Consider the following 144179-nt stretch of genomic DNA (forward strand, 5'->3'; position numbering starts at 1 on the left):
TATTGGATAAAATCAACTTGTTTTTTCTTCATGTCCTTCACATAAATATGTATATAAAAAATTATAAATGCTCAATTTGTCAGCTTTTTCTTTCAAGTTTAATTAAAGAAAAGTTTGAAGTTATACGGCACCTTTCACAACCTCAGGATACCCTCACCTGCTTTATAGTCAATGCTTTGTCGTTCTTTTGAAGTGTAGTCATTGTTATAATGTAGGAAATGTCACAGTTTTGTGCACAGCAAGTTCCCGTAAACAGCAATGTGATCACTCTGCTCCTTGTTTAAAACACACAGTGCCAGAGCTCTGCATTTCTAGTCCGGACAAGCAGAGCTACTTCAGAAATGTGGAGGGTACCTTTTCTCCGAGTCCTCCCTCATAGAGTAGGATTGTCCGGAGAAGCCAATCCTCACCCCCTTCTTATGTATGGCGCTTGCTGCCATATTTTCCTGAGTCTTCATTCACAACACTGAAACGGTTGTGGACATTTTAAATAGCTTTTCACTGTGTTAGTCAGCGATATGTAAGTGAGGCAAATGGGCAGGGAGGGTGGTGTGCTGGCTGGCAGGGTGGTTAATGTGCTGGGTGATGGTGTTCCAGCTGGGATTCAGAGGGTCCGGGGGCTTGCGAGTCAGAGCCTCTGGAGGAGGGTTGGGAGGGAGGGGGGTATAGTCGGAGGGTCTGGGTGGGGGATGTTGGCGGGTTGGAAGTGCGGGCGGTGATGGGAATTAGGTAACTGTTCTAGAGTGAATCAAAAACTACAGTATCTTCAAATCTAACTTTGAAATGGAGGCTTTTTCGGAGGGTTCCGGCGAAGGGGAATTACCCGTTGTAAATTGAAACTTCCTGGGTAATTCCTGCAGTGTCCCCAGCACAGCATCCAGGGAACGCTTCCGGTCTGACCATCCACCGACTGGAAGATCTGAACCAACCTTAAGTGATATTGATGGAAGACTATTGGCCAGGACATCTCGAGAAATAGTGTCCATCTGAGAGGAAAGAGTTTGGAGGAATTTAAACTTGTTTTGTTTTTGTTTTGTAAATAATTTTTATTGGAATTTTTGAAAAATAAATATCAACAGAACAATAATAACAATAACAATAATGAACACCCCCCGGCACCCGTAACAACGCATATAACAAACCCCCCCCAACCCAATAAACAACAAAATAAATTAACAACAAGCAAATTAACTTATCCCCTTATCCCCCTAACCCCCCCCCCCCCCCCCCCCCCCGGTTGCTGCTGCTGCTGACCTAGTTCCTTATCGTTGAGCCAGAAAGTCGAGGAAAGGCTGCCACCTCCTAAAGAACCCTTGTACCGACCCCCTCAGGGCGAATTTGACCCTCTCCAGCTTAATGAATCCCGCCATGTCATTGATCCAGGTCTCCACGCTCGGAGGTCTCGCATCTTTCCACTGCAGCAAGATCCTCCGCCGGGCTACTAGGGACGCAAAGGCCAAAACATCAGCTTCTTTTGCCTCCTGCACTCCTGGCTCCACCCCAACCCCAAATATCACGAGTCCCCAGCCTGGCTTGACCCTGGATCCTACAACCCTCGACACCGTCCTCGACACCCCCTTCCAGAACTCCTCCAGTGCCGGGCTCTGCTCTGCACAGTGCCAGAACATATGGGCATGGTTCGCTGGACTCCCCGAACACCTGACACACCTGTCTTCGCCCCCAAAGAACCTACTCATCCTAGATCCGGACATGTGGGCCCGGTGCAGCACCTTAAACTGGATGAGGCTGAGCCTCGCACATGAAGAGGAGGAGTTCACCCTCTCCAGGGCGCCCGCCCATGTCCCCTCCTCAATCTGCTCCCCCAGCTCCACCTCCCACTTAGCCTTCAGCTCCTCTACCGACGCCACCTCCACCTCCTGCATCACCTGGTAGATGTCAGACACCCTCCCATCCCCGACCCACACCCCCGAAAGTACCCTATCCTTTACCCCCCGCGGGGGCAGCAAAGCGAACCCCTCCACCTGCCGCCTAGCAAACGCCTTGACCTGAAGGTACCTGAACATATTCCCCGGGGGAGCTCAAACTTCTCCTCCTATTCACCAAGGCTCGCAAACCTCCCGTCAATGAACAGGTCTCCCAACTTCCTAATGCCCGCCCTGTGCCACCCCAGGAACCCGCCATCCATGTTCCCTGGGACAAACCGGTGGTTCCCCTGCAGCGGGGCCTCCACCGAGCCCCCCACTTCCCCCCTGTGTCGCCTCCACTGTCCCCAAATTTTGAGGGTAGCCGTCACCACCGGGCTCGTAGTGTACCTCATTGGAGGGAGCGGCAGCGGCGCCGTTATCAGCCCCTTCAGGCTTGTGCCTCCACAGGACGCAAGCATCTCCATCCGTTTCCATGCTGCCCCCTCCCCATCCATTACCCACTTACGTACCATCGAGACGTTAGCCGCCCAATAGTACCCAGAGAGGTTGGGCAGCGCCAGCCCCCCTCCATCCCTGCCCCGATCCAAAAAGACCCTCCTTACCCTCGGAGTCCCGTGCGCCCAAACAAATCCCAGAATGCTGCTGTTCACCCTCCTAAAAAAGGCCCTCGGAATGAAAATGGGGAGGCACTGAAACAAAAACAAAAACCTCGGGAGCACCGTCATTTTAACGGACTGTACTCTCCCCGCCAACGACAACGGCAGTATGTCCCACCGTTTAAATTCCTCCTCCATCTGCTCCACAAACCTAGTAAAATTGAGCTTGTGCAGAGTCCCCCAGCTCCTAGCCACCTGAACCCCCAGGTACCTAAAACTCCTCACTGCCCTCTTTAGCGGGAGCCTACCAATCCCCTCCTCCTGATCTCCCGGGTGTACGTCAAACAGCTCACTCTTGCCCAGGTTCAATTTATATCCCGAGAAACTCCCGAACTCAGCAAGAATCTCCATCACCTCCGGCATTCCCCCCACTGGGTCTGCTACATACAGCAGCAAGTCATCTGCATACAGCGACACTCGGTGCTCCTCCCCACCCCGCACCAGACCCCTCCACCTCCTCGACTCCCTGAGAGCCATGGCAAGAGGCTCAATTGCCAACGCAAAAAGCAAGGGGGACAGGGGGCACCCCTTCCTCGTCCCACGGTGGAGCCTGAAGTACTCGGACCTCCTCCCATTTGTCGCTAGACTCGCCATCGGGGCCTCGTACAGCAACTTCACCCATTTAATAAACCCCACCCCAAACCCGAACCTCTCCAACACCTCCCACAAGTGCCCCCACTCAACCCTGTCAAAGGCCTTCTCCGCATCCAATGCCACCACAATCTCCGCCTCTCCTGCTGCCGGCATCATTATCACATTTAGCAGCCTTCGCACGTTAGTGTTCAGCTGCCTCTATTCTAGTGGCCAAGATCTTCGCCAGCAACTTGGCGTCCACATTCAGCAGTGAAATTGGCCGGTATGATCCGCACTGCAAGTGGTCCTTATCATGCTTCAGGATCAGGGAAATCAGCGCCCGAGACATCGTCGGGGGCAAAACACCCCCCTCCCATGCCTCGTTGAAGGTCCAAACCAACAGGGGGCCCAGCAGGTCCGCATACTTCTTATAAAATTCAACCCCCCCCCCCCCCCCCCCCCCCCCCCCCCCCCCCCAATGATCAAGCCCCCCACCTCCAGGCCAGGAATGCGGCCCAACATACGCCTCATGAAACCAGCATCATCCCAATTTGGGGCGTACACATTAACCAATACCACCCTCTCCCCCTGCAGCTTACCGCTCACCATCACATATCTGCCGCCACTATCAGCCACCACCTCAGACGCCTCAAACGCCACCCTCTTCCCCACCAGGATCGTCACCCCCGGTTCTTCGAGTCGAGCCGTGAATGGAAAACCTGCCCCACCCACCCCTTCCTCAGACGGACCTGGTCCGCCACCTTCAGGTGGGTCTCCTGGAGCATAGCCACGTCCGACTTCAGCCCCTTCAGATGCAAAAACACCCAGGCCCGCTTAACCGGCCCGTTCAACCCCCTCACGTTCCACGTAATCAGCCGGATCAGGGGGCACCCCGCCTCCCCTCTCCGTCGACTAGCCATAGCCCATCGACTGCTCGTCCCTAGCCAGCACCCATTCGGCCCGTTTCCCACGACGATAGAACCCCACCCCGACCCCCCCCCGACTCGCACCAACCCCTCCCTGGCCAATCCAGCAGCAACCCGGTATCTCTCCCCCCCCCCCCCCCCGCCTCCCCCCAGGCTAGGACCCCTCCTGGCCGCGATGCTCCCTCCACAGTACTCCCGTGAGCGAGCTGACTTCTGCTGACCCCGGCAGCTCCCGCCCTAACTCCGTCCCCTCCCGGTATGAGGTCACCCCTCCTCCCCTGCATCAGCTCCTTGGCACCGCTTCAGCGTGGGAAAACGGATCTGATAACCACGCCCCTCGCCACCAGCTCCACCCCCTCGTCCCGCAGCGCGGGAAACCAGAGAAAAGCCCGCGCTTTCACACTGCCCCACCCCACCAACGCAGCTCCCAAACAGCAGTCCCAACCCAACCACCAACTCCGTACAAACAAAGACACAGATCAACCACAAACCCCAGTACCCCCCTTAAAACACAAAACCATAACCAACATCATCCGAAAGCGAGAGAAAAAACAGAAACAAACAGAATAACCCGCTACAGCATAAACAATGATGCAGAAATAGAAAACTCCCACAGCCCCCAATCTCTAGTTCGAGTCCAATTTATCAGCCTGCACAAAGGCCCACGCCTCCTCCGGGAACTCAAAGTAGTAATGCCGGTCCTTGTAGGTGACGCGCAGGCGGCAGCATGCCGAACTTCACCTGCTTTCTGTGGAGCACCGCCTTCGTCCAGTTAAACCCGGCTCTCCGCTTGGCCACCTCCGCACTCCAGTCCTGGTAGATACGCACTACCGAATTCTCCCACTTGCTACTCCTCACCTTCTTGGCCCATCGCAGAACACACTCCCGGTCACTGAACCGATGGAACCGCACCAGCACCGCCCGCGGGGGTTCATTCGCCTTAGGCCGCCTGGCCAGTACTCTGTGGGTCCCCTCCAGCTCCAGGGGCAGATGGAAGGATCCTGCCCCCACCAGCGAGTTCAGCATCACAGCCACATAAGCCAGCAGGTCCGACCCCTCCAGCCCCTCATCGAGGCCCAGGATCCGCAGGTTCTTCCTCCGTGACCGAAACTCCATCTCCTCGAACCGATCTTGCCACTTTTTATGAAGCGCCTCGTGTATCTCCACCTTCCCCACGAGGGCCGAAACCTCATCCTCGCGCTCAGAGGCCTGCTGCTGCAACTCAAGTATCGCTGCACCCTGAGTTGTCTGGGTCTCCAGCAGCTTACTAGTCGTTACCTTCAGGGATTCCAACAACTCCCCTTTCAGCTCCGTAAAATAGCGCAGAAGGGCCGCCTGCTGATCCTCTGCCCACTGCCTCCAATCCTCAGGGGCTCCACCGGCCGCCATTTTGTCCACCTTCCCCCGCTTTTCCAGGGGAGCTGCTGCCGTTTTTCTCCTCGCCCCACTCCGAGTCCGCACCATAAATCCTGGGGGGTTTTGCTCCAGACCCCTTTATCCACCGGGAATCGTCGAATCAGTGCCGTTTGGGGCCCTTAAAAGAGCCCACAAGTCCTATTAAAGCGGAAGCTGCCGAACGTGCGGCTTAGCTCCGCATAGCTGCAACCGGAAGTTCTAAACTTGTTTTGTTGAGACCAAATAATTTTAGTCACTGCTGATTATGCATTCACAGGAACTCAATCAAATTTAAATGGTGTGTCACATGGATCCTCAAAAGTATTTTTCAAGAACTGTTACTTTAACAACTCTTTTTCAAATTTGGTGTTTTTGCAACGTTACCTGTTTGATTTAGATCATGTTGCCTGAAAGGATGGTGGAAGCAGATTCATTGGTAACCTTTGAAAAGGAATTAGCTAAATGTGAGAGAAGAAACAATGAAATGTTATAAGGAAAGAGCTTGGATAACTCTTTCAAAGAGCTGCCATAAAGGGCTGAATGGCCTCCCTTTGTTGTAAAATTATATCATCGCGGTATAGAATAGAGGACTTGCATTTATATGACATGTTATCACTTCCCAAAACACATCACAACCAATGAATTACTTAATTTTTACTGAACGATAATTACTGTTGCTTTATCAGTGGACATGATAGCTGATTTGTGCTGAACAAGGTTCCATAAAACAGGCACTGTAAAATTGGCAGGTTAACATACTCCTGGTCGGATTGGTCGAGCAAGAAATGATGACCAGGGTGCTGAGCAGAATTACTTTTCCAACAGTGGCTGTGGAATCTTTTACTTCCACCAGAGAGGGCAAGTTGGGTCTCGGTTTTAATGTTTCCTCCAAAAGACTGCACCCCTGGAACTCCCTCAGCACTCCCTCAGCACCTCACTGATCTGTCGGCCTATGTTATACGCTGAAGGGTTGCACTGGAACCCTTGACATTCTGCCTTGGAGGTAAGAGTGTTGTCTCTGGACCACGGTTGGCAGCCAAGGTTTTGTCAAGTTGTTTGATTTTTCCATGTTGCAAATCTATAAAATGCAGTTTTATGCCATGGCCTTTATTTCGGAGATTGAACCAGATATAAATTTGAGCTATGATTTATTATATAATGAAGAATGTGCTTTTGGCAAGCTTGGGCAGTCTGCAAATCTAATACTGCCGAATAATGTGTTCAAAGTACAAGCATTGTAAATTTAATTTGGGCCATATGAATATTAAACAATTAAATATTTGCATTTCTGCTTCACAGAGACACTTAAGCAGAGGGAGTTTTCCCACTGTCGTCCTGAACATGTACCCTTCAACCAACACCACCAAAGCATTTAACTGGTTATTTATCTTGGATGAGAGAAGGAATAGAGATAGAAATCAACCCACCTGAATTCACAGCCCGATAAGAGAATTTTCTTTTTTTTTAAATTTAGAGTACCCAATTCATTTTTTCCAATTAAGGAGCAATTTAATGTGGCCAATCCACTGAACTTGCAAATTTTTGGGTTGTGGGGGCGAAACCCACACAAACACGGGGAAATGTGCAAACTCCACACAGACAGTGACCCAGAGCCGGGATCGAACCTGGGACCTCGGCGCTGTGAGGCCGCAGTGCTAACCCACTGTGCCACCATGCTGCCCTGTCCCCCATCTACTTTTATTGATTCCTTTGCTTCATTTCTTTCTCCTTCCCCAACTCTCGTTTCCTCATCACTTGCCTCAGTTGCCCTCATTTGCAACCCCCTCATGCCCGCCCGCCCCATTACTACACTAAGTGATCCCCCCACTCCCCTGGTAGTTTTTTTCAGGTCTGTGACACTCTGGGATCTTTGTGCTACTCCGATTCTGAACCCTTGCATGTCTTCAAATTTTATTGATTTATGTTAGGCTGGTGCTTGCACTGTCTTGGCCTTCAGCTCTGACATTTCCTCCTCTAATCTCTGTATCTTTCTTCTCCTTTAAGATGTTCCTTAAAAATCTCCCATTTTGGCCAAGCATTTGATCACCTGTCGCTAATATCATCAAATGTGGTTCAGTGTCAAATTCTGTTTGATTATCCCTCCTGTGACATGCTTTGGGATATTTTCTTACATTAAAGGTGCTATATAAATTCAAGCTGTTTGAGTTGTTGATCATAAGGATTCTGAACCTATTGAATGATCATCAGAAGCAACCAACCCATTGAGCCCTGGAATTAGTGCAAGGGATTGTTGTTCGATCAAATGGTTTATCTGATCGGAGATCTTTTCGAGCGTCCAGCGTGATTTCAGAAAATGGTTTTCTGAATTGGAAATTAAGATTTTTTTTTTGAACAAGACACAAAACATTTCTTCCTGCTTTTCAACATTAACATCTTGAGCCTATCAGCCCTGGGTCTGGTAATTAGGTATGTACTGAATGTGCATGTGGGTTTCTGAACTGCAAAAGAACATTCAGTATTAAACCAGTTAAATAGCATAGTCCATGCACTTATTTCCATATTAGGAGTGTTGTGTTTCTTGGCAAGTTCCTATGAGCCGTGCCAAAGCCATTGATGTGAAGTTGGAGTTATTTCACATTATTTAGCTATGTGTAATTTATTTTTTGAGCTCACAATTCTTCCAGAAATTTCAGCTTATGCTGTCGGTGGGGGGAAAACCCCCCAGTCTCTTCCCCCTTTTTACCACGCTAGACTATTTTCTTCCATCAGAAAGTAATGTTGTTCTCAAGTATGAAAATAACAGGAAAAGCAGTCTTTTATCAGAATTCCTGGAACCATCTCTTCCTTCCCCGTGATAAATTATCTTGGCTCAGAAGACCATGATGTTTGGGTGGCGATAAGCAATAGTAAAGGATACAAGTCACTGGTGCTTCTGGGCTATAGCACCCCCCCCCCCCCCCCCCCCCCAACAGCAGCTGTATCATCCCCCTCCCCCCCCCCCCCCCCCGCTATTTGAGATGGTGTTGGCTCTGTTTGCTTGACTCCATTTGATCTTGAGCTCTGCTCCAGGATTTCATCTTGATGCATCTTCCCGCCATTCCATCCTCTTCAACCCCATTCTTCTGTCAATGATAAAGAGAGCCGTATGTTTATATAGCCCCTTTAATGATCTGAGGATGTTCTAAAGTACATCAGAGCCAATTAATGAAGTACTTCTGAAGGACTTTTGTGATGAAAGAATGCAGAAATAGTTTGAGCACAATCAGGTCCCATAGACAGCAGTGTGATAAACAACAATCTGTTTTGTGATGTTGGTTGACAAATATTGACCAGGACAGGACTGATAATTCTGCTACTCTTTGTTAAAGTGCCAGAGGATTTACTTTACATCTGCCTGAGAGGGATCAGTTGGGCTTCAGTTTGACATCTCATCAGAAAGCCAGCACCGCCCGACAGTGCAACACTTCCCCAGTACTAACTAAGATTTCTACCAACGTTTTCTGACGTTCCTTTATGGGCAGCATTATCTCCACTCAATGTCCTACTGGTTTATGAATCTGGTTTCTTTTGAACTTCCCGTACCTGGAGTCTGATATTTAAAGCTGACGGTAATAATTTGAGGCAAGACAACTGGCAGCAACGTGACAACCAAGGTTCAGGGGAAAGGGAGAGTATTATGATCATCTTAAAACATTTTTTTTACAAATATTCCAAAAATATTTTTGTATTCAAATTGACACTTTAATAGAAAACACAAAAAACTTCCTTAGGAATGGTCTCGGATTCAGAGACAGCCAAGCTATTCCTTTCTTACAGCACGGAAGGAAACCATTCAGTCCATCATGCCTCTTTGATAGAGTGCTTACTTACTATTCCTTCCCTGCTCTTTCCCAGAGTCATACAGATGTTTCTTCGGTTCAGTTTTTGAATAAGTATGATTATCTGGTCCACTGCAGTCAGTCAGACAACTGGAATCAGGCCACTGATTGGAAATAGTTGCTTTTCTTAATGGCCCAGCTGGAAGCTTTTTTTTTGTGTACCTGTGACCCAAGTAGTTTAAACCTCACTAATTTCTTATCGTAGAATTTATAGTGCAGAAGGAGGCCATTCGGCCCATCGGGTCTGCACCGGCCCTTGGCAAGAGCACTAGGCCCACACCATGTAACCCAGTAACCCCACCAGAAGCTTCCAAAAGTATATAAAGAGGAAGAGAAGAGCTACGGTAAATGTTGGCCCTTTAGAGGACGATACTTCACATCAAAAATTGATTTGTACATAAATGTCTATCATTTGATGCACACAAATGGATCTTCTCCTTGAATAAATTATATATAGAAGGGTAGATAAATAATTTGCCTCTAATACGTTCTCATATTTCTGTAGCCTCCCCTGACTCTCCAACTCTCTCATCTCTGCACTCCTCCATGTTGACCTCTTTAGTATCCCCAATTTTAATATTGACCATGCAGTTAGCTGTCAAGGCCCGAAAACCTCCTCCCTAAATCTCTCTGTCTCTCTTCTCCTTTAAGAAACTATCACACATACACTCTTATGAATTTGTCACCAATTTCATTTGTCCAGTGTTTATCTAGTTTAAAATTGCTCATTTAAAAATGATACAGCTGCTGTTTGGAGGGAGGAGGGGGGGGGGGGGGGGGCTATAGCCCAGAAGCACCAGTGACTGGTATCCTTTGCTATTGGTTATCTCCACCCAAACATCATGGTCTTCTGTGCCAAGATAATTTATCACGACTGTACTGATCTCATCCTTTATTGGCAGAGCTACCCCACCTATCTTTTCCTATTTTTCTGAAATATCAAATATCATTGAATATTTAGTTTCCAGCCTTGGTCACCTTACAGCCTTGACTTTGCAATGACTGATGAAAGCTTCATGCATTTAGTTGCTGCTGAAATATCTTTGGTGTTATGACTCTAAAAGGGCAAAAACAATGGACAGTATTGATACAAGAACAGAGAGGTTATACTGTATCAGTGATGGGAAATCTAAGTTAGTGAGTGGACTGCATGAGTGACTCTCCCATCATCTCAGTGGGCCACAAGATTGAAGTGCAAACCCATGAAGGTTAGGGTGAATTGGTCATGCTTACTTGCCCCTTTCCGAGTTTCCAAAGATGTGCAGGTTAGGTGGGGTTACGGGTGGGCCTTGCTGTGGTTCTCTTTTGGAGGGTCAGTGCAGACTCGATGGGCCAAATGGCGACCTCCTGTACTGTCGGGTTTATATGAAAGTCGGACATTTTCACTAACCATGACCTCATGAATAAGATTGAATACGTTTCATACAGAGAATCCCTACAATGCAAAAGGAAGCCATTCAGCTCATCGAGTCTGCACAGGCACTCCTAAAGAGCACCATATCTCCATAGCCCCACCTAACCTTTGGACAGTAAATGGCAAGTTAGCACAGCCAAGCCCTAACCTGCACATCTTTGGACAATAGGAGAAAACCGAGCACCTGTAGGAAACCCATGCAGGGAGAACATACACGGTCACCCGAGGTGGAATTGAACCTAGGGCTGAGGTAGCAGTGCAAACCACTGAACCACCGTGCTGCCCTTAACTAGTTGTAGAAAAAGCTGAATCATTTGAACCTTAATTGAACTGTCATCAACTTAAAATGGTAAAAACAAAATAAATAATGGCTTGGTAGCACTGTTGCTCCACAGCGCTAGGGACCCGGGTTTGAATCCTGGCTTGGGTCACGATCTGTGCGGAGTCTGCACGTTCTCACCGTGTCTGCGTGGGTTTCCTCCGGGTGCTCCGGTTTCCTCCACGTTTCCTCCGCAGGTCCCGAAAGACGAGCTGTTAGGCAATTTGGGCATTCGGAATTGTCCGTCAGTGTACCGAACAGGTGCCGGAGTGTAGCGACTCGGGGCTTTTCACAGTTACTTCATTACATGTTAATGTAAGCCTGTTTGTGACACTAATAAAGATTATTTATGCTTTGATTGGACATGAAGGGAGCGGATGGCTCTCACGGTGGTTGTGTACAATCGGCACACACCTCAACTTCATATGTGTTTGCTTCACGTACTTATCACTTCAGTCATACTGGTAGGAAGAAAATCTGCACAGATGGAAATAAGGAGAATCTGGCAGCTCTATCCGTGGACAATGGTCAACAAAATGTCTCTTGGGTCACACTCAGCACCCAGGGTTTTTTGGCGTGCAGGCTCTGGAATCCGTTGAAATGGAATAAAAATGACAAGAATGTAGACCCTTGGTGTCCTGGTAACAGCACTTCTTTCAGCTGAGACATCAAACTGCTGCCCTGTCGCCATTTGGTGGACATAATGATCCTGTGCCACTTTTCTGAAAATGAGTTGGAGGTGAGGGGGTTCTTCCCAGGATCCTGGTCAGCATTATTCTTTCGTCAACATCACTATAAGCAGAATATCTGGTCATTATCATATCGCTGTTTGTGAGCTCTTGCTGTGCCCAGATTGACTGCCATGTTTCCTACATAACTAAACGCCATAGATAATTAATTGGCTGTAAAGTGATTTTGAAAATCCCGAGGTTGTGAAATGAATAGAAATGCTCATTTTTATTTTGTTTCGGTTTTCCAGCTGTGCCTTCAGCCGCCAATGTTCTAAGCTTCAGAATTCCCTCCCAGAATCTCTACTTCTCTCCCCCTTTTAAATCTTTTCTTCAAACAAACTTTTTTTTTGGCTAAACATTTGGTCTCCCATCCTCGTACCTCCCGGGATGGCTCCATGTTAAATTTTTGTTTTGTAACACCTCAGTAAAGCGTCTTCGGGACGTATTACCAGGTGAAGGACGTACATAAATAATGCAATTTGTTGTACACTGTGTCCAACCAATTGTATAATCTGTCAGCTTGCTGGGCAAGATCACAACTCATGATTGGCTGTTTGGGCAAAGTTGTCCGAGCTGCCAATTGTGCCAGTTTGGCAGGGTCATCAGAAGAGATGTAGAGGGCAGGATGTGGGGGGGCTAATTTTTTTCAATGTTTGTTGAAGGATTTTGAACGGACTTTAGAGAGTTTTGCTTGCTGCGCTTGAAAAAATGACAAAATTGTCGTAATTTTCCATATCATGTGGGACACCAGAAATGGGTTTTGTAACTGTTCCAACTGTTTTATAATTAATTTAAAATTATGATGCATATTGTTTCAGGTGTTTTGAAGTATTTATGGAATCAGATGTTATTTAAATCATTGATCTTGTGCTGGATTACATGTGACATCCCCTCCTAATGTCTCTCACCTGGAAAATGTAAAGTGATACAAGGTTTTGAGCTGAATCTGTCCATTGCAGCTGTACATGGTTTAAAGCAATTACTGAGAAATGTTTTTCTTTTAAATCCTGAAGATGTTTTTAGTTCCTGTCCATATTCAGCATTGTTCTTACATAATGTAATTCCAAACATGTCTTGGATTCCTTTGGAATATGCATGTGCCAAATTCTTAATCTTCACCAGAACTGTCTTAACTGGTTAAGAGCTGAGGAGCTTTGATCCATAAACAAGCTTTTTGGGTCCCCTTCCAGAATTGATAAATCTCAAAGAAGTTGCATTTCAATAACATCTTTCCCAACATTGCAAAGCGTGTCCAGCAACGTGCTTTTGGAGGAGTGGTTGCCATTGTAATACAGGAAGTCCATAAGCCAATTTGCACACAGCACGCTCTCAAAAACTGCAGTGTGATGTTAAGCAGATAATATGTTGCTGTGATGTTGATTTGAGGGATAAATATTGGCCCCAGGACACTGGGAGAACCCCCCCCCCCCCCCGGTTCTTCTTTGAAATAGTGCTGTGGGATCTTTTACATCTATTTGTGAGAGCAAGTGGAATCTTGATTTAATGTCCAATCACAATGAGGCCCCTCCGAAGGAGTGCAGCACTGGGAGTGCAATGAACCAGATGGAAGCAAATCATCCTTGCTCCTAATTTCAAGGGACTGCCTAAGAAGAAAGGACAGAGTGTCAGCCAAGATTTTGTGCTCAAGCTTCCGGAGTGGATCTTCACCCATGACCTTCTGACTCAAAGAACAAAGAAAAGTACAGCACAGGAACAGGCCCTTCAGCCCTCCAAGCCTGCTCCGACCATGCTGCCCGTCTAAACTAAAATCTTCTACACTTCCAGGGTCTGTATCCCCCTATTCCCATCCTATTCATGTATTTGTCAAGACACCCCTTAAACGTCACTATTGTCCCTGCTTCCACCACCTCCTCCGGCAGTGAGTTCCAGACACCCACTACCCTTTGTGTAAAACCTTGCCTCGTACACCTCCTCTAAACGGGCAGACAGTGCAGGGATCCATTGTGGCCGTTCCCCTTCAAAACAAGTATACCGTTTTGGATGCTGTTGGGCGGGATGACTAACCGGGGCAAGGGCCTAGCGGCCAGGTCTCTCACACTGAGTCTGGCTCTGGGGTTCAGAAGGGAAGGGTGTAGAATAGAAAAGCAATAGTTATAGGAGACTCAATGGTTAGGGGAACAGATAGGAGATTCTGTGGGTCGCGAGCGAGACTCCCAGAAGTATGTTGCCTCCCGGGTGCCAGGGCCAGAGATGTCGCGGATTGTGTCTTAAGGATCCTTCAGGGGAAGGTTGAGCAGCCAGAAGTCATGGTGTACATTGGTACCAGCGGCGTAGGTAGGAAAAGGGGTGTGGATGTAATAAACAAATTTAGGGAGTTAGGCTGGAATTTAAAAACCAAGCCAGACAGAGTTGTCATCTCTGGATTGTTGCCGGTGCCACATGATAGCGAGGCTAGGAATAGGGAGAGAATGTAGTTGAAGACGTGGCTGCAGGAATGGTGTAGGAGGGAGGGCTTCAGATATTTGGATAATTGGAGCGCATTCTGGGGAAGGTGGGACCTGTACAAGCAGGACGGGTTGCATCCGAACCAGAGGGGCACCAATATCCTGGGAGGGAGGTTTTCTAGTACTCTTCGGGAGGGTTTAAACGAATTTGGCAGGGAAATGGGAACTGGATTTGTAGTCCAGCAACTAAGGTAGCCGATATTCAGGACGTCAAAGCGTGTAGTGAGGCAGTGGGGAAGGTAACACTGACAAAGGAGAGTACTTGCAGGCACAGAGATGGGTTGACGTGTGTATACTTCAAATAAGAAGCATCAGGGATAAGGTGGGTGAACTTAAGGCATGGATCGGTACTTGGGACTAGGATAGGGTGGCCATCACGGAAACTTGGATAGAAGAGGGGCAGAAATGGTTGTTGGTGGTTCCTGGTTATAGATGTTTAAATAGGATTAGGGTGGTAAAAGGGGGGAGGAGGGGGTTGCAGAGTTAATTAGAGATATTATTACAGCTGCAGAAAGGCAGTTCGAGGAGGATCTGCCTACTGAGGTAGTATGGGTTGAAGTCAGAAATAGGAAAGGAGCAGTCACCTTGTTGGGAGTTTTCTATAGCCCCCCCCCCCAATAGCAGCAGAGATGCGGAGGAACAGATTGGGAAACAGATTTTGGAAAGGTGCAGAAGTCACAGGGAAGTCATGGGTGACTTCAACTTCCAAAATATTGAGTGGAAACTCTTTAGATCAAATAATTTGGATGGGGTGGCGTTTGTGCAGTGGATGGGGTGGTGTTTGTGCAGTGTGTCCAGGAAGCTTTTCTAACACTATGTAGATTGTCCGACCAGAGGGGAGGCCATATTGGATTTGGTATTTGGTAATGAACCAGGGCAAGTGATAGATTTGTTAGTGGGGGAGCATTTTGGAGATGGTGACCACAATTCTGTGACTTTCACTTTAGTAATGGAGAGGGATAGATTTTCTAGTACTCTTCGGGAGGGTTTAAACTAATTTGGCAGGGGAATGGGAACCGGATGTACCCGATGCTCAGGACGTCAAAATGTATAGTGAGGCAGTGGGGAAGGCAACACAGACAAAGGAGAGTACTTGCAGGCATGGAGATGGGTTGAAGTGTGTTTACTTCAATGCAAGAAGCATCAGGAATAAGGTGGGCGAACTTAAGGTATGGATTGGTACTTGGGACTACGATGTGGTGGCCATCACGCAACTTTCGATAGAAGAGGGGCAGAAATGATTGTTGGAGGTTCCTGGTTAGAGATGTTTCAATAAGAACAAGAATAAGGACAAGGTTTACAATTGGGGGAAGGGTAAATACGATGCTTTCAGACAAGAACTGAAGTGCATAAGTTGGGAACGTAGGCTGTCGGGGAAGGACACAATTGAAATGTGGAACTTGTTCAAGGAACAGATACTACGTGTCCTTGATATGCATGTCCCTGTCAGGCAAGGAAGAGATGGTCGAGTGAGGGAACCATGGTTGACAAGAGAGGTTGAATGTCTTATTCAGAGGAAGAAGGATACTTATGTAAGGCTGAGGAAACAAGGTTCAGACAGGGCGCTGGAGGGATACAAGATAGCCAGGAGGGAACTGAAGAAAGCGATTAGGAGAGCTAAGAGAGGGCATGAAAAATCTTTGGCTGGTAGAATCAAGGAAAACCCCAAGGCCTTTTAGACATATTTAAGAAATATGAGAATGACTAGAGCGAGCGTAGGTCCGATCAAGGACAGTAGCGGGAGATTGCGTATTGAGTCAGAAGAGATAGGAGAGGTCTTGAACGGGTACTTTTCTTCTGTATTTACGAATGAGAGAGGCCATAGTGTGGGAGAGGACATTGTGAAACAGACTGGTAAGCTCGAGGAGATACTTGTTAGGAAGGAAGATGTGTTGGGCATTTTGAAAAACTTGGGGATAGACAATCCCCCGGGCTTGATGGGATATATCCAAGGATTCTATGGGAAGCAAGAGATGAAATTGCAGAGCCATTGGCAATGATCTTTTCGTCCTCACTGTCAACAGGGGTGGTACCAGGGGATTGCAGAGTGGGAAATGTCGTACCCCTGTTCAAAAAAGGGAATAGGTATAACCCTAGGAATTACAGGCTAGTTAGTCTTACTTCGGTGGTAGGCAAAGTAATGGAAAGGGTACTGAGGGATAGGATTTCTGAGCATCTGGAAAGACACTGCTTGATTTGGGATAGTCAGCAAGGATTTGTGAGGGGTAGGTCTTGCCTCACAAGTCTTATTGAATTCTTTGAGGAGGTAACCAAGCATGTGGATGAAGGTAAAGCAGTGGATGTAGTGTACATGGATTTTAGTAAGGCATTTGATAAGGTTCCCCATGGTAGGCTTATGCAGAAAGTAAGGAGGCATGGGATAGTGGGAAATTTGGCCAGTTGGAAAATGAACTAGCTAACCGATAGAAGTCAGAGAGTGGTGTTGGATGGCAAATATTGAGCCTGGAGTTAAGTTACCAGTGACGTACTGCAGGGATCACTTCTGGGTCCTCTGCTGTTTCTGATTTTCATTAATGACTTAGTGACTTGGATGAGGAGTTGAAGGGTGGGTCAGTAAATTTGCAGACGATACAGGATGATGCAGGAAGATTAGTGGAGTTGTGGATAGTGAAGAGGGCTGTTGTCGGCTGCAGAGAGACATAGATAGTGATGCAGAGTTGGTCTGAGAAGTGGCAGATGGAAAAGTATGCAATTGTCCATTTTGGAAGGACAAATATGAATGTGGAATACAGGGTTAACGGTAGGGTTCTTGGCAATGTGGAGGAGCAGAGAGATCTTGGGGTCTATGTTCCTAGATCTTTGAAAGTTGCCACTCAAGTAGATAGAGCTGTGAAGAAGGCCTATGGTGTGCTAGCGTTCATTAGCAGAGGGATTGAATTTAAGAGCCATGAGGTGATGATGCAGCTTTATAAAACCTTGGTAAGGCCACATTTGGAGTACTGTGTGCAGTTCTGGTCGCCTCAATTTAGAAAGAATGTGGAAGTTTTCGAAAAGGGCAAAGGAGATTTGCAAGGATGTTGCCTGGAATGGCGAGTAGGTCTTACGAGGAAAGTTTGAGGGTGCTAGGCCTTTTCTCATTAGAACGGAGAAGAATGAGGGGTGACTTGATAGAGGTTTATAAGATGATCGGGGAATAGATAGAGTAGACAGTCAGAAACTTTTTCCCCGGGTCGAACAAACCATTACAAGGGGACATAAATTTAAGGTGAATGGTGGAAGATATAGGGGGGAATGTGTAGGTTCTTTACCCAGAGAGTAGTGGGGGCATGGAATGCACTGCCTGTGGAAGTAGTTTAGCCGGAAATATTAGGGACCTTCAAGTGACTATTGGATAGGTATATGGATTAAGGTAAAATGATGGGGTGTAGATTAATTTGTTCTTCAGCTAGGACAAAAGTTCGGCACAACATCGTGGGCCCGTGGACCTGTTCTGTGCTGTATTTTTCTATGATCTATGGTCTAAACCTTGACCCTCGCACCGTAATCCTATGCCCCTAGTAATTGACCCCTCTACTCTAGGAAAAAGTCTCTGACTATCCACTTTGTCTATGCCCATCATAATTTTGTAGACCTCTGTTAGGGCACCCCTCAACCTCTGTCATTCCTTTGAGAACAAACCGAGTTTATTCAACCTCTCCTCATAGTTGATGCCCTCCACACCAGACAACTCAGGCAAGTGCAACCCATTTACACTACAATTAAATGTTGCTCTAGAGCCGCCAGGTATCTTTATGATACCACCACGAGGTATCATATACCACAGTCAATCACTACTCGTGCATAAAACTCTATTTACTAGACTATCTCTGACACTAAAAGGCCTATACTTAGCTTTGGAAATGGTCCACCAGGTCAGGGGAACAATGGCCTTTGTCCGGTTCTGAGTCTGCAGGCTTCAAGCTGGTATGGAATAGTAGCTAGGAGCGCCTATCTCGTAGCGTGCGTTGATTGGAGACTTACTTGGTTGGTGCAGCTGCTAGGCAGGTCTTTCCTTGTTGAGAGTCACGGTCAAGAGTTGTTTCGAGCTGCTGTGGGACCCTGCCAAAAAGGACGAATTGAACTTGGGGGCTCTGTTTTATAACCGCCAGGGGTTTCGTGCCCTTTTGGGCGGACCCCGTACCTGGTTCCAATTGATTGGACTAAGTCCCAATCGTTTTAATCGATTTCTCCAATACTGGAGCTGTTCCCTGATCACTGGGCGGTTCCTATGTGTCCATTGGCCTTCCTTTGTCCTAGCTCCCGCTGGCGCCGGGGAGTCTGGTTTGGTCCCGATTGCTTTAATGTTTCCAATTGTTCCTGGGGATCGCTCATTAATATGCAGATGGTTTGTGGTTTCGGTTCTGTCTGGGTTTTTGCAAGTCTTAATACACAGGAAACCTTGCACCTGCTGGTTTCCCTGTGCCTGACCAGTTTTTCCTGCATTCTTAGCGGGCATCCATTTTGGAATCGGGAAGTGGCCAACCCAGGTGGCTACAGAAGTTACTGTGAAAAACCCCTCGTCACCACATTGCAGCACCTGTTCGGGTACACAGAGGGAGATTTAAGAATGTCCAAATTACCTAACAGCACGTCTTTCAGGACTTGTGGGGGGAAACTGAAGCCCCGGAGGAAACCCACGCGGATCACAGGGAGAATGTGCAGACTCCGCGCAGGCAGTGACCCAAGCCGGGAATCGAACCTGGAACCCTGACGCTGTGAAGGAACAGTGCTAACCACTGCTACAGTGCTGCCCACGACGGTAGACTGACTTATTACTGGATTTATCAGGGACGGCACGGCCCCGAGGATTCGAAGGGGGGGTGCTTCAGAGGGAGAGACGGGTGGGGCCTCGCACTGCCAAATCTGTTATATTGCCATTTGGATGCTAACGCCGAAAACTTGTTGGGATGGTGCCGGTATACGTGGGCTCTCTAGGTAAGGATGAAATCGGCGTCAGTTGGGAAAAGAGCTTGGGGGCGCTGGTAACAGTACCACTGCCAGTCGTGCTGATGAAATATTCAACAATAGGATATTCAACCAATCCTGTGGTGGTGGCCACACTAAACATTTGGAGGCAACCGCAACATTTTGCATTGAGGGCATCGTAGCTGCTTATTGTGTGTGGCACGGTAGCACAGTGGCTAGCACTGTTGTTTCGCAGCGCAAGCCCGGGTTCAATTATCAGCTTGGGTCACTGTCTGTGCGGAGCCTGCATATTCTTCTTGTGTCTGCGTGGATTTACTCCGGCTACTCCGGTTTCCTGCCACAAGTCCATAAAGTCGTGCTGTTAGGTGAATTGTACATTCTGAATTCTCCCTCCGTGTACCCGAACAAGCGCCGGAGTGTGGCGACCACGGGATTTTCACAGCAACTTCATTGCAGTGTTAATGTAAGCCTACTTGTGACACTAATAAAGATTAATAGCCCATCTGTGCCAATCATTTATTATTCGAAGGCTGGATGCCACATTTAGTGCTTGGAAGGAGAGAGGGTTGGAGAAGGTGGGTGATCTACAATTGGAGGGGCAGTTTGCTAGCTTGGAGGAGTTAAAGGAGAAATATGGGCTTTGGGATGCAGACAGATTTAGGTACCCGCAGGTGCGGAGCTGGGTTAAGAAGTTTTTTTCCAGCGTTTCCGGCGGTTCAGCCTGCCACCTGGTTGGAACAGTTTTATCCTGCGCAGGATTGGTGGAGGGCAGTATGTCCGGTGTAGAGCAGGGTAGGAGCTACATTCGGTTGTGGGGACGGTGGCGAAGGTGATGGAGGAGTTGGGGCCGATATTGGAGGAAGGGGGTGTGGTGTGAGGCATTGAGGATGGTGAATGCAACATTATCTTGCGCAAGGCTGAGCTTCATTCAGCTAAAGGTAGATTTCGAGCTCACCTCTCCGTAACCAGTAACCCTACCGAACCTTTTGGACACTAAGGGGCAATTTAGCATGTGTAGTCCACCTAACCTGCCCATGTTTGGACTATGGGAGTGAACCGGAGGAAACCCACACAGACACGGGGAGGCAATGCAAACTCCTCACAGACAGTCACCCGAGACTGGAATCGAACCTGGGTCCCTGGAGCTGTGAAGCAGCACTGCTAACCACTATGCCACCATGCTGCCATGTAGATGAGAGCAATGCATTTGACGCAGTCTATTTGGACTTCAGCAGGACTTTTGATCAGGTCCTACATGGGAGACTGATAGCGAAGGTAGGAACCCATGGGTTCCAAAGAAATTTGACAATTTGGCTGAGTGACAGGAAGCAGAGAGCGATGGTGGAGCTGTGTTTTTCTGACTGGAAGCCTGTGACTGGAAGTGGGGGTCCCGCCAGGATCAGTGTAAGGGCCCTTGCCTTTTGTAGTTTATATTAATTAAATGTTGAAGAATTGATCAGTAAGTTCGCGGATGATACAAAAATTGGTGGGGTGATGCCCATTCTCCCCACTGTTGTTCGAGCTAGCTATAGAGCCATTGGCAATTGCTCTGAGAGCTTCATGAAATGAAATGAAAATCGCTTATTGTCACAAGTAGGCTTCAATGAAGTTACTGTGAAAAGCCCCTAATCGCCACATTCCGGCGCCTGTCCGGGGAGGTTGGTACGGGAATCGGACCGTGCTGCTGGCCTGCTTGGTCTGCTTTCAAAGCCAGCGATTTAGCCTGGTGAGCTAAACCAGCCCCTCGGCATGGAGGTTGGTCTGGGGGGGGGGGGGGGGGGGGGGGGTGTTGTGGAGCGGAGCACAGTCTCGCTCTATGCTTCTGTATGTATCGGACCCAATAGAGGGGATGGAAATCATGAGGATTCCAGGGAAATTTGGCCAGTTTTCAGGGGTATGAGCTAAATATGGGGAAAAGTGAGATGTTTGCGGTCCAGGCGAAGGGACAGGAGAGGTGATTGGGGGAACTGCCGTTTAGATTAGTAGGGGGAAGCTTTAGGTACCTAGGCATTCAAGTGACGTGGGAATGGGACCGGCTGCATAAATTAAATCTGGCCCGGCTAGTAGACCAAATGAAGGATGATTTTCGGAGATGGGACGTGCTCCCGTTGCCATTAGCTGGGAGGGTGCAGACGGTGAAGTCGACGGTCCTCCTGGGATTTCTGTTTGTGTTTCAATGTGTCCCCATCTTTATTCCACGGGTCGACAAAGTGATCATTGGCTTTGTGTGGGTGGGCAAGACCCTGCCAGTAATACTTGAGTGGAGTCGGGAGAGGGTGGGCTGGTGCTGTCAAATTTTAGGAACAATTACTGGGCGGCAAATATAGCCAGGATCAGGAAGTGGGTGGTGGGGTAGGGGTCGCCATTGGAGGATATGGAGGCGGCTTCATGCAAGGGCACCAGTTTGGGAACATTGGTAACTGTGCCTCTGCCGTTCCCGCCGGCATGATACTCCACCAGCCCCGTAGTAGTGGAGGTCCTGAGAGTCTGGGGGCAATGGAGGAGACATGTGGGAGCAGAGGGAGCATCGATCTGGTCCCCAATCTGTAATAATCACCGGTTTGCCCCGAGAAGTATGGATGGGGGGGGGTTCTGGATATGGCGGAGAGCAGGGATTGAGAAGATGGAGATATGTTTATAGAGGGGAGCTTTCAGAGTATGAGGGCGCTGGAGGAGAAGTTTGGGTTGGCGAAGAGAAACACATTCTGGTATCGGCAGGTGCGGGACTTCCTATGTAAACAGGTGTCAACCTTTCCGTTCCTACCGCTAAGGGGGATTCAGGACCGGGTAGTTTCCAGAGGGTGGGTCGGAGAAGGGAGTGTCTCTGATATTTACAAGGAACTTATGGGGTCAGAGGAGATGCAGACGGAGGAGCTGAAGCGCATGTGGGAGGAGGAGCTGCCATGCTCAGCCTGGTACAATTCAAAGTTGTTCACCTGGCTCATTTGACACCCGGATGAGCAGATTCTTTGGGGTGGAAGACTGGTGTGCAAAATGTGCAGGAGAACCAGCGAACCATGTCCACATGTTCTGGCCATGTCTGAAGGGGATTTTGGCAGGGGTTTGCGGATGTCATGTCCACGGTATTAAAAACAAGGGTGGCACTGAGTCCAGAGTTGGCGATTTTCTGGGTGTCGGAAGATCCGGAATCCAGGAGGAGAAAGAGGCAGACGTTCTGGCCTTTGCTTCCTTGGTAGCCCGGAGACTGATATTATTAGCTTGGAGGGACTCAAAGCCCCCGAAGTCGGAGACCTGGCTATTGGACATGGCTAGCTTTCTCGCTTTGGAGAAAATCAAGTTCGTCTTGAGAGGGTCGCTGTTAGGGTTCACCCAGAGGTGGCCGACCTCTATGCGGAAATTAGTCATCAGCAGAATGGGAGGGGGTTGGGGGTTAGTTTACCTTAGACTAGGGGGTTAATAAAGGTGGTACCTGTAAGGGAGGGAGAGGGCTTTTGCATTATGTTTATAGTTTCATGTACAATGTTTGTTTTGTTGTTGTTATAATACCAAAAATACCTCAATAAAATGTTTATTAAAAAAAAATAAAAGTTGGTGGGGTGGTAAAAAGCGAGGAGGATAATCTTCTATTACAGGAGCATATAGACAGGCTGGTATTCAATCTGAATAAATGTGAGATGATGCCCTTTATCAGGACTAACAAGGAAAGGGAATACATAATGAACGCCAGGGAAGCACCGTGGATCAGGGGGTCCTTGGTGTGCACGTACACTGGTTCCTTAAGATAGCAGAGCAGGTGGATAAAGTGGTGAAGAAAGTGTATGCCTTTATCAGCCGAGGCATAGAGTTTAAGAGCCAGGAGGTTATGCTAGAACTGTATAAAACTTTGGTTCGGCCACAGCTATAGTATTATGTGCAGTCTGGAATCCACATTATAGGAGGGATGTAATAGCAGTGGAAAGGGTGCAGAGGAGATTTACCAGGATGTTGCCTGGGCTGAAGAATTCTAGTAAGAAGCCTTACAACACCAGGCTAAAGTCCAACAGGTTTATTTTGAATCACTAGTTTTCGGAGCGCAGCTCCTTCATCAGCTGCGCTCTGATAGCTAGTGATTCAAAATAAACCTGTTGAACTTTAGCCTGGTGTTGTAAGACTTCTTATTGTGCTCACCCCAGTCAAACGCCGGCATCTCCACATCATGGAGAATTTTAGTTAAGAAAAGACATTGGATAGACTGGGGTTGATTTCTTTGGAGCAGAGGAGATTGAGGGGGGACACATTTGAGATGTATAAAATAATGAGGGATATGGATAGACTAGACAGGAAGAAATTTTACTCCTTGGTGAAGGGATCAATGACCAGGAAGCAGATTTAACGTGAGCGACAGGAGGTTTAGGGAGGATGTGAGGAAATACCTTTTCATCCAGAGGATGATGGGAATCTGGAAATCACTGCCTGAAAGGGGTGATGGAGGCAGAGACTCTGACAACATTTAAGAAGTATTGAGATGTGCCCTTATGGTGCCAAGGCATACGATGCTATGGTCAAGTGCTGGAACATTAAACTAGAAAAGTGAGGTGGTTATTTTTGAATGGTGCCTTGCAGATGGTGGATAGGCTTCGGGGAGTCGGGAGGTGAGTTATTCACTGCAGGATTCCTGACCTTTGATCTGCTCTGGTAGCCACAGTATTGTAATGGCTAGTCCAGTTCAGTTTTTGGTCAATGGTACTTCCCCCTTCCAGGATGTTGATAGGGGATTCAGTGATGAAAATGCCAGTGAATGTCAAGGGGTGATGGTTACATTCTCCCTTGTGGGAGATGGTCATTGCCTGGCACTTCTGTGGCGCGATTGTAACTTGCCACTTGTCAGCCCAAGCCTGGATATTGTCCAGGTCTTGCTGCATTTGGACAGGGACTACTTCAGTACCTGAGAAGTCTCAATAGCGCTGAATGAACATTGTGCAACCGTCAGCGAATATCCCCACTTCTGACCGTCTGAGGGAGGGAAGGTCATTGATGATCAGAGTCACTTAATTCCGGATTCAAGTCACATTCCAGGGTTTAAGAATAAAAATCCAAGAGAGTACTGCCCTGTCTGATATGCCATGTTTTGGTTGAGACTCTAAACCGAGACACCATCTGGCTGCTCGGGTGGATGGAAAAGATTCCATGGATTCAAAGAGACGCTGGGGAGTTTTACCCCTGGTGTCCTGGCCAATGTTAATCCCTTAATAAAATGACAAAAACAGATAATTTGATCATTATCACATTGCTGTTTGTGGGAGCTAGCTGTGCACAAATTGGCTGCTGAATATCCTATATTTTAGCAGTGACTGCACATCAAAAGTATTCATTGGTTATAAAGTACTCTGAGGTGGCCAATGTTTTTTGAAAAGTGCCGTGTAAACGCTTTTTAAGTAATCCATTTGAAGTGCCGTGGAATATTTTATTATTTCAAGAGGCTGTTGTACCATTTTAACTTGTTGTTGCAATGTCTTGTTTTCTAATACTCAATACTGGTTACTGGCCTGAATGGATGTCCCATAATTTTTTTGTTGTCCCTTGTTGAAACTCTTGCTTGTTAGATACCAGACAAATCTTTCCCCCTTGTAGAAAGACATCTAACATGGCATTGTTTACAGTTCAGTAGTGGTGTGAGCTCTGCATGTTGAAACAAGGCTACCATATGGGATACACACCTGCCTGCAGCTTGCATTAGGCTGGAGAACAATGGATGTGTTCAAATACAGGGAGTCTGATTGTGACTAATTAACGCAAGCTTCCACTCAAACTATTCCTATCTACTTAAGCGCTTTGTTCTTTAATGGCCTTCCATTACAAGGAACATGTACGTTGCGAAGTGTGTGTAAAATAACAACACATTATGTCCCAATAACTTTGTGCATTATGGAATTTGTAACTTGCAAGAGAAATGCCTGGCCTGCAAGTAAGGTATTCTGATGATGTGGAGAGGATCAGATCCTGATGGGGAGGGGAGGTGTTTCAGTGTCTGAATCACTCTGTAGAGATTTCATTAAGGATTAGAGTCTACCGCAAATTGAAGGATAAAGCTAGTATTCCTGTAAAAGCGATGATCTGAGCCTAACATGGTATTTAACCTTGAGAGTGGACGACTAAATCTGTCCTGATTCAGCAATTACAATTAATGCAAATAGTTCAGTTCTCACAACCGGATCATAAAAAGATTTTCCAGCAATGAAATGTTTCTGATTGTTCCAAAAGCATCGTCTTAAACATATGTATCCAATTTTCTGATTGGTAGTGGTCATTTTCTGACACCTGGTCATTAATCCATGTCAGTAAGATGCTGATAGTATTTCTGTATGCAATCCTTTCCAATGGAAATGGAATGTAAGCAACCACAACTCTCAAGTATGGCATTAAAATGTTTTTGTCCTGAGCAGAAACATATGATTCCAAGCTGGTTTCTGCACATAATGATGCAGAATGGAATCTGGCTATTTGGCCCATCGTGGCTGTGCCAGTTCTTTGAAAGAATTATCCAGTTCATCTCTGCTCTTCCTGTATAGCAGTGCATATTTTTCCTTTTTAAGTATTTATCCAGTTCGCATTTCAAGGCCGCTATTGAATTTGTTTCCAGCACATTTTCAGAGCATTCCAGCTTGGAGCAATTCATTGATTAAATAATTTCTCCTCCTCTCACCTTTTTGCTTCTTTTGCCAAGTCCCTTAAGTCTGTGTCCTCTGATTACCGCATCTTCTGCCAGTGGAAGTGGTCCTTAGTTAATCCTTGATTTAGAACGTGTCTCATTAAACCTCTCTTTCGCCTTCTCTGCTCGAAGGAGAATGATCTGGGTTTGTCCAGTCTCTCTCTCTCTCTCTCTCTCTCTCATAACAGGGATAGAAAGCTCCAGATTTCTTTACACAGAATATTCAGTTTTCTCTACCCCCCCCCCCCCTTCCTCATTTAAGCCAAAATTTCCATAACTGTGAACAAAGCTATTGAAGAGAGCCGCTGCCTAACTCAGTAGTTAATACTCCCAGTGCAGTTACTGAGGGAGCTATCTTCTCCTTAGGCTGTCAGTCCCTCGGGATCGAGGATGACTTCCACAATTTTTAATGGGTTCTGTGATGGCTGCCAAGTACAGTGTGCGATCTGCAGCTTCCGCAACACCCAGGGCAAGGTATTTGGAGGTTTGTAATCTTTCTCTCGGTCTTGCCTTTGAGTGTTCCAGATGAAGCCTTTCCATGTGTTCACTAGCTCCCTGAATGAAGCTTCTCCATTTTGGATGGTCTCAAGCCAATGACTCCCATGAGTCATCATGGATGTTTGACCTCTTCAAGGGTGATTTGAGGGCACCCCTAAAGCTGCCCTCTTAGAAACATCCTGCAATGATAGAGTTCCGAGTAGAGCAATTGCTTCAGGAGTCTGGTGTCAGATATATGAAAAACGGGTCTTGCCCAGCGAAGCCTGTTTTGAGCAATGCACTGTCCGAGGTGCAAAACAGATATTAAACTGTCGCGCTCTGTGTACCCTCTCGGGTGAATGTACAAGATTCCATGGCTACTGTTTTGAAGAAGGACAAGAGAATTTCCCAAGATGTCCTGGCCAATATTTATCCCTCAATCAACAATCAACATCACACTAATAGATTAGATTGTTAGCTGATTGTGCTGTTGAGGGAGCTTGCTGTGCGTGATTTAGGAGTCACGTTTTCTGTATTACAGCAGGGACTACACTTCCAAAGTACTTTATTCGGGTTTTGAGCAAACAAAGAGAAGTTATTTCCACAGGCAGAAGAGTCAGTAACCAGAGAACACAGATTAAATTCCTTACCAAATCGCATGCACCTACACCTAAAGTTAGGATTTTAATAGTGCACCCCTTGAGGTCGGAATATAGAAAGACTTCCTCAACCCCCCTCAATATCTTCCTGTTTATTAAATATTTCCTTGTATTTTCTAGCCTCCCCAAATGCATTACCTCTCACTTTTCTGGATTGAATTCCATTTGCTACTTCTCTGCCCAAGCAATTCGTAGAATTCTGGAGTTGACAGCTATCCTCTTCACTATCAACTACATGGCCATTTTTCATGTCTGCAAGTTTCCAATCATGCCACCCACATTTAAATCTCAGCCTTCACCCGAGGGTGGAATCCACAAGAAAACGGAGACTTGTCAGCCCACTCATTGCCACTCCCCCAGTGATTGTAATTTCAGCAAATTCCTCTCTCTCTCTGTATGGGGCGGCACGATGGCACAGTGGTTAGCACTGCTACCTCTCAGCGGCAGAGACCTTGGTTCAATTCTGGCCTTGGGTGACAGTGTAGACTTTGCACGTTCTCCCCTGTCTGCGTGGGTTTCCTCCGGGTGTTCTGGTTTCTTCCCACAGTCCAAAGGTGTGCAGCTTAGGTTGATTGGCTATGCTAAATTGCCCCTTGGTGTCCAAAAGGTTAGGTTGGGTTACAGGGATACGACGGGGGGGGGGGGGGGGGGGGGGGGTGTGTGTGCGTGCGCCTAGGTAGGGTACTCTTTCAGAGGGTCTGTGCAGAACCTGATGGCCTGAATGGCCTCTTTCTGCTCTGTCGGGATTCTATGGTTCTAGTGGACCAACACTCACTTTACTTTTTCTCTTTTAACTACCTGTAGAAACTGTTGCTATCCGGTTTTACATTTCTAGCTCGTTCTCATACTCTCTTTCTCCTGATTAACCTTTTATTCATTTTCTGCTGTTTTTATATTCTGACCAATCATTTCACCTGCCGCTTATTGCAAAGGTAAAAAGACCCTGATGGGAGTTATGTACTGGCCCCCTAGCAGTAGTCAGGAGGTGGGGCAGAAAGTAAATCAGGAGATAGGAAAGGCATGTAAAAAAGACAATATTACAATAATCATGGGGGACTTCAATATGCAGGTAGACTTGGATCACAAGAAAAGGAATTTGTGGAATGTCAAGGCGATGGTTTTTCGGAGCAGCTTGTGACAGAGCCTACTCGGAAACAAGCAATTCTGGATTTAGTGATGTGTAATGAGGCAGACTTGATTAGGGAACTTAAGGTGAAGGAACCCTTAGGGAGCAGTGACCACAATATGATAGAATTTACCCTGCGGTTTGAGAGGGAAAAGCTGCAATCAGATGTAACGGTATTACAATTAAATAAGGGTAACTACGAAGATATGAGTGAGGAGCTGGCCAGAGTTGATTGGAAAAGAAGCCTAGCAGGGATGACAGTGGAACAGCAATGGCAGGAGTTTTGGGGGTTATTCGGGAGGCACAACATAAATTCATCCCAAGGAGGAGGAAACATGCTAAGGGGAGGACAAGGCATCCATGGCTGACGAGGAAAGTCAAGGACAGCATAAAAGCTAAAGAAAAAGCATACAAAGTGGCGAAGATTAGTGGGAAGCCAGAGGATTGGGAAGCCTTTAAAAGCGAGCAGAGGACAACTAAAAAAACAATAAAAGGGGGGAAGGTGAAGTATGAGTGCAAGCTAGCTAATAATAAAAAGGAAGGTAGGAAGAATTTTTTTCAATCTATGAAAGGTAAGAGAGAGGCAAAAATAGACTTTGGACCACTGGGAAATGTGGCTGGAGAAGTAATAATCGGAAACAAAGAAATGGCAGATGAATTGAATAGTTACTTTGCATCAATCTTCACGGTGAAAGACACCAGTTGGATGCCAGAGCTCCAGGAGAAACGGGGCAGAGGTGAGTGCAGTAACCATTACTCAGGAGAAGGTTCTGGGGAAACTGAAAGGTCTGAAGGTGGATAAATCACCTGGACTGGATGGAGTACACCCCAGGGTTCTAAAAGAGATATGTGAGGAGATTGTGGAGGCATTGGTGATGATCTTTCAGGAATCACTGGAGGCAGGAAGGGTCCCAGAGGACTGGAAAGTGGCTAATGCAACACCACTGTTTAAGAAGGGAGGGAGGCAGAAGATGGGAAATTATAAACTGGTTATGCTGACTTTGGTCATTGGTAAGATTTTAGAGTCCATTACTAAAGATGAGATCGCGGAGTACTTGGAAGTGCATGATAAAATAGAACTTAGTCAGCACGGCTTCGTCGAGGGGAGGTCATGTCTGACAAAGCTGTTAAGAGTTCTTTGAGGAAGTAACAAGGAAGTTAGACAAAGGAGAAGCAGTGGACGTGATTTATTTAAATTTCCAGAAGGCCTTTGACAAGATGCCGCATAGGAGACTGTTAAATAAGTTAGGAGCCCATGGTATCCCGGCATGGATAGAGGATTGGCTGACTGGCAGAAGGCAGAGAGTGGGGATAAAGGGGACTTTTTCAGGATGGCAGCCGGTGACTAGTGGTGTACCTCAGGGGTCGGTGCTGGGAGCACAACGTTTCACAACATACATTAATGATCTGGAGGAAGGAACTGAAGACACGGTTGCTAAGTTTGCAGATGATACAAAGATTTGTAGAGGGGCAGGTAGTATTGAAGAAGCAGGCGGGCTTCAGAAGGACTTGGACAGGCGAGGAGAGTGGGCAAAGAAGTGGCAGATGGAATACAATGTGGAAAAGTGTGAGGTTATGCACTTTGGAAGGAGAAATGGAGGCATAGACTATTTTCTAAATGGGAAGATGCTTAGGAAATCAGAAGCACAAAGGGACTTGGGAGCACCTGTTCACGATTCTCTTAAGGTTAACGTGCAGGTTCAGTCGGCAGTTAGGAAGGCAAATGCAACGTTAGCATTCATGTCGAAAGAGCTAGAACAGTCAAACTTTTTTTCCGGGAACCCATTTTTACCAACCGGCCAACCTTCGGGACCCAACACGGCCGACCTGCGCGACCCACCATTTTCTCTTAACTTGTTTGCTGCTGACAAAAATGGAGGAAATGTTTTTGGGTCCCTTTGGCCCTTGTACACGCTCCTCCAATGGAACCTGTTGGATGAAGGTGAAGCCTTCCGGTGTCGGAAAGTATGGAGTCTCCATCTGTCCAAAGTTCTGAATTGTTTTCCTGTAAGGTTTTATCAAATAAACCCCCCCCGCCCCCCCGAACTTGTAAAAAAAGATAAACTATATAAAATAAATGAGAAAAATGAATAAAACCCCCCTGAACTTGTAAAAAAATGAATAAAATTTTTTTTTTCTTTAATAAATATCCAATTCATTTTTTCCAATTAAGGGGCAATTTAATGTGGCCAATCCACCTAACCTGCACATCTTTGGGTTGTGGGGGTGAAACCCACGCAGACACGGGGAGAATGTGCAAACTCCTCACAGACAGTGACCCAGGGCTGGGATTCGAACCCGGGTCCTCAGTGCTGTCGGCAGCAATGCTAACCACTGTGCCACCGTGCCGCCCCTAAAATGAATAAAATAAATGAAAAAAAAAATTAAATGAATAAAATAAATGAATAAAAACCACTACAGAACTTGTAAAACAAAAAGCTGCAACTGTTTAAAAAAGATAGTGGTCGCACTGCGCATGCGTGCCTAATTTGCGCATGCACGCGATCATCACGCACGCATGCACAATGCGGCCGAATTTTAAAAAAACATGTTCACGGAATGCGCATGCGCCGATCATCGTGCGTGCATGGGCAATGCTGCCGAATTGTTTTTTGACATGTTCCCGGCCACTTGCAGCCAGCATTATGAAAAGCCGGCTGCTGCGTGGGGATATGCGCGATCGGGAGCGCCGCAGACAACGGCTCTGCGACCCTCCCGACACCCGCCTGCGGGTCGTGTCCCCGACATTGAAGAACACTGGGCTAGAATACAAGACCAAAGATGTACTTCTGGTCAGACCCCATTTGGAGTACTGTGAGCAGTTTTAGGCCCTATATGTAAGGAAGGGTCCAGAGGAGGCTCACAAGAATGATCCCTGGAATGAAGAGCTTGTTGTATGAGGAACATTTGAGGACTCTGGGTCTGTACTCGTAGGAGTTTAGAAGGATGAGAGGGGATCTTATTGAAACTTACAGGACACTGCATGGCCTGGATAGAGTGGACGGGGAGAGAATGTTTCCACTTGTAGGAAAAACTAGATGCAGAGGACACAATCTCAGATTAAAGGGACGATCCTTTAAAACAGAGATGAGGAGGAATTTCTTCAATAAGAGGGTGATGAATCTGTGGAACTCTTTGCCGCAGAAGGCTATGGAGACCAAATCACTGAGTTGTCTTTAAAACAGAGATAGCGTTTCGCCCCCACAGCCCAAAGATGTGCAGGCTAGGTGAATTGGCCACGCTAAATTGCCCCTTAATTGGAAAAAATGAATTGGGTATTCTAAATTTATTGGAAAAAAAACAGAGATAGATAGGTATTGAACAATAAGGGGATCAAGGGTTATAGGGAGAAGGCAGGAGAATGGGGATGAGAAAAATATCAGCCATGATTGAATGGCGGAGCATACTCGATAGGCTGTGGCCTAATTCTGCTCCTATGTCTTATGGTCTTATCTAGGGGTTTCAAAGGCTGAATATATCATATATATGAATATATCTTATTATCTTTGCACTGTTATATGTTTTTTCCTCAAGTTTGATGCTTTCCTTAAGTTCTATAGTTAACCATGGCAGATGGAATTTTTCTTGATCGTTAGAATATACTTAAGTATGCTGAAATATCCCCTTAAATATCTGCCACTGCTTCTTTATTGATCTATCCTCTTGCCTGGTATCTCCGTTAACTTCAGCTAGTTCATATTTCTTGCCCACATAGCTGCCCTTATTTAAGTTTAAAATACTAGTCTTAGACTCACTCGTCCCCCTTTCAAACTGGATGCAAAATTCAATCATTTTATGGTTGCTACTACCTCTGGGTGCCTGTACTCTGAGGTAATGAATTAATCCTGTCAACGCTACACAATATCAAGTCTAATATCATCTGCTCTCTGGTTCTAGAATGTGTTGCTGTAAGAAATTATCTGTAAGTATTCTGTTAACCTCTCAACCTGGCTGTCTTTAGTTTTGTCTTTTAATTAGTTACCTTTGTAACATCTAGTTTTGGCTGGTGGTGTACTGTTATGGTTTTCTCTGTCCTTTCCTCTCATTCTCTGACCGTTATTTCCTATATTACTATTTTGCGGGCAGCACGGTGGCCTAGTGGTTAGCGCAACCGCCTCACGGCGCTGAGGTCCCAGGTTCGATCCCGGCTCTGGGTCACTGTCCGTGTGGAGTTTGCACATTCTCCCCGTGTCTGCGTGGGTTTCGCCCCCACAACCCAAAGATGTGCAGAGTAGGTGGATTGGCCACGCTAAATTGCCCCTTAATTGGAAAAAATAATTGGGTAATCTAAATTTATAAAAAAAAAAAAAAAAATATTACTATTTTGCTCTCCTGCCTTGATGAGAAAGTTCCTCAGAAGAATTCTGAGTGACAGAATATATCTGCACTCAGTTAGACACTGAGTAATCCGGGATAGTTAGCATGGATTTGTTAAGGGAGGATTGTTTTTGACAAATGTGTTCAGGTTTTTTGATGAGGCAACCAGGAGTGTTCAGCAGGATAAGGCTTTTGATGTTGTCTGCATGGACTTTAGCAAGGCTTTTGATAAGGTCCCTGATGGCACATTGGTAAAGAAAATAAGGGCCCATGGGATCCAAGACAAAAGTGGCGCATTGGATCCAAAGTTGGCTGAGAAGCAGGAAGCAGAGAACATAGAACATACATATAGCAGAAGGAGACCATTCGGTCTGCACTGACCCACTTAAGCCCTCACTTCCACTCTATCCCCGTAACCTAATAGCCCCATCTAACCTTTTTTGGACACAAGGGACAATTTAGCATGGCCAATCCACCTAACCTGCACATCTTTGGACTGTGGGAGGAAACTGGAGCACCTGTAGGAAACCCACACAGACACGGGGAGAACGTGCAGACTCCACACAGACAGTGACCCAGCGGGGAATTGAACCTGGGACCCTGGCGCTGTGAAGTCCCAGTGCTATCCACTTGTGCTACCATGCTGTCCAGAGGGTGATGTGGAAGTCTGTTTCCAGTGGGGTTCCGCAGGGCTTGGTACTGGGACCGCTGTGGTGTATATTAATGATTTGGACTTAAATTTAGAGGGTGGGTGGCACGTGGCACAGTGTTTATCATTGCTGCCTATGGCGCTGAGGACCCAGGTTCGAATCCTGGCCCTGGCTCACTGTCCGTGTGGAGTTTGCCCATTCTCCCCGTGTTTGGGTGGGTTTCGCCCCCCACAACCCAAAGATGTGCAGGGTAGGTAGATTGGCCACACTAAATTGCCCCTTAATTGGAAAAAAACAAATTGGGCACTCAATTTATTAAAAAAAAGAAAAAAAAAGTTTGCGGATGACATGAAAATTGGTAGGGTGGTAAATCGTGAGGAGGATAGCCATAGACTGCAGGAGGATATCAATGGACTGGTCAGGTGGGCTGAGCATGGCAAATGGAATTCAACCCAGAAAAGCGTGAGGTAATGCATTTGGGGAGGGCGAACATGGCAAAGGACTACATTATGAATGGTAGGACCCTGGAACATACTGAAGATCAGAGAGATCTTGGTGTGCATGTTCACCAAACCCTGAAGGTACCAGGACAGGTAGATAAGGTGGTTAAAAAGGCATATGGGATACTTACCGTTAGTAGCCGAGGCATAGAATCCAAGAGCCGGATGCTCATGTTGGAATTGTATAAAATGCAAGTTATTCACAGCTAGAGTACTGTGTGCAGTACTGGTCATTACATTATAGGCGTTGAGCTCCAATGGTATCTCTGCAATAAGAACCAGAAAGAAAACGTGACCTCTTCAATTTGTGTTCATTTTGTGTTCTACAATCACTTCTCCTCCATCTCCATACATATAGTGCCACCATATAGTCTATTAAATAATTAAAGCTCCAATTCTAACTGCACTGGGAAACATTAATTCTTTCTAAACAATAGGAAGGATGTGATTGCACTGGAAAGGGTGCAGAGGTGATTTTCCAGGATGCTGCCTGGGCCTCCAGGGTCTGAGCAATGACGCAAAATTGGATATGCTGGGGCTGTTGTCCTTGGAGTAGCGAAGGTTGAGAAGGGATTAGATGGAGGTATAAGATTGAGGGGCAAGATAGGGTGGATAGGAAGAAACCTTTTGATTAGTAGAGGGATCAGTAACCAGCGAGTGTGGATTTAAGGTAAAGGGTAAGAGAGGAGTTGAGGACAAACTTTTTCACCCAGAGGGTGATGGGAGTCAGGAACTCACTGCCCGAAAAGCTGGATGAGTTGGAAACTCTCGTAACATGTAAGAAGTATTTTGATAGCCATTTGTGCTGCCGCAACCTCAGGACTAATGGCCAAATGCTGGGAAATGGGAGTAGTGTAGTCAGATCTTTGTTGACCAGTGAATCTGACTATAGCTACTGAAGCTTGACCCTCACCTTCCTTGTTTAGATTAAAGAGCTCTCTGCTTCCCTGCTTATGTGGCTTGCTGGAACACTGGTCCCAGCAGGCATCAGGTGTAGACAGTCCCAGCTGTACAGCCCTCACTTTCCCCACTGCTGATGCTAGTGCCTCACGAACTGGGGCCCACTTCTCCCACACCAGCAGACACGCATTCATTTCTCAAATCTATTTGCACACGGCTCAGGTGATAATCCTTTGAGGTTTTGCTTCTTAATTTGGTGCCTCGCTCTTCATGCTGACCCTGCAGAAACTCTTCCCTTGCCCCGCCTATGTCGTTGATACCTACATAATGGATCACAGCTGGATTTTCCCCCCTACCCCCAACGCAAGTTCCTCTCCAACCCTGGGATGCTCCGAGAGTGTGGAAAGTGTTATTATAAATGCAAATTTGCAGTAATATATTCAAGTTGGATACTTTCCGGCTGGATAAATATTTGGTATGGCATGGAAAGGTAACTAATAAAAAAATAATTGCATTACACAATCTAACATTTATCACACGAGTAAGTGAGTATACTTCAGTGAATACAGTAAGACAGACTGGGACTCAAAAGTGTCTAATTGTGATAGGTGACTGGGCAGGGGGTTTAGTGTTCTGCAAATTAATGGAAATCCTCTCTGGAATGTGTCTGTGGAATGTTTCTTGCTGCCAAATTGTTATCACATGCTGATTGATAGAAGTATTTACTGGCAGATGTCAGCAACTTGGCTCTTAATTTTCAGCCAGAGGTCATCTCTGAAATGGGTTTTATTTGGTAGTGGTGGTGGATTGCAAAAACTAAAACTGGAGCAAGTTTGGAGAATCTTACACAATCGGTACAAACTCTTTGCATGCACAGCAATCGAGGAGGGGGAGGCACATTGACCAGCACATACTGTGCAGCTTGAGTTAGGTGATGGCTTAGAGTAATCGGATTATTCTTAACCCTTCTTTTCCAAAGTGAAAGGTGCCTTGGAGATTCATTCCTTTTGTTGTTTTGAGCCTGCCATGTGGGTTAAGAATTAATTTTTGTCCCCAGTAAATTTTTATTCGCTTTTCTCAAATTAATTTTTAAAACTCCAAACAGGTTTCATTGACCATCACAACCCTTGCATCTTGCATTGTGCACGAATGCCATAACTTTAAACATCTAGCAATGAATTATGAAGTTTAGAAATCCTTTTGTACCTGTTGGGCATCGCAAATACTGCAACTGAACCACTGAGAATTGCGTTTTGCTGAATTGAGGTTATCTGCTGTGAGTGTCTTTTTACAAATATGCCTGTTTGCTTTTCTGTAGATATTCATTCCTCCCCTCAACTCCCGCCCTTCCCCTTCCATGGGCCCCCAGGTTTGAAGAAAAAGCCTTTGTGCTTGATTTTAATCAGGTTTCCAGGAAATGCATGGTTAACTGTAAAAAGTGTCAGTTCAGTTTTTGCCCTTGCCAGGGTGGGCATGGAGAAGATATTTCCACTTGTTGGTGGTGGGGTGGAGACCGGAACTTGGGGTCAGAAATAAGACCAATAATAAATCCCATTGGGAAGTCCGGAGAAACTTCAAGAAGCGCTGAGAATGTGCAACGCACTACCACAGGGAGTGGTTGGTGCGAATGGCATTGAACATGTAAGGGAAAGCCAGATAACATAGAACATACAGTGCAGAAGGAGGCCATTCGACCCATCGAGTCTGCACCAACCCACTTAAGCCCTCAGTTCCATCCCGTAACCCCTTAACCCAATAATCCCTCGTAACCTTTTTTTTTGGTCACTCAGGGCAATTTATCATGGCCAATCCACCTGAACTGCACGTCTTTGGACTGTGGGAGGAAACTGGTGCACCCGGAGGAAACCCACGCAGACACTGGGAGAACGTGCAGACTCCGCATAGACAGTGACCCAGCGGGGAATTGAACCTGGGACCCTGGCGCTGTGAAGCCACAGTACTATCCACTTGTGCTACCGTGCTGCCCAAATGAAATGAAATGAAAATTACTTATTGTCACAAGTAGGCTTCAAATTACGTTACTGTGAAAAGCCCCTAGTCGCCACATTCCGGCGCCTGTTCGGGGAGGCTGGTACGGGAATTGAACCGTGCTGCTGGCCTGCCTTGGTCTGCTTTCAAAACCAGCAATTTACCACTGTGCTAAACCAGCACCGGAGTCAAACACATGAATGAGAAAGGATATGTGGGTAGGATGAGATCAAGTAGGGTGGGAGGAGCTCACGTGGAGCATAAACCAATTGGGCTGAATGTCCTTTAATTAAAAGCAGAAAAAGCTGGGGGGAAAAACTAACAGGTCTGGCAGCATCTGTGGAGAGAGAAACTGTGAACTTGTTGAGTTCTTCAGAACACAAATTCTGACCGAGAATCATATTCCACACATTAACTCTGTTTCACTCCCCACAGGTGCTGTTGGACCTGCTGAGTTTAATAAGCACTGTTTTTAGTTAAGATTTTTTTGCATCCACTGTATTTTGCTTCTATTTTAGGCCTGAATGCCGTGGTTGTGTGCTGTAGTAGGTTCTGTGTAATGCTTTGTAAAATGTTGAAGTCTAAAAACCCATTTAGAATACCCTTTGGGTCAAACTGAGGATAATTATCTCCTCTGGTACTTGTCCCATTTCAGCTCGTTGTGTATGTTAGAGGAGCAGTCACCATTGTAACCCATTTGAATAGTTCTCAAGTTCTTTTGTAACCAGCCTTTTAATGCCCTCCTAATTCCCCCTGCCTAAAGCAGCATCCTCTCTTTGCATTGTGACCATGTCGACTCAATTGTTCAGAAATTGCTGCTGGTGGTTCATTGTGTGTCACTCTACGAGGTGAAAGGTCAAGAATGCTCTTGGTCAATGGGCCACCTGCTCGTGGTGAAACTGGCACAAAACAATCTACAAATAAAACAATTGTGCTAGTGGTTATTTCTGTCATTATTTTATACTTCAATTTAGTAGAAAGAGAAAGTCTTTCTCCAGTAATTTTACCGCCCTGATTTTTGGAACCTCATCTGTGATCATAATTTATTTGGTTTTAATTTTAGCCACTGGTTCCTATAAAAAAAAACAATTTAAATGTGCTCTTTAAAAACTAGTACAGAGTGTTCCTGTGGGTTCACATAGTCTGCTGATAGGGTATTAGCTTCTACACTGAATGCAGTGTGGATATTCAATCCCCAGGGACACCGGATTCCATTCGACAGTTTTCACCACCAACCAGAGCTGATTCTTCAGAAACAGGTCCCGAGTGCGGGGGGAGGTATTGGAGGAAATGGGTGCGGGGGGAGGCATTGGAGGGAGTGGGTGCGGGGGGAGGTATGGTGGGAATGGGTGCGGGGGGAGGTATTGGAGGGAGTGGGTATGGGGGGAGGTATTGGAGGGATTGGGTGCGGGGAGAGGTATTGGAGAGAGTGGGTTGGGGGGGTATTGGAGGGAGTGGGTGCGGGGGGAGGTATTGGAGGGAGTGGGTATGGGGGGAGGTATTGGAGGGATTGGGTGCGGGGAGAGGTATTGGAGAGAGTGGGTTGGGGGGGTATTGGAGGGAGTGGGTGCGGGGGGAGGTATGGTAGGAATGGGTGCGGGGGGAGGTATTGGAGGGAGTGGGTATGGGGGGAGGTATTGGAGGGATTGGGTGCGGGGAGAGGTATTGGAGAGAGTGGGTTGGGGGGGTATTGGAGGGAGTGGGTGCGGGGGGAGGTATTGGAGGGAGTGGGTGCGGGGAGAGGTATTGGAGGGAGTGGGTGCGGGGAGAGGTATTGGAGGGAGTGGGTGCGGGGGGAGGTATTGGAGTGAGTGCGTGCAGGGGAGGTATTGGAGGGAGTGGGTGTGGGGGGAGGTATTGGAGGGAGTGGGTACGGGGAGAGGTATTGGAGGGAGTGGGTGCGGGGGGAGGTATTGGAGGGAGTGGGTGCGGGGGGAGGTAGTGGAGAGAGTGGGTGCGGGGGGAGGTATTGGAGGGAGTGGGTGCGGGGGGAGGTATTGGAGGGAGTGGGTACGGGGGAAGGTATTGGAGAGAGTGGGTGCGGGGGGAGGTATTGGAGGGAGTGGGTGCGGGGGGAGGTATTGGAGGGAGTGGGTGCGGGGGGAGGTATTGGAGGGAGTGGGTACGGGGGAAGGTATTGGAGAGAGTGGGTGCGGGGGGAGGTATTGGAGGGAGTGGGTACGGGGGAAGGTATTGGAGAGAGTGGGTGCGGGGGGAGGTATTGGAGAGTGGGCGCGGGGGGAGGTATTGGGGAGAGGTATTGGAGGGAGTGGGTGCGGGGGAGGCATTGGAGGGAGTGGGTGCGGGGGGAGGCATTGGAGGGAGTGGGTGTGGGGGGAGGTATTGGAGGGAGTGGGTTGGGGGGAGGTATTGGAGGGAGTGGGTGCGGGGGGAGGTATTGGAGGGAGTGGATGGGGGGGGAGGCATTGGAGAGAGTGGGTTGGGGGGGAGGTATTGGAGGGAGTGGGTGTGGGGGGAGGCATTGGAGGGAGTGGGTGCGGGGGGAGGTATTGGAGGGAGTGGGTTGGGGGGGAGGTATTGGAGGGAGTGGGTGCGGGGGGAGGTATTGGAGGGAGTGGATGGGGGGGAGGCATTGGAGAGAGTGGGTGCGTGAGGAGGTATTGGAGTGAGTGGGTTGGGGGGGAGGTATTGGAGAGAGTGGGTGCGGGAGGAGGTATTGGAGGGCGTGTTTATGGGTTGAATGTTTTGGTGAGTGGGTGAGGGTGGCTGTTTTGGGGAGTGGGTGCGTGGGACATTTTGGGGACTGAGTGCGGGGAGGATGTTTTGGAGAGAGTGGGTGCGGGAGGGGCGTGTTTTGGAGAGAGTGGGTGCGGGGGGGGATGTTTTGGCGAGAGTTGGTGCGAGGGTAGGTTTTGGCGAGAGTGGATGCAGGTAAGGAGCAGGTTTCAGTGGGTGGGGTTGATACATGGAGGTTGGAAGCTGGGCGTTGAGCAGGTTGTGAAATAGGCAGAAGAAAGATTTGCTTTGAGACGATTTAAAAAGCCTCCGTGGGAGTATCAAAAAGAACAAGGGGTCATGTCAAATGGAGCAAAGCCGGTGACCACATGACTAAAGCTTAACTGCTACCATTTTACAAAGCCTGTGTTGTCACCCAGGTTTCCCCTAGTTTAATCGCGGTACAGGGTAAAATGTGATGATGACGGTGACTTTTCACACACAGCTTGTGCCAAGCCTCTACTTGGCTTTAGATTTGATGGCTCTTCTTTCCTGATCTGACTCCCCGACTGAAACTGCTGCTTTCCAGTGCAGACGGCATGTTTTCTGGTGCTTGTCAAACAGCTGAACATTCATACTTCCAATAACTTGTCAGAAACTCTTGTGTTTAAAGTACCGGGACAGATTAAAGAGGGAGAGAAATCAAAGCTCCAATATCATTTGAAAGATATTTCTCCAAATTTTACACAACATTTTAGTGACTCTGTGGGGAAAGGGTGGGGCAACTGGGACTATTTGCAAGAGCTGGCTTGGAAGTGATGGGCCAAATGGCCTTCTGTGTTATAACCTTTCTATATTTTGGGGAAAAGTGCCTAATTGACTGAAGTCCTTTGGGACATCCTTGAATCGCAATTTTCATGCAAGTCATCTTCCTTCAACTGTGACAATATTTTTTGACTTATGTAGCTTATTAATTCTGAAGTGGACATGTTAGCGAATACCAATGAGCAACGACAAAAGTCAGCCAAAAATAGAAATATTGGGCAAGAACAACTGGCCGAAAGGCAGCGCGGTGCAATGCGACTGGTAGATGCCGGGAGATCCCTCTTTCGGGATCTCCCCAGCTCACCATGCTTCGAGAGATCTGACATGATCACGTGAGATGTCGCGATGTGAATCCTGCCCATTGATCTACCCAAGGATTGGGATCTAGCCCCCTCACCTTGGAGATCTTGGGAGAACGCTGTTCAGTGCTTTTCCCCACAAATGGACACTCGCGGGGGTCTCCCAGGGGATAGGAGGTGCTTGCTCTCTGGGTAAGATGGAAACCAGACACTGCTGGTGCCACCTGGGCACCCTGGCAGTGCCACCTAGATGCCAGCTTAGCACCGCCAGCTGGCAGGGGCACTGTTACGGTCCCAGGCTTGTTCCCACGACAGGGTTCAGGCCCAGGTGTATCCTGTGTGGGTGCAAGGGGGCCTGAGGACCCTCTTATAGGTTCGTTGGAGCTTGGGGGAGTTTCGGGGGTCACGGCGGAAAGGGTGGCGTCCCGATCTCATCCTGCACTGGGGCGTTTCGGACAGCAGAGCTCCTCAGTGCAGCAAACAGGACTAAGTGTGGCCTGGGCTGCGCATTCCCCGCTGTGGCCCCCAATCTACCTGAATGGCTGTTCGATAGTGTGGTGTTTCTCTGCACTCCAAGCACCGGGAAACACATGGCTAATCATGTGTGCGCTGCGGGACTCTGTTCCATTCAGGTAGATTGCGCCTGTTGTGTTTTCAGCAACTTAAACCAGTGACGAGGATGTTGCCTAATAAAGAGAGACAGCAAATAAATCCATATGTGTTCAAACCTTTACTACTTTTGAAATTCACATGTCAGCAAGATTCCTGTCAATACCAGGTCTTGTATATGACTCTCCATAGAATGATAGAATTTACAGTGCAGAAGGAGGCCATTCAGCCCATCAAGTCTACACCGGCGCTTGGAAAGAGCACCCTACCTCAGCCTACCTACCTCCACCCTATCCCCGTAACCCAGAAACCCTTTACTTAGAGATAGGTGTAATGTCAGAATGTTATAACAAACACACGCACGTACACTTAAAATTTCTCCACTGCTAGTCCCACAGAGAGTGCTTATGCAGGCAGAAGACATTACATGTTGGCGTAGTTCAGCAGCTGAACCCTACTGAGGGTCTGCAGAAGAATATTCCTCAGCCAAAATCAAAATACCTGGTCACTGCCACATTTATGTTTGTGGGAGCTTGCTGCATGCAAATTACCCCCCACCCTCCCCTCCACATTACAGTGGTGGGTACACTCCTTCATTGTTTATAAAGTGCTTTGGGACATGACATCGTGAGGTTGTGAAAACATAGAACATACAGTGCAGAAGGAGGCTATTCGGCCCATCGAGTCTGCCCCGACCCACTTAAAGCCTCACTTCCACCCTATCCCTGTAACCCAATAACCCCTCCTAACCTTTTTTTTTGGACACTAAGGGCAATTTATCATGGCCAATCCACCTAACCTGAACGGCTTTGGTCTGTGGGAGGAAACTGGAGCACCCGGAGGAAACTCACGCAGACACGGGGAGGAAATGCAGACTCCACACAGTGACCCAGTGGGTAATTGAACCTGGGACCCTGGTGCTGTGAAGCCACAGTGCTAGCCACTGCAAAATTGCTGTATAAATGCAAGTTTGTTCTTATTTTTCTCTCTCTGCTCCTCTCATGGTGTCTATAGTTCCTTCTCAAAGTCCAAGAGTGATCTTGAGGCAGGTGTCAATAGGTAAGTATCTCATCTGGTGATGAACCTTCAGGATTAAGAAGGTGCTTGGTCCAATATCTGATCCACTTTGAGTTTGACAATGTCAGATGAGCACACAAGTGAGAGCGCTTGCAGTTGTTAACACGATCTGGTTCAGTTGTGTGTTGCCAAGTTTCTTGACTGTGACTGCAGAGATTGGTGAGAAAGAACCATCTGGCAGCGTGTTGTCCATAGAGTTGTACAAGTAACTGTTGTAATTTTCTTCATTTATTTGTGAGATATGGGCGTTGCTGGAACCCTGGTATCTATTGTTTACCTCTAATAGCCCTTATGCAAGTATTGGTGAAATACATTGTGGGATGAAGGCTAATGTTTTAATACCATTGTAGTATTACACAGAGTGGCTTGCTCGGCCATTTAAGGGGCTGAGAGTAACATTGCTGTGGATCTGGAGTCACACGTTGGCCAGACCAGCTCAGAATGGCAGATTTTCTCCCCGAAAGGACATTAGTTAACCAGATGGGTTTTTACAATAATCTGCCAAATTCATGGTCACCATTCCTGAGAATAACACCTACATTATTTCATATTTATTAAACTTAAATTCCCAGGCTGCCATGGTTGGATGTGAACTCTTGCCTCTGTCTGGTTATGTTACCAACCCAGTAATGTAACTACTGGCTAAACGTACTACCCAGTCTGTTCCTGCCTCAAGAGTGGAGTTGAAATACATTAGTACAGGGGAGAATCACATGACCAGCATGGCATCACGTTCTCAAAGGGACATGACAACCTCCCTCTCCCACCAACAAAAGCCCTCGTTTGTTGTAAACAGTCTGAAAATGCAGGGTTTTCCAGTGATACTTGAGAATGATGTTTGTTCCAATCTGCAGAATTTCCCAAAATATCTCTTTATAATGTTAATCAAACCAAGCCAGCTTTTGATTGGATGACCTTAAGGGAAGTGTTATCCGGTACATTAGCCACATCTCTTTAGTAAATAAAAGAGGACTAGTAGTCACTGTCAGTGAACATATAAACTCACTAGTCAGCCTTGCTTGTTGGGCCCATGTGAACTTTAACCTCTGTGTGTCTTTGTTAACGTGATATGCCGAGTGTGCGAGTGTATTATTTTGAGTCTTTTACTTCCTTGGTTGCTGAATGGTTACAAAATGTAACTATTTGCATGTAAAGTATATCTTCCTGCATTGTGTCAATTCTCATAGAATGAGATGGCTCAGTAGGAGGCCATTTGGCCCACCAGACCCATGCCAACTCCTGGCAAGAGCTGTCCAATAACCCTGCAATTTATTTCTCGTATTTATTCAATTTCCTTTTGAAAGTGACTTTAAACGACTGCTCCTTTTTTACTAAGGTTCAGGCATGCAGTAAAAATGTGTTACCGCAGCCACACCTGAGAAATAATGTCATTGGCAGAAGAGCTGGTTACCAGAGGAAGCAGTCCGAGGGCAGATGAGAATTTTTTTTTACATAGCAAGCTGTTGTGATCTGGAAGGGCGGCGGAAGCAGGTTCAATTAATTTTTTTTAAATGTAGAGTACCCAATTATTTTTACTAACTTTTTCCAATTAAGGAGCAATTTAGCGTGGCCAATCCACCTAATCGGCACATCTTTGGGTTATGGGGGTGAAAAACACGCAGACACAGGAAGAATGTGCAAACTCCACACGGACAGTGACCCAGGGCTGGGATTCGAACCCGCGTCCTCAGCGCAGTAGTGCCAATGCTGACCACTGCGCCACATGCCACCTGGAAGCAGGTTCACTCATAACTTTCAAAATGAAATCGGATAAATACTCGAAAAGGGAAGATTTGCAGGACTCTGCATAAAGAGCAGGGGAGTGGCGTTAATTGGATAGATCTTTCAAAAAGCCGGCACAGTGGGCCGAATGGCCTCCTTCTGACTTACCGAGAGCAATGTCACAGCAGACCGGATTGGATTTAATAAATGTTTGTGACCTTGGATAGATTCAGTGTTTTAAGAAGATGGCTTGCTAGCAGTTGTTTGATTGTCACCTGGTTAGTTTGGCTTTGCTGCAAAACCCGATATGCGTGGTTTCCATGTTATTCACCTATAGAACCTTAATTTAACTACATTTGAAAGGGCAATCTAAAGTTTTGGCCAGCTTATTACACAAAAGGATATCTAGGCACTAGAGAGAGTGCAAAATAAGGTTTACAGCCGAACAGTAAAACTGAGATGTTACACCCAATCGGGAAAGAATGAACAGGTTAAAGCTGTTGTGTCTTGAAAGGGAAGACGTGGCGTGACTGAACAAGTCTTTTTTTAAAAATGGAAATGTTTGTTAGTGTAGACGTAGGGAAAATGTTTCTTTTCCCACTTGCTGTTGAGACCAGAACTCTGGTTTATAAATATAATGTGTGGTCAAACATTCTGATCCTTGGAGCTGCGTGCGACAATCTCCAGACATTCGAGAGACGCAAGTCGCAGACAACCTTAACAGGCATGTTTTTATTCCCGTCGCACACACTTGTGTGCTCTCCCTCCCCAGTCAGCCTCCACTCACTCACTCCTGCCCCCTCCTCCATTCAGTTACACTCACTCGCCCTCCTCCACCCCCACCTCCAACCTAGACTTTTTCCACCTTGTCTAGATGCTCAAACCCCCAATCTCAATTCCCAGCCTCACCCCCTTCCACAATCCCTTGGCCGACTTTAAGCTGCTCTCACTCACAGTCCAGCAGCATCGACTCCCGCAGCCGAGATGGCATCAGGGAAATAATCCAGTGCAGGAAGGCACTCTGCAGACGGCACGAGGTAGCAGCGGTTACTGGAGCAAGGTTTCTGCAACACCAAATCACCATGCTGGTGCTGGGCCATGTAGGTTAGGGCTGGGCTGGCAGGACGTTGCGGCGCCACATCCCACCTGATTCTTCAGAATAATCCAGATTATTCTCCCGCCCTAATTACCATCCAACTTCTCTGTGAAGCTAACGCTGTTAAAAAGCTACGTGCAGTTATAGAATCATAGAATTATAGAATGTACAGTGCAGAAGAAGGCCATTCGGCCCTTCGAGTCCCTTGGAAAGGTCGCACTACTTAAGCCCACACCTCCACCCTATCCCAGTTAACCCCACTTAACCTTTTTGGACACTAAGAGCAATTTAGCATGGCCAATCCACCTAACCTGCACATCTTTGGACTGTGGGAGGAAACCGGAGCAGCCGGGGGGAACCCACACAGACACGGGGAGAACGTGCAGACTCCGCACAGACAGTTACCCAGCGGGGAATCGAACCTGGGACCCTGGAGCTGTGAAGCAACAGTGCTAACCACTGTGCAACCCACTAAGGAAGACACGTCGTCAGCAGTTCATGAGCCGCAGTTTGGCCATCCCTGAAATGTAAGATTAGTTAGTTAGGTGTTCATCCGCCTCAGGAGACAATGGGTTATGCCCGGCTTGTTTGTCTGTTCTGGATTGAACATCATCTGCTGTAGGGCGGTAGAGATCGCTTTCGGAGTGCGCAGACCCTTCCGCAGCTGCCACAGATGAATAGCATTGCTCTGAGGTCGACTAATGTTTATTCCTCACAGCAGTCACAATCATGAATAAATCTGACTGGAAATTCAGAAATGTCTTTACCCAGAGAGTGTTGGGAATGTGGTGAGAATTTATTTACCGCAGGGAGTGGTTGAGATTCATGTTGTGGATGCATTTAAGGGGGAAGCTGGTTAAACACGAGGTAGAAAGGAATAGAAGGCTATGCTGATCAGGAGAGACCATTGGGGGGGGGGGGGGGGGGGGGGGGAGGGGGAGGGGGGAGTTGTGTGGAATGCACACTAGTTAGGGGAATAGTTAGTTTTTCTGCTGTAGAATTCTATACAATAAGTGCTCAGAGTGACCCATGACTATAAAAGGTATTTTTTTTGAATTATGAAGCTATCTGTTTGCCAGCCGCAAAAGGAAATGCTTGGGTTGTGATTAAGTTGTCTGAAAGGAACTGGCCGGGAAATAGTTATCTAGGGTGTTGACCCAGAAGGTAATTAAGGTCTGACACAAATCCTGATTGTTTAAAACAGGTTGTTTGAACTTGCCTAATTTCTTAAAAATATGATCAGTCTTGTGAGGAAAGTGGGTTCGAATCTCTCTGTGGAGGCTCCTGAATCTAAAGGAAAGCTGAAGATTAGCAGATGTTCTCCATGTTCTTAGCTGAGGGAGATTATTAAGATGTGGCAAGATGCAAAGAGGAAGAAGCTGTGTGCACCAGGTTGCAGGTAATTTTAGTGAAACTCGGGGACACAATTCACTATAAATGAGTCAGCAGCTGGTAACGGTGTCAGTGGGAAACTGGTTTAAAATGCCATCTTTTTTTGTTTTAGTACTTGTGTGAATAGTTTGGATCTCCTTGCCTAAGGTAGGACACGTTTGTTTTGCAGGGCGTGCATTGGAGGTTCACTGGTCTAATTCCTGGGATTTGAGGATTGCACGATAAGAAGAGATTGCTAAATCTATATTTGCTGGAATTTAGAAGAATGAGAGATGATCTCATTGAAATGTATAAAAAATTCCCAAAAATGTACTTTATTCGTAAAATATCTGAAAGAACATTACAAACATTTTGAAATTGCCATCACGCAAAGTGCAATAATATTCAGGTTCTCTACATGCCTTCATGTTGCACTCTTGAGGTGCTTCAATACAGTCAAAGAAACATTAGACACTTCAAAATGGTGCAAAGGTATTCAAGTTGTCTACATAGTTGCACTCTGAAAGAAAAAAAAAGAAGAAAATCGCTTATTGTCACAAGTAGGCTTCAATTAAGTTACTGTGAAAAGCCCCTAGTCGCCACATTCCGGCGCCTGTTCAGGGAGGCTGGTACGGGAATTGAACGGTGCTTCTGGCCCGCCTTGGTCTGCTTTAAAAGCCAGCGATTTAGCCCAGTGTGCTAAACCAGCCCCAGAGGTGCTTCTGAGGTGCTTCAGTACAATTGCGATATGTGTAATATTCACCATACACATTCAATGCAAGTCAAACAGGGGGTTCTATAACAATTCTTCCCCCCCCCCCGTGTGCCTCTGCGCTGGCTGCCCCAAGCTTTCGTGCATCCCTCAGCACGTAGTCCTGGGCTTTGGAATGTCCCAGTCTGCAAAACTTGGTTGGCTATAACGTTTTTGCACTGGAAGACCAACAGGTTTTGGGCAGACCAAAGGATGTTCTTCACCACGTTTCCGATCCTCCAGCAACACCAATGTTTGCCTCCGTGGGAATAGCCAGTAGGCCATAAAGGGAAATGTATATGAAGAAAAGTAGAAGGCTTGTTAGAGCAGATGCTGATGGTGCTCAGGTAATGTGTAAAGTAGAAAGAGTTGCGGCATTTACAGCCTTCACAGGTAGTGTAAATGATATAATATACATAATTTTTCAGTGGCATATTCATTTATATAGCTCTGACAATGACGGTCAGGGTTATATTGTCCACGGTCATCAAACGCAGGTTTCTGTGATCATGCAGATTATATTTACATGGCAGTCTACCATCCTCTTGCTGTGGTTGTGGAGGGATCGGATTGATGATTACGTTTGTACAGCAGAATGTTTGCGAATCTGAAAAATATGTAGTGGAGTTAAAGCAAACCCAACAGAGGAATAAATTGGATCTAAAATTGAAAGGCATTAATTAAAATCTCAGAATTGAGTTCAGTGACCAAAGCGGAAATGCACAAGTATCCCTATCAGCTTTTTGCACCAGCTGCTCAAAAGCTGAGGGAATGGTATTCACAAACTCAAAAGAAAAATCCACATTGCAGAGAAATGCCAACAGGAATCTGGCACAGGTGACCAGGAATTGACGCTTGTGCCAACAGGTGCAGCGATGTCACAGGATCAGATTTGACCTGGCCTGATGCACCTGACCAGATGGGCATTGGAAACTTAAATTTGCAAAATGTTTTATTAATAACTAACTATAATTGAATATATAGCAAATACAACTGGTTAACTATTATCTCATTCCAAAGCCCCCTCATTAACTTGCCCGATCCTCTAACACGCACACAAGGACAGACAAACATAGAGGGAACATAAGAACAGGAGTAGACCATTCAGCCGCTCAAGCCTGTCCTGCCATTCAATTAGATCATGGCTGATCTGTTACCTAGCTCCATCAACCTGCCATTGGCCCATGTCCCTTCATAACTTTGCTTGACAAAAATGTATCCATCTCAGATTTAAAATAAACCTCTCCGATTTAAAATTAGCATCTGATCTAGCTTCAACTGCTGTTTATGGGAGAATTACAGACTTCTACCACCCTTTGAGTGAAGAAGTTCTTCCTCACATCTCTCCTGAACGCTCTAGCCCTAATTTTTGTAAACCTACGTTGCATTCCCTCCAAGGCCAAAACATCCTACGGTGTGGTGCCCAGAACTGCTCACAAGTGAGGTCTAATCAGGGTTTTGTATAGCTGCAGCATAACTCCTGTGTCTTTATATTCCAATTCTCTAGACATAAAGGCGAGTATTTCATCAGCCTTTTTGACCATTTTCTGCACTTATTCCTGGCATTTTAAGGACCTATGCCTCTGAACGCCCAAGTCTCTTGGACATCCACCAAACCTAACCTCTTTCCATCGAGAAAGTATTCGGCTCTATCCTTTTTTTGGTCCAAAATGGATAACCTAACACTTGCTTCCATTAAATTCCATCTGCCACAATTTTGCCCATTCACCTGGTCTGTCAATATTTCCTTGCAATTTTCTGCTCCCACACGGTGCCAATCATTTATTCAAACCGGCACAGTTGGATGCCACATTTAGTGCTTGGAAGGAGAGAGGGTTGGAGAAGGTGGGTGATTTATTTTTGGAGGAGCGGTTGGCTAGTTTGAACATAGAGCATACAATGTAGATGGAAGCCATTTGACCCATCAAGCTTCCATCGACCCACTTGAGCCCTCACTTCCACCCTATCCCCGTAAGCCAATAACCCCTCCTAACCTTTTTGGTCACTCAGGGCAATTTATCAGGGCCAATTCACCTAAGGCCTTTGGAGTACTTAAAGGAGAAATATGTGCTTTCGGACACAGACGGAATTGGGTATCTTTGGGTGCAGAGCTGGGTTGAGCCGTTTGTTCCGGCCTTTCCCGTGGTTTGGCTGCCTACCTTGTTGGAACGGATTTTATCCTGCGCAGGATTGGTGAAGGGCAGTACGTCCGGGATGTACCAGCGTATAACGGGGGAGGAGTTGGATTCGGTTGAGGGGACGAAAGCAAAATGGATGGTGGCGTTGGGGCCGATACGAGAGGAAGGTGAGTAGAGTGAAACATTGAGGAGGGTGAATGCGACATTGTCTGGCATGAGGCTAAGCCACATTCAGTTAAAGGTAGTTTTTAGATCTCACCCCACAAAAGCCAGGATGTACTGATCTTTTGAAGGGATGGAAGATCGATGCTAGCGTTGTTCAAGAGGGCCCGCACATCTCATGCACATGTTCCGGTCGTGCCCCAGGTTGGTGGAGTTCTGGGGGGCCTTTTTTGACACCATGTCTGCGATCCTGAATGTGGAAGTGAAAGCCTGTGAAATTGTGGCGATTTCTGGCGTCTGTGAAGTGCTGGAATTGCGGATAGGAGCAGGGGCTGATGTCCTGGCCTTTGCTTTGTTGGTGGCTCAGAGGTGTATTTTATTGGGCCGGAGGATGGTGACACCACCGAAGGCTTTGGCCTGGATGGGTGATTTGATGGAGTTTGTGCGCCTCGAGAAGGTCAAGTACACATTGAGAGGGTTGATTTGAGGGGTTTTATTGAAGATAGCAACTGTTCATTGTATATTTCACAGAATTGGTCACTGCTAGAGGGGGAAGGGCTTTCTTGTTTATTGGGGGGGGGGGGGGGGGTTGAGGTGAGAGTTTTCGTAAAAAGTGTTTTTTGGTGGAATCTTGTTGAAGAATGTTTGTTATGGTTCATGTCTTTTGTATTCTTTACTATGAAGGGTGAAAAATTTAGTAAAAATCATTTCCAAAATAAAATAAATAATGGCTTCTAATGTTTTGTCTATGGGAGGGGGTAGACTAACTTGCCTATGCTTTCTGTCTCCTTCCCTTTTTGAATAAAGGATTTATATTTGCTATCTTCCAATTTAATGGAATTTTCCCCGAATCGAAGGAATTTTGGAAAATTAAAACCAATGCATCAACTATCTCTTTAGCCACTTCTTTCCAGACCTGGGGTGAAGTCCATTCGAATCAGGTGGATTTGTCAGCCCGCAGACTCGATAATTTGTTCAATACCACTAACCTAGTGATAGTAAGGAATTTATGTGTATTCTGAAATATCCCTTTAAATGTCTGCCACTGCTGACCTATTGATCGATCCCTTAAACACATTTGCCAGTTCACTTTAGCTAGTTCCACTTTCATGCCCTCACAATTTCCCTTATTTAAGTTTAAAATACCAGTCACACTTTGTGGAATATTTCTCCAGCAGCATTTTTTTTACACTGAGTTTAATGTGGAAAAAACAGACCATGCCAAACTGTTTGTCTTCTATAAACTGGACTCGTCATGCCATTATTATAATCTTGAATGATATTTCCTTCACACAGTCAACCTCTTGTAAGCATTGTACCAATGAGCTTTCTTCATTAGCTGCCTTCTCAGCTGCACATGCTGTCCTTGGCAATTAGACCAGATTCCTTCATTAGTGAGTTTGCAATGACCCTGTTTGTGAACACAAATATACCCTGCCTCCTGAATATATTGCCTTATACTCTGGTGATCTGGGTGTCAGCCTGACTCTATTTTTCACATGCAAGCTCAGGTGGGCCGGACAGGGTTTAAGCTGTGGCTCAGTGAGCAACACTCGCGCCTCTGAATAACAGGGTCGTGGGCTCAAGTCGCACTCCAGTGACTAGGGCAAATAATCCCGACCAATACTCCCACATCTGATCCGAGAGATCCTGACTTCCAACTGAGTTGGTAAGCCAAGGTCCTGCCTGTCCTTTTGGGTGGACTGTAAAGGTCCTAACATGTCAAAAAGAGCAAGAAAACTGTCCCCAGTGTCCAGAACAAAATTTACCCCTCAATCAACAGTGTAAAAACATTGTGGTCATTACGTTGTAGCTGTTTGTGGGATTGTCCTGTGCACAGGTTGGCTGCCACCTTGCCTCCGCTGCAAGTGTCTTCACTGCAGAAGTACTTGATTGGCTATAAAGCAGTGTGGGACATCCCAAGTTATAAAAGGCACCGCGTGAATACGAGTAGTTTTTTTGTCAGGCTGTTTGACTCTTGGTGCACAGTACTGCCCATGTACACACTGCCCAACAGGGGTTGATGGGTAACAATCTGGGGCTGATTGTCATCCTCTACAACTCCTCACTCCAAGGGTAGGTGAATATCATAGTTTTTTTTTCTTATTCATTTATGGGATGTGACCATTTTTGGCCATGACAGCATTTATTGCCCTTCCCTAATTGCCCTAGATAAGGTGTAGTGAGCTGCTTTCTTGAACCGCTGCAGCCCATGTGGTGTAGGTACATCCACAGTGCTGTTAGGGAGGGAGTACCAGGACTTTGACCCAACGACAGTAGTAACGGTGATATAAGCTCCAAGTCAGAATGGTGAGCGCTTGGAGGGGAACCTGTAGGTGGTGGTGTTCCCGTTTGCCTGCTGCCCTTATACTTCTAGATGGCGGTGGTTGTGGGTTTGGAAGGTGTTGTCCAAGGAGCTTTGGTGCATTCCTGTGGTGCATCTTGTAGATGGTACACACTGTTACCACTGTGCATGAATGGTAAAGGGAGTAAATGTTTCTGGATGGAGTACCGGACAAGCAGGTTGCATTGTCCTGGATGATGTTGAACTTCTTGAGTGTTGTTGGAGCTGCACTCATCCTGGCAAATAGAACATAGAACATAGAACGATACAGCGCAGTACAGGCCCTTCGGCCCACGATGTTGCACCGACATGGGAAGTCAAAAACTAAAGGCCATCTAACCTACACTATGCCATTATCATCCATATGCTTATCCAATAAACTTTTAAATGCCCTCAATGTTGGCGAGTTCACTACTGTTGCAGGTAGGGCATTCCACGGCCTCACCACTCTTTGCGTAAAAAACCTACCTCTGACGTCTGTCCTATATCTATTACCCCTCAATTTAAGGCTATGTCCCCTCGTGCTAGCCACCTCCATCCGCGGGAGAAGGCTCTCGCTGTCCACCCTATCTAACCCTCTGATCATTTTGTATGCCTCTATTAAGTCACCTCTTAACCTTCTTCTCTCTAACGAAAACAACCTCAAGTCCATCAGCCTTTCCTCATAAGATTTTCCCTCCATACCAGGCAACATCCTGGTAAATCTCCTCTGCACCCGTTCCAAAGCTTCTACGTCCTTCCTATAATGAGGCGACCAGAATTGTACGCAATACTCCAAATGCGGCCGTACCAGAGTTTGGTACAGCTGCAACATGACCTCATGGCTCCGGAACTCAATCCCTCTACCAATAAAGGCCAACACGCCATAGGCCTTCTTCACAACCCTATCAACCTGGGTGGCAACTTTCAGGGATCTATGTACATGGACACCGAGATCCCTCTGCTCATCCACACTGCTAAGAATTTTACCATTAGCCAAATATTCCGCATTCCTGTTATTCTTTCCAAAGTGAATCACCTCACACTTCTCTACATTAAACTCCATTTGCCACCTCTCAGCCCAGCTCTGCAGCTTATCTATGTCCCTCTGTAACCTGCAACATCCTTCCACACTGTCTACAACTCCACCGACTTTAGTGTCGTCTGCAAATTTGCTCACCCAACCTTCTGTGCCCTCCTCTAGGTCATTTATAAAAATGACAAACAGCAACGGCCCCAGAACAGATCCTTGTGGTACGCCACTCGTAACTGAACTCCATTCTGAACATTTGCCATCAACCACCACCCTCTGTCTTCTTTCAACTAGCCAATTTCTGATCCACATCTCTAAATCACCCTCAATCCCCAGCCTCCGTATTTTCTGCAATAGCCGACCGTGGGGAACCTTATCAAACGCTTTACTGAAATCCATATACACCACATCAACTGCTCTACCCTCGTCTACCTGTTCAGTCACCTTCTCAAAGAACTCGATAAGGTTTGTGAGGCATGACCTACCCTTCACAAAACCATGCTGACTATCCCTAAACATATTATTCCTATCTAGATGATTATAAATCGTATCTCTTATTTTTTTTATTTTTTTTTTATAATAAATTTAGATTACCCAATATTTTTTTCCAATTAAGGGGCAATTTAGCGTGTCCAATCCACCTAGCCTGCACATCTTTGGGTTGTGGGGGCGAAACCCACGCAGACACGGGGAGAATGTGCAAACTCCATACGGACAGTGACCCAGAGCCGGGATCGAACCTGGGACCTCAGCGCCGTGAGGCAGTTGTGCTAACCACTAGGCCACCGTGCTGCCCTAATCGTATCTCTTATAATCCTCTCCAAGACTTTACCCACAACAGACGTGAGGCTCACCGGCCTATAGTTACCGGGGTTATCTCTACTCCCCTTCTTGAACAAAGGGACCACATTTGCTATCCTCCAGTCCTCTGGCACTATTCCTGTAGCCAATGATGACATAAAAATCAAAGCCAAAGGCTCAGCAATCTCTTCCCTGGCTTCCCAGAGAATCCTAGGATAAATCCCATCAGGCCCCGGGGACTTATCTATTTTCACCTTGTCCAGAATTGCCAACACTTCTTCCCTACGCACCTCAATGCCATCTATTCTAATAGCCTGGGTCTCAGCATTCTCCTCCACAACATTATCTTTTTCCTGAGTGAATACTGACGAAAAGTATTCATTTAGTATCTCGCTTATCTCCTCAGCCTCCACACACAACTTCCCACCACTGTCCTTGACTGGCCCTACTCTTACCCTAGTCATTCTTTTATTCCTGACATACCTATAGAAAGCTTTTGGGTTTTCCTTGATCCTACCTGCCAAAGACTTTTCATGTCCCCTCCTTGCTCGTCTTAGCTCTCTCTTTAGATCCTTCCTCGCTTCCTTGTAACTATCAAGCGCCCCAACTGAAACTTCACGCCTCATCTTCACATAGACCTCCTTCTTCCTCTTAACAAGAGATTCCACTTCTTTGGTAAACCACGGTTCCCTCGCTCGACCCCTTCCTCCCTGCCTGACTGGTACGTACTTATCAAGAACATGCAATAGCTGTTCCTTGAACAAGCTCCACATATCCAGTGTGCCCAACTCTTGCAGCCTACTTCTCCAACCTACACATCCTAAGTCATGTCTAATGGCATCATAATTGCCCTTCCCCCAGCTATAACTCTTGCCCTGCGGGGTATACTTATCCCTTTCCATCACTAACGTAAAGGTCACCGAATTGTGGTCACTGTTTCCAAAGTGCTCACCTACCTCCAGATCTAACACCGGGCCTGGTTCATTACCCAAAACCAAATCCAATGTGGCCTCGCCTCTTGTTGGCCTGTCAACATATTGTGTCAGGAAACCCTCCTGCACACATTGTACAAAGAACGACCCATCTAATGTACTCGAACTATATCTTTTCCAGTCAATATTTGGAAAGTTAAAGTCTCCCATAACATCTATCCTGTTACTTTCACTCTTTTCCAGAATCATCTTCGCCATCCTTTCCTCTACATCCCTAGAACTATTAGGTGGCCTATAGAAAACTCCCAGCAGTGTGACCTCTCCTTTCCTGTTTCTAACCTCAGCCCATACTACCTCGGAAGAAGAGTCCCCATCTAGCATCCTTTCCGCCACCGTAATACTGTCCTTGACTAGCAGCGCCACACTTTCCCCTCTTTTGCCCCCTTCTCTGAGCTTACTAAAACACCTAAACCCCGGAACCTGCAACAACCATTCCTGTCCCTGCTCTATCCATGTCTCTGAAATGGCCACAACATCGAAGTCCCAGGTACCAACCCATGCTGCCAGTTCCCCTACCTTATTTCGTATACTCCTGGCATTGAAGTAGACACACTTCAAACCACCTACCTGAACACTGGCACCCTCCTGCGAAGTCAAATCTGTGCTCCTGACCTCTATACTCTCAATCTCCTGTACCCCAAAACTACAATCCAGGTTCCCATGCCCCTGCTGAATTAGTTTAAACCTCCCCCAAAGAGCACTAACAAATCTCCCCCCCCCCAGGAGATTTAAATGGAGAGCATCCCATCACATGTAAGTGGAAGCTGGATATGCACTTGAGGGGAAAAAAAGAAGGTTATTAAGATGATGAAGTGAGATGAACAAGGATGGGAGGAGGCTCATGTGTAGCATAATAGACCAGTTGGGCAGAATGGCCTGTTTCTATGCTGTACACTGTGTAATGTTATGTCTGAGGATCAGAAGGCAAAATGATAAATAGTAGCGGATGCCAGTGCGCAAAATACCATGTAATTCTCAATAGCCAATCTGGGTGGGGTGAGACAATAATATTTCCTTGTGACTCGAGCAGCATTGGATTATTTCCAAACTCTGCAGCAATGCCGGAATTCTGTCGCACCCAAACAATCACGTTCTGCTTGTTATTCCTGTTTTTTAAAAAATTTAGAGTACCCAATTATTTTTTCAATTAAGGGGCAATTTAGAGTGGCCAATCTACCTATCCTGCACATCTTTGGGTTGTGGGGGTGAAACCCACGCAGACACGGGGAGAGTGTGCAAACTCCACGCGGACAGTGACCCAGGACCGGGATTCGAACCTGGGTCCTCAATGCTGTAGGCAGCAATGCTAACCACTGTGCCACCGTGCTGCCCTTGTTATTCCTGTTTAACCATTACCAGAGGAATTGCATCAAGGGTAATGAAAGAAGTGAAATCTCCCTTTCCAATTCAAAGGGTCTTTCAGGATTTTTCTGCCATTCTGTGGATCGGGCTCATCAATTCCATTTGATTTTTTTGTGGAAAATGGCAAAATGGCTTTTACCTTCATGTAATGAGATAGAGATTGCTTTGTGTGGATATGAAGGGGGAAGTCGTTGCGTAGATTGCCATCAAGCACACAACAATTCGCACTTGCATGCAGTAAAATGTATCGCAGAAAAGACATTGGTCCCCTGGCATTGTCCCCTGACGTTGGTATTCTTGCGATCATCCTGATGAATACAAGGTGAAAAGCTTCAGCAAAATGTCTTTTATCGGTAATACTCAAGTTCTGCACTACCAAACGACGATTGGTAGTAAAATGTCCCAAGTCGCTCTCTAAAAGCCTAAATGAAACAAGAGTTAACTTTGGAGCTGCATGTGGAGGCAGAGGGATTTCAGGAGGTACATCAGAGATCCAGGAACTAAAGGCACAGTCACCAATAGTGAAATGATTAAAAGTGGGGATATGGAAGGGACTAGAGTAAGATATGTGCAGGGATCTCGGAGAGTTGTGGGGCTGGAGGAAATTACCGAGAAAGGAAGGGTAAAGCCCCTGAAGGGGTTTGAACACAAGGATTTTTGTTAGATTATATTTTGCAAAGCTACTAACCATCAATACAAAACAATTTTGACTAAGAAACATGAATTTTGCTTTGAACTCTTGGAGGGCTGGACAGTTTTTCCAAATAAGACCATAAAACGTAGAAGCACAAGTAGGCCACTTGGCCCATCTCCGCCATTCAATGAGATCATGGCTGATCTGATATAATCCTCACATCTACTTTCCCGCCTTAACCCTATAATCCTTAATTCCCTTACTGATTAGAAATCTGTCTACCTCAGCCTTGAACGACCCAACCCCTACAACTCTCTGCAGTAAAAAATTCCACAGATTCACTACCCTCTGAGAGAAGAAATTCCTCCTTGTGTCTCTTTTAAATGGGGTGACCCCTTACTCTGAGAATTGGTCCTATACTCTCCCACAAGACAACGACCTCTCAGCATCTACCCTGCTAACCCCCAAGAATCCGACATGTCTCAAAAAGGTCACCTCTCATTCTTCTAAACTGCAATGAGTACAGGCACAACCTACTTGGCCTCTCATAAGAAAATCCCTTCATATCCTGGATCAATCTAATGAACCTTCTCTGGACTGTCTCCAATGCCAGTATGTCTTTCCTGAGGTAATGCAGCTAAATCTGTTCACAGTATTCCAAGTGTGGCCTAACTAGTGCCTTGTATAATTTTAGCAGGACTTCCCAATTTTTATATTCCATTCCCTTTGAAATAAGAGGCCAACATTCCATTTGCCGTCCCAATTACCTGTTGAGCTTGCATGATTTTTTGTGATTTTATGCATGAGGACCCCAAAATCCCTCTGTGCTGCAGTTTTCCGCAGTCTTTCTTCATTTAAATAATCAGTTCATTTATTCTTGCTACCAAAATGCATAACTTCACATTTCCGACATTATATGCCATCTGCCCACTTAGCTACCCTGTCTATGTCCCTATGTGCACTCTTTCTGTCATCCTCACCACTTGCCTTCTTCCTATTTTTGTGTCACCCACAAACTTGGCCATAGTGCATTCATTCCCCTCGTCCAGGTCATTCATATATATTGTGAATAATTGTGGCAGCAGCACGGATTCCTGTGGCACTCCTCAAGTTACAGGTTGCCATCCTGAAAATACTCCCCTTATCCCAACTTTTCTGACTTCTGTCAGTTAGCCAGCCCTCTATCCATGCTAATATATATGCTAATATACTAACCCCAGCACCATGGGCTCTTACCTTGTTAAGTACCCTTTTGCGTGGTACCTTATCAAAAGTTTTTTTGAAAACTAAGTATACTACATCTACTCGTTCCTCTTCATCTACCCTGGTCATACCACCTCAAAGAATTCTAATATGTTTGTCAGACTAGCTTTCCCTTTTATGTAAGCATGCATACCCTGCCTGAGTATATTATGCATTTCTAAATGGTCTACCATTACATAATTTGTAATGTACTCTAACATTTTTCCAATGACAGAAGTTTTTTTTTAATAAATGTTTTTATTCAGTTTTCATATTTTATATTGAACAAATTACAAATTGTTAGGAGAGAGAGACAAAACCAATGACAGAAGTTAAGCTAACTGGCCTATAGTTACTTGTTTTTGACACCTTCCTTTTTTGAATAAAGGTGTGACATTTTCAGTTTTCCAGTCTTCTAGCACAATGGTTGGCAATGCTTCCTCACAGCGCCAGGGACTCTGGTTCAATCCAGCCTTGGGTCATTTTATGTGTACAGTTAGTACGTTCTCCCCATGACTGCGTGGGTTTCCTCCAGGTGCTCTGGTTTCCCTCCACAGTCCAAAGATGTGCAAGTTAGGTGGATTGGCCATGCTAAGTTGCCCCTTCGTGTCCAAAAAGTTCAGGTGGGGTTACTGGTTTACGAGGATGAATGGGGGTGTGGGCCTAGCTGGGTGCTTTGTCAGAGGGTTAATGTAGACTCGATGGGCCAAATAGTCTCCTGCACTGTGGTGATTCTATAATTCTATTCTATTCTATGGGACTTTTCCAAAATTCAAGGATTCTTGGAAGATTACTACCAGTGCATCCACTATCTCTGTTGCTACTTCCTTTAATATCCTGGGATGCAATCCATCAGATCCAGGGAACATATCGGCCTTTAGGCCCATTAGTTTCCCTAGTACTTTTTCTCTAATGATAGTTATTGTATTTATTTCCTTCCCTTCTGCCTTCTGATTATTTATTTTTTTGAATGTTATTTGTCTCTTCCAATGTGAAGACTGGTGCAAAGAATTTATTTAACTCCTCTGTCATTTCCTAGTTCCCCATTATTATTTGCCAAGTCTCATTCTCTAAGGCAGGGGTGGGCAAACTACGGCCCACGGGCCGCATGCGGCCCGCCAAAGGTATTTCTGCGGCCCACCAAGTCATTAAAAAAAAAAAAAATTTTGTTTTAAATTTTTTTTAAGGTTAATGGGGGGGGGGGGCTGTTGGGTTACTTACTGGTATAGGGTGGATACATTGACTTGAGTAGGGTGATCATTGCTCGGCACAACGTCGAGGGCCGAAGGGCCTGTTCTGTGCTGTACTGTTCTATGTTCTATATGAGGCGCCCAGAATCATAACCGGGTGAAGTAATTATTTTACTTAATATACTATGCGGCCCTTTGTGAATTGTGAATTTCTGAATGTGGCCCTTGCACGGAAAAGTTTGCCCACCCCTGCTCTAAGGGGTCTATGTTCACTTTGGCCTCTCTCTTTTTATACTTAAAAAAATTCTTGCTGCCCGTTTTTATATTACTTGCTATCTTGCTCTCCGAGTTTATCTTCTCCCTCTTCATTATTTTTTGTGTCATCTTTTGTTGGTTTTTAAGACTTTCCCAATCCTCTAGTTTACCACTACCCGTGCCACATTATTTGTTTTTTTGTTTAGTCCATCACATCCTTGGTTAACCATGGTTGATTTATCCCCTTCCTAGAATCCTTCTTCCTCACGGATATATTTTTGTTATGCATCGTGAACTATTTTTGTAAGCGTCTAGCATTGCTTCACTCCTTTCCCTGCCAACTCTGCCCTCATTCCTTTATAATTGCTCTCAGTTAAAGTTTAGCACAGCTGTTACTGTACCAGGTTTCTCACTCTCGAACTGAATGCTAATTTCCACCATGCTATGGTCGATGTTTCTGATGGGGATTTTTTACTCTGAGGTTGTTTATTGAACCTGCCCCATTACATGTTACAAAGTCCAAAATAGCTTGATCCCTGGTTGGATCTATACCCTATTGTTTGAGGAAACTGTCCCGAATACACCCAATGAATTTTTCCTCATAGCTAACTCTGCCAATTTGATTTTCCAAATCTCTATAAAGATTAAAGTCACCCATGTTTAAAGTGCTGTCCTGTTTGAAAAATATGTTTATTTCAACATTTTACCACAAGCAGTACCTGGACCCCCCCATCCTCCGCCCCGCACTCCCACCTTGGCAGCAACAAGGTCTTCAAAGTGAAAAATGAACAGCTCCGTCTCTGGTGGAACCACCGTCTGTGAAGGGTCCGTGATATACAGTAGTAAGCCATCTGCATATAGACGCCCTGTGCTCCAACCTCCCTTCCCTCCCCCTCACTATCCCCTCCGTAAGCCCGAGCCCTTCAGTGCGTTCGCCAAGGGCTCAATCACCAATGCAAACAAGAGGAGGGGACATTGGGCACCCGTGCCTCGTTCCCCAGTATAGTGGGAAGTACTCCGACTGCATCTCATTTGGCCACACACAAGCTGTCAGATACTTCTATAGCAATATTAAAGTATTTTTTACATATCTTTATTAACTCCTGATTTATTCTCTGTCTTACAGTATAGCTACTTTCTGGGTGCCTATAGACTACTCCCACCAGTATCGCCTTCCCCTTCTTATTTCTCCTTGTTAAATCTTTACGTTCTGCCTCTCGGTTCTAGAATGTACCAATAAATTACATCTCCCCTACCTATTCCCGAGAATGATCAAAATGTCTTTGAAAGCATCGCAAAACAAAGATTTCCTCTTTCTCTCCAGTGTATTTTGTTTACGAGTTGCATGCTTCCTCTACCATACCCATATCACCTCATTGGTTGTTAATGCAGAATAACCAATCCAATCAGTAGCAGATTTGAACAGGATCTTGCGCCTTGCTGTGAGAATGACCGGCTAACAGACTTGAAAGCAGAGATAATGTGAATGGGCAATGAGCCAATTCCTGTGGACAGATTGATTAGGGAAAGGGAGCGATGACATGTCAGTTATGAGCTGGTGAATCAATCTTGCCGGTTCTGATAGGCAGGATCTCAGTTTAACATTATAATCCGAAGGCTGTGCCTTCAATACTCATGAGCTCCCCCAGTACTTCACTAACCGCCAGCCTACACAATGTAAAGTTGGAGGTGTATTATTTGTTTTGTCCTCTTACTCATCATTTCTGGTGAGAAATATTTTCTTAAATCGATTCCTTCTATACTTTTTCAGAATGAATATATATCTGGATTCCTTTGTTTTGTGATGGTGCTAAGCCACACTGTTCGTATCGATATCCTTCCCAACTCAAAGCCCAAATTATTTCTCTGTGGAGATGGCGCATTGTCCTTTACTGGAATTATAGAACACTGTGGCTCGACATTTGTAGGGTCTATCCAATTAGTCCCATATCCCTTAACTGTGCACATCTTTCCCTTTCAAGTATTTGTCCAATTCCCATTTGGAAGTTGGACCTGGATTTTTGCGGCGTCTGAATGTCTTGAGCCATTTAAAAATAGCTGGTGGGGTTTGATTCCGGGATCTTGCCCCCATTCCCGGTATGTCCAATGTCCAATTTCTGCTGCCGTGGGACAGGGGTGCAGTTAGCAAGCCTGCATCCTGCACTCCTGACCTGGCTGATTCCATGGATTCAGGAACCCTTTAAAAGGTAAATTTCCAGGAAACATTTGATTTGAAAAAAATGCCACATCAAAGTTTATTGCATAAAATCAAAGCTCAGGAATGTAGGGGGTAACATAATGGCACGGATAGATGATTGGTTAGCTAACAGGAAGCCGTGAGAATCTGCATAAGTGTGTCTTTTTATGGTTTGCAAGATGTAACCAGGGATCAGTAGCTGGAACCTCACCGCTTTGCAGTTGATATAAATGATTTGAAGAGGGTGTAAGGAGGCTTACAAAGGGATGCAGGCAGGTTAAATGTGTGGGCAAAACTCTGGCAAATGGAGTATAATGTGGGAAAATATGAACTTGAACATTTTGGCAGGAAGAACAATAAAGGAACTTGTTATCTAAACGGTGAGAGATTGCAGAGCGCTGAATTGCAGAGGGATCTGGATGTCCTTGTGCACGAATCACAAAAAGATGAGTGCTGGTACGGCAAGTAATTAGGAAAATTAATAGACTGTTCTCATTTATTGTGAGGGAAATTAATTACAAAAGTCAGGAGGTTATGCTTCAGTTGTACAGGACATTGGTGAGAACCCATCTGGAGCAGTGCGTACATTACTGGTCACCGTACTTAAAGAAAGATGTAACCGTGGACAGCACGGTGGCCTAGTGGGTAGCACAGCTGCCTCACGGTGCTGAGGTCCCAGGTTCGATCCCGGCTCTGGGTCACAGTCCGTGTGGAGTTTGCACATTCTCCCGTGTCTGCGTGGGTTTCGCCCCCACAACCCAAAACTGTGCAGAGTAGGTGGATTGGCTACACTAAATTGCCCCTTATTTGGAAAAAATAATTGGGTAATCTAAATTTATAACGAAAGATGTAACCACGGTAGATGCAGTTTAGAGAAGGTTTACTAGACAATACCAGGAATGGAAGGTTTGGCTTATGAGAAAATGTAGGTGCTCGCATTCCGGGGCATCTCTGACTGTGTCTATATAAACATTTCTGGAACAAGCCTTTCCATTCACCTGAAGAAGGAGCCGTGCTCCGAAAGCTCGTGTTTGAAACAAACCTGTTGGACTTTAACCTGGTGTTGTAAGACTTCTTACTGAGAAAATGTTGGACATTATGAGTTTTTATCGACTGGAGTTAAGCGACTTGATTGAAACATATAAGTTACTGAGGGATCTTGATGGGGTGGATGAGGAGAGGATGGTTTCTCTTGTCAGGCAACTTTTTAAAAATAAGAAATCGCTCATTTAAGACAGATGAGGAGGAATGTTTTCCCCAAGGGTCGTGTGACTTTGGAAATCTCGTCCTCCAAAGGCGTTAGGAAGTAAAATCTTTGAATATTTTTCAGGCAGAGGTAGATTCTTGAGAAGGAAGGGGTGAAAGGTTATCGTGGGTAGGTGAGAATGTGGAGTTTAATTTACAATCAGATCAGCCGTGATCTTATTGAATAATGGAGCAAGTTCAGGAGTCTGGCGGCCTACCCTCTACTCTTACTCCTAAATTGTATGTTTGTATGCAAGTTCAAAAGATGCCCCCAATGTCACTTCCACATGCCCCATCCTATTTCATTCCAACCCATGCCAGTACATAGTCCAATGTCAACCAGCAGACAATCTGTGGTCAGACCACCCACACTCTGAAACCAGCTGACATATGTCACCCAAAATAGCTTCTGTGGATTGTCCATTAACTATAGCTATGCTGTACCCCCTCCCTCGAGCCAACTGTTCTCCGAGAAGCACTGACGTTTAACTTGGGTTTCCAGCCTCCACTCTTGAGAACTCTTCTTGCAATGTCCTCCCAAAAAATGCTTTTACTTGAACATCTTCAACAGGAATGCAGACCCAGGGTAGCGATCTCTCCTCCAATGTTCCTCTTTCCTGGATCACTACCTGCATTCAAGTTTGCCTTGTTTACACTCTCAGATACTCCGCCATGCCAACAGAACATCACTATTTCATAAGCCTATAGTAAAGTGTAAGGATCCTTCGTTGATTTCCTTATTTCCCCTTTATTTTTGCCGTTGTCATTTTCATCCATGGATGCTTAATGGACATGTATCTTTAAGTCAAGCAGCAGAGAGAAGGAGGAATTTAAAAAGTTGCAACATAGGATATGGTGTTGGTTTTCAAAAAACAGAACTTAGGATTTGTGGCACCCGAAAGATGGGGTGGGTCTCAGTTCGCTTGGTTGGCTAAAAGCCTTATTCTGCCTGGTTACAGGTTGTAACTGGATCCTACCTGGGTGGGCTGATTTAATTCTCTTATTCTCACCCTCGCACCTCTCTGATGTTTTCTCCAGAAAAACTGGTGTCTTGCTAAAACTGCAGAGACCTGAATGAATCTTTAGTGAAAGCAGAAATCTTGACCTGAAACCTGGATTGAAGGAAAGTGTGCCAACAACAACCATCTGAAACAAAGACTATATTTTACTTTTACTTATAATTTTACCCCTCTCTTCGTCTTTTTGTTTGTCTTGTGTGTGTAGAGGATGGAGGCTAGATAAATTGGGATGAGGAACTAGATAATAGTTAACCAGTTGTATTTGTTGCATATTTAATTATAATTATTGTTATTAATAATCCTAATTATGTTTAAATTTATAAAGCTGGTGACTAATTATTGGGCAGCTGAGGGCCAAAGACTCCAGGCATTTGTCTAAGAATTATTAGTTAATTCAATTCTGTTGGGACTCCAGGTCAAGTGGGGCTGGAATTGGCCACACACTAGCCCAGAGAGTTGTAGCAAAGGAGTCACCGACCTTTGGTTGTTTTCTCCGATGTTCTGGTTTCTCACAAGCTCACTTGCTCTAAGTCCACTTCCAGCAGCTCCCTCTCTTTAAACTTGGAGCCTTCCTCTGCTTCTCAATCTTGATTTCACATAGCCAGGACCGTTTCCCGATTCCTGTTTGTTTCCTTTGACTTAACCCGAAGGTCGTCTTGGGACCTTGTCCTTTTCCTTTAAGACCTGCTCCCTGCAGTTCCCTCTCCCAGTACACTGATGGCAATTTGGTATCTCCCTTGAGATCTAGAACTCACTCAACATTCACTGTTCCTTTAACTTTAAAGCAGCTCATCTAAGATTCTTAAAATTAGTTTCCTCAGCAATCTGCTAGCATGTCCAGCTGGAGAGGTTTGAACTGCTCCCGTCACCTTCATGCAGTGGTGGGCAACCTGGGCCCAGGGGCCACATGCGGAGCTGAGTGTGGCCCACGAGACATTTTGTTGACCATTGCTCACGCGCAGGGTTGCCACATTCCTCTGATTTCTGTCTGCGGAGTTCCCCCCCCCCCCCCCCCTCCACCAGTATGATTGAAATGCAATGCACAAAGCAAGTGCAAGTGAAGTGAACTGTGTGCTGATTGCATACATTGTGCACTCCCTCTGCATCCAAACAGTATATATTTATTTTGTTCTTACCATTTGAAGTTGATGACAGTTCTATTATATGAATGATTAAGCATTTTGTATAACTTGTTTCAAATATTCAGCATGTATTAAATGCATTTAATCTTATTCAAGGGGTCATGATTAGTGCACAAGCCCCATTTCAATCATGTGGTCCACTAAGATGAAGGAGAGCCACTCATGTGGCCCACTCGCTAGCTTAGGTTACCCATCACTGCCTTCAAGCGTAATTACCAACTGAACCAACTGCTGTTCTGTCTCTGTGGGCATGTAACCAGGCAACAGCAGTGCTTTCTCTGCTTTGTTATTTTAAATCCTCTCGTGGGCGTCATGGTGGAACAGTGATTAGCACCGCTGCCGCACAGCACAGCGAACCCGGGTTCCAGTCCGGCCATGGGTGACTGTGTGGAGTTTACATGTTCTCCCCGTGCCGATGTGGGTTTCCTCCTGGTGCTCCAGTTTCCTCCCACAGTCCAAAAATATGCAGGTTATGTGGATTGGCCATGATCAATGTGCGGAGTTACAAGGATAGGGCTGGGGAGTGGGCCTAGGTGGAGTGCTTTTTCGGAGGGTGGGTGCAATATCGAAGAGCTTCCTTATGCACTGTAGGAATTCTACGTTCTAAATATTCAAGAGACGTAAAACCTCATTAAAAGTGTAGTTTATACAAATGACTCCAGACCTGTTGTTTCCACTCCATTATGAAATTAAGACACCACTTTTTAACCGACAGGTCAAGAGTATTAGCTTAAACTTAAAGCTAAAATGTATTCCTAATACCCACCAATACAAATATAAGTTACTTCTTCTAGCGTCTGTCACAGTAGATTGAATTGCTTGCCTGAGCAGGGAGTGATGTGCACGAACTGCTATCATGGTGTAGATCAGGGGTGGGCAAACTACGGCCCGCGGGCCGCATGCGGCCCGCCAAAGGTATTTCTGCGGCCCACCAAGTCATTAAAAAAAAAAAAAAAAAATTTTATTTTTAAAAAAAAAAAATTTTTTTTTTTTTTTTAAATTTTTTTTTAAGGTTAATGCGGGGGGGCTGTTGGGTTACTTACTGGTATAGGGTGGATACGTTGACTTGAGTAGGGTGATCATTGCTCGGCACAACGTCGAGGGCCGAAGGGCCTGTTCTGTGCTGTTCTATGTTCTATATGAGGCGCCCAGAATCATAACCGGGTGAAGTAATTATTTTACTTAATATACTATGCGGCCCTTTGTGAATTGTGAATTTCTGAATGTGGCCCTTGCACGGAAAAGTTTGCCCACCCCTGGTGTAGATTATCCTTTCTGGAAAAATGTGTTTCAACTTTCAGATTTAAAAAAAATTACAGCAGCCACAAGCCAGCAATATGTTTCTTTTTGGTCCATTGTTTGTAAGAATGTTGGGAGAAACCTTGGGGGTTTAGTTCAGTAGATTTGATGACAGGTTAACTGGTCTCCTGGAGTTTATTTGGTTGCCTTAGAGAATTGAAAAGGAATTTCCCCAGAGTATCTTCCTGAAAGTGATTGCATTTTTGTTAGCCTCCTACAGATTTATTGTTGCGAATGTTTATGGAGGCTGGTGAGCCATCTTCATGGATAGAGGGCACTTGCATGAAACAGAGGTGGAAGAGCCTCTTTATGGCTCTTCCACCATCCCGTTGTATCTCAACTTCTTTTAATTGCCTTTGTTCTGTCACACTTAACACCTTTACCTAATCAAAGTCTATTGGCTTGCTGAGTATTTTCAGCACTTTCTTTTTCAGATTTCTTTTTTTTCTAAATTTAGAGTACCCAATTCATTTTTTCCAATTAAGGGGCAATTTAGCGTGGCCAATCCACCTACCCTGCACATCTTTGACTTGTGAGGGAGAAACTCATGCAGACACGGACAGTGACCCAGAGCCGGGATCGAACCTGGGACCTCGGCGCCGTGAGGCAACAAGGCTAACCCACTGCGCCACCGTGCTGCCCCTTTTTCAGATTTCTAGCATCCACATTACTTTGCTTTTGTAGCGATCTGCTGACCCCCGTTCAAAACTGTCAAACGTTGCGTAGGTGAGCTTCTTGGGGAGAGCCTCCAAATTCCCATGACCCTTTTTTTGAAGAAGTGCTTCCTGACATCACCCCTGACATCACCCCTGACATCACCCTGAATGGCCAAACTTTAATCTTTTACAAATTTACAAACTTTAACAAGTTGCCTTGTTCTGGACACTCCATCAGAGTTTTTCTCGCTCTCTCTCTCTCTCATCATCTTGGCAAATCACTGCGAATACTCATTTAATCAGTTATACTCAGAGTGGCCTAATCGATGCAACCTGGCCTCGTGATTCAAGCGTCTTAACTCCTATTGTTCTGGTGAATCTATGCTGCACTCTACCCAGTACAGTATACTCTTCATCGGCTTCTGTGCCCAGAACTGAACACCGTTATTCTAAATAAAGTCTAACCAGAGCTCTGTACAAATAACTTTCCCACAAATCCAGTTTCAATTTGTGTTGGCTCCAACTCCTGATCAAAATAGGCACATTTGAAAGTGTCTTTGAATGTTTTATATGGAGAGTCAGTTTCGTCCTTTAGGCTCCCAACCCTCCAGAAATTAATGATTAAACTCCAGGAGAATGAGCAGTACCCAGGGACAAACATCCTAGGGACTGTTGAAACAAAATGATATTTTTTGTTTAATTTTTTAAAAAAAGGTTTGAGCAGTTTTGTTGACCGGTTGTAAAATTATTGAATATGGGAAGAAAAAGCCTAGACTGACAGTCATGAAGCCTCAATTAAGCAGAAATCAAGAAATGGAAGCAGGCATGGGCCAACAGGCCCTTCGAACCTGCCCAGCCATTCAATATGATCATGGCTGATCTATGCCAGCCTCAACTCCTTTTCTGACCCATTTTCCCATAGCCCTCTATTCCTCAATTTATCAAATATTTATCCACCTCCACTTTAAATGCTTCTAATGATCCAGTTTTATTTGCTTTCTGATTGGTCATAGGAAGGCGGGCATCATGAGGATGCGTGTGGGGCAGGGCAAGTGGAGGCAGCAGGATCATTTGGTGAAACCTCCAGGGATACATTTTTTTCTCTCCAGGAATACATCTGATCAGAGTTGGCAACACTTGTTCAGGATCCCTGTGTGGACACTGGCTCGTGACAGTGGGTAAGGTTCCAAAGTCAAATCAAAACAAACTGATTGCATCACAAAATTTGACTGACAATCAGGATGAGTAGTTGTTGGCAGCTTTTATAATGAAACCTGAATCTGAACAGCAATTTGTAATTCAATAAAATGCATAACCTACCACACAAGCTTTGTGAATGGAATTATTGACAGTCGGCCGGTTTGTCACTGCCTTGCTTTACATTCCCAAGTTACATTTGAGCTTTTTGTGCCTAATTCTCTGCAAGAAAAAGGTCAGCTTTACCTTGTAGGGTACTGAAGCACGGAATGATCTGGGCTGTGGGATTCCCAACCCTCCACGATTGCCCTGGTGTCTTCAGGAATTAAAGATTAAACTTGAGGGAACTGCCAAGCAAATCCTAGGGAGAAACATCATAGGGGCTTGGGGGCGGGGGGGGGGGGGGGGGGGGGGGGGGGGGGGAGGAGAGAAGTGTTAATTTCATTTTATTTGAGTACTTTTGTTGATCAGGTTTAAAAATATGGAAATAGGGGCGTAAAGGATCATTGTGGACCATTCCTGGCTGTCAATCAATCAGGTGATAGTCTGTTCACATTGTAATCAGTGCAGGAAGGCAGGCCACTGTACGGATGGGTGGGTGGTGAGTCAGGTGTCCACTGGCATGAGTGTGGATGGTAGTGGCTGGATGTCATGTGATGAAAGCTTGAAGTCTCCAAGAAAACATCCAATCAGAGTTGGCAAACTTTCTTTGAAGGGGGCGGGGGGAGAAGGGGTTAAAATCCAATGAATCCTGTTACTTGGACTTGATGATTGATGCTTTGTCATTTGTTAGGTTCCACTGACTATTTCAAGGTTGCTCTCAACACTTTTATTTCCAAAAATAACTTGTAATGGAATTTTTTTTTTAAAATTTAGATTACCCAATTATTTTTTCCAATTAAGGGGCAATTTAGTGTGGCCAATCCACCGACTCTGCACATTTTTGGATTGTGGGGGCGAAACCCACGCAGACACGGGGAGAATGTGCAAACTCCACACAGACAGTGACCCAGAGCCTGGATCGAACCTGGGACCTCAGTGCCGTGAGGCTGTTGTGCTAACCACTAGGCCACCATGCTGCCCTTTAATGGAATTTTCTTGAACAGTGTTAATGTTTTATACGAGCTAAGCTCCCATGTATTGCATTTGGACAAAAGTTTCATCTCTTTTATTAAAAAAAACATTTAAACTTGAGCTTTATTGTTGTGGGTTGACCATGAATAAATGGAGACATAACAATTGGATTAACAAAGGTCCATTAATTTTCCTTCTACCGTCCTGGTACCTGTACTCATTTGATTAGCCATGACCTAATTGAATGGTGGAACAGGTTCGAGGAGCTGAATGGTCTTCTCCTGTTTTACGATACAATGAATGTTTACAAATCACAGCCATCAATCCCTGCCGACAAGGCTACAACATTCCCAGATCCTGGAAGAATCGAGATTTTCCTCCTTGCCCTTGATTGAGAACAGAGAATAAAGTGAGTCAGGAAACATGAAAGATTGAGGATCCTCAATTACACTCCTCCGTGTCCCAACTTGGAAATTGCAGAATGTAGATTTGGAACACCAAAATTGGTGCAGCAGAGAGTGCATTTCTGATGATGGGCTGCTTACCATCTTACTGAAATAGAAGTAGAGCGCAGGTGCACCTCTCATGGTGGCTTTTGACTCAAATACAGTGAGGAGGTCAGTCATTCTCTTGAACCAATGTTCCTCACGTGAATGAACTCTGTTTGAAAAAGGGGTTAATTTCTAAAGCCTCTTAATTGATTTTTCGCAGAGCCCTGACGATGATGATCATTCAGGACAGAAGCTGCACCAGAGGGAGGATACCGTCACTCAACAGAACACTATCCAGAACGAGTCCATCACGTCTGACGCAAGCAGCCAATATAACGTAAGACTCGCTTTGTAAAGTTTATTCACCGCCAATCTTTTGCTATTGGAATAATGGTGTCATGATATATAACTGAAGTGTGTTCTACAATTGGTTTATGGACTATATAATGCCTTACGGTAGTGAAGTCCAGACTTGATGGGTGCAGTTGTCAGTATATGAGGACATGAAGCCCAGGAAACTCAGTCTGATCTTTATATTTATCTGCAGTTTTTTTTTCCTCGTTTCAATGTTATTTGCATGGAAGTGGTAATGCTTTGCCTCCTAGGTGAATCATAGAATCTTACTTCACAGAAGGCAGCTGGTGGCCCATCATGCCTGTTCCAGTTCTTTGAAGGAGCTATCCAAACAATGCCACTTGCTTGCCCTTTCCCCAGCCCTGTAGATTTTCCATTTTCACATATTAGAGGATCAATTTCTACTGAATCTGGCTCCGCCGCCTTTTCAGACAGTGGATTCCAGATCATAGCAACTTGGAATCAAATATCATCTGTCTCTGCTGCTCCTGCCAAATATCTTCGATCTGTGACCTCGGTTTACTGGTGTTCTTGTCTGAGGGGGCAGCTTTTCTTTACTTTATCAAAACTATTCATGATTTTGAACACCATCACTGAATCTCCCCACTACATTCTCTACATTGGGGAGAACAATAACAGTTTCTCTTGTCCCTCCATACAACTTAACCTGTCATCTCTGGAATCCTGTTACATCTCCTCTGCACCCTCTTGAGGGCCTTGACATCATTCCTAAAATGTTATGCCCTGAATTGGATGGTTTTCTCTGGCAGCGTTGTCTATCTTCACTGCAGACTCAGCATCTTTCCAATTTCACAGCAAAGGATATGACGGTCATGCACTGCTTTCAGAACAATAAAGTAGTTATTTCACTTTAGCAAGCAGGAGAGAGAGACTGTTCCTTTCACTTCCAAGGTCTAAACATTTCCACTCAGTTCTGTCACAAAGCATCACGCAGGAGCCAGTCGCTGACTGTTGTCAGGCAGAACACCGTCACTGGCCAACCCATTGATCTGACTTCCTCCAAACCTGGCTCCTGAGATCCACTCTGTACTGAAGAGCCTAACTTCTCCTTTCTAAAAACAAAATCTGGGAGCGTGGTGTCCCGACAAGCAGGCCGTTTCAACTTTGCGTCTTCTCCTTAAATGCACATTCCAATCATGGTCCATGGACCAAAATAATAAAATAACAGAAATGAAATGGGAACAAAGGAAGGACTCTTACAGAGGATATAGCCAATGGAGGATTGGGGGAGGCTGTGCCAAGACTGTTCTTGGCCAGTTGGACCTTTTGGCTGTTTCATTGGAACAATCTAAATTGTGCTTCAGGTAGGACAGAATGCCCTGACCTCCGATAAAATGGCTCAAAGGCTGATCGGTAATGGAAGGGTCAGTGCTTACAATGTGCATATGCTAGTATATATTGTTCTTGATGATGACATTTCCAACTGGCTACAGTTCATTTGTGCACTTGCTGGACCCCTTTCAGTCTTAAGTAAAACCCATCAATGAGGGTTCTCTCAATGTATGAAATTACCGAGTGTTTCTTGTCCAACTGAATAAGCAAAATATTTTTATGGACTACTTAGTGAGAAAGAGAAATATTATGATTATGTTGTTCACAGCTTCTCTCTGATAAAGGGCAGCACGGTAGCATTGTGGATAGCACAATCGCTTCACAGCTCCAGGGTCCCAGGTTTGATTCCGGCTTGGGTCACTGTCTTTGTGGAGTCTGCACATCCTCCCCGTGTGTGCGTGGGTTTCCTCCGGGTGCTCCTGTTTCCTCCCACAGTCCAAAGATGTGCAGGTTAGGTGGATTGGCCATGATAAATTGCCCTTAGTGTCCGAAATTGCCCTTAGTGTGGGGTGGGGTACTGGGTTATGGGGTTACTGGGTTATGGGGATAGGGTGGAGGTGTTAACCTTGGGTAGGGTGCTCTTTCCAGGAGCCGGTGCAGACTCGATGGGCCGAATGGCCTCCTTCTGCACTGTAAATTCTATGTCTATGTCTAAAAGTCCAAAACTCCCTCCTTTCCAACCTGTTTCCTTTAATACCACAGATTCCAGTGCTCACATTGTGAGTTTGTGTTCCTCAAGTCTGGGTAAGTGAGGCTCTGAGCATAATCATCACACTGGGTGTTTAAGACAAATTATTAGATAATAATGTTGGTTGATTCATAAAAAATGGCCAAGACTCCTCTGTGACGCAGTTCTGTTGGAATATTCCTGGATACCATTTGAAGCTTCAGGCCATACCATTTTGTAGATCTATCTTTCTAGTGTGAGATGTTGTTGATCAAAAGAATGGTGTACTTTCTGCAATATTTTTACCATTTTGTGGTGACTCCTTCCCTGTGTGACAGGACCCCATCGATACCAGGAATGGTAAACTGGGGATGACATTCCAGTTACTGATCTGCAACTTCACGATGTTTCATTATAGGAAGGTTGAAAGAAAGCATTCCATCCCAGAATGTTTGTGACCCGTGAATCATGCTATTCGTAACTAGTAATTTATAGTAATGATGTCTAAGTGAAAAATACTAGAAACATGTACATATGTCTCCTTTCAAAACATTTTACAATTATGAGCAATTAAAGAATTATAGGGAAAAACATCCAGCACTAGAGCACGCGATCTCTGTTTCCATTTTAGCTGCCAGTGTTAGAAGCACTCTAGCCTCTGAGTCACAAGGTTCAAGTCCCACTCCAGAGACCTGAGCACAAAATCTCAGCTCACACTGAGGGAGTGCAGCACTGTCAGAGTTGCTGTCTTCAGAAGAAACATTTAAACCGAGGCCCGGTTTCCTCCTCAGATGGGCATAATGGATCCCATGTCACTAATTTAAAGAGCAGGTAGGTTTTCCCAGGTGCCCGGGAGGGGGGGGGGGGGGGGGGGGGGGGGCAATATTTATCGCTCAATCAACATAGCTAAAAACAGATTATCTGGTCACTATCAGATTGCAGTTCATGGGATCTTGCTGTGCACGAATTGGCTGCCATGTTTCCAAAATACAAGAATGACTACGCTTCAAAACTATTTCATTGGTTGTAAAGTACTGTGGGATGTCCTGTGGCTGTGAAAGATGTAAGATAAATGCAGGAGTTTTCTTTCAAGAATCATTTCTGTTTTGTTCTAATTTGTAAAACTGATTCATTGCCGAGAGTATTTCATTTCCACATTTTGATGCTCCAAGGAGAGATCTAAAAGGGACAAAAACAAAACAATTTGTGCCTGAAGTGCGTGGACTTGATGTTAAACACGGCTTCTGGTCAGTAAATGAATTTGAATGACAGCCACTGTCACCCTCCCTGGACATTTGTGATTTCTTTTTGAGCAGAGGCCAAATCTCGCAAAGAGGAATTAGGGCCAAGTTCACTGGGTGACACAGTTAAAACATACACAAAAGCCAAGTGTACTGAACAGCTTCAGGAGGGGGGGGAAGAAAAAAGCAAATTTCCAGATTAATTGAAAATTCAGCTGCTCATATCCTAACTCACATTGTCCTATTCCCCAATCACCCACTGTGCTTGCTGACCTGCACTAGCCCCCGATCATTTAACGCGTCAATTCTAAAGTTCTCATCCTCTTTCGTACATCCCTCTGGTCTTGTCCTTCCCTATGTCCATAACCTTTCCCAGCCCTGCAACCCAATGAGAATTCTGCTCTCCTCCATCTGCAGGCTCTTGTCCATTCCCCACCCACCTCCTTTGTCCCACAATTGGTGCTGATTCCTTCAATTGTCTCGGCTATATGCTTTGGAATTCCCTCTTCAATCCCCTCCGTCTCTCTGCCTCTTGTTTTTTAAAATAAATTTTGAGTACCCAATTATTTTTTTCCAATTAATGGGCAATTTAGTGTGGCCAATCCACCTAATCTGGTCATCTTTGGGTTGTGGGGGTGAAACCCTCGCAGACATGGGGATTGCTTCTTGTTTTTAACCATCGCTTGACCTAATATTGCCGTATGTGGTTTGATGTAATTTTTTTTGTCTGATTATAATCCTGTCAGTAAATGAATCTGAATTATGTTTTACTGTGCTAAAGTTGCTACATAAATTAAAGTTGTTTCGCAGGAAATAGCAGATCCACGCACATGGAGAGTCCAGCAAATACCAAAATAAATTTTAAAATCAACTGTTCTTGGACTTTAAGCTATTGAAACTCTTCAAGATGGTGTGAATAGGCTGTGTGAAAGGGCCTCAACTAGCAATGGAAATCAACCCCAATTTTAATGCAGTGCTTTAATGCTCTTACTATCTAGTTTGCATTTTTAATAACAACCTGAATTAATTCTGAATAGTCAATGATGACTTAAAATATGATCAAATACAGCAATTGACAATGCTGATCCAGTGACAGATTTCTACTTCCTGGTCCTCGGATTATTATGGCACCAGAACAGGCCATTGAACCCAGCTGGTCCATGCCAGTCTTTATGCTACACATTAATCTCCTCTAATCTATTTGCGCGATTAATTCATCCACTTAATTGCGAATGCTCCGTTCATTAAGACACAAAGTCTTAAAGCATGTACCTTAACATTCCTTGTCCCATTCCCATTATATTTCACTGTGGCCCAGTTTGGTTCTGGCCCTTAATTTCCCTGCTTATCACTTTTCTTATTCCCCTTTCTGTATTTTGCTCTTGTTTGTGCTTCCCCCTCCTCAAACTCCTTGCATAGGTTCCCATCTCTGTCATTTTATTTTAAACCCTCCTCTATCAAACTCCCTGTAGCTGGAGGGGCTAGACCCTTTCTTTAAGGGACAGTATGAGGGAAGAGCCATGTGACCCACTGGTCTAATCAGAGATGGAGCTGGGAATTCACTGGGACAAGTTGGGACTTGTCCCGGCAGACCCTAGAGCTGAGTATGTAAAGGTTGGTTTAAGCACTCTCTAAAAAGTTGCCTACAGTTGTAATAAATCATTGTGCCTTATAAGTTAACTTGTGGAGCCAATTCTTGTAGTTATTACACTCTCCCTACGACATCAGTTCAGGTCCTACCCAGGTGCAACCTGTCCAGTTTGTACTGGTCCCATCTCCCCCAGAACCGGTTCCAATGCCACAGGAATATGAAACCATCCTTTCAAAAAAATGTTTATCCAATATATCCTGCGATTTCTACTCTACCTAGTGTGTGGCACTGGTAGTTATCCTGAGATCACTACCTTTTGAGTCCCACTATTCAACTTCCTTCCTAATTCCCTACATGCTGCTTTTTGGACCTCATCCTTTTTTTTTTACCCATTTACACCAAAGTGTACCATGACCACTGATTGTTCATCCTCCATCCCCCCCTTCAGAATGTCTTTGAGACATCTTTGACCTAGCACCAGGGAGGCAGCATACCACCCTGGAGTCTTATTTGCGGCCACAGAAACACCTATCTATTCCCCTTGCAATCAAATCCCCTATAACTATTAAATTCCCACACTTCTTACTCCTCCCCTTTGTAGCAGAACCAATTGTGATGCAACTAATTTGGCTGCCGCTATTTTTCCCAGAGCGGCCATTCCACCCCAACAGTATCCAAAGCAGTCTATCTGTTTTGAAGAGGAATCATCACAGGAGATTCCTGCACTGCCTTCCTAGTTCTCTTGCTCTGCCTGGTGGTCAGCCATTCCCTTCCTGCCTGTGGAGTCTTAACCTGCAATGTGATCAATTCTCTCTAATTGCTTTCCATGATACTCTCTACCTTGCAGATGGTCCAATTTCACAGCTGCCACTCCAGCTCTGAAACCTGTGCTTCCAGGGGCTGGAGACACTTCCTGCACGCCTACTGGCCCGGGGCACTAAAACTTGGCTTCCCACATAGAGCAGGAGTAGCACACCATAGCCTTGAGCTCTGCTGCCATGACTTACTCCTTTAAACCTGGAATATACTTAAACACAATTGATATCAATTATGCTAAGTCCTTCTTCTCTGGTCTTTGTTACTACATAATATGTCCCTTACAAACTATAACCGATAAAAGTAGTAAATACTACCTGACTGTATTCGCCCTTCAGTGGCTTCCACGTGTCCTGGAGTGGCACTTTTGAATCCTGATGTCACCTCAAGAGCTCCAAGCTAGCACTCCTCTCTTAGTATCTCTCTTTCTTACGCTTTATCATCCTCCCACCTCCACTCTCAGTCTTATTCCCCACGCTCTTTTATCAGCTGGTTTTCCCACGATGTCACACTTTTCATTTAAGTTAACTAAATTTACCTATCTATCAAGATGGGATTTGAACTCCTCTCTCTGGGCTATTGGTCCAGGCCTCTGGGTTACTAGTTCATTAACATGCCCATTATGTAACCGTACCCTTTTTCATCTGTTCAAATTAATGACTGGAGAATTCGGTGGGGTCTGTGAAGAGCCTGCACTCTTCCATGCCCAGTTGTTCTGTTTTCACTGTGCCAAGATCAGCGAATGCATCCCAGGGCAGGAATCATATAACAGAATAATTGGAGTTCCTTCCTTAAGTCACTGCATCTCTCCACCTTCCTTTTTCAGAGACCTCTCAAAACCCACCCATTAGACTATATCTTTGATTGTGCTTCCCAAATCTTTCTGATGCGCCCCACTGCCTTTACTTCAGTGCCTGTTCGCTTATCCATCCCCTCTCAATCCCCCTCTGCAAAGGCTCTCTATAAATGTCTGTTGTAGTTATGTTGCAAGTTGCTCTATGTCCAGATTTAACTAATCCACAGCAGCCCCAGACCAAGAGGTTGCCTTGAACTCTTGAGCACTTCATTCGTAATTTAGTTTAAACATAATATTGGTGTAAACAATAATCCATGCTCTTCAATGGAGCATTTGTCTTTTGTTTTTTGTTGATGCTCATTCTGGCAGATCTTCACAATTGGAAGGAAGCTTTATTTGGATAAACATCTCTGGTTGAATTTCAAGTAGTCATAATTTTCTCCCTGCCAATTTGACCCGCCTTTGCTCTGTTGGCTCATGTGCCTGTTCTCTCTTCCTATCGTATGTAACTCCAGAATGCACCATCAGTCCACTCCCCCGACTTCTGTAGAGTTTGTTTTGTCCTTGTTGTTCTCGCCTGTCAGCTGTCTTAGTAGTTTATTCCTGATGTGCGTTTCATTAATGTCAAAACTCTGATTTCCCGAATTGGTTGGCATATGTTGTCAGTTAGCTGACTTGTGGATCACAGAACTTCTGAAAAGCACAGTGGATTAAGATCTGGGAAACATTTCTGCATGAAGTGTTTAGCAATGGCAAATGGAAAACATTAGTGTCTCAGCTGTATTTAATGGTTTTCCTTTCCATAAAAAGTAATTTTATATTCCATTGGCCAAAAGAATTTTATGAAAAAAAAACGTTTCTTGCTTTAGCATTGAGTTAAACGGGACGTTGCCCTATCCTTCCTGTGATCAAAGCTGCTGTGTTATATAAGAATTGTATAGAATATACAGGACCAAAACCAGTCATTTGACTCTATTGGTCCAATCAGCTGTTTATGCTCCAATCAAGCTTCCATCCTCACACAACCTTATCAGTAGAACCTTCCATCGCCTTCTCCGTCATATGCTTGCCGAGTTTCCCTTAAATGTGTTTTTGTCCTTTGATGTAAAGGCGGCCATGTTCATCATCTGGAGTGTTTTGTAGGTTTTTGATAGGCGCTTAGCTGAGGTGACTGCGCTTGGAAACATCTGCTGCACATAGGATAGGATACCACAGATTATTGAGTTTTCGATGAATTGCTGTCTCAGGATTTCATTCCCTTATGCTTGCCCTCTGAAATGTGCTTGCTTTTGAAGGAGGCTGCACTCTTCTTTATTTGGTTACACATGGTGTATGCTGATGAGCTTCCCCCTGGTCTTGTGGTCGATTCTCATGAGTGAGACCTTCAGAATGTCCTCCTTGTGCTTCCTTTGAATGCCATGAGAGCACAGCCTTGACTGAAAATGTCCATAATGTTTTTCTTGTGGGAAGTGAGTGTCGGGCATTCTGACCATATGGCCAACCCAACACAGTTGCGACTGTCTCGCAATGAGATGGATGCTTGGCATGCCTGCTCGGGTTATCACCTCTGTGTTGGGTATTGTGTCCGGCCCCCTGATCTCCAGAAGCTACCAAATGCAGCTCAAGTGAAAGTGGGTGAGTTCCTTGACATGACGCTGGTACACAGTGCAAATCTCTCCAGCACAAAGCAGAATGGGCAGGACTATTGCTCTATTGCCTTTCGGTTTGTAGGCAGACTTATTCCTCTTCATTTCACAAATTATGTGCAAAGTCTGCCAAAGGTTACCCTTGCTTTGGCAATTCCTGCACGTACCCTATCACCAATCTGGACAGCTTGAAAGAGTGCTCTGCCAAGATATGTGAACTTATCCTTTGTTGGTCGGTTCTGGTCATGGACTGAAGGCTCAAGGTGGGACTTTGCTGGAGCAGGCTGGTATTTCAGTATTCTTCATGCTGATCATGAGGCTGAAGTTGTGGCATGCATTGGATAACAAGTTCATTCTACATTGCATGTTCAGTTCTGAACCAGGAGCTAGTACACAATCATTAGCAAACAGGAAATCACAAAGTATGTCCTTGGAGAACTTAGTCTTTGTCTGGAGCCATCTCAGATTGAACAGCTTCCTGTTCATGAGATGTCTGACTTCGATACCAGTATCACCATCATGGAAGATATCAGAAGAGGGCTGGCACAGACACGCCGTCCTGCTACGCTCCGGAATGGGGCAGAAGACTCCTGATCATCCAGGGCATGTGTAATCTTGAGCTGTCTAACCTTGGGATGAATTTCTCTTTTGAATTCTCTATTTGATTTCTTGATGACTATCTGAGATACTGACCCCTGGTTTTGTCATTCCCCCACAAGAGGAAGTCTTGTGTTTACTCTCTTCAAAACCTTTCATAATTTTAAAGACTACTTCTATTAGTTCACTGTCCAGCTGAATTTCTCCGTTGCTCAACAAAGGCCCTCGCAGATTCTGAAGGGGCTTGATAGGGTTGATGCTGAGAGCTTGTTTCTCTGGAGGGAATCTAAAACGGAGACATGTTCTCATGATAAGGGGCTAAACATTTAGGACTGAGATGATGAGAAATTACTTCATTTTAGGGGGAGGAGGTGGCATAGTGGCAATGTCACTGGACTGATAATCCAGAGACTGAGGCTCCACAGCAGCCGGTGGAATTTGAATTAAATTAATAAAATCTGGAATTGAAAGCTAGTCACGTTAATGGTGACCATGACGCACATCATCGATTGATGTAAAAATCCAATTCCATGTCCTTTACAGGAGGAAATCTGCCATCCTCCTCCTGCTCTGGACTGTGTGAGATGTCAGATGCACTGTAATATAGTTGACTTTTAACTGCTCTCTGAAATGGCCAAGTTGGCCACTCAATTTGAGGGCAGTTAGGAATGGACAAATGCTGGCTGTGCTGGCATCCTATGAAAGAACAAAATACTCAAAGGGTTGTGAATCTTTGGAGTGTTCTATAGAGGGTTGTGAATGCTCCATTGTTGAATGCATTTAAGGCTAGGATTGACAGATTTTTGGTGTCTCAAGAGAATCAATGGATACGGGGAGTGGGAGTGAGTGGGCAAAAGGAGTTGAAGCCTGAGACCAGTCATGATCATATTGAAAGCGAAGCAGGTTCTATTTGGTAGCAAATTCTGGTTGAGATGTTGCATTAAGCAATTCAGAAGGATTCTGACAAAGGTTTTGCTGGCAATGGAGAGGAGTGAAATTCCTCTCCTGTTCTTGAAAGATTTGCTAGCTCCTGTCTACTTCCTGTAGTTGGACAATGGAGGCATTCTTGCAGGGTAGTCCACACAGACTGAAGAAGTTCATTGAACATCGAGGCAGCGGATGCTATTCTTACTGAGGTCTACAAGGCGGTAGGTCAAACCCTGCAGTTCTGGTATCATTCTTTTAAATCTCTTTTTAACACTCTCCAATGCTTCAATACCCCTTTTTAAAATAATTGTGACTAAAACTGTACAAAGTACTGCTGAGGTGGGCTAATCATGGTTGATTCAATGGCCCATAACTTCCAGGTTCCCCAGTGACAAAATTACAGGGTACCCCAATGATGCGTTGGGGAAGAGCTAACTTCTTCTGGACGATTGAGCTGGGCTGGGAACCATCCGGCAGAAGTGATTTAAACTGCTAATTTGGGATGGTTCTGCCAGGTTTACCCTGATAGTTGCTCTGAGTTAGAGGGAAAAGATCACTCCAGAGTAACTATTTCAAATACCCAGACCCAGCCATGCAGAGGACACTCCATAAACACATACACACACACACACACACACACACACAAACCCCCAGGGGACCCACTACCCCACCCCTAACCTGATTCCACTGGTCTGCCTCTCCGTCAAATTTGGTATGACCCCCCCCACACACAGCTAACCCTCCCTTGTGGTCTGACCCCTCTCTTCCCCCACCGCCCCTCTCCTGCCAGTTCAACCCCAAAACCCTTCCAGTTCAACTCCAACGCCCTTCCATTTCCCTGCAGTCCGACTCTTCCCTTTGATGCGCCCCGCCACCACTCTGACCCTACCTCTCCCCCCCCCCCCCCCCACCCCACCCCCAACTACTAATTGACATTAATCTGAAAACAATTTAGAATAGGTAAAGATAAGAAGGAGAACAGATTAGAAAGATGAAAAACCAGTTGGATATTTAAAATTACAAAACAAATTAAAAACAAATTGAATAAAATAGAGAAGCAGGGTCAGACGACGTGTTGTACCTGCATGTGGACTACATTGGGGTTCCTAGTGAACACATCTGTAGCAAGTGTTGGTTGCTTGAGGAACTGTGGCTCAGAGTTGATGAACTGGAATCTGAGGTTTAGGTGCTGCCACACATCAGGGATGGGGAGAGGTATCTGGACACTGTGTTTCAAGAGACAGTCACACCCCTTAAATTAACTATCATGGTCAGAGGGGTGTGACTATGAGTGAGGTAGGTGGAGGGATCCAGGACGTAGGGTTGCAGGAACCTCAATCCTTGTCCAACACATTTTAGATTCTTACTCCCTGTGTGGATGAGAAGGGGGTCAGTGAGGAGGATGAGCAAACTGAACACAGCACCGTGGCAGAGGGAGCCATTCAAGTGGGAGGAGAGAAAAGAAGTGGAGTCGTAATCGGGGTTAGTATAGTTAGGGGTCCTGACACTGTTCTTTGTGACCAGGATCGAGTGTCCCAAAGGTTGTGTTGTCTACCTGGTGCTCGGGTTCGAGATATATAATCTGGGCTGCAGAGGAACTTTGAGCAGGAGGGTAAAGATCCAGTTGTGGTGGTCCATGTAGATACCAACAACATAGGTAGAACAAGGATAGAGGTTCTGCTGAAGGAGATATGAGCAGCTAGGGGCGAAATTAAAAAGCAGAACCAGAAAGGTAATCTCTGGATTACTACCTGAGCCACAAGCTAATTGGCACAGGAGCAAAGAACAAGGAAAAGTACAGCACAGGAACAGACCCTTTGGCCTCCAAGCCTGTGGCGATCACGCTGCCCGTCTAACATAAAGCCTTCTACACATCTGGGGTCCGTATCCCGCCATTCAATAAAATTAATCCTTGGGATTGATGAAGAAGTGGAAAATAGAGTACGTGAGTAAGCTTGCAGGGTACATAAAACTGATTGTAAAAGTTTCTACAGGTATGTGAAGAGGAAAAGATTGGTGAAGACAAATGTGTGTCCCTTACAGTCAGAAACAGGAATGTATTACAGGGGAGAAAGAAATGGCTGAGCAACTAAACACATACTTTGGTTCTGTCTTCACAAATGAGGGCACAAATCAGATACCAGACAGGTTGGAGGCACAGGGTTTAGTGAAAAGGAGCAATGGAAGGAGATCAATATTAGTAGAGAAATGGTGTTGGGTTAATTGATGGGATTGGAGGCTGATAAATCCCCAGTGCCTGATAATCTCATCCTAGAGTTGTATTTGCTGGAGTTTATAAGAATGAGGCTGAATCTCATAGTAACCTAAAAATTCTAACAGGACTAGACAGGGTAGATGCAGGAAGAATGTTCCCGATGGTGGGTGTGTCCAGAACCCGGGTCACAGAACCCCCTGACCATACGGGGGAGACTATTTAGGACAGAGATGAGGAGAAAATTCTTCACCCAGAGAGTGGTGAGCCTGTGGAATTTGTTACCTCAGGAAGTAGTTGAGGCCAAAACATTATGGGCAGGATTCTCCGGCCACCCCACCCAGCGACTGGACAATCCTGCTAGAGGTCAATGGACCTTTCCATTGTCCGCACCTCGCCCATGACGATCTTGCGGTGGGCGGGGCGGAAGAATCCAGCCCTAAATGTTTCTACGAAGCAGTTAGATGTAGTACTTGGGGTTAAGGGGATCAAAGGACATGGGGGAGAAAGCGGGATTAGGATATTGAGTTGGAGGATCAGCCATGATCATAATGAATGGCGGAGCAGCCTCGAAGGGCCGAATGGCCTCCTCCTATTTTCCATGTTCATACCCTGGTTACGATGACAGGTCTTCCCGGGGGCAGCACGATGGCGCAGTGGGTTAGCCCTGGAGCCTCACGGCGCCGAGGTCTCGGGTTCAATCCCGGCTCTGGGTCACTGTCCGTGTGGAATTTGCACATTCTCCCCGTGTTTGCATGGGTTTCGCCCCCACAACCCAAAGACTAGGTGGATTGGCCACGCTAAATTGCCCCTTAATTGGAGAAAATGAATTGGGTACTCCAAAATTAATTTTAGAAATGACAGGTCTTCCCAAACTCTCAACTCACATGCTTAATTAGCATTTAAATAATTCCAATTGGATCTTTCCACCGACGATTGGTATCTTAAGAGACTCGAAACTTTGCCTCAGTTTCTCTCACCACAGATGTTGCCAGGCCTGCTGAGTTTGTTCAGCATTTTCTGTTTCTGTTTCAGATCCACAGTATTTCACTTTTACCTAAATCATCTATTTCACTCTGGCTTGAGTAGTGGCTGTTCAGCTGCTGCCTTGCCTACATAGCGTCAGGAACAATTGGTATGTTGTGAAGTGCATTGGATCGTTGGGAGATTATGAAAAGGTGCTGCAGGACTGCAAGTCTTTTTGTTCACTTTCATAATTTCAAAAGATCAGCATTACCTGATCTGTGCAGGAAACACTGTCGGGCATATTTTACAACACAGTATTCAATATTGGGCAGGGATTTTCAATCCGTCCACACTTGTTTCTTCAGCACACCTCACCCAAAATTGGCAAAACTCGGGTCAATTATTGCAGAATGTTGAGCACAAGTTACATTCAGCGGTAATCGAAATTCCATGATCTTTGCCAGTTTAAAAGCCGAAGCAGACTCTACCCCAGCGTGAATTCATCATCATTGAGTTTCTGTAATTGGGCTTGTTTGATGAGCCTGAGAGGAGATTCTCAAAGGGATTTTTTAAGGTACACAACCAGGAACTGTTGAAAGGGTTTTGAGTTTATTTTTGTTTACTAAGAAACTACTGCACTCTGATATAATTAGCAAGTGCCCCGTATATTTTTAAAAGTAATTTTCCGGTTTTAAAATTGGATTACTCTCATTGAAAATGACTAACCCCATTTTAAAGGCACCAAGCTATCACTCTTAAATATCGCAACCACTGATTTTAGAAGCCAACTTTTTTTTAAAAAGTGGACGTTTACACTAATTCATGGCTGATTATGTGTTTAGCGATGGGCAACACAAATTTGAGTGCATACCCGAGGAGGGGCTAGAGGAATATTTCTTAAAACCAGTAAAATATGAAGGGTAGCACGGTGGCACAGTGGTTAGCACTGCTGCCTAGGGCGCTGAGGATCCGGGTTCGATCTCAGCCCCAGGTCACTGTCTGTGTGGAGTTTTCGCATTCTCCCTGTATCTGCGTGGGTCTCACCCCCACAAACCCAAAGATGTGCAGGGTAGATGGATTGACCGCACTAAGTTGCCCCTTAATCGGAAATAAATAATTGGGTACTCCAAATTTGTTTTTAAAAAACAGTAAAATATGGATCCCTGATCCCGAGATGATTCCAAAGCTGCAACTTCACCTTTACTTTAATTATATTTGTTTGAAAGTGTATGACAAAAGCAGTCCAGAGATTTCCAGCATGAGCAATAGAATTCTTTCCGAGCAATACATCAAGGATTTTTTTAATTTTTGCCGAGTTCATCGTTTTTCTTTGTGCCACATCGGGCTTTGTCAGAGAGGTTTGTTAGGCCGTCAGATTCAATTTTCCAGCAGTGCCCCTGATGAAAGAAAAATGGCCCGTCCTGTCCTAATGAAATCCAGGGATCGGTGTTTGATTCCAAACACACAGAGATATTGAATGATGGGCTGGAGGTCTGTATTTGTATCCACCTGATCCAAGCAAATAATTGAGTTAATTACAATAAACATGTTTCTCTGGAAGCACACAGGAAGAAAAAGCTTGACACTCACTATAGCTGCTTATACTGTCCTCCGCATGTCCCAAATGACTTCACAGCCAATCCATTACTTTTGAAGTGCACTTGTAGCCAGGGTTTTCCTAAGTGTGGCTCGCGGGCCGGTGTCGGCAATGTCACGGAACGATTGGTTGCTGCGTTTCCGCGGTGGTCCCGATAGCAGCAGAAGGGCCCAATAGTCGCTTACCGGCATTTTTATTGAGAATGGCGGACGTAGCCGCCTTATAAATGAGAAAGAAATGGGGCTGTATGCAGTCTTCCGGCCAAAGGCGGCAGCAGTGAGCTGGTCATGCGACCTCCATGTACACTTGATGCCAAGTGCCCTGTATGAAGATACTTTGGGCACCAAATTACAGAGGAGAACTTCTGCCATTTTCTAGCTGCTGGCAAGCAAGTCAAGAGGACTGTGCAGATTGCAGATGAATTGTTTTCTTACAAGTAAGAGATGGCCAGAGACACAAATAGGCAGTGTACCTACTGAACATGATCTCGCAATGGTTGGATTTTCCATTTTCTCAAAAATGAAGACAGCACAAAGGAACTGGCTGAACTGGCACATGATTGCCCTCTCTTCTTGTGAACCTGATTGGAATGAGATCTTGAGGACCAAGCAGGATTCCCTTTCGCATTAAAGGGAAGTGACCGTAACGTTGTGAGTGGGTCAGGAGAGTCAGCCAATGTGGGTCCCGAAGCTCCGCTGGTTGGCAAAAGTGGATCCCGGGAAATAAAATGTGAAAACTACTGATGTAGGCAAATACTGTAGCTGATTTGTGTGCAGCCTCTGACCAGCTGGACTGCTGTTGGTGGAGGAGCTTAAAGGGCAATATTGATAGGACACTGGGAGACTTACTACTTCCTTTTTGATTAGTGCTGGGAAATCTTTTCTCTCCACTCGTGTGAGAGTGACTGCCCTTGACATCAAGGCAGCTTGTGTGAGTGGGTCATCAAGGAGGCCTAGCAAATCTAACCAATGGGAATCAGGGGGAAAACTCTCCACTGGTTGGAGTCATACCTGGCACAAAGGAAGAAGGTTGTGGTTGGAGGTCAAACATCTCAGCTCCAGGACATCACTGTGTAGGAGTTCTCAGGATAGTGTCTTCGGCCCAACCATCTTCACCTGTTTCATCAATGATCTCCCATCAGAAGCGAGGACGTTCGCTGATGGTTTCAGTTTTCAGCACCATTGGCACCTCCTCAGATACTGAACCATTTTCATGAGCACATGCAGCATGACCTGGATAACATTTTTTTATTTTGGCTGATAAGTGGCAAATAACATACATGCCAAACAAGTGACCAATTCCAGGGGAGTCAAACTACGGTTGCAGCCACCAGAGGAACCGAAAAATCCAAAGGAACAACCTTTGAGAGAAGCCAGCCATGTGCAGGTCGTTGGAGCCTTGGTTTAAACTCAAAGATAGAGCAGTGCAGTCATGTTCAGAGGATGCCAATCATTGTGATCTACACCCCAGAGAACCGGGGATGCTCAAACAATGAGCTTATTCGCGGCCAAGATCGATCGGGTTTTGGTCACAAAAGGAATCGAAGCTGGGGTACTGGTTGAAGTAGAAGATCAGTCAGGATCTTGTTGAATGGCAGAGCAGGCCTGAGGGGCTGAAAGACCTCCTCCTGAAATGAAATGAAATGAAAGTGGCTTATTGTCACAAGTAGGCTTCAAATGAAGTTACTGTGAAAAGCCCCTAATCGCCACATTCCGGCGCCTGTTCGGGGAGGATGGTATAGGAATTGAACCGTGCTGCTGGCCTGCCTTGATTGCTTTCAAAGCCAGCGATTTAGCCCTGTGCTAAACATGTTACTTAGATGTATAAATGAGATTTGACAATCCAGCAGATATCCCAGTTGAACAACCAGTTCCACCAGGATCCTTGACCACTTTTCTTGTTGTCAAATTGATGCAGTAAAAGGTCGACGGAATCCAAGCCCTTGTGAAGACCAAGAAATCAAAATAAACTCTTTTTTAAAAAAAATTTAGAGTACGAATTAATTTTTTCCAATTAAGGAGCAATTTAACGTGCCCAATCCGGTGCTATGTCTTTTCGTCCGACGTCATTTCGTCCAACGACACTTCGTCCACGTCTTTTGGTCCAACGTCTTTTTGTCCGATGATTTTTTTCGTCAAAGACTTTTTGTGACTTGTTACGTTTTTTTCTCGGATGATTTTTTTTGTCAAAGACTTTTTGTAACTTGACTTATATTGCCAGAGTTGATCTCTGCGTGGATTATTGAAATAGGGATTATATAAACAGAACATTTACTCAGTCTAAATTTGATCCGGCTCTGTAACTAGCAGTGGGGACATCACTGAAAACCGATGCTGCAATTTGTCATAATCACGCCATTCCTTGTGATACACCTTTCGTATGTGTTTCCTACAAGAGGGGTGTTTGCACTTTACCTAGCAGAGGGTTGAAATCTTATATTGAATAATGTATATTCCGATCATGTACGGATTGATTCAGATTTTGCTGTGTTAGTGTACTTACGGGAACCAAGTTCCTTCCGACAATCAGTTTAATATCTGCGAAACGCAAAGCTGTCATTTTACATTTTGCAAAGACCTTTGCATTAAAATATGCCAGGCGCCAGTGCCCCAAATGATGGATATATTTTAAAATGTCAATCACCGGAAAATCAAGTACACCCTGCATATGCCTCCCTTAATGAACTAACAGAAGTTCACAGGCGTGAGGTGACAACGCTCTGCATGTCCCTCGCAGATTTTTAAAAATAAATTAAATCGGCTACATTTTATGAAGTTTTGTGGGAAAGGGTTACTTTCTAGTTTCATGCACTTAACAGTCAAATAAGAGCATTCGAACTCTAAACAAGTATTGTCTGTGTTACTGCACTACATCGAAGATAATTTGCAGTTATTTCTAGTTCAGAAAAATCACCAGGTAAGTCCAGCTAAATTTGTAATTGGATAATTGGACAAAAAGACGTTGGACCAAAAGACATGCGGACAAAAAGACGTTGGACCAAAAGACGTGGACGAAGTGTCGTTGGACGAAGTGACGTCGGACAAAAAGACGCGACACGGCCCAATCCAACTACCCAGCACATCTTTGGGTTGTGGGGGCGAAACCCACGCAAACACGGGGAGTATGTGCAAACTCCACACGGACAGTGACCCAGAGCTGCGATCAAACCTGGGACCTCAGCGCCATGAGGCGGCGGGGCTTACCCACTGCACCACAGTGCTGCCCCCGAAATCGAAAGAATGTTAAAGCAATACAATTAGCAGGCGACAGTGATTCTCAGGAAGTAACCTATTGAGTTTCAGAGGATATGAAATAAATCAAGCTCCTCTTTTAATTTATTTAGACATATAAACTTCTCAGTTTGATTCCAGGCACTGTTATCACTCCCAATATCCATCAGTCTGTGTACAATATCGACCACATGGGATATAAACCTTTAATCAACTAAACAGAAACATCTGGCGAAAAGTCTATAAGCCAATAATATTTTACAGTAAAAAGGTTGGAATGGGTTCACTGTTGCCAAGAAAATTTCAATAAAGCAGCTCTCCAGAGCTGGAGTGAGGTTATAAAGAGGAGCAGTGTCTGCAGGAGTCTGAGTTATCTGGCGCAAAGTAACAGCCCGAGAAGGCTGGGAACAGCAGCAGAGTGAAGATTCCATTGGCAACTTTGAGAAGGATATTGCTTCAGACCAATCAATGCCAATCCTGATTTAGTGAAGGCTACTGCATGCGTGGTAGTGGAAGGTTCAGCATCATGAAATGTCTTTCCTTTGTTAGCCTGGGTATCAAATGTAAGGGCAGGGAGGTTATGCTGGAACTTTCTGAAACATTAATTCTGCCACTATTTGAGTACTCTGTGCAGCTTTGGTCACCACATTGCAGAAAGCATGTCATTATAGTAGGAGACAGCATAGAGGAGCTTTACGAGGATGTTGCTAGGACTGGAAAATTACAGCAATTGGGAAGGATTGGATAAGCTGGGGCAGTTTGGGGGAGATTTGATTGAGATGTATAAAATTGGGAGGTCTGGATAGAGTGGATGAGTCAGTGACTCGGTGGCATGAATTTGAAGTGGTTGGTAGAACGATTAGAGGGAAGGTGAGAAAATATTTTGTCATCCTGAGGGATGTGGTACTCACTGTCTGAAAGAGTAGCAGAGGCAGAAACCCTCAACTCAATTAAAAGTGCCTGCAGATGCACTTGAAGACCCATAACCTCCAGGGCAACGGGCCAAATGCTGGAATGTGAGATTAGGCTGGGTGACTCATTTTTTGGCTGACACACACAAACATACAAAATAGGCGTCGACCATTCGGCCCCTCAAGCTTGTTCTGCCATTCAGTAAGATCATGACTCATCTGTTTGTGTTTAAATTCCACATTCCTATCTACCCCCTATATATATCCTTTGATTCCCTTGCCTAACAAGAATCTATCTCCCTTTGCCTTAAAAATATTCAATGACCACCTCCACTGCCTTCTGAGGCAGAGTGTTACAAAGTCTCTCAACCCTCTAAGAGAAGATTTCAGCTCATCATTGTCAATGGGGCTATTTGTAGAGTGAGTTGCTTAATTATCACCACCATTCATGACCGAGTCATGGAACTTTACAGCACAGAAAGAGGCTTTTTGGGCCATTGTCCCTGTCGGCTATCGAGCACCTATTTGACTCCTGTTTTTCAGCACTTGGTCTGTAACCTTGAATGCTGTGGTGATTCAAGTGAGTTCCAGACTCCTACCACCCTCTGGGGGGAAAAAAGGTTTTCCCTAAATCCCCTCTAAATCTCCTGACTCTTGCCATAAATCTATTTCCCCTGGTTATTGAACCCTGTGGCAGGACTGCAGAGTTGGATCTCATCCATTAGTTGTGGGATTGCCTAACTATGCCTATTACGGGGCAGCACGGTGGCACAGTGGTTAGCATTGCTGCCGATGGCGCTGAGGACCCGGGTTCGAATCCCGGCCCTGGGTCACTGTTCGTGTGGAGTTTGCACATTCTCCCCGTGTCTGCGTGGGTTTCACCCCCACAACCCAAAGATGTGCAGGATAGGTAGATTGGCCACTCTAAAATTGCCCCTTAATTGGAAAAAATAATCGGGTACTCTAAATTTAAAAAAAAAAAACTATGCCTATTACTTGTTGCTTATGCTGTTTGGCAATCGGTAGTCCTGTGTTGTGGCTTCACCAGGTTGACACCTCAGTTTTAGGTGTGCCTGATGTTACTCCTGGCATGCCCTCCAGTACTTTTCATTGAACCAGGATTCATCCCCGGCTCTGTGGTAATGGTAATGTGGGGGATATACCGGGTCATGAGGTTACAGATTGTAGTCAAGTACATTTCTGTTGCTGCTGATGGTTTATAACGCCTCATGGATGTTCCGTCTGGAGTTGCTAGATATGTTCAAAGTCTACCCCATTTTGCATGGTGATAGAGTCAGATAATGGGGGTACGGTTCCTTAATGTGAAAACAGGACTTATTCTGCACTAGTGTTTAGTGCTGGTCACTACTGCAAATACTGTCATGGACCATTCATCTGTGACAGGTTGGTGAGCATGAGTTTTCCCTCTTGGTGGCTCCCAGGCCATTTGCTGCAGAATCAGTCTAGAAGCTATGTCCTTTAGGACTCAGCTGGCTAGGTCAGTGGTTGTGCTAACAAGCCATACTTGGTAATTGAAGTCCCCCAGCCGGATTACATTCTGTGCCCTTTCCACCCTTTGTACTTATTCCAAATGATGTTCAATCTATAAGAGTACCGATTCAACAACTGAGGGTGGGGCTGGTGTGGGTTGGGAGGTTAGGAAGGAAGGTGGTGGGTGGTAACTGGAGGTCAGTAGGTCGTAACCAGCAATGTATTTCCTTGCTGATGTTTGGCCTGATAGAACATAGAACATAGAACAGTACAGCACAGAACAGGCCCTTCGGCCCTCAATGTTGTGCCGAGCCATGATCACCCTACTCAAACCCACGTATCCACCCTATACCCGTAACCCAACAACCCCCCCCTTAACCTTACTTTTATTAGGACACTACGGGCAATTTAGCATGGCCAATCCACCTAGCCCGCACATCTTTGGACTGTGGGAGGAAACCGGAGCACCCGGAGGAAACCCACGCACACAGGGGGGAGGACGTGCAGACTCCACACAGACAGTGACCCAGCCGGGAATCGAACCTGGGACCCTGGAGCTGTGAAGCATTTATGCTAACCACCATGCTACCCTGCTGCCCCCATGTCATGAAACTTTACAGAGTGGATGTTGAGGACTTCTGGGCTACTCCCTCAACTGTACACCACTGTGCCGCCACCTCTGGTGGGTCTGTTCGGTTGGTGGGACAGGACATATGCAGTCATGATGATCGTGGTGTCCTGAGACATTGTCGGTATGGTATGATGCAGTGATTACAATTTTGTCAAGCTCCCTTGACGATCTGTGGGTCAGCTCTAGCTCTCCCATAAGCCTGATGTTTACAGGGTTATAATTTCCAGTGCCGAGATTGCTGCTGGGTGGTCCGTCCAATTTCATACCTTTTGTTGTACTTTGTAGCAGTTCGATAAAATTGAGTGGTTTGCCAGACAATTGCTGACCGTTTCTGTGTCTGGAGTCACATGTAGGCCAGACAAGGGAAAGACAGGATTTATTCCCTAAATGACATTGATGAACCAGATGGGGTTTTCTGATTATCAACAATGATGTCACGGTCATAGAATCATAGAATTTAGAGTGCAGAAGGAGGTCATTCGGCCCATCGACTCTGCACCGGCCCTTACAAAGAGCACCCTACTCAAGCCCACGTTCTACCCTACCTCCGTAACCCAGAAATCCCACTTAACCTTTTTGGACACTAAGGGCAATTTAGCATGGCCTGTCCATCTAACCCCGCACATCTTTGGACTGTGGGAGGAAACCGGAGCAGACACGGAGAGAACGTGCAGAGTCCGCACAGACAGTGACCCAGCTGGGAATCGAACCTGGGACCCTGCAGCTGTGAAGCAACTGTGCTAATCACTTTGCTGCCCGTTACTATAATTGAGATCAAGTTTTATATTCAGCTGTTATGGTGGGATTTGAACCCGTCCCACCAGAGCTCCAGCCTGAGCCTCCAGATTATTGTGGCATGTTTTTTCAAAAATATACTTTATTTGTAAAATATCTGAAGGAACATTGCAAACATTTCAAAATGGCAATCACATAAAGTGCAAGAATATTGATGTTTTTCAATACAATTGTGATGCATGTAATATTCACCATATACATTCAATGCAAGTCATACAGCCGGAGGGGGTTCTAGACAATCCCCTCCCCTCAGTTCACTCTGGCTGAAAGGTCTTAGAAAGCGACCTTTCCCCATTGCACCTCCGTGGTGGCTCCCCCAAGCTTTTAAAAAAAAATTTAGTATATCCAATCAATTTTTTCCAATTAAGGGGCAATTTAACGTGACCAATCCACCTACCCTGCACATCTTTGAGTTGTGGGGGTGAAACCCACACAAACATGGGGAGAATGTTCAAACTCCACACGGACAGTGTCCCAGAGCCGGGATCGAACCTGGGATCTCGGTGCCATGAGGCAGCAATGCTAACCACTGTGCTCCCCCAAGCTTTAGTGCATTCCTTAGCAAGTAGTCCTGGGTTTTGGAATGTGCCAGTCTGCAAAACCCGGTTGGATACAACTCTTTTGCACTGGCAGACCAAAGAGTGTCTTTTATTGATTAGTTCAATGACATTACCACTATGCCACTGCCTCCCTTAAGCCTTTCTGCCTCTCCACACCTTCGTTTACGATGCTAAACCTACCTCTTTGACCATGTTTTTGGTCTAACTATCCTCATGTTTCTCTGTGTGGCTTGGTGTCAAATTCTGTTTGATAACATTGGTTTGTTTTGCAAGCACCTGCCTGTTGCCAATAGTCAGCTCCTTATAGGGATTGAAATGCATTGCAACTGAAAAGCAGCAGGAAACTGCTATTAAAATCTTTAGACGTTGAAGGATAATAAAATGCAAGAGGCAACAGGTAATAGGAAACCATTAATTTTCATTTGCAGTTTACCAGAAATCCCAGGTGTATAGAAATATCACAGAGAATTCTCCACATGGAAAAAGAGACTACAATCAAAGCTATAGCAAGGGAAAAAATGTAACATTATTCCATTTTTCAGTCAATTACTGGTCAGTGATTTTCGGAGGTAATCCATGTAATTTGCCCAACTGTGGGCACAATCTATCAGCATCCCAACACCTTAAGTATAAGAAATAAGCAAAGGAATAAGAGCAGGCCATTCAGCCAATTGAGGCTGCGCCATCATTCAATAAAATCACGGCTGATCTTCAACCTTGGCTTCCACCTTTGCACACTATCCAAATATCCCTTAATAACCTTGGTATTGTTTCAACACCTTGGGCTAGTGCACAGTCAATTCCAGCCCCACATGACCTGGAGTCACAACACAAGCAAATTAACCAATAATTCTTATCAAATTCCCAAAATCTTTGGCTCTTGGCTGCCTAATAATTACAGTCTCTAGGTTTTTAAGTTGAAACAAAATTACTGTTTATTTATAACAAGATCAATGGTTAAATATGCAGTGAATGCAACTGAATAACAACAACCCATCTGTCCCCCCTTTACCCGCATGCACACACGACTGACAAACACAGAGGAGGAGAGGAGGAAGAGTGTAAAAATAATAAGGATGGGGGTCAAAACGTTAAGAGACGCAGCAAGTTAAGATGGTGCCTCAGCAAGCTATCCTCACAGCACTCTGGTTTACAGCTGTTAATGGTCTTCTTCACAGAGTCGTTCATTCAGTACTCACAAGCAGCAGGTTTTCTTCTGGAGAGACACCTGAGTTTTTTTTATTAAACTGGGCTTTCTGCCTGAAGGTTCACATTCAGGCCTATTTCTTTCCTGAGGCACTTTATCTCACATTAATCCTTGCTTCCAGCTGATGGTTTGACTTCAAGCCTTTGTAGTCTCAAGAGAATGACACTCTTGCTGGAGAGATAATCATCCCTCACAGTGGCCTTATGAAGAGTTCAGCTGGACCTTTTGGGAGAGAATTACTTGAAATCCTCCAGCCAGACTGCAGAACCAAAAGTTGAAACTGAAATGGAAACTTGTGGCGCCGAGAAAAATTCTAGAAAAATAATATCCAATCACCTCTTATTACCGTGAGGATCACAGCCTTCTGGGCCAATTCATTGGCCACCAACCACATCAATCAAATTGAGTCATCGCTGGGACCAACCAATCTCCAGCCACCAGTCTAAAACAGCACAGCCTTCAGGAATCTGCATGTTTGAATTAAAGGCTGCTTTGCCTTGAAAACATAAGTCAATTAAACACCCATTGATCAAAAATGTAACAGCAAAATAAAAGAAAGGGAAATAAGCAGATAAACAGGGAAAAAAGGAAGGAGCCTGACAGTATTCAAAAATATGTTGATCTTTGTCTTGGATAGACTGATTGACTGGGCATCCACAGAGCTCTTGTCGAGAATTCCAATGGTTCTCAAACCTCTGAAGAAATTTCTCCTCATCTCGGTGATGAGCAGCCAATCCTCTATTCTGAAACAAGGACAGCGTTTTCTAGATTCCTCAGCTTGGGGAAACAACCTCCCATCATCTGATGTGATGGAATAATATAGAAATATAGCAATGATCTAATTGAATCGCAGAACTAGCTTGATGGGCTGAAAGGCTTCCTCCTGTTCCTCTGTTTTCATTTCAATTCGGAACCTAAAAACCTTTTCTAAAATGTATCTCCCCCGATCTAAGTCAATGTTCAAAAACATTAGCTTGCTAATGAGAAACGTATGGACCAACGGTGATTGTGGTGTTTGAGTGTTAAGAAAATGACTGCTAAAATCAAATCATTATGCAAATGACGACATCATTTTAATCAAGTCCAACTTCAGTGAGACCATCTCTCCGTGGGAGCATTTTCTCAGACAAATTTTGTGCTTTCAGAACTCGCATCTGGTGCCCTGACCAACATTTCTTTCTAAATGTTGTCCTCGTCAAATCCCTCCATGGTCACGTCCTTCCTTAGATCTCTAATTTTCTCAAGCCCTGCAATACTCTGAGGTCTCTGCACTCCTCCGATTCTGGTCTCTTGCGCACCACTAAATTATTTGCCCCACAATTGTCAGCCATGCCTTTAGCTGTCTGGGCCCTAAGCTCTGGAATTCCTTCCCTAAACCCCTCTTACATTCTACCTCTCCCTCCTTTTAAAGAGACTCTAAAATGTTCGCTTTGACCAACCTTTTGCACCTTCCGAATATTGCCTTTTTTGGCTTGGTGTAACATTTTGTTTGATTGTGGTTCTGTGAAGTGCCGTGGAACATTAATTACAGGTCATTGAAGCAGTTTTTGACGTTTCTGGGCGAGGTGATGGGATATAATAGAAATACATGTTTCTTTGTCTATAGCTAACAAGCCAATATTACTTTCTGCTGAGCAATGGTTCATTTACTGGGGTCAACTTTCTCCTTTTTATTTTGGATCGTTTTCCGTCTGTCAATGATAGCCTGTTAGAAACTGCTGCTGATAGTCGAACAGTCTGAAATCAGCGACAGCATACTGACCTCCAGCAAGAAACCTCCCTCTACTTTGCTGACCCCAGCCTCAGGAGAGTTGATTGAAATAAGTCTGGATTATTATTGAGTAAATATAATTTCTGTTTTTTCTTAGGAAACTCCTAGAACTACAAGCCGATGGAAAAGGTAAAGAAATGTTTTCACAAAGTTCCAGTTTTATGTGAACTCTGTTCTTCCCCTCTAAATGTACTGGGTAATATGTGACTGTGTGGCTCCAGGATCAAATCCAACCTCAACTGAGACTATTACTGTTGTTTCTTTTGTTCCTCTCCCGAAACGAAGACCCACTGCTAGTTTTGGCTGGTCATTAGCTGCAATACTACATTGAATTGAGGTCACTCCTGGCTGGCAGTGAGGAGGGAGAGTTGGCAGGGGATTTCCTTTGCATTGTACATCAGCACCATGAGCTAACTTCCCACTGAGTGGTGTTGGCAAGTTCAATCTCCTATTCAGCCTTTATACTGAGCGTCCAAACTGTTCATAGACATAGAAAGAATACAGCACAGAACAGGCCCTTCGGCCCACGATGTTGTGCCGAACCTTTCTCCTAGATTAATCGTAGATTATCATAGAATTTACAGTGCAGAAGGAGGCCATTCGGCCCATCGAGTCTGCACCGGCTCTTGGAAAGAGCACCCTACCCAAGGTCAACACTTCCAACCTATCCCCATAACCCAGTAACTCCACCCAACACCAAGGGCAATTTATCATGGCCAATCCACCTAACCTGCACATGTTTGGACTGTGGGAGGAAACCGGAGCACCTGGAGGAAACCCATGCACACACAGGGAGGATGTGCAGACTCCGCACAGACAGTGAACCAAGCCGGAATCGAACCTGGGACCCTGGAGCTGTGAAGCAATTGTGCTATCCACAGTGCTACTGTGCTGCCCTTAAGAACAAATTAATCTACACTCCATCATTTTACCGTAATCCATGTACCTATCCAATAGCCGCTTGAAGGTCCCTAATGTTTCCGACTCAACTACTTCCACAGGCAGTGCATTCCATGCCCCCATGAAAACCAAGCCAGGGACAAAAATGGCTGTAAATATATAAGGGGAAACAGACCAACCCCCTGCATTGGGTTGTGCACAGTCTTTTATTAATCTCCAGATTTCCAGTAAGCAACTGATCCCGCAGACCAATAGGTTGATCTCAGGCTGGTGCAGAGTTCAGCCGAAGCTCAATGGGCACTCTCACCTCTGTCAGAAGGTTGTGGCTTCAAATCCCATTCCAAAGACTTCAACATGTAATCCAGACTGACACTCTCAGTGCCAATATTGAGGGAGTGCTGCACTATCGGAGATGTTGTCCTTCAGATGGAATGATAAACCGAGTCCCCATCTGCCCTCTTGGGTGGATATAAAAGACCCCATGGCACTACTTTGAAGAACAACAGGCTCTGTTCTGGTCAATATCCCTCAAGTAATGTCACCAAAATAGATCATCTGGACATTATCTCATTGCTATTTGGGAGCTTGCTGTGCACAAATTGGTTATTTTGTTGCCGAAATTACAACAGTGACTATGCTTCAAGAGTACTTAATTGGCTGTAAAATCTTTAATATGTCTTTAGGGCATGAATGGTGCCTTTTTGCATAGGAAAGACATTAGTGAATGAAAAATAGAACTAAACCAAAGAAAATTTCTAAAGTATTTTAATTGTTCATATGTTAAAGACAATTGATAATTTCAATGAATAATAAAGCAACTATTTCACAGAAGGAATTATTTATGATTGTAGAAGCAGAACAGGTGTGCTTTTACCTGAATTTAAAAGGCAGCTGATGAGCAATAATTGGTTCATTAACCTTCCCCATATGCTTCAAGAAAGTTAATGAAGAACATCGGAAAGGCATTTTTATTCCTTTAAATTTAATTTTGTACCGTTTTGGCAGTGATTAAGAGGCAGCCGTACTTGGTCATCTCCAGCTTTTTACATACCAACCACATGAATGTTATTTGGTCATACATAGAAATATACGCAGAAAATAGAAGCAGGAGGAGGCCCTTTGGCCCTACCAGCCTGCTCTGCTACTCATTATGATCATGGATGATAAGGGGTAAACCTTTTAAGACTGAGGTGAGGAGAAATTTCTTCATCCAAAGAATGCGAATCTGTGGAATTCAACATCGCCGAAAGTATTTGAGGCCAAAATGTCGTGCAATTTCAAGGAGGAATTAGATACAGCTCTTGGGGCTAAAGGAAGCAAAGGACATGGAGAAATGCGGGATCAGGGTATTGAACTTGATGATGATCATGGATCATGGTGGTTAACACTGTTGCTTCATAGCGCCAGGGTCGATTCCCAGCTTGGGTCACTGTCTGTGCGGAGTCTGTACGTTCTCCCTGTGTCTGCGTGAGTTTCCTCCCACAAGTCCCGAAAGACGTGCTTGTTAGTTGAATTGGACATTCTGAATTCTCCCTCCGTGTACCCGAAGAGGCGCTGGAGTGTGGCGACTAGGGGCTTTTCACAGTAAATTCATTGCAGTGTTAATGTAAGCCTACTTGTCATAATAAAAATTATTATTATATTATTGAACCACATCCACCGGTTCTCCCTGATCAACTCTACTACAGTAGTTACATCTTCAAAGAATTTAAGTAAATTTATCGAGCATGATTCCCTTTCGTAAATCCATGCTGATTTTGTCTGATTGTACATACCACTGCTTTCCAAAAGCAGTGCTATAAATCCCTTGCTAATGGACACTAGCAACTTCCCTACTCACTGGTCTATACTTGCCTGTTTTCTCTCTATCTCCCTCTTGAGTAACGGGGTTATATTAGCTACCCTCCACCGATACGAACCATTCCAGAGTCCAAAAAATTTTGGAAAATGTCTACCAATGGATCTACTATTACTAGGGCCACTGTACTCTGGGATGAAGATTCAGGCTCTGGAGATTTATCCGCCCTCAATCCCATTAATTTCCCCAAAACCTTTTCTTTCCTAATTTCCTTCAGCTCCTCACTTAAAAATAGTGTTACTCAGAATTTCTGGTACATTATTTATGTCTCTCTTTGTGAAGACAGAAGCAAAGTACGAATTTAGCTCCTCAGCAATTTATTTGTTCCCTGTTATCGATTCCCACGTTTCTGCTTATAGGGGGCCTACATTTGTTTTTCTCCATCTTTTCTCTTTACAGAAACTTTTACAGTCAATTTTTATGTTCCCCGCTAACTTTCTTATTGTATTTTCACCGTCTTAATCAATCTCTTTGCTGAATTTTAAACTCTTCCCAATCCTCAGGTTTATCGCTAATTTGTATGATTCTTCTTTGAATCCAATACTATCTCTAATTTCCCTTGTAAACCAATGTTTGGCCGCAGTTCCCTTTCTACTCTTGGGCTAAATTGGAATAAACAACTTTTTGGCATTCACCTATTCAGTCCCAGGAAATCAGTTCATAATAATAATCTGTATTAGTGTCACAAGTAGGCTTACATTAATACTAAAGTTACTGTGAAAATCTCATAGTCGCCATTCTCCAGTGCATGTTCGGGTACACTGAGGGAGAATTCAGAATGTCCAATTCACCTAACAAGGACGTCTTTCGGGATTTGTGGGAGGAAACCGGAGCACCCGGAGGAAACCCACGCAGACACAGGGAGAACGTGTAGACTGCGCACAGACAGTGACCGAAGCCGGGAATCGAACCCGGGTCCCTGGCGCTGTGAAACAACAGTGCTAGCCACCACAACCGTGCAGCCCATGTTGCTGTTTATGCTCCACTTGAGCCTCCTCCCATTAGAAGTCATAGAACCCCTACAGTGCAGAAGGAGGACATTCGGCCCATTGAGTCTGCACTGACCCTTCGAATGAGCATCCTACCCATTTACAAGACCTGTCCACCTTGCCCTATTCCTGTATTCCAGAAAATAATCTGCACATCCCTGGACACTAAGCAGCAATTTAGCATGGCCAATCCACATCTTTGGACTGTGGGACGAAACCGGAGCACCCGGAGGAAACCCATGCAAACACTGGGTGAACATACAAACGCCACACAGACAGAGGCCGGAATTGAACCTGGGTCCCTGGCACTGTGAAGCAGCTGTTCCACTGTGCTGCCCAACCTGGAATTTCCTGATCCGCAGTCAGATGCGTTATCCATTCTTTCTCATCTATATTTAATAGCATAACCCTGTTTCACCTTCTCCTCCTTAGATTTATCTAGCTTCCCCTTAAATGCATCTACAAAATTGACATTAATCTTTCCCTGTGTCAACGAGTTCCACCTTCTCACCATTCTCTGGGTAAAGAATTTTCTCCTGAATTCCCTTTGGCCTTACTAGTGACTAAATTCTTTTGATATTCTTCGGTTTTGCTCTTCCCCACAAGAGGAAAGACTTGTTCTGTATTCACTGAGAGCAAAACCATTCATCATTTTGAAGGCCTCTTTTAGGTCACTCTTCAGCCTTCTCTTCACAAGAGCAAAGAGACTCAAACTATTCATGCTTCTCTACTGGATATAACTTTACCGTTCTGCTATCATCTTTGTAAATCCTTTTTGCACCATCTCCACAGAAATATAGAATTTCACAACACAGAAGGAGACTATTCAGTCCATCATATCTGTCGGCTGCAAATTAATTCTCCAGCCTAATCCCACTGTCAAGTTCTGAGTCTGTGGGTTACAGCATTTGAAGTGCATTTCCAAGTATTTCTCAAATTTGCCGGGGGTTTCTGCCTCTACCGCCATTTAGGCAGCAAGTTCTAGACCCCACTACAGTCTGCATGATAAAGTTCCTCACAGGAACATCGGACTTAGGAATAGGCCATTTGACCCTTCAAACATGCACAACCATTCAAAAAGATCATGGTTGATCTGGTTGTGGTCAAATCCACCATCCTGTGACCCCCCCCAAATCATTGATCCTCTTGTCCTGTCAAAAATCTATCTACCTGGGCCTTGAATACCCTACCCACCTCCACAGTTCTCTGGAGGAAAAACATAGAACATACAGAGCAGAAGGAGGCCATTCAGCCCATCGAGTCTGCACCGACCCACATTAAGCCCTCACTTCCACCCTATCCCTGTAACCCAATAACCCCTCCTAACCTTTTTGGACACTGGGCAATTTAGCATGGCCAATCCACCTAACCTGCATGTCTTTGGACTGTGGGAGGAAACTGGAGCACACGCAGGAAATTCACGCAGACACGGGGAGAATGTGCAGACTCTGCACAGACAGTGACCCAGCAGGGAATCGAACCTGGGACCTGGCACTGTGAAGCCACAGTGCTATCCACTTGTGCTACCGTGCTGCCCAAGGTAAGGGAACTATTTGTCTGAGTAAAAGTTCTCCTTTCTGTCTTAACCCCGAGTTCTAATCTTCCCCCATAAGAGGAAACATCCTCCCAGTATTTGCCCTGTCTTGTCCCCTCAGGAGGTCATATGAATCAATAAGATCACCCCAGATTCTTCAAAACTCCAATTGGTATAGACCCAGCCGTTCAACCTTTCTTAATGAGATGAGCCATACATCCCTGGAATGAGGCCTCTTCTACCCTCTAAGCCCTCTGTGAATTATTTTAAATCTATGCCTCCAGGACTTCTCTTCAATGGGAAATAGGTTCTTCATATTCAGGTTCTTCTATATTCCTCTATAAATCTCCAGTGTCTTTATATCCTTTCTATTATGGTGGCCACAGTTTTACACAGTAAAATTATGTTCGCTGTTCCCTGTTGCGTGGCATGACTTGCATTTTTTATACGTTGTGCAACTTATGAATAGTTGTGAGCTGACTGCAGCCTCTATTATCTCTAAATCACTGATTCATGAATCGGTCATGTGTTCCATTTACCAGCTGAGGCTCCAGACAATTTGGGGATTTTCCCTCTGAACATTAGTTTTAGTTCACCTTGCCAGTTGAAGTATCTTTACTATTCTATAAAGAGATAAGATGAGTGAATTTGATTTGCTCCTTGTGCTAATTTGATGGTCTGTGTTGCTAACTTGATACTCTTCATGTTGCAGTTGTGGTTGGTTTTGTAATAAAAAAAGAAAAACTGCTGAAAACCCTCAGCAGGCCAGATAGCTAGCATCTTTGGAGGGAGAAGGCAAGTTAACCTTTCAGGCTGATGACGATTTATCAGAACTTGAAGAGGTTGGAGCAGTATTTTTCTAACGTCCTTCACCTTCCAGCTGTCTCTGAGGCATTTGTCGACACCACTTTCTTGTCTGAATATTTTATAGCCCCTATGATCGGGTTCCCTTGTCTCGGGATGGCTAGCATGTAAATAAGTCTTTGTGTTCCAGATTCCAATTCTGTTCAGTCAGCCCGAGGCACCAACACACCTTTATTGTGAGATTCATCAAACAAAATACCTATTTCAAACTTCACAGACATAAAAGCAAAGTGCTGGAAAAACCCAGCAGGTTTGGAAGCATCTGCAGAGAGAGAAACAGTTTATGTAAGGAGTCCAATATAATGACTCCGAACTGAAGGGAGGTAAGAATGTGATGGGGTTTATGTTGTTGAAAAGGGTTCGAGTGTTAGGTGAAGCAAAAGAGAAGGTAAGGGAGAGGTTCGATGGCAGGAGAGATTAAGTGACAGAGATGCCATGGACAAAGGGAAAAGGAAAGGGAGTGGTTGTGATCATATCAAAGATACAAAGAATTGTTACGGAGTTGGTGTGAAAAGCTGAATAAAGGTCAGTGCTGTCTGAAAGCAAAAATGAGAACAAGATACAGATTGGCATCAGGGGGGGGGGAAAGAGAGGAGAGTTCATGTCTGAAATTGTTGAACTCAATGTTGGTTCCAGAAACCTGTAAAGTGCCTATTTGGTAGATGAGGTGCTGTTCCTCCAGCCTGTGTTGAGGTTCACTGGAACACTGCAGCAGGCCGAGGACAGAAATGTGAGTGAGAGCACGATAGTGAATTGAAATGGCAAGCCACCAGCAGGTCGGCGGGCATGCTCGTGGACAGAGTGAAGGCGTTCTGCAAAACAGCCTCCCAGTCTGCATTTGGTCTCCGCAGTACAGAGGAGGCGGCATTGTGAGCAGTGAACACAGTGCACTAACTTGAATGGAGCACAAGTAAATCACTGCTTCATTTGGAAAGAGTGTACGGAGTCTTGGACAGTGAGGAGAGGGGAATGGGGGTGGGCCTTGTGTGGAGACACATGTCTCAGACATGTCAGTCTTTCTTGTCTCACCTAAAACCTTTGCTTCACAGAAACCCCTCCTTGCATTGGTTTAATCTGATCTGTCCGTGGTTCTGTTGAGAGATCGCAGACCTGAACCGTTAGCTGTTTATCTCTCCGTAGAATCTGCCTGACCTGTTGAATATTTACAGAATTTTTTGGATTTATATCCGCTTTCCAGCATCTGCACTACTCTGCATCAGTACCCCCGAGACCAATTGTCTCCCAGCCCAGCTGTTGGCCACCATCCACTCCCCATGGTCCTAGTGCCATAATTGAATGAGTGACGCTGAGTATTATTTTAATTCCCATCCTCTGGAATTAGCCAAGTTGTGAATACTCCCAACATGTTATATCTCCCAGTACAGCTTCCGGATTCAGCATATTATTTCCAATGTTACCAACAGACAAAGATGTGTATTTTAATCTGGATTTGTGTCCTTTTATTGTGTATCTGCTTTTTCCCAGACACTGGTTTCCGTACGTATCTCTGGGTCACTGTGCCCATACCCACCTGTTGAAAAAAAAAATGAAAGGCTAACATTTTATAATGCCTTTTACTGTCTCAAGCCATTCCAAAATGCTTTACAGCGAGTGAAATACTTTTGCATTTACTATTTATGAAATGTGCCAATCAATTTGCTCAAAAGAAAACCTCCAAAACATCAAGGTGAGACTGAGCAGATAGTTCCAGTGGGATAAATATTGGTCGGGACACTTCCTCCCTGCTCTTACGCATAATAATGCCACAGACCTGTAACATCCAGCTGAGATGGAAATGAGGCCCTTGGTTTGGTGTCTGATTAAGAAAGACAGCACCTCTAATAGTGCCGCACTTCCTCAGTATTGGCACTGGAGTGTCGGCCTGGATTTTGTGCTTGAGTTTCTGAAATGGGACTTGAATCCATGCCCTGTGATTCGGAGGTAAGAAGGTTACTCACCGGGCCACACCTGAGGAGGTAAGAGTGCTACCTCTGGCGAGACACAAGGCAAATATATACAGCACGTTGGTGCATTAACTGATTACCCCCTCGGGCAGCTTTCAGTCAGTAACTCAAATTTATTTGTCTTCTGAGATACAGTGCTTCATTCTTCAGTTTTATTTTGCATTTAAGTTTGAAATCTCCCCCTGTGTTCATACAGTACCACGAATGCTCCTGAAGAAGATATCACAGCGTATTCAACCAGCAACAGGTACGCTGGTCGAGCAGAGCGACCTGGTTATAATCGTTATGGAAACACTTCTTCAAGTTCCACCTTAAGCAGTACATTAGAGAAGAAATTGGAAGAATTTGAAAAGGTACCTAGTGGTGCGGCAGTTATTCTGCTGTAGTGTATGAGAGATATATTCTGGGTGGGCACGGGTGAGACTTCATGCATTGGTTCTTCTGTCCCAGTGCACTCCCGCAGTCCTGACAGTGTCTATTGCAGCAGCGGCCTATATTTGAAAAATAACACCGCCATTCGCTATTATTATTGATGCCAAATCAGAGTAAATGAACAATACGACTTAGATTCTGAAGTACATACGATAAATTGATTATTTTATGTGCAATTAATATGAGGTTTCTTTTATCACCAGGATCTCGTCAAAGAGAGACAAGAAAATCAAAAACTAGTCAAACTACTACAGGAAAGAGATGACCTTATTGGGAAACTGAAGGAAGAAATTGATCTTCTGAACAGAGTAAGAACTATTCATGAGAAAATCTTTCTGTCGTAGAATTGAAAAAATAATATTGATAAAGGAGGTATCAACATCAAATTTAGGAATTTCAGTTTAGGAATAATAGACTGTGTGTGTTACATGGTGTAACGTTCCTACCATGGTAACAGAAGGGGGTCATTTGATCCATCTTGTCCATGCCGACCCAAAGACACCCAGGTTCCCTTTCTAATCCCATCTTCCTGCATATAGCCCAGAGCCCTGCAGATCACAGCATTTAAGGTGTAGATCCGTGTATTTTTAAAAAAGAGTTTAGGGCCCTTGCCTCCACCACCAACACAGGCAGCGAATTCCCGACACCCACCCGACACTCTGCGTAAAACTTTTTTTCCTCATGTCCCCTCTAATCCTTCTACTACGTAGCTTGAATCTATGACCCCTGGTTTTTGAGCACTTTGCCAAGGGAAACCAGTTCCTCCTGTCTACTCAATCTCTACCCCTCACAATTTTGTATACCTCGATCATGTCACCCCTCCGCCTTCTCTATTCCAAGGAAAATGACCCCGACCTCTCCAATCTCTCCCCATGGCTACAGTGCTCCAGCCCTGGCAACATTCTGGTAAATCTTCTCTGCACTCTCTCCAGAGCAGTTACATTCTTCCTGAAATGTGGTGACCAGAACTGCACACAATACTCTTGTTCTGGCTTCACCAGTGTCTTATACAGTTCCATCATTAAAAATCTACTTTTGTATTCTATACCTCTGCCAATGAAGGAAAGCATTCCGTATGCCTTCTTTACAACCTTATCTACCTGTATTTCTACCATTGCACACCGAGATCTCTCACTTCATCTACCCCTCTCAGTATATTCCCGTTTATTGGATATTCCCTTTTACTGTTTGACCTCCCTAAATGCATTACCTCACACTTATCAGAGTTGAACTCCCTCTGCCACTTCACTGCCCACTCCACCGAACCATCGATATCATACTGGTGCTTACTGCTATCCTCAATCCAGGGCTTTTCAAAGTGTGGGTCGCGCGAGGATCACGGAGCAATCGGTCGCACTGTTCCCCCGGTCATCCCAATCATGGGAGAAGTGTTCAACGGTTGCTACTGGCTTTTAAATTGAGAATGGCGGCCGCTGCTGCCGTTTAAATCAAAATAAATTAGACTGGGTGTCGTCTTCCAATCAGAAGCGGCAAAAAGAGAAGGTCATGCACCGTGTACGTACACTTGACTACAAGTGCCCTCCATGTACGTGCTTTTGACACCAAATCACGGAGGAGAGCTGCTCCAATTTTGTAGCTGCTCCCAAGAGAACCTGTGACGATGGATTGTTTTCTTCAAAGTAAGAAACGGCCTGAGACTCATTTCGGTAGTGCACCTATTGGACAGGATCTCACAGCCAGAATCTTCTGGACAGAACTGCACAGGAGAATCAGGGCAGGACACAGAAGTTCTAATATTAGCTTTGTATACAGCTCCAAGGCCTCTAGTTAACACCCTACAAAGAAGAAACATAACTCGGGAACAAAGCAGTATAAAGGTGATTTCTTGAGGCATGGTTTTGTCAACTGTTCCAGTGCAAATAAGGAAACAAAGCCCATTTGTGTTATGTGCCAGGAAGTACTGGCAAATGAGAGAAGCAGTTTCAGATTTTGAAAGAGAAATGGTGAAAAATTGCTTTTGAGGTTGAGACCTGAGAGTCCATTATTAACTTCCAGCTGACTCCAAATGAAAAGACTATGCTGCTGTATTTGACCTGTGATACCACGTTAAAAACACGTCAAAACCCCATGAGGCTGTCAGCAATCTGGAATAACATCTCCCAGGAGTATCCAGTGCTGAGTAAAATGAGCATTTTGTGGCTATTCCTCTTCACGATGACCTAAATGTGCGAGGTTGGATTTTCCGTTTTCATAAAGATGAAGATGGCAAAAAAGGAACTGGCTGAAGTCTGCACCTGATATATGCATTTCCCTCTCCTCTTTTCAACCTGATTCAAGTGAGATTGTGAGGACCAAGCAGGCTCCCCTTTCAGGAAAAAAGGTTTGAAAAACACTGCTCTAGGCTATTGACTCTACACGGCCAATTTTTGTGTCGTCTGCAAATTTCCCAATTGTGCCCCCCACTTTCTGGTCCAAATCATTAATATATTTAAAAAACAGGGGTCCCAACACTGAGCCCTATGGAGCACCTTTTGATACAGCTTTCCATCCACAAGAGCAGCTATCGATCATCACCTTTTGTTTCCTGTTACTAAACAAACTTTGGATCCAATTTGCCACATTACCCTGTAACCCATGGGCTTTTCTCTTTTGACCTGTCTGCCATGTGGGACCTTGTCAAAACCTTACTAAAGTCTAAGTAGACAACATCCACTGCACTACCCCATCAATCATCCTGTCACTTCCTCAATTCATTGTACCTCGGTACACATGACAATAAACAATTCCAATATCCAAATCAAATTTGTAACGCATGACCTTTCCCTAACAAAGCCATGAGGACTATCCCTGACTAGTCCATTCCTTTCCAAATGACAGTTAATCCGTTCTCTCAGGATTGATCCTAACAATTTGCCCATCACCGAAGTAAGACTAACCAGCCTATAATTGTTTGGTATTTCCTTCTTACCCTTTTTAAACAGCGGAACCACATTTGCATTCCTCCAGTTCTCCAGCACTTCCCCTGGGTCTATATTTGTGTGTCCCTCCTCCTCCCCCCTCCCCAAGTTTAAAACTTTTACTCTGTCCTTTTCCATAATAATACTAAATCTAACTGAATTATGGTCACTATTCCAGATATGGTCACCCACTGTCACTGCACCCCTTTAATTTCCAACGACTAGATCCAGAATTGCATCTCGTCTCGTTGGGCTTGTCACGTATTGTTTAATCCCTGGACACAGTACATGAATTTTGCACCCTCAATGCCCCAATATTGTTTCAAACCCAGTTGATATTGGGATAGATCAAGCCTGTTACTATTACTGCTTCCTCATTCCCGTATCAGCCGCCCCGAACTGGCGCCGGAATGTGGAGACTGGGGGCTTTTCACAGTAACTTAATTTGAAGCCTACTTGTGACAATAAGCGATTTTCATTTTCAGGCAGAAATTTGTCTATATATATATCTTCTATATCCCTCTCACTATTTGGGCATCTGTAATCCACACCTAGTAGTGTGACTGCCCATTTTTGTATTCCTATACTCAACCCAGCCTCATTTGTTAACCCATTTGTATATCATCCCTCTCACAACTGTGATCCTTTAACCAATAATGCTAACCCCCCTCCTTTTTTGTAATCCACTCTGTCCTACCTGAAAACTCTATATCCAGAAATATTGAGCTGCCAATTTTGCCCCTCCTTGTGCCAGGTTTCCGTTATAGCAATGACACCCTGCTGCCATGTGTCTATGTGTGCCCTTAGCTCATCAGCCTTATTGATAATACCCCTTGCATTGAAGTATAAACAGTTCAACCCAATCAATTTCCTACACTGGGTGCTTTTAAACTCTTGTTTATTTTGTCTTCCGAGTCACTGACTAAATCACAAACTACTGTTCTACCTCCTGTTTCCTTCCCACACCCCTTGCCATACTAGTTTAAAATTTCACCAATAGAACTAGCAAAAGTCCCAGCTCTGCCTGGGTGTAACCCGTCTGGCTTATACAGGCCCCACCTTCCCCAGAACCAATGCCTCAAAAATTCTAAATCCCTCCCTGGTACCCCATTTCTGCAGTCACACACTCATCTGATCTATCCTCTTATTCTTGCTCTCTCTGGTGCGTGGCACTGGGAGTAATCCTGAGATTACTACGTTTGAGGACTTGCATTTTATTTTATCTCCTAACTTCCTATACTCAACTTGCAGATCCTCACCCCTTTGTTTACCCGTGTCATTGATCAGATTGAAGCATTTAATAGGAGAGCAAAGTACTGCAGCTTCTGGAAATCTGAAATATAAACAGAAAATGCTGGAAATACTCCACAGGCCGAGCAGCATCTGTGGAGAATGAAACATAGTCAATGCTTCAGGCCCATGATCTGCACCAGTTTTGACAAAAGGGTCACTGACCTCTGTTTCTGCACAGATGTGTTTTTTTAATTATTTTTTTATTATTGAAATTTTTGAAAAATGTATAACAACAAAACAATAATAATAACAATAATAAACACCCCCCGGACCCGTAACAACGCATATAACGAGCCCCCCCCAAAGCCGATGAACAACAAAATAAATTTAAAATAAATTAAATTAACATAAACAATACCCCCCTGAACGAGCCCCCCCCCCCCCCCCCCCCCCCCCCCCCCCCCCCCCCCCCACCCCCGGGTTGCTGCTGCTGACCTAGTTCCCTATTGTTGAGCCAGAAAGTCGAGGAAAGGCTGCCATCACCTAAAGAACCCTTGTACAGACTCCCTCAGGGCGAATTTAACCTTCTCCAGCTTAATGAATCCCGCCGTCATTGATCTAGGTCTCCACGCTTGGGGGTCTCGCATCTTTCCATTGCAACAAGATCCTCCGCTGGGCTACGAGGGACGCAAAGGCCAAAACACCAGCCTCTTTCGCCTCCTGCACTCCCGGCTCCACTCCAACCCCAAATATCGTGAGTCCCCAGCCTGGCTTGACCCTGGACCCTACCACCCTCGACACTGTCCTCGCCACCCCCTGCCAGAATTCCCCCAGTGCCGGGCATGCCCAAAACATATGGGCTTGGTTCGCTGGGCTCCCCCAACACCTAATGCACCTGTCCTGACCCCCAAAAAACCTGTTCATCCTCGTCCCGTACATATGAGCCCTGTGCAGTACCTTGAACTGGATGAGGCTAAGCCTCGCACATGAAGAGGAGGAGTTCACCCTCTCCAGGGCGTTCGCCCATGTCCCCTCCTCAATCTGCTCCCCCAGCTCCACTTCCCACTTAGCCTTCAGCTCCTCTACCGACGCCTCCTCCACCTCCTGCATCACCTGGTAGATGTCAGACACCTTCCCATCCCCGACCCACACCCCCGAAAGCACCCTATCCCTTAACCCCCGCGGGGGCAGCAAAGGGAACCCCTCCACCTGCTGCCTAGCAAACGCCTTGACCTGAAGGTACCTGAACATATTCCTCGGGGGAAGCTCAAACTTCTCCTCCAGCTCACCAGGCTCGCAAACCTCCCGTCAATGAACAGGTCTCCCAACTTCCTTATGCCCACCCTGTGCCACCCCAGGAACCCGCCATCAATGTTCCCTGGGACAAACCGGTGGTTCCCCCGCAGCGGGGCCTCCACCAAGCCCCCCACTTCCCCCCTGTGTCGCCTCAACTGCCCCCAAATCTTGAGGGTAGCCGCCACCACCGGGCTCGTGGTGTACCTCGTTGGAGGGAGCGGCAACGGTGCCGTTACCAGTGCCTTCAGGCTCGTGCCTCTGCAGGATGCCATCTCCATCCTTTTCCATGCTGCCCCCTCCCCATCCATTACCCACTTACGTACCATCGAGACGTTAGCCGCCCAATAGTACCCAGAGAGGTTGGGCAGCGCCAGTCCCCCTCCATCCCTGCCCCGCTCCAAAAAGACCCTCCTCACCCTCGGAGTCCCATGCACCCAAACAAATCCCGTGATGCTGCTGTTCACCCTCCTAAAAAAGGCCCTCGGAATAAGGATGGGGAGGCACTGGAACAAAAACCTCACGAGCACCGTAATTTTAACGGACTGTACTCTACCCGACAGCGGCAGCATGTCCCACCTTTTGAACTCCTCCTCCATCTGCTCCACCAACCTAGTAAAATTAAGCTTATGCAAAGTCCCCCAACTCCTAGCCACCTGAACCCCCAGGTACCTAAAACTCCCCACTGCCCTTTTTAGCGGGAGCCTACCAATCCCCCCCTCCTGATCACCCGGGTGTACAAAAAACAGCTCGCTCTTGCCCAGGTTCAACTTATAGCCTGAGAAACTCCCAAGCTCAGCAAGAATCTCCATCACCTCCGGCATTCCCCCCACCGGGTCTGCTACATACAGCAACAAGTCATCTGCATAAAGTGACACTCGGTGCTCCTCCCCACCCCGCACCAGACCCGTCCACCTCCCCGACTCCCTTAGCGCCTTGGCCAGAGGCTCAATTGCCAACGCAAAAAGCAAGGGGGACAGGGGGCACCCCTGCCTCATCCCACGGCAGAGCCTGAAGTACTCGGACCTCCTCCCATTTGTCGCTAGACACGCCATCGGGGCCTCGTACAGCAACCTCACCCATTTGATAAACCCCTCCCCAAACCCGAACCTCTCTAACACCTCCCACAAGTACCCCCACTCAACCCTATCAAAGGCCTTCTCCGCATCTAATGCCACCTCAATCTCCGCCTCTCCTTCTGCCGCCGGCATCATTATCACATTTAGCAGCCTTCGCACGTTAGTGTTCAGCTGCCTCCCCTTCACAAATCCCGTCTGATCTTCATGTATCACCCCCGGCACACAGTCCTCTACTCTAGTGGCCAAGATCTTTGCCAGCAACTTGGCGTCCACGTTCAACAGTGAAATTGGCCTATATGATCCACACTGCAGGGGGTCCTTATTTCGCTTCAGGATCAGGGAAATCAGTGCCTGTGACATCGTCGGGGGCAAAACTCCCCCCTCCCATGCCTCGTTAAAGGTCCGAACCAACAGGTCCGCATATTTTTTTATAAAATTCAACCGGGAACCCATCCGGTCCCGGCGCCTTCCCCGACTGCATGTGGCCAATCCCTCTAACTAGCTCCTCCAACTCGATCGGCGCCCCCAGTCCTGCTCCTCCTGCACCCTTGGAAATCGGAGCCTGTTAAAAAAGCTCTCCATTCCCCAACCACCGGCGGCTCCGACCGGTACAGTTCCCTGTAGAAATCCCTGAAGACCCCATTAACCTCTACCCCTTTCCGCACCACATTCCCACCCCTATCCTGCACTCCACCATCTCCCTAGCCGCGTCCCGCTTGCGGAGCTGATGCGCCAGCATCCTGCTCGCCTTCTCCCCATATTCGTAGACCGCTCCCTGCGCCTTCCTCCACTGTGTCTCCGCCTTTCTGGTAGTCAGTAAATCAAACTTAGCCTGCAGGCTACGCCGCTCCCCCAACAATCCGTCCTCCGGGGCCTCCGCATACCTCCTATTTACACTCAGCAGCTCCCCCACCAGTCTCTCCCTCTCCCTCCTCTCCCCATGGGCTCGGATAGAAATCAACTCCCCCCTCTCCCCATGGGCTCGGATGGAAATCAACTCCCCCCTAATCACTGCCTTCAGAGCCTCCCACACCATCCCCACCCGGACCTCCCCAGTATCATTGGCCTCGAGGTACCTCTCAATACATCCCTGGACCCTCCTACACATCTCCTCATCAGCCAACAACCCCACGTCAAAGCGAGCGCTGGTCCCGCACCTCCCCCATCTCCAGATCCACCCAATGCGGAGCATGGTCCGAAATCGCTATAGCCGAATATTCGGCATCCTCCACCCTCGGGACCAGCCCCCTACTCAGGACAAAAAAATCAATACGGGAATAAACCCTGTGCACGTGGGAGAAAAAAAGAGTACTCCCGAGCCCTCGGCCTCCCAAACCTCCAGGGATCCACCCCTCCCATCTGGTCCATAAACCCCCTCAACACCTTGGCCGCCGCCGGCCTCCTGCCCGTCCTAGAACTAGAACGATCCAGTGGGGGATCCAGCACCGTATTGAAGTCCCCGTCCCCCCCCCCCCCGTCCCCCCAATGATCAGGCCCCCCGCCTCCAGTCAGGAATGCGGCCCAACATACGCCTCATGAAACCAGCATCATCCCAATTCGGGGCATATACATTTACCAGCACCACCCTCTCCCCCTGCAGCTTACCGCTCACCATCACATATCTGCTGCCACTATCAGCCACCACCTCAGACACCACAAACGCCACCCTCTTGCCCACCAGGATCGCCACCCCCCGGTTCTTCGCGTCGAGCCCTGAATGGAAAACTTGCCCCACCCACCCCTTCCTCAGACGAACCTGGTCCGCCACCTTCAGGTGAGTCTCCTGAAGCATGGCCACGTCCGCCTTCAGATGCGAAAACTCCCGGGCCCGCTTAACCGGCCCATTCAACCACCTCACGTTCCACGTGATCAGCCGGATCAGGGGGTACCCCGCCCCCTCCCCCGCCGACTAACCATAGCCTATCGACTGCTCGCCCCTGGCCAGCACCCCCCATTCGGCCCGTTTCCCATGGCTATAGAACCTCACCCCGACCCGCACCAGTTCCTCCCTGGCCATTCCAGCAGCAACCCGGTATTCCCCCCCCAGGCTAGGACCCCTCCTAGCCACAACACTCCCTCCATAGTACTCCCGTGAGCCAGCTGACTTCTGCTGACCCCGGCAGCTCCCGCCCTAATTCCGACCCCTCCCGATATGGGGTCACCCCCACCCTGCAGCAGCTCCTTGGCACCGCTCCAGCGCGGGAAAACGGAACTGATATCCACGCCCCTTGTCTCCAGCTCCACCCCCCTCGTCCCGCAGCGCGGGATACCAGAGGAAAGCCCGCGCTTTCACACTGCCCCACCCCATCTCCCCAACGCAGCTCCCAAATAGCAGTCCCAACCCATCCACCAACCCCGTACAAATAAACAGACCCCCAACACCCCCCTTAAAACACAAAACCATAACCAACACCAGCCGAAAGCAGGAAAAAAAACAGAATAGCCAGCAACAACATAAACAGTGATACAAAAAACCCCCACAGTCCCCAATCCCTAGTTCGAGTCCAACTTTTCAGCCTGCACAAAGGCCCACGCCTCCTCCGGGGACTCAAAATAGTGATGCTGGTCCTTGTAGGTGACCCACAAGCGCGCAGGCGGCAGCATGCCGAATTTCACCTGCCTGCTGTGGAGCACCACCTTCGTCCGGTTGAACCCGGCCCTCCGCTTAGCCACCTCCGCACTCCAGTCCTGGTAGATGCGCACTACCGAATTCTCCCACTTGCTGCTCCTCACCTTCTTGGCCCATCGCAGGACACACTCCCGGTCACTGAACCGATGGAACCGCACCAGCACCGCCTGCGGGGGTTCATTCGCCTTAGGCCTCCTGGCCAGTACTCTGTGGGCCCCCTCCAGCTCCAGGGGCAGATGGAAAGATCCTGCCCCCACCAGCGAGTTCAGCATCACAGCCACATAAGCCAGCAGGTCCGACCCCTCCAGCCCCTCCGCGACGCCCCGGATCTGCAAGTTCTTCCTCCTCGACCGAAACTCCATCTCCTCAAAACGATCTTGCCACTTTTTGTGGAGCGCCTCGTGCATCTCCACTTTCCCCACAAGGGCCGAGACCTCATCCTCGCGCTCAGAGGCCTGCTGCTGCAACTCACGGATCGCTGCACCCTGGGTTGTCTGGGTCTCCAGCAGCTTGCTTGTAGTAACTTTCAAAGAGTCCAGCAACTCCACTTTCAGCTCTGTAAAGTAGCGCAGAAGGGCCGCTTGCTGCTCCTGCGCCCACTGCCTCCACTCCTCGGGGGCTCCACCGGCCGCCATTTTGTCCACCTTCCCCCATTTTCCCAGGGGAGCTGCTGCCGTTTTTTTCCTCACCCCACTCCAGGTCCGCACCATAAATCCCGGGGGATATTACTCCAGACACCTTCACACACCGGGAATCGTTGAACCAGCACAGTTTGGGGCCCTTAAAAGAGCCCAAAAGTCCTATGATAGCGGGAGCTGCCGAACGTGCAGCTTAGCTCCGCATTGCCGCCACCGGAAGTCCTGCCAGATGTGTTGAGCATTTCCAGCACTTCTCATTTCAATTGGAGCAAAAATAACACCCTTTTGCCAGCCAACCCCCCCTTTCCCAAAAAGCCCACTTCCTGCGAGCCCCTCATTCCCTCTCAGCAAGAAACCCAGCAGTAGCTGCCGGAGATCTGGTTTGGTACAATAGTAGACATAAACTTTTTTAAATGCTATGGTATGAAGAAAACGCAAAATTCAGACTAAAGCAATAAATTGGTCCTGCTGAAAATTGAGTAATTAATAAAATGACCATGAAAAAATGTTGAGCAGTAACGCTAACTAATAAAGCCATCTGTTGCCTTCTCACTGAGGTGCAGAATCCGGGCTCCCCGATAGCATGGGCCCCAGTGTTTATATGTGGACATATATGTGAGAGACGTGTGTTACTTTGTGTGCATGATTAATGTGTGTCTGGCATTCTGTGGCTGGAGAATATGAATTGTAGTAGCATTAAATAAAATCCGCATCCCATTATTGGCCATCCTCGTGTGACAATTAACATGTAATTTTTAAAGCAACGTCTCTCTTGGAATTATTTGCTCTAGTGATTCAGTTTAATTGACCCACATGACTAGAATTATGCTCACTTGTCCAGCCTTATTTGTTGAAACACTGACACTTTTACAGACATTTCTTTGAGGATAGAGGCGGAAAAAAGATCTTAACTTTCTTGTGCAACAATATAATCGTTCCTGAAAATGAGACCAAAAATATTAAATTAACACTTGCATGTAATGGGTGTTTAAAATGTGAGTACCAAATCGGAATGCATGTTCACCGGAGAAGACTATTCCGGATTATGTTTGTTCAGCAGCCAAACTAAGGCCTGGAATGTCTCGAGGAGCACAGAGACTGGTCATTTTTTGATCTTTTAATCACACTTCACTTCCTCTCTGTAATCTGAGTTTAGTTGTACAAGGGTACAGAATTGTCACTGCAGATTGTCTTAGAATCATAGCATTGAAGAATGCTTCAGCACAGAAGGGTATTCAGCGCGTTGTGTCGGTGGTAGTCTTTTGCAAGAGCTATCCAATTAGTCCCACTATCCTGTGCTTTCCTTACCGCCTTGCAATCTTTTCCCCTTCAAGTATTTAACCCATTCACTTTTGAAAGTTATTCCTGAATCTGCTTCCACCGCCCTTTTTCAGGCATTGCATTCCAGTTCCCATCAATTTTTCTTGCGTTTGAATAAAATACCTCATCCGCTAGCCCCATTCTGATTATTTTCCCAATGACCTCAAGTCTGTGTCTTCTGCTTATTGACCCGCCTGCCAGTGGAAAGTTTCTAATTGTGTATTTAATTAAGATTCCCTATCATTTTGAAACACCTATGAAATCACAGGAAGGACATATTGGCCGTGGTGGCGGTGCAGCGTAGATTCACTAGAATGATCCCGGAGGGATAGATTATAAGGTCATGTTGAATCACCTGACTTGTATTCCAATGACTGTAGAAGATTAAGGAATGATCAGACTGAAATGTTTAAAATGATGCAGGAATCCAATGGGGGTAGAAATGGCCCAACTATTTCCTCTGGTGTGGGAATCTAGCAAAATCGGGAAGTACTTTGTTCCACACACGAGGGAGTTGGAACTTACTCCTCCAAAAACGCTGTGAATGCTGGGGTCCAGTGGAACTCTTAAGACTGAGTGATAAAGACTATTTGTTCGGTAAGGATATCAAGAGGAATCACGGCACAGTGATGCAGTGGTTAGCACTGTTGCCTCATGAGGATCCCAGGTTCGATCCCGACCTGGGTCACTGTTCATGTGGAGTTTGCACTTTCTCCCCGTGTCTGCATGGGTCTCACCCCCACAATCCAAAACGATGTGCACGATGGGTGAATTGCCAATGCTAAATTGCCCCTCAATTGGGGGAAAAAAATTGTGTACACTAAATTTATTTTTTTAAATCAAGCGGTAAATAGAATTGAAGTTCAGAGCAGAATTGGTTAGAACAGGCTTGAGGGGTTGAATGACCTCCATCCATTCCTAATGTCCTACATTACTTGCCTTTCTCGGCTCAAAAGGAGAATGATCTCCGCTTCTCTCAACTCTCCACGTAACTGCAGTCTCTCTGGCATCATGCTCTCATATGCAAGGAGATTTGATAGATGTTGGCCAGATGGGGTGCAGATATCTTCAATGCACCAGAAACAAATCTCAGTGATGAGTGTTAAACTCTTACTCACATGTTGGAGGGGGTGGGAACATTCATCAAGTTAGAAATCTTGTTTTCGGTATACAGTGTTGCTGTCATTTGGAAATGCCGATGAGTTCACAGGAAGGACATATTGGCCGTGGTGGCGGTAGATTTGCCCCCATGGAAAATGCCTTAGAACATAGAACATAGAACAGCACAGAACAGGCCCTTCGGCCCTCGATGTTGTGCCGAACAATGATCACCCCACTTAAACCCACGTAACCCGTATACCCGTAACCCAACAATCCCCCCATTAACCTTACACTACGGGCAATTTAGCATGGCCAATCCACCTAACCCGCACATCTTTGGACTGTGGGAGGAAACCGGAGCACCCGGAGGAAACCCACGCGCACACGGGGAGGACGTGCAGACTCCACACAGACAGTGACCCAGCCGGGAATCGAACCTGGGACCCTGGAGCTGTGAAGCATTTATGCTAACCACCATGCTACCGTGAGGCCTTGTAATTGTCTCCTCTGGTATATCTGCAGGCCCACACCCCTCCATGATTTCTGCTTTCCTCTGATTTTAGCCATTCCACCATTGATGGCTGTGTCTTCCGCTACCTGGTCCCTAAATTCTGGAATTCCCTTCCTACACTACTTTGCCTCTACTTCTCTCTCTGCTTTTAAGACTCCTTCAAATCTACTTGTTTGTTCAAGCTTTTTGTCATCTTTTGCCTCGAACATACAGTGCAGAAGGAGGCCATTCGGCTCATCGAGTCTGCACTGGCCCACTTAAGCCCTCACTTCCACCCTATCCCCATAACCCAATAAGCCCTCCTAACCTTTTTAGTCACTAAGGGCAATTTATCATGGCCAATCCACCTAACCTGCATGTCTTTGGACTGTGGGTGGAAACCGGAGTATCCTGAGGAAACCCACGCAGACAAGGGGAGAACTTATCAGACTCCGCACAGACAGTGACCCAGAGGGGAATCAAACCTGGGACCCTGGCGCTGTGAAGCCACAGTGCTATCCACTTGTGCTACCGTGCTGCCTAATGTCTCCTTAAATGGCTTTGGATGTTTTGTGTTTGATAATTTTCCTGTGAGGTGTCTTGGGATGTTTTACTGTGTTAACGGTGCTATATGCAAGTAGCTGATGTTTGGAAATCTGGAACCGTCCACCCAAAAGGCCACAGATGCCGGGGAGAGGGTGGGGATAGGCTAATGGTCCACAGGACGTAAACCCCTAGACTATTATCAAGGAATGTGGAGGAAATGGAATTGTGAAGCAGATCAGACATGATCAGATTGACAACACAGCAGGATCAAGGTGCTGAATGCCCCTCCCCCCCCCTCCCTTTTCTAATCCACTGACACTTCGCATCTCCTTGATAAAGTAACTCTTTTGTTTTTCTTCTGCCCCTTATTCAAGGATTTGGATGAAATTGAAGATGAAAATGATCAACTAAAGCAAGAAAACAAAACCTTGTTGAAAGTTGTTGGCCAGTTGACCAGGTAGAAGATGGTCATCCTTGTTAGACACAGTTCTGTGTCATCCTGACTGATAACAAACGCATTTTACAATCCTGGAGTTAGCTTTCAATAAGCGAATAGAGACTGAAGAGAAATCATTCCAAGTTCACACTGTTCTCCCCTAAGAATACTACACACCTTCTATTAGAAATGCATTAAGTGTGAACATTTTGTCTTATTAGTTGGCTTGTCTGTTCTTTTTTGATGTCAACTGTTGGAATTTTAAACAATTTCTTGACTATTTCCTTCGACTGTCTCTTGAGAACTTGTGCAACAAATATGTACAGACAGGTCGCTGGGTCAAATTATGGTTACAGTTTTGTAATCTGCATGATAAAGTATCAGCTCATTTTGTATTCTGTTTCTAATTAGAATTCTGAATTATACTTTCTGCTGCAGTTAAAAAGACCCATTGGAAATGGAAGAAAAGTATGCATACTTTATGTATAATTTAAAACAAGGTTTGGAAAGACCTTGTCTGCATTACTGTAGAGAGCATTTCCATTTAAATTGTGGATAAAAACTAATACTTTCATGTACTACATTTGTATGCCCAAAGATATTTCTTTCCCATGTATTCAAAGCCTTGTTAAAATGATACGTTGCTCGACGATTGCACAGAGGCAATGGTCACGGTGATTTAACATGTTGCATTCACACTGCAAATGTGGAGGTGCTGCGAGGCGAGTTGTTCGTGTGTGAAAGCAGCTCAGGTCAGGAGTAGGGCCCTAACTTGGAGTGACTGGGTGCGAGAATTGCTGAAGAAACTATTCTCTTGTCTTTTTCTCGCACTGTCTCACATCTGATTTGGTTCCTGAGTCAGGGCCAGGCCTTAACTCGGCATTTGCACTTCATGGTTTGGTTTTATTAATTCTAATTCTATTAAAGTAAATGAATCGGAAAGTTGTGTATAACTTTGGTACAAAGTGAAACCGCACCAGTGCGTTCCCTTGTGCTGGAATGGTCTTAACAAAGGCAGTGTTTAAAACTTAAAAATTATTTATCATATGTGTGTTTTGAGCATCACTGCTTCCCACCCTTCACTATATTCAGTTATCACAGTTCCTTTATGGCTGCTTGAAGAGCTTTTTTTTTAATGGAATAAATTACATTCCAAACGCATGAAGTTAACTTTCCATAACGTACAAACAATCATACATAGGGCTCAGCATTGTTTTGCAGCACAACTGTACATTAAAGCAATAAAGGGTTCCTTGCAATTGAATCAAATATTTTGAATGTGTGGGCCATTAACGGACCAGAATGACTGACCCTTTAACCTCTCACAGAGAGAAACAAAAGCTGTTTTTTTATTAATTTTCAGTAACATGGTTATCAGAACATTAAAAGCCTGGAGCTTTTAAATTTAACTGAGTTAAATAAGAAGTGGAGAGAGTGTCTTTTGACTGCTATTGGGGCTAATTCTTCTAACTTCGGACACGCATTTGTTTCCCTTTTTAGATTAGAATAGTGCATCAGAAAGAATAAAACGTGATAATCTGTGTGCGCTGTTGCAGATAAATTTATGCAAAATAAATTCTGAAGCACAACACAACGACAACCTGCAGTGTGATGGATTTATTTCATTCGCATTAACATCATTTAATAAGCACAGACTACTGCTCCTTGAATTTTTTTCATACACTTGCTCATTACAGGCATTCCTTTTGCTTTTACAGCTTTTTAATCTGTTTATGATCTTGACAAGGTAGATGCCAAGAGACTGTTTCCACCCCCAGCTGTTTCCATCCCCAGAACTAGGGGTCACAGTCTCAGGATAAGGAGTTGGCCATTTGCAACAGAGATGAAAATATTCTTCGCTCAAGAGGGTTGTGAAACCTTTGGAATTCTTTACCTCAAGAGAGTTGTGAATTCTCGGTCGTTGCACCTATTGAAGACTGAGATCAAAAGGCTTTTAGACATGAACGGGAAACGAAGGGATACATAGGCAGGACAGTGGAGTAAATGTAGAAGATCAGCCAGGACCTTATTGAATGATGGAGCTGGCCCAAAGGGCCAAATGGTTGTCTCTTGCTTCTATAATCCTCATGGTGATGCTATTTTTATTGTCCTGCCAACCTCGGTGTCCAACACAGTGCAAGAGTCACTGTCGGAAATTAGTGAACTAGTTGTGTTCCCACGGAAATCCAGCAGTGCCCATCCTCTGGGTCCAAGCAACCAACCACCCGATTGATTGAATCCATTTTTAGTCCTTTTCCCTGGTGGGATTAAAATTGTTGTCTCTCATGTCATATGTCCATTACAGGAACCCCAACATTGCCATGTCCACAAACCATCTACTTCAAATCAGCAATTGTACATACTGGCTGATTTACCAGAAATAGAAGCAAGTTTTAAGATGTCTACTTTTCTCGGGATAATATTGTTGAAGTTTTTCAAGATGAATTAATTTCTTCAGACTGCCGAATTATATCTGCCAAATTCGTTAAATGTCATAAAAATGGTTGGGACTTCATGTGTTTAGTGTGAAAATTAACATTTAATTTCAAAGTACCTGCCTATCTCATTCCATCACACACTTGTATATTGAAAAGATTAGGAGTGATTGCGTGCTATTTGAGTCCATAAGATGTAGGAGCAGAAGGAGGCCATTCAGGATAAAGTAGAACCATAGATATAGTATACTTGGATTTCCAAAAAATGTTCGACAAGATACCACACAAAAGGCTACTAAATAAGATAGTTTGCTCCACTATTCAATGAGATCATGACTGATTTGTGATGATGATCCTCAACTCCACTTTCCCACCGTATCCCCATAACCCTTGATTTTCTGACTGATTAAAAATCTGTCTATTCCAATCTTGACCCAGCACCTACATCCCACTGCGGTAAAATTCCACAGATTCATTGCCCTCCGAAGAAATTGCTCCTCATCTGTCTTAAATGGGTGACCCCTTACTCTGAGATTATGCCCTCTGGTCCTAGACTCTCTCACAAGGGGAAACAACCTCTCAGCATCTACCCTGTCAAGTCCCCGGAGAATCCTACATATATCAATAAGGTTGCTCCTCAGCCTTCTAAACTCCAATGAGTACAAGCCCAGTCTCCTAAACCTCTCCTAAGAAAATCCCTCCAAATCCGGGATCAACCGAATGATGCTCCTACACTGCCTCCAATGCCAGTGTAGATAAAGGGATCAAAACTGTTCACAGTACTCCAGGTGTGGTGTAACTAGTGCTTTGCATAGTTTTAGCAAGACTTTCCTATTTTTTATCTCCATTCCCTTTGAAATAAAGGCCAACATTCATTTTGCCTTCCCAATTACCTGCTGAATTTGCTTTTTGTAGTTTATGCATGAGGACCCCCAAATCCCTCTGCTGCAGCTTTCTGCAGTCTCTCGTCATTTCAATAATATGCAGCTTGTGTATTATTCCTATCAAAGTGCACAACATCAGGGCAGCACGGTGGCGCAGTGAGTTAGCCTTGCTGCCTCACGGCACTGAGGTCCCAGGTTTGATCCCGGCTCTGGGTCACTGTCGGTGTGGAGTTTGCACATTCTCCCCGTGTTTGCGTGGGTTTCGCCCCCACAACCCAAAGATGTGTAGGGTAGGTGGATTGGCCACGCTAAAATGCCCCTTAATTGGAAAAAATTAATTGGGTACTCTAAATTTTTTTTTAAAAGTGCACAACATCACAATTTCCTAAATTATATTTGATCTGCCAAGTTTTTGTCCACTCACCTAATCTGTCTATATCCTTCTGTAGACTGTATCACCCTCACCACTTGCCTTCCTATCTATTTTTGTGTCATCTGCAAACTTGGCAACAGGAAATTCACTTCTCTCATCCAAGCCATTAATACATATTGTAAATAATTATGGCGCCAGCATTGATCCCTGTTGCACTCCAATATTTACAGGTTACCATCCCAAAAATACCTCCCTAATCACAACTCTATCAGTCAATCCCCTATCCACATTAATATATTACCCCTAACACCTTGGGCTCTTCTTTCGTAGCTTTGTGTGGTAGCTTGTCAAATATTCTTTGGAAATCCAAGTATATTATATCTATGTTTCTACTTTATCCTGCTTGTTACCACCTCAAATAATTCTGATAAATTTGTCAGGTATGAGTTCCCCTTCATGAAGTCATGCTGTCTCTGCTTGATGATATTATGCATTTCGGTGGCACAGTAGTTAGCACTGCATCACAGCGCCAGTGATCCGAGTTCAACTCTGTCCTAGGGTGACAGTGTGGAGTTTGCACTTTCTCCCCGCGTCTGCATGAGTTTCCTCCAGGTGCTCCGGTTTCCTCCCACAGTCCAAAGATGTGCAGGTTAGGTGGTTTGGCCATGATAAAATTGCCCCTCAGGGTCCAGGGATGTACAGGTTATGTGGGTTACGGGAATAGGGCAGAGGAATGGGTCGAGGTGGTGTGCTCTTTCAGAGGGTCGGTGCAGTCTTGATGGGCCTAATGACATCTATCTGCACAGTATTGATTATATGATTCTCAATGCTCTGCTATTACATCCTTTAATGGACTCTTTATTTTTCCAATGACCGATATTAAGTTAACCAGACAAAAGTTCCCTCTTTTTTGTCTCTTCCCTCTTTGAATAAGAGTTTTACATTGGCAGTGTTCCAATCCTCTGGGACTTTTCCAGAATTTAAGGATTCTTGCAAGATTACTACCAGTGCATCCAATATCTCTGTAGCTACTTATATTAATATCCTGGAATGCAACCCATCAGGTCCAGGGGACTGAACAGTCTTTGACCCCATTAGCTTTTTCTCTAGTGCTTGTCACTGAATTTATTTCCACCCCCACTTTTGCCTCTTAATTATTTAGTATTTTTGGAATGTTATTAGTATCTTCCACCATGAACTCTGATGCAAAATGTTTAACTCCTCTGCCATATCCTGATTCCGCATTATTATTTATCCAGTCTCATTCTCTCAGGAGTCTATGTTTGGTCTCTCCCTTTTTATATATTTAAAGAAGCTCTTGCTGTCTTTTTTATTACTTGCTGATTACCCTCATTTATTTTCTCTTTTGTCGGTCATCTTTTGTTGTTTTTTAATATTTCCCAATCCTCTGGCTTGTATCTTTGCTAAATTGTATGTTTTTTCACAGTTTAATGCAATCCTCCACTTCCTTGGTTAAGCATGATTGATTTAACCTCTTCCCCACTGGGATATATCTTTGTTGTGAGTCATGAACAATTTTCATAAATGCCTGCCATTGCTGATAAATGGTCTTTCCTCTTAAACTCCTCTCCCAGTCCACTCCAGCTAACTTTGCCCTCAATCCTTTATAATTACCCTTATTTCAGTTAGGCGCAGTTTATTCTCACTCTCGTTTCTCACTCTCAAACTGAATGCTAATATCTGCCATGCTATGGTCTGTGTTTCCGAGGGAATCTTTTACTCCAATTGTTCACTAACCTGCCCAATTACACATTAAAAAAATTGACTGATCCCTGGCTGGATCCACAACATATAGTTTGAGGAAACTCCCGAATACACCCTGTGAATTTTTCCTCATGGCTACCTCTGCCACTTTGATTTTTCCAATCAACATGAAGATTAAAGTCACCCATGATTAAAGTATTGCCTTTTTTACATTGCCTCATTACCTCCATCCTACAGTATAGCTATTGTTAGGGGGCCTGTATACTACTCTCACCCGTGTCTTCTTCCCCTTGTTATTTTTTAACCTCCTCCCACATGGATTCTACATCTTCCAATCCAAGATTATTTTTGCTACCATACTTATTCTAACAAAGCTATATCACCACCGTTTCCTTTCTGCCTGTCCTTCTGAAAAGTTACATACCCCTGAATATTTAGTTCCTAGTTTTAATCTCCCTGTAACCACATCTCGAATGGCTGTAAGATCATGCCCCTTCATCTCAATTTGTTCAATTAATTCATGTAAATACACTATGTGCATTTAAATAAAGAGCCATTAAATTTGCTTTACCATTTTTCCCCCCTTTTGACCACATTGCTTTTAAAAAAATATTTGTATACTCTGTCCCGCCCTGTTGCACTCTGGATATCGATATCTAAATAGCTACAGTGTAATAGTGCCATATCCTTTTGCTTTGTAAGCCATCATATAGTTTGAAGCCCTCTCTACTTCCCTAGTTATGTGATCGCAAGGACACTGGACCCAGCAGGGTTTAGATGGTACAGCCTCCACTTTCCCCAGTACTGATGCCAGTGCCCCACAGCTTTGACAAAGAATCATCCAAACTCAAAACATTAGCTCTCGTACAATAGTGATGTTTAAGGGGCGTCTTGACAAATCCATAAATATAGACCCTGGGAAATATAGAAGGTTTTAGGTTTGACAGGCAGCATGGTCGACACAGGATTGGAGGGCCGAAGGGCCTGTCCCTGTGTTGTACTCTTTGTTCTCTCTCTACAGGTGCTGCCAGACTGCTGAGATAGTCCAGCATTTTCTATTTTTGTTTCTGATTCCAGCATCTGCAGCAATTTGCGTTTGTCCCCACAAACCGAAACCCCCTCCAGAATATCCGGTAACCGCTCCAAGACATCCTTGACCTTAACGTCAGGGAGGCAACATACAATTCTGGATTCTCGTATGTGGCCACAGAAACACCTATCTATTTCCCTTACAATTAAATCCCCTATAACTGATCCAGCAGAGGGCAGCAGAGCAGAGCTTCTGATTGGCTGTTCCGGGGACATTTGCATACGTGCAGTGCGGTCAGCGTAAGTTGAAGGTGCACCTGCATCAGTGACCCGAGGAGTTCGACGGAAGTCAAGCATCCAGCAGAGGGCAGCAGAGCAGAGCTTCTGATTGGCTGTTCCGGGGACATTTGCATACGTGCAGTGCGGTCAGCGTAAGTTGAAGGTGCACCTGCATCAGTGACCCGAGGAGTTCGACGGAAGTCAAGCATCCAGCAGAGGGCAGCAGAGCAGAGCTTCTGATTGGCTGTTCCGGGGACATTTGCATACGTGCAGTGCGGTCAGCGTAAGTTGAAGGTGGTTTGTGAAGGGGCTGTTCTCGAGTGACAGCTTTACCCGAAACACTACTTACGTAGTGTCTCCCACCCATCCTCCTCCTCTAACCAAAAAAAAAGTTCTGTCCGTTGGCCTAGTTTCAGCCGTTCAGAGGAGGAGGAGCAGTCTCTGGGTGAGTATAAAAACTCACTTTAACCCGGGGATCGAGGCCTAGTTTCGGGAGCCGTTCAGAGGAGGAGGAGCAGTCTCTGAGTGAGTATAAAAACTCACTTTAACCCGGGGATCGAGGCCTAGTTTCGGGAGCCGTTCAGAGGAGGAGGAGCAGTCTCTGGGTGAGTTTTCAGACCTACCGGTAACTTCCTGTTTTCCACTTTTTTTTTCAAAAGTGACATCAGAGGGAAGCTGTGATCTGATTGGTTGATAACCAATCTGCCCCAAATTTAAAACTCGTAAACTTAAATTAAACAAATTAATTAATTAGAGATGGCTGGTCAGGTGACGTGCTTAAGCTGCTTGATGTGGGAGCTGGCAGATCCCATTGCGAGCTGCAGCGACCACATCTGCAGGAAGTGTTGGCTGCTCGAAGAACTCCGGCTCAGAGTTGATGAGCTGGAGTCTGAGCTTCACACACTGAGGCACATCCGGGAGGGGGAGGCTTACCTGGACACTTTGTTTCAGGAGGCAGTCACACCTGTCAGAGTAAATAGTTTAAATCCTGCCAGTGGCCAGGGACAGCAGGGTGTGACTGCAAGTCAGGCAGGTAAAGAGAACCAGCAGTCAGGAACTCAGGAGCCTCAGCCCTTGACCCTGTCCAACAGGTACGAGGCACTTGCTCCCTGTGTGGATGGCGAACAGGGCTGCAGGAAGGATGAGTCAGCTGACCAAGGCACCATGGTTCAGCAGGCCATTCAAGGGGAGGAAGTAAATAGGCAGGTTGTAGTTGTAGGGGATTCTATTATCAGAGGGATAGATAGTATCCTTTGTGAGCAGGATAGAGGGTCCCGCATGGTATGTTGCCTGCCCGGTGCTAGGGTGCGGGACATCTCTGACCGGCTTGAAAGGATATTGGAGAGGGAGGGGGAGGATCCAGTTGTTGTGGTCCATGTCTGTACCAACAACTTAGGCAAGTCTAGGAAAGAGGGCCTGTTTAGAGATTATAAAGAGTTAGGATTCAAATTAAAAAACAGGTCCTCAAGGGTTATAATCTCCGGATTACTGCCCGAGCCACGTGCAAATTGGCATAGGGAGGCAAGAATAAGGGAAGTTAACACGTGGCTGAAAGAGTGGTGTGGGAAAGAGGGGTTCCTTTTCATGGGACACTGGCATCAGTTTTGGGACAGGGGGGACCTATACCGTTGGGATGGTCCCCACCTGAACCGAGCTGGGACCAGTGTTCTGGCGAAAAGAGTAAATAGGGTGGTCAATAGGACTTTAAACTAGAGATTGGGGGGGAAGGGAAAGTCAGGGAACCAAGAGGTGAAGGAATCAGTGGGAAGCGTAGCTGCTTAGGATTACAAAAAATCACGAAAAGACAGAGCTCAGGAGAGGTTACGATAGTCCCCATCTCACAAAATATGACACAGTGTATGGAAAGGCTCAGTAAACCAAGGTCCACCACACTAAGAAAACAAAAAGGGACAGTCAATAGGGAATTAAAGGTACTATATTTAAATGCCCGCAGTGTACGGAACAAGGTAGATGAGCTTGTGGCCCAGATTGTGACTGGCAGGTATGATGTGGTAGGCATCACAGAGACATGGTTGCAGGGGGTTCAGGACTGGCAGTTAAACATCCAGGGATTTACAACCTATCGAAAAGACAGAGAGGTGGGTAGAGGGGGCGGGGTTGCCTTGTTAATTAGAAATGAAATTAAATCAATAGCACTAAACGACATAGGGTCAGACGATGTGGAGTCTGTGTGGGTAGAGTTGAGGAACCATAAAGGCAAAAAAACCATAATGGGAGTTATGCACAGGCCTCCTGACAGTGGTCAGGACCAGGGGCACAAAATGCACCACGAAATAGAAAGGGCATGTCAGAAAGGCAAGGTCACAGTGATCATGGGGGACTTCAATATGCAGGTGGACTGGGTAAATAATGTTGCCAGTGGACCCAAAGAAAGGGAATTCATTGAATGTTTACAGGATGGCTTTTTGGAACAGCTTGTGATGCAGCCCACGAGGGAACAGGCTATTCTGGACTTAGTGTTATGTAATGAGCCAGAATTGATAAAAAATCTTAAAGTAAGGGAACACTTAGGAAGCAGTGATCATAATATGGTAGAATTCAGTCTGCAATTTGAAAGAAGGAAGGTAGAATCAGATGTAAAGATTTTACAGTTAAATAAAGGTAATTACAGGCGCATGAGGGAGGAACTGACGAAAATCGACTGGAAGCAGAGCCTAGTGGGAAAGACAGTAGAACAGCAATGGCAGGAGTTTCTGGGAGTAATTGAGGACACAGTGCAGAGGTTCATCCCAAAGAAAAGAAAGGTTATCAGAGGGAGGATTAGGCAGCCATGGCTGACAAAGGAAGTCAGGGAATGCATCAAGGCAAAAGAGAGAGCCTATAATGTGGCAAAGAGTAGTGGGAAGTCAGAAGATTGGGAAGGCTACAAAAACAAACAGAGGATAACAAAGAGAGAAATAAGGAAGGAGAGGATCAAATATGAAGGTAGGCTAGCCAGTAACATTAGGAATGATAGTAAAAGTTTCTTTAAATACATTAAAAACAAACGGGAGGCAAAAGTAGACATTGGGCCGCTCCAAAATGACGCTGGTAATCTAGTGATGGGAGACAAGGAAATAGCTGAGGAACTTAATAAGTACTTTGCGTCCGTCTTCACAGTAGAAGACATGAGTAATATCCCAACAATTCAGGAAAGTCAGGGGGCAGAGTTGAATATGGTTGCCATCACAAAGGAGAAGGTGCTAGAGAAACTAAAAGGTCTGAAAATTGATAAATCTCCAGGCCCAGATGGGCTACATCCTAGAGTTCTAAAGGAGATAGCTGAAGAAATAGTGGAGGCGTTAGTTATGATCTTTCAAAATTCACTGGAATCAGGCAAAGTCCCAGAGGATTGGAAAATCGCTGTTGTAACCCCCCTGTTCAAGAAGGGAACAAGAAAAAAGATGGAAAATTATAGGCCAATTAGCCTAACCTCGGTTGTTGGCAAAATTCTAGAATCCATCGTTAAGGATGAGATTTCTAAATTCTTGGAAGTGCAGGGTCGGATTAGGACAAGTCAGCATGGATTTAGTAAGGGGAGGTCGTGCCTGACAAACCTGTTAGAGTTCTTTGAAGAGATAACAAATAGGTTAGACCAAGGAGAGCCAATGGATGTTATCTATCTTGACTTCCAAAAGGCCTTTGACAAGGTGCCTCACGGGAGACTGCTGAGTAAAATAAGGGCCCATGGTATTCGAGGCAAAGTACTAACATGGATTGACGATTGGCTGTCAGACAGAAGGCAGAGAGTTGGGATAAAAGGTTCTTTTTCGGAATGGCAACCGGTGACAAGTGGTGTCCCGCAGGGTTCAGTGTTGGGGCCACAGCTGTTCTCTTTATATATTAACGATCTAGATGACGGAACTGGGGGCATTCTGGCCAAGTTTGCCGATGATACAAAGATAGGTGGAGGGGCAGGTAGTATTGAGGAGGTGGGGAGGCTGCAGAAAGATTTAGACAGTTTAGGAGAATGGTCCAAGAAGTGGCTGATGAAATTCAACGTGGGCAAGTGCGAAGTCTTGCACTTTGGAAAAAAGAATAGAGGCATGGACTATTTTCTAAACGGTGACAAAATTCATAATGCTAAAGTGCAAAGGGACTTGGGAGTCCTAGTCCAGGATTCTCTAAAGGTAAACTTGCAGGTTGAGTCCGTAATTAAGAAAGCAAATGTAATGTTGTCATTTATCTCAAGAGGCTTGGAATATAAAAGCAGGGATGTACTTCTGAGGCTTTATAAAGCACTAGTTAGGCCCCATTTAGAATACTGTGAGCAATTTTGGGCCCCACACCTCAGGAAGGACATACTGGTACTGGAGCGGGTCCAGCGGAGATTCACACGGATGATCCCAGGAATGGTAGGCCTAACATACGATGAACGTCTGAGGATCGTGGGATTATATTCATTGGAGTTTAGGAGGTTGAGGGGAGATCTAATAGAAACTTACAAGATAATGAATGGCTTGGATAGGATGACGTAGGAAGTTGTTTCCATTAGCAGGGGAGACTAGGACGTGGGGGCACAGCCTTAGAATAAAAGGGAGTCACTTTAGAACAGAGATGAGGAGAAATTTCTTCAGCCAGAGAGTGGTAGGTCTGTGGAATTCATTGCCACAGAGGGCGGTGGAGGCCGGGACATTGAGTGTCTTTAAGACAGAAATTGATAAATTCTTGATTTCTCGAGGAATTAAGGGCTATGGGGAGAGAGCGGGTAAATGGAGTTGAAATCAACCATGATTGAATGGTGGAGTGGACTCGATGGGCCGAATGGCCTTACTTTCGCTCCTATGTCTTATGGTCTTATGGTCTAACTATTGCATTCCCATACTTTTTACTCCTCCACTCTGCAGCAGAATCACCTGTGGTGCAACAAATTTGGCTGTTGCTGCTTTCTTGCTGCCTTCCCCTGTGAGATCATTCCTCTCAACAGTAGCCAAAGCGTTTTGCAGGGGAATGGCCACAGGAATTTCCTGCACTGCCTGCCTGCCTCTGGCTGGTGGTCACCCATTCCCTTCCTGCCTGTGGAGTCTGAGCCTGCAGCATGACCACCTCTCTGTATGCTATTCACAATACACTCCACCTCGAGGATGTCCCCAGCTGCCGCTCCAGCTCTGAAACCTGGGCTTCCAGGAACTGCAGCTGGAGACACTTCCTGCACACATGCTGGTCCTGTGAACTGGAAACGTTCCTTGTCTCCCATATGGCACAAGAAGAGCACATCATGGCTGGGAGCGCTGCTTCATGTCTTACCCTTTAAATTAAATTTATCCTTTTAATGTCAAATAATATTAATTAGTATTAACTAATATTAGCTAGGGTTCTCCTTCTCTGCTCCTTGTTGTTATAGTACATATAAATGTACTCCCCCAATCAGTTATTTTGGTTTCCTGGGGGGGGGGGGGTTCTGCTTTCAGATTCACATCTCTTTTATCCTCCCTTCTCTGTTCCCTAAATGTTGACTTTTTCAGTTATTTAAGTTTCAGCTATTCCTACATAGTTCCGAACACCAATTATTCACCAACCAGCCAGGTTACCGCTTTCCTGTGTTATTAGTGTAAATGTTTTTATCAAACTGAGCGTGCTACCTGAACAGCTGTTACCAGATATTCTTCCCAGACTGCTTCACTGTGACCCTCACTGCAAAGTCTTCTAGTTTTGTTGCTGGAGAATCGGTGTCAGTATGTTGCCAGTGTCAAGCAAACTATTAGAAGCAAAATCTAGAGGACGCTACCAGATTGAAAAAAGACTCAGTAAAGTAAATTATTTAATAAATACCCAGATAGGAGGAAGGACTAGAGGGTGTGTCATATAAATTTCAATGGACGCAAGAGTGTCGGAATGCATTCCACAGCTAAAAGTTGTGTTCACGACTATATTGAGTTTCAGCAGCACCTAATTATGCTGAGCAGTTTAAATTGACTAATCATGTGAATGATGTGTTGGTACTGTGTTGTTACAAGAAAATGAATCTGGAATTGAAAAGCAGGTGGGATATTTTTAACGGAAGTTGATAATGCATCAAAAAAGATACTCAACCATTCATTAGAACCTCAGAGTCTGATGTTAGCGTTGCAACATTGAGGTTTATGCTGTTAGCAATTCTTCAGAAAGTTATTTATACAGACCATCCTTTAAAATTTCTAGGAAAGTTTCAAAACCGAAATGCCAGACTGCTCAGATGAAATTTATTACTGCAACTGTTTAATTTACAGATTATACATGTGTAATTACAGTTGCGTTGTCAAGGAAATAAGACATTTGAAACATGATCAATGGACAGAAACGGACTATTGGTATAAAAGAACCTGTGTGCATTGCCATGTTAATGCATATACCTTATAGTGTTATAGTTTAGTACATATAGGTAAGTATAGAAATAGGGCAGTGTGGGTTGAGAAGAATGAAGCTATTTCTGAGAATTATGATGGTTCATTTCCCATTTGGATAGAGGTGTAAAGAAATGTCATATTTTTCCAATATCACTGGTATACTGTGTGGATGTTTGTGGGTATACTGTGTGTGTGTGTTTGTGGGTATACTGTGTGTGGGTGTGACTAATTCAATTGAACTGATGGCGGTTAGACTGTAAGCTTTAAATAATCGAAAAGAGTTTGACGAAAAAGTAAGCATTTGAAGTGGCGATGAACAAAGGTAAGATGGGATGCCAGTGAACAACTGAATAGAAATTTGTATGGGAGATAAGGGGGTAAGTTAACATTTAGCTGGTCTATTTCATAAGGAAAATTTACAACTGGCAAGGATCATGAGTGAATAAAGCAAAGGGTTACGTTTCTTATTATCCAAATGTCGCAGCCATAAAAACAGCATGAAAGATTTTAATATTCTGTGAAAGGTAACTTCCAAAGGAGCTTGAGAACAACGGGTTTAAAGATGAAAGAGAATAAAACGTATTTAAGGAAAGATTGAAAGCTGTATGAGAGAGATTGGTCATGTGATAACCCGAAGAATGTGCTGTGTTTAGAGAGAACTATGAAAAAGCAAATAAAGCTCTTGCCACCCTCAAAGAAACTGTCTCTTCCTGTTCCAGGAAGCAACATTTTGTTGTAACCTTTGGATTTCCTTTATTGAGTGAGAGAGGGAGCAGCCTTGTGAAATACCTCCCCTATCGCAACAGTGAATGTTTTGTGCTGATGTTATTGGAATTTTTATAGATTAACAATCCTATCGATTAACAATCTATAGATTAACAATCCTATAGATTAGCAATCTATAGGAAAAGGGATGTTTGATTGCGGGTTTGCCGAAGCATAAATCTTTTGGGAAACGTTTAGTAGGACTACTTTGAACTTTGTAAATGTAATCGTGCGTGTTAAGTTTACTTTTCTTGTTGTTAATAAATGCTTCAAATTAACATTTGAAATCTCCAAAAGTAGTATTCTTGCTTCTGAGTTCAGTGCACATACCTCCTCATAAAACAAAATTGTAAATTATTATGATAGCTTGCCCAAGTTTCTCTTTGGGATTTGAGCAACCTAGCAACTACCATCTGCTGTGGCATAACATTTAACAAGTCATCTTAAATCTGTTCCCCTTGTTATTGACTCCTCAGCCATTGGAAACAGTTTATCTTTATTTACTTGATCTAAATCCTTCCTGGTTTTTAAACACCTCGATCAAATTTCCTCTTCACCTTCTCCGCTCCAAGGATGATGAGGTCCAAGGCAGTCTTTATTAAACTTTTTTTGCCCAGGACCCATTTTTGCCAACTGGCTATCCTTCGTGACCCACACCAGCCGACCTTTTCAACCCACCATTTTCACTTACCTTTAATGTAACGGGTTGGTTTAGCACAGGGCTAAATAACTGACTTTTAAAGCAGACCAAGCCAGGCCAGCAACACGGTTCAATTCCCATACCAGCCTCTCTGAACAGGCGAATGTGGCGACTAGGGGCTTTTCACAGTAACTTCATTTGAAGCCTACTTGTGACAATTAGCGATTTTCATTTCATGTGAGCCTGCTTTGTCCTCACGATCTCACTTTCTTTGTTATTCAATGTTACATTTCTCATAATGACTTCAGCTGATGATTTAAGATCTCCCTGTATCCGAAAAAAATAGAGGTTTTCCCTCGAACTCGCCATGTTTAATCTTCAAATGTCTTTGACGTTTTGAGGGTTTTAAACTTTCATTTGCCAGTGCTTCCCTGCATATAACACACATGAACTTTGAATCCTGATTTCCTTTGGCACCATTAATAAACCCACACCTCAAGTAATTATCTTTATGCTGTTTGTTCCTGTTTTCAGCTTCTTCTCAATGTGTTGTTAACCAGAGGCCCTGGAGCTCACACCAGCGCTGCTGGCAGCTACAACATGGAGGAATTTCTCTCTCACCCAGAACATGTGACATCAGAATACGGGTATGTGACCTGCTCTCTGCTGTCGCTTCTGGTGGGTGGATTCCATTGTTTGATGAAGAAGACTGGCTCTAGACAGCAAGCTGATGTCAGGAGGAGGCGGTCTACCGTGCTGGGCTCTCGGCCTGCACACTGTTTGATCCGGCACGCATGCACAGAACGGCTGGCAATCTCAAAAGTCCATCGGTGCTGGCATTTTAAAAAGCCGGCTGTGGCTGTTGGGTGTTCCACCCGTGATCGGGAACGCCACGACTGAGCGCCGTGACCCTCCTGAAACCTGCCAGCGACCCATCCACGGGCCGTGACCCTGAGTTTTAAAAACCCCTGGTCTAAGTTCATAACCCAATTAAAGAAGAGTTAACAGTTAAAGAGCATAATTTATGTTCGAAAGCCTATGCAATTTCTGCAGTAAAGCAGTCAACCGTTTAGAAACATAGAAAATAGGATCGGAGGAGGCCATTCAGCCCTTTGAGCTGGCTACCCCATTCATTATGATCATGGCTGATCATCCACCTCAATAGCCTAATCCTGCCTTCTCCCCATTTCCTTTAATCTCCTTCGTCCTAAGCGTTATATCTAACTGCTTCATGAAAGCCGACTGAGTGGAATTCTCGTCGGTGGAATCTTCCGGTCCACCGGCAACGCACCCATGCCTGCGGGTTTCCCGATAGCGTGTGTTGGCCACAATGGGAAGCCCCATTGGCTGGCTGACCGGCCGGAGAATCCTGCCCACTATGTTTTAGCCTCAACTATTTCCTGTGGTAAGAAATTCCACAGGCTCCCCACTCGCTTGGTGAAGAAATTTCTCCTCATCTTTGTTCTAAATGGCCTATCCCGTACCTTGTGACTCCTAGTTCTGGACACACCCACCATCTCGGAACATGCTTCCTGCATCTACCCTGTCTAGTCCAATTAGAATTTAGTAGCTGAGTATTAGAGATCTTTAAAATTAAGCTGTGTCAATGAGTTTGAGAGATTTCCAAAGTTTGTGTCAGTCTCTCTTAGACATTAATTTACATATTTTAGGAGAGGTTAAATTTACGGAATATTTTCAACGCAGGAACAGGCCATTTGTCCCAACTGCTCCATGCTAATGTTTATGCTGCACTAGAATCTCATTTCCCCTCTTTTCATCTTGCCCGATCAGCATCTCCTTCGATGACTTTCTCCGTTTTGTATTTATCCAGCTTTCCCTCGAATGTATCTGTGGTATCCATCTCAACCACACCCTGTCATAGCGAATTCCAAGTTCTCACCACTCTCTGGGAAAATAAGTTTCTTCTGAATTCCCGATTGGATTTATTAGTGACCCTCTTATGTTTGTGATTTCTAGTTTTGGATTCCCCTCAGTGAGTGGAATCAACATCCTGTTGAAACTCTGGGAAATTTTAAAGCTGTCTCCGAGGTCAGAAATATTAATAATGAATAGTCAACCAGGGGCTGGTTTAGCTCACTGGGCTAAATCGCTGACTTTTAAAGCAGGCCAGCAGCACGGTTCGATTCCCGTACAGCCTCCCCGGACAGGCACCGGAATGTGGCGACTAGGGGCTTTTCACAGTAACTTCATTGAAGCCTACTCGTGACAAGCGATTTTCATTTCATTTTCATTTTCATCTGTGTTATCTCAAAGAATTGAATTTGCATCATTTCTGTAAATGTTCTGAGATTAGTGCTAAATTACAGTAGCGTAAGATAGCATTTTCCATGTTATCGTTGAGTAACAACAGCTTATATTACAGTTTGTTTATTTGGACAAGTCTTGACTTGATTTTATGAAGAGAAAATTGGCAACAGGGCTCTAACTCCCAGAATTCTACAATTACAAGACAAAGAATAATTGAAATACACCCAACAAAAAGTCTCAATTTACTCAGCAGGAAGATTTCGGGAGCTTTATTCTTGCAACTAGCCAATCACCTGTAGAATTCCTCATGGAAAGTGAGACCAAATTAAATCATATTGAGGATACTTTCATGGCACTACCACCATGCTATATCAGAACAGCTCTAGCAACTCAAAACTGGGCATCTATGAGACACTGTGGGCCATCAGCAGCAGCAGCAGAATTGTACTCAACCACAACTGGCCCTGCATATCCCACACTCTACCTTCACCATCAAGCCAGCGGATTAACCCTAGTTCAATGAACAATGTAGGAAGACACAAACACATGGACAGGATGGGTATAGAGGGATATGGCACAAGGAAGTGCTAAGGGTTTTGGCAAAGGTTGGTGTCATAACCGGTACACGCTTGGAGGGCTGAAGGGCCTGTTCCTGTGCTGTATTGTTCTTTGTTCCTTGACATGCCAGGAGCAGCTCCAGGCATACCAAAACTTGAGGTGTCAACCTGGTGACGCTACTGTGGTGAATGAGATTCACACGGTATTATAGTTACCAATGTCACTCTGTTCCAAGTATATACATGTATCAATATTGTAAGTGCAGTTGCACTACCTGACCACCAGGGGAGTAGCTCTGGGAGTACTCGAGAGTTTGTACGGGGCTCCCCCCTTGGCTCCGCCCAGAACTCCTCCCCCTGGAGCTGCTGTATAAAGATCCGTGCCACAGAGCCAGCCAGCCAGTTCACCGAAAGTTCAACGGCTAACAGGCTGGCTCTGTTGTAAGTATATTAAAACCGCTATTCTAATCTTACAAGCACGTGTCTGTAGAATTGATGGTTCCATCAGCTACAACACAGGATCATTAGTATGTAAAACTGGATAAGAAGCAAGTAATAGACAGAGCTAAGCGATTCCACACCCAACAAATCTGATTAAATGGTCATGCTATATGAAAATGAAATGAAAATCGCTTATTGTCACGAGTAGGCTTCAACGAAGTTACTGTGAAAAGCCCCTAGTCGCCACATTCCTGCGCCTGTCCGGGGAGGCTGGTACGGGAATTGAACCGTGCTGCTGGCCTGCTTTGAAAAGCCAGCGATTTAGCCCAGTGAGCTAAACCAGCTACATCCAGTTATGAGCAAACAATTTAATAACTAAGCAAGGGAGAACGTTTCACGCTGTAGCACTGTAGTTTCACAGCTCCAGGGTCCTGATTCGATTCCCGGCTTGGGTCACTGTCTGTGCAGAGTCTGCACGTTCTCCCGGTGTATGTGTGGGTTTCCTCCGGGTGCTCCGGTTTCCTCCCACAGTCCAAAGATGTACCAGTTAGGCTATGCTAAATTGCCCTTCGTGTCCAAAAAGGTTAGGCAGGGTTACTGGGTTATGGGGATGGGGTGGAGGTGAGGGCTTGGGTGGAGTGCTCTTTCCAAGGGCCGGTGCAAACCCAGTGAGCCGAATGGCCTCCTTCTGCACTGTAAATTCTATGAACTATTGCATCATCAATAATGAGGAAATCCAGCACATCTGTGGAAATGACAAAGCTGAAACATTTGCAACCATCATCAGCTGGTTGTACCATGAGGATGATCCATCCTGGCCTCCTTCTGAGATCCGCAGAATAACTGATGCCAGCCTTCAGCCTTTTGATTCACTCCGCGTGATATTAAGAAACAGCTGAAGGCACTGAATATAACTGGGCTTTGGTCCGTGACAAAGACCCAGTCAAAGTATTTTAGGCCTGCAGCATTTGACCAAGTGTGGCATCAAGGAACCCTAGAAACACTGGGATCAAGGGAATCAGGAGAAAAACTCTCCCAGCAGTTGGATTCATACCTGGCACAAAGGAAGATGGTTGTGGCTGTTGCAGGTCAGTTATCTCAGTCCCAGCACATAATTGTAGGAATTCCTCAGGGTAGTGTCCTAGGCCGAAATCATTGTCAGCTGCTTCATTAAAGACCTCCCTTCCATTGATGATTGCCTAATGTTCACCATTCACAGCTCTTCAGAGATTGCAGTAGTCTGTGTCCAAGTGTAACAAGGTGACATTCAGGCTTGGATTATTAAATGGAAACTATTATCCACACTAGTCCCAGGCAGTGCCCACCTCCAACAAAGAGAGAATCTAACCATTGTCACTTGACATTCAATGGCCGTATGATTGCTGAATCCTCCACTAATCAGCATCCTGGGGTTTGCCATTGACCAGGAACTGAGCTGGGCCAGCCATATATACACTGTAGCTACAAGGGCAGGTCAGAGGCTGGGAACTATGTGGCAAGTTACTCACCTCCTGACTCTCCAAAGCCTGTGCACTATCCACAAGGCTCAAGTCAGGAGTGTGATGGGATGCTCTCCACTTGCCTGCATGAGTGCAGGTCCAACAACACTCGATACCATCCAGGACAAAGCAGTTTGCTTGATAGGCAACCCATGGGAACATTGACATTTGTAGGTTCCCCTCAAAGTCACACATCAATTTAATTTTTAATTATATCACTGTTCCTTCTTAACTGGTGAGTCAAAATCATGGAATTCCCTCCCTCACAACATTTTCGGTTTCACTACATCAAATGCCGTGATTCAAGAAAGCAGCCCACCATTGCTTTCTCAAGTGCAATGAGAGAGCCTATCCAGTAACATTAATTTCTAGTCCCTTCATATTGTCACAAGATCATGGGTATTTCCCACGTTCTCTGGATTCACGAGCCCAGGACGATATCACTGCCCCACCTCCAATAGGCTAATGGAACAGGAGTAGATCACTTGGATTGTTGAACCTGCTCGGTCATTCAGTCAGATCTAACTGATCTTGTCATCTTAACTGTCTGCCCTCCATTACCTTTGACTTCCTCATAGATCAAAACTCTGTCTAACTCAGCCTTGAATATATTCAGTGACCGAGCCTCCACTGCTCTCTGGGGAAGTGAATGCCAAAGATCCTGACAAATAAATTCTTTTTCATCTTCAAATTAAAGTTATACGAGAAAAAACATTTTCACATAACAAGGGTTCAGGCCTGGAAGTGGGGTCATTCAATTGAGGCACTGAAGAAGGCACGAGATGATTATTTGAATGAAAACATTGTGTAAGGGTATGGGAAAAAAGCAGGGGAATGGCACAAAGTCAGGATGGTCGTTGGGAGAGATGGTGCAGACACAATGGGCCAAACAGCCTCCTGCACCTTAACAATTCTGTGATTCTATTAGCTGGGAGAGCCCTCATATTTAAACTGTGTTCCTTAGTTCTTGATTCCCCTGTGAGAGAAATCACCCTCCCAGCATCCACCCTGTCAAGGCTCCTCAAATTCTTATATGTTTCCGTGAGATCACCTCTCATTTTTCTAAACTCCATTGAGTATCAATGAGTATCAGCCTTTCCTCATAAGAAAACCCTTCATCCTCGTGAACCTAGTTGAGGTACAAGCACTGATCCCTATTATGAAACTCCACTGCTTAACGTTTGCCACCTGAAAAAGACCCATTTACCTCAACTCTTTGTTTGCCGTTCATGTGTCATTCCTCTATCCATGCTAATATATGAAATAAAAATCGCTTATTGTCAGGAGTAGGCTTCAATGAAGTTACTGTGAAAAGCCCCTAGTCGCCACATTCCGGCGCCTGTCCGGGGAGGCTGGTACGGGAATGGAACTGTGCTGCTGGCCTGCCTTGGTCTGCTTTAAAAGCCAGCGATTTAGCCCAGTGAGCTAAACCAGCCCCAAAACCCCAAGACATGACCTCTTATTTTGTGCGCTAACATTTTATGTGAAACCTTATCAAATACCATTTGCAAGTCTAAATACATGGTGTCTACTGGTTTTCCTTTATCCATCCTGCTTCCTCAAAGAACTCTAATAATCTTGTCAAACATGGGGCGGGATTCTCCCATCTGAAGGCTGAGTTTTGACGCCATCGTAAAAACTGGAGAGTTTAACGACGGCATCATTGGACCACTATATGCAGTGATCCTTTGCCCTACAGGAGGCCAGCACAACACTGGAGCGACCCATGTCAAATGGGCACCACGGATCTGCGTATGCGCACTGCGACCGGTACGCATGCACGCATGCACGGTAGCCTCCTTCTCCGCGCCAGCCCCGACGCAACATGGCGTAAGGCTACAGGGGCTGGCGCGGAGCAAAGGAGGCCCCCACCGCGAGAGGCCGGCCCGCCGATTGGTAGGCCCAATCACGGGCTAGGCCACTGTGGGGTCAGGCTTCCACAACCTTCTGCAGCAAAGAGTTCCACAGATTCTCCACCCTCTGGCTGAAGAAATTCCTCATCTCAATTTTAAAGGCTCGTCCCTTCAGTCTGAGGCTGTGCCCTCGGGTTCTAGTTTTTCCTCCGAGTGGAAACATTCTCTCCATGTCCACTCTATCCAGGCCTCACAGTATCCTGTAAGTTTCAACAAGATTCCCCTCTTATCCTTCAAAACTCTGAGTACAGACCCAGAGTCCTCAACTGCTCCTCATATGACAAGCTCTTCATTCCAGGCTCTTCATTCTTGTGAATCTCCTCTGAACCCTTTCCAAGGCCAGCACATCCTTCCTTCGATCCAATAGTTTATCTCTGGTGAACCAGTCCTGATAATGGGAGACAAACAATCACATGACACACTCCAGGCTTTGGACACTTTGGCTGTAGTGGCTTTGACCAGGTGTACTATGGGGTTTCTTATACACCTACGTAAATACGTCAGAAGTCTCTGGGCATGGCTTGCTGAAGTGGCAGCGACAAAGGTGAATGTGGTAACAACCAGTGACAGCCCAGTCACCGAGCGCCTGAAAATCTCAGCACAGCTTTTTATATTTATATGATGTATCATATATTGATCTATAAGATGAGAGCATTAATAATGATATACTGAGGAAGAGGTGGTGATGTCACTGGACTAGTAAATCCAGAGAGCCAGAGACATGGGTTCAAATCCCACCATGTAGATGTTGAAATTTGAATTCAGTAAAAATATAGAATTATAAAGTCAAATGATGACCATTGTCGAGTGTCGTAAAAACCCAACTGGTTCACTAATGTCCTTGAGGGAATGAAATCTGTTACCCTTAACTGGTCTGGCCCACATGTGACTCCAGACACACAGCAAAGTCCTCTTACTAACATCATGTGGGAGCGCTATCTCACAGACTAGTCAAACAACAGTCAGACAGAGTCATACTCTCGGAATCAGAGCTTCCAGAGAATGTCCTAGACACCACCATCACTATTTCTAGATCTATCCTGCCTCACTGGCAGCACAGTGGTATTCAGTTGGGAGGGAATTGACCTGGAGCCCTTAACGTCAACTTCAGACCCCATGAAGTCTCATCGCACCAGGTCCAACATTGGCAAAGACATTTTCTACTGATTGCCATGTATCATCCCCCCACAGCTGATAAATCAATACTTCTTCATGTTGAAAACCACTTGGAGGAAGCACCGAGTGTGCCAAGCGCACAGAATGTAATCTGTGTGGGGAAATTCAATGTCCATTACCAAGAGTGGCTTGGTAGCATCATTACTGGTCGAGCCCTAAACAGCATGGCTGCTAGACTGAGTCTGTAGCCAGTGGTGAAGGGACCAACAAGAGGGAACGATATATTTGATCTTATCTTCATCAACCTGCCTGCTGCAGATGCATCTGTCCATGGCAGTATCGATAGATGTGACCACTGCACAGTCCTTGTGAAGTCATTGTCCCGTCTTCACATTGCTGATATCCTCCATCGTATTGTGTGGCACTGCCACTGTGCTAAATGGGATAGATGTTGAACAGAACTCGAGTCTGGGCAGCCATGTGGACCAGCAGCAGCAGTAGAATTGTACTCAACCACAATCTGTAACCTCCAACCTCCAATCTGTAAACCTGGCATATCCCCCAATCTACCATTACTACCAAGCCAGGGCTTAACCATGGTTCAATGCAGAGTGCAGGAGGGGATATCAGAAGCAGCATCAGGCATACCTAAAAATGAGGAGTAAACCTGGTGAAGCTACATCACAGGACTAGAATCATAGAATTTACAGTGCAGTAGGAGGCCATTCAGCCCATCGAGTCTGCACCAGTTCTTGAAAGAGCACCCTACCTAAGCCCACACATCCACCCTATCACCGTAATCCAGTAACCCCACCTAACCATTGGACACTAAGGGACAATTTAGCATGGCCAATCCACTTACCCTGCACATTTTGGGCAGCACGGTAGCATGGTGGTTAGCATAAATGCTTCACAGCTCCAGGGTCCCAGGTTCGGTTCCCGGCTGGGTCACTGTCTGTGTGGAGTCTGCACGTCCTCCCCGTGTGTGCGTGGGTTTCCCCCGGGTGCTCCGGTTTCCTCCCACAGTCCAAAGATGTGCGGGTTAGGTGGATTGGCCATGCTAAATTGCCCGTAGAGTCCTTAAAAGTAAGGTTAAGGGTGTGGGGGGTTGTCGGGTTACGGGTATAGGGTGGATACGTGGGTTTGAGTAGGGTGATCATGGCTCGGCACAACATTGAGGGCCGAAGGGCCTGTTCTGTGCTGTACTGTTCTATGTTCTATGTTCTATCTTTGGGCAGTGGAAGGAAACCGGAGCACACAGAGGAAACCCACGCAGACACGGGGAGAAAGTGCAAACTCCACACAGACAGTCACCCAAGGCTGGAATTGAACCCAGCTCCTTGGAGCTTTGAGGCAGCAGTGCTAACCACTGTGCCATCATGCTGCCCTCGCATGCCAAACAGTATTAGCAGTAAGTAATAGACAGAGCTAAGCAATTCTACAACCAATAGATCAGATCTAAGCTCTGCAGTCCTGCCGCATCCATGAATGGTGGTGGACAATTAAACAACTCACTGGAGGAGGAGACTCTGCAAATATCCCCATCCTCAATGATGGATGAGCACAGCACATCAGTGAAAAAGATTTTTTTTTTTTTTTTAAATTTAGATTAGCCAATTATTTTTTCCAATTAAGGGGCAATTTAGCGTGGCCAATCCACCTACTCTGCACATTTTTGGGTTGTGGGGGCGAAACCCACGCAGACACGGGGAGAATGTGCAGACTCCACACGGACAGTGACCCAGAGCCGGGATCGAACCTGGGACCTCAGCGCCGTGAGGCGGTTGTGCTAACCACTAGGCCACCGTGCTGCCCTCAGTGAAAAAGATAAAGCATTTGTTACAATCTTCAGTCAGAGGTGACGGTGTTGATGATCCATTCTGGCCCCCCTGAACTCCCCAGCATCACAGAAGCCAATCTTCAGCCAGTTCCATACACACCACCTGATACAAGAAACATCTGAAGGTACTAGATACTGCAAAGGCTATGGGCCCCGACAGCATTCTGAAAATAGTGCTGATGACGTGCTCCAGAACTTGCTGCACACCTAGCCAAGCTATTCCTAACACTAATATCTACCCAGCAATATGGCCCTGTACACAAAAAGCAGAACAAATATAATAATAAAAATGTTTATTACTGTCTCAAGTAGGCTTACATTAACACCGCAATGAAGTTATTCCTTAGTCGCCACATTCTGGCGCCTGTTCATGTACACTGAGGGAGAATTCAGAACGTTCAATTCACCTAACAAGATCTTTCGGGATGTGTGGGAGAAAACCGGAGCACCCGGAGGAAACACCACACAGACAATGACCCAAGCCGGGATTCGAACCTGGGACCATGGAACAGTGCTAACCAATCCAACCCAGCCAATTACTGCCTCATCTCCATCTATTCTCGTTGCATTATTGTGTATTCACGATCATCAACAAAGTGATGAAAGTGGTCATTAACTGCTGTCAGGCATCACTTGCTTCACAATAACCTGATCACTGATGGTCAGTTTGGGTTCAAACGTGGACCAAAGAGCTGAACTCCAGAGGTGAGTTGGCCACACTTCACTGAGTGTGGCATCAGGGACCCTAGCACAACTAGAGTCAATGTGAATCAGGAGGATAACTCTCTGCTGGTTGGAGTCATACCGGACGCAATGGAAGATGATGGTGCTTGTTGGAAATCAGTCATCGCAACTCCAAAATATCATTGCAGGAGTTCCTCAGGGTAGTGTCTTAGGCCTAACCATCTTGGCAAATGGTATTAGTATAGTTAGGTGGGTGTTTTTGACCAGCGCAGACTCAATGGGCCGAAGGGCCTTTTTTAATGCTTATGACTATGACCATCGAGGACAAAGTAGGTGAGCAGCCCACTTGATTGTACCTCTTCCACAAACATTCAATCCCTCCACCAAAGATGAACAATGGTAGCAGTGAGTACCACCTACTGCATGCACTGTTGGAACTCATCAAGACTCCTTAGGCTGGACCTTCCAAATTCACTTGGAAATATATCGCCGTTCCTTCACTGTCGCTGGGTCAAATTCCTGGAACTACCACCATAACAGCACAATGGATGCACCTCAGCCTCAGGGGCTGCAGTGGTTCAAGAAGGCAGCTCACAACCACCTTCTCAAGGGCAATGAGGGATGGGCAATAAATGCTGGTCTAGCCAGCGACGCTCACATCCCATGAATGAATTTAAAAATGAGTGCTGTTTTATTGCTGTTTTGTTTTTGTTGACATCCGGAGTCATGTTAACTTTCAAGTGTTGAAATGGGGTTGAATTGGAAAATAGTTTGGGAAGCATGATCATGGTCCCGGACAGTGCCAGTGCTGAGGAATATCTGCACCCTCTGAGGTATTTCTTTTAGCGGAGATGTTCAGCTGTTATCCAATCCACTTTTCGATGGCCACTATTTCAAAGAAGAGAGGGAGCGTTGTCCTGTGCACTTCGGACAACATTTATTTGTTGGCTAACATCGCTAAATAGGACACCGGGGGTGTTAGCACATCGTTTTACAGTCGATGGCAGCCATTAATTTGTGCAGAACAAGGTCCTACAAACAACAGTGAGATACATGACCAGGCAATTTGTTTTTGTGATGTTGATTGAGGGATTGGCTAAGGGGGAATGCATTTGTTCTTCTTTGTAATAGTGCCATCCGATCTACTGTCCAGCCCAGAAAGTAGTCAAGGCCTAGGTTTAGTATTCATCCCAAAAGGTTGCACACACTCAGTACTGAGATCTTTCTGCTCAGTCATTGGGGAGGGTATTAAACCCATAACCTTCTAAAGCAAGAGGTGAGAGTTTAACCCACTGAGCCGCAGTTTTTCTGAGCTCCCTGTGTGTTTTGGATGTAATGCCTCTCTCTGTTTCATTACCTACAGTGGGTGCTGTCACAGGAGACCAGGACCTCAAAGCACAGTGTGCGGATATCTCTCAGTGATTGGATGCACTGCTTTTACAATAGTGCCATCTATAGACCTGAAGGTTGAACACCTTTATATTCGTTCCTGAATTGTGAGGCAGCAAAATAATCAAGGAAGCTGCGACAGAGTTGAGGATTTAGCCCAGAGCCTGTTTGTGTTAGTCCGAGTTGTACAGTAGTTGGCTTTTAATGTGACTTTATTCAAACGCAAAAAGAGAATTTGCAACGGTATTTTCATTCATTCAGAGAGTTTGGCAGATTTGTGTTTGACAAAGACGTAATATATGCCGCCCAAAGCTGGAGATAGTGTTCGGGTGAAGTGCTTCTGTTTTGTGCTGACCAGCAACTAACGGTTGAAAAGAGAGAAACACTTGCATTTCTGTAGCACTTTCCACAACCTCAAGATGTCCAGAGGTGCTGTAAAACCAATGAAGTGCTTTTGAATTGTAGTCCCTATTGCAATGTAGGGAACGTAGCAGCTAGTTTGTGCTGAGCAGGATGCTACAGACAACAATGGGTTAACAATGGATCATCTGTTATCCAGTGATGTTAGTTCAGGAGTACATATTGGCACAGGACATGAGAACTTCCCTGCTCTTGTTCAAGACCGTATCTATATCCAGAGAGAGCGCCAGCAAGGCCAGAACAGGACTCAAGAAAGTTGACTCCTGGTAGTGGCGATGTGCTGAACAATCGCACGAAAGGTGTCTCTCCCCTAGAAACTGCAACCTCGGACCTTTTAACTCGAAAATCGGGCACTAAGCCAACAACAACCCCCATCCACCGCTACCAGAATCTCACAATTGTCGGGCTACCGGAGGCACAGTGTACGTAGTGTAGATGCTGGTTGGGTGAGAAAACATCCCCAAGCCCCCAGGAGCAGACAGGGCCCACAGGTCGCTTCGTCACAGGCCCAAAACAGGAGAACCACCAAGGGCGATCATCGCTAAACTCCACAGATTCCAGGATAAGGTGTGAATCCTGAACTGGGTGAGGAACATGTGGTCCTGCAAATGTGAAGGTCAGACGATTAGAATATACCAGGACATTGGCGCCGACCTGGCCAAGCGCCCCGCGGAGTTTAACGGGGACAAGGCAGCCCTTTTCAAGAGCAAGGTACCGTTTGGGATGCTGTACCCCACG

At 45.5% G+C, this 144179-nt stretch overlaps 1 protein-coding gene across 1 annotated transcript; it reads left to right on the forward strand.

The window, feature by feature from the left end:
* Positions 1-33499: 33499 nt before the first annotated feature.
* On the forward strand, positions 33500-118458 carry pawr (PRKC, apoptosis, WT1, regulator). The gene is made up of 7 exons (XM_038780293.1): positions 33500-33589; positions 40040-40230; positions 69474-69612; positions 94732-94763; positions 102940-103096; positions 103379-103483; positions 116797-118458. Exons 1-7 carry the CDS (start codon positions 33500-33502, stop codon positions 116881-116883), a joined length of 801 nt encoding a protein of 266 aa, XP_038636221.1. The 3' UTR covers positions 116884-118458.
* The last annotated feature ends 25721 nt before the right edge of the window (positions 118459-144179 follow it).

This window comes from Scyliorhinus canicula, chromosome 20 (genome assembly GCF_902713615.1).
Source record: "Scyliorhinus canicula chromosome 20, sScyCan1.1, whole genome shotgun sequence".
Classification (NCBI taxonomy): domain Eukaryota; kingdom Metazoa; phylum Chordata; class Chondrichthyes; order Carcharhiniformes; family Scyliorhinidae; genus Scyliorhinus; species Scyliorhinus canicula.

Bases quoted from the DNA above. Each gene is read 5' to 3' on its own strand.
- pawr (XM_038780293.1), top strand. From the start codon at position 33,500: ATGGCAAAGGACTACATTATGAATGGTAGGACCCTGGAACATACTGAA. The intron at 40,231-69,473 runs GTGAGATGTCGC...TAATTTCTAAAG, and splicing joins GAGAGATCTGACATGATCAC to CCTCTTAATTGATTTTTCGC. The intron at 103,097-103,378 runs GTACCTAGTGGT...TTTTATCACCAG, and splicing joins AATTGGAAGAATTTGAAAAG to GATCTCGTCAAAGAGAGACA.